This window comes from Salmo salar, chromosome ssa03, assembly GCF_905237065.1.
Source record: "Salmo salar chromosome ssa03, Ssal_v3.1, whole genome shotgun sequence".
NCBI classification, from domain to species: domain Eukaryota; kingdom Metazoa; phylum Chordata; class Actinopteri; order Salmoniformes; family Salmonidae; genus Salmo; species Salmo salar.
In genome coordinates this window covers 81,984,248-82,128,426 of record NC_059444.1, presented here as the reverse complement: position 1 = coordinate 82,128,426, position 144,179 = coordinate 81,984,248, and the positions used below count along the sequence as shown (strand labels likewise).

General features: G+C 45.2%; 4 protein-coding genes across 9 annotated transcripts in view; 2 read left to right on the top strand and 2 right to left on the bottom strand.

Moving 5' to 3' along the window:
* Positions 1–1,792, bottom strand: part of LOC106601860 (centriolar coiled-coil protein of 110 kDa) — a 22,146-nt gene extending 20,354 nt beyond the window's left edge. Inside the window, exons 1-2 of one of the 2 annotated variants that reach the window (XM_014194275.2) lie at positions 1,583–1,792; positions 455–645 (exon numbers count right to left, since the gene is read on the bottom strand). In XM_014194275.2, the coding sequence (XP_014049750.2) occupies positions 455–619 (165 nt within the window). In that variant the 5' untranslated portion in view covers positions 620–645; positions 1,583–1,792. Of the gene's footprint in view, positions 1–454; positions 826–1,582 lie in introns of those variants that run through there. The other variant, XM_045715611.1, reaches the window with a different exon arrangement.
* Positions 1,793–24,353: 22,561 nt separating this feature from the next.
* On the top strand, positions 24,354–62,809 carry LOC106601863 (SUN domain-containing protein 1). The gene is given in 25 exon segments (XM_014194281.2): positions 24,354–24,596; positions 25,121–25,215; positions 38,881–39,069; positions 41,502–41,728; positions 42,252–42,278; positions 43,972–44,336; positions 44,338–44,344; positions 44,579–44,713; positions 48,935–49,066; positions 49,814–49,897; positions 51,793–51,909; positions 52,631–52,762; positions 52,874–52,967; positions 53,476–53,534; positions 53,959–54,143; positions 54,338–54,619; positions 55,293–55,385; positions 56,370–56,443; positions 56,937–57,081; positions 57,323–57,649; positions 58,166–58,250; positions 59,689–59,804; positions 60,201–60,368; positions 60,640–60,732; positions 60,956–62,809. Coding segments are annotated over 25 exon segments (3,363 nt in total). The 5' UTR covers positions 24,354–24,581; the 3' UTR covers positions 61,073–62,809.
* Positions 62,810–63,591: 782 nt separating this feature from the next.
* LOC106601864 (uncharacterized) lies at positions 63,592–86,819 on the top strand. 2 transcript variants are annotated; one of them, XR_006769252.1, is made up of 8 exons: positions 63,592–64,174; positions 64,276–64,403; positions 64,500–64,650; positions 65,386–65,483; positions 66,172–66,249; positions 66,534–66,618; positions 82,845–82,944; positions 86,225–86,811. XR_006769252.1 is itself a non-coding variant. In XM_045715610.1 (7 exons), exons 4-7 carry the CDS (start codon positions 65,978–65,980, stop codon positions 86,542–86,544), a joined length of 777 nt encoding a protein of 258 aa, XP_045571566.1. In that variant the 5' UTR covers positions 63,592–64,174; positions 64,276–64,403; positions 64,500–64,650; positions 65,386–65,977; the 3' UTR covers positions 86,545–86,819. The 2 variants fall into 2 exon arrangements, 1 of the variants encoding a protein (XP_045571566.1); XM_045715610.1 differs by having other exon boundaries at positions 65,386–66,249; positions 86,225–86,819.
* A 4,076-nt stretch (positions 86,820–90,895) lies between these two features.
* On the bottom strand, positions 90,896–134,881 carry LOC106601752 (G-protein coupled receptor family C group 5 member B-like). 4 transcript variants are annotated; one of them, XM_045715607.1, is made up of 4 exons: positions 134,123–134,881; positions 100,115–101,143; positions 99,690–99,817; positions 90,896–98,510 (listed from the first exon to the last, which is right to left on the bottom strand). In XM_045715607.1, the coding sequence occupies exons 2-4, from the start codon at positions 101,139–101,141 to the stop codon at positions 98,466–98,468; spliced, it is 1,200 nt and encodes a 399-aa protein (XP_045571563.1). In that variant the 5' UTR covers positions 101,142–101,143; positions 134,123–134,881; the 3' UTR covers positions 90,896–98,465. The 4 variants fall into 4 exon arrangements, with proteins under 4 accessions (XP_045571563.1, XP_045571564.1, XP_045571562.1 ...); XM_045715608.1 differs by having other exon boundaries at positions 134,308–134,881; XM_045715606.1 differs by having other exon boundaries at positions 133,587–134,878.
* Positions 134,882–144,179: the final 9,298 nt, after the last annotated feature.

Genomic DNA, 144,179 nt, shown 5'->3' with positions numbered 1-144,179 from the left:
GTTGCTTTGGCAACCAAGCAAACAGCCTTGCTAGTTTAGCTAACCAAACCATCAGTCCTAGCTTGATATTATGAAAATCAAAATCAACAATGCCAATAATGATTTAAATTTCAAAGAGCTTGTAAGAACTGTAGCCATTGAATTCTACCGTGCTGATATACTGTTCGTTATAGGGAAAAAATGCACGCTGTAGAATGCCTTTCAAGACAATCAGAAACGAGTTTTCAACAATGCCATGGTATACATCTACAGTACATCCAATGCTGGGGAGGAATTGGAAAAAAGACACTGTAATATCCTGGAATTCACAAACAGAAAAACACATTTTAACATGTTAATGTTTTCACTTTGATACAACTCCATTCCCACCTTGCCCCCAATTCCACCTTATGTTATATCTATGTCTATACAGCTCTCCACATCTTCTGCCCTTTCCCCCAGACTATGTCCTTACCAAGGGTGAGAGCACAGCCCTTCCATGGAAGTGGATGAAGGAGAGAGCTTCCACAGGACCAGTTGGCTCACAGCCTGTCTGTTGGCCTTGGCTCTTCCCCTGGCTCTCAGTCTGCAGTCTGGCCAGGCTCCGCAGGCAGAAGTCCTCGTAACTCTCCATGTCCATGTTTGGGCTCCAGCCTCTCAAAACTGCTGCTTACAACAGAGACACAGTCAGCAGAATAGTCATAAAGCGGTACAGTATCCAACGAGAGAGGGTATTTGACAAGACACTGGAGCCAGGTGATCGAACCTGTAGGCTAAATGTCAACACAAGAAGAAGCTCTGCAGTGTGTGTGAACCATGAAGGCGTGGGGTTAGGCACTATCTGCTGTCAAGCTATGAGCAGCTGGAAGAGCCAGACAAACAAACACAAGGAGGGCTCTGTCTTTAGTTACTGTATATCTCACACAATCATCACATTCCACTCATGCTATTCTATTCTGAGAGGCATGATGAAGAATCATGTTTCTGATCAATGTGATTGCTTTTAAGGGAATGCTTGTCAGCGAAGACAATGAAGGTGCACACACGCATGCAAGCACACACAGACACAATATTTTATTTAAACCCGTAGTTAACCCACATTGATTGAGAATGAATAAGATCCTCATTATCAAATAATTAAGCAACCGGATTGAATGCCCCACTGACCCAATATCTCGACCAGAATAAGTATGGTCAGATAATTCCTGCAACACCAGTTCCATTTTCCTGATAATGTGGTTATTTCATGGATGAATAGATGTAATGAAAAGTCACCTGGGTCAGTGTGTGAATTTCCTGTCTTATTATTGGTTCCCCCAGAGTAGGTAAATAACAGCCACGGCTAGTAGAAGACATACGATAGCACTGTACGGTGTTATAGTCCACTCATTACATGTCATGATACAAATTACAGTCAAGCGCATCTAGCCTACACTTTGATACATTGTAGCAGAATAGTCTGGCTGGCAAACAGTGAAATCTCACTACATTTTGCGGCATGGTAATAGTATTTGACTCGTGAAGCAAGCCATGCTTTTACAGCTGTGCCCAGCAGTGGCTGACTGACAGCGGGTTTTGTCCGTGCCCATCCCTCTCCTCTTACCCTGATTTTCTAGCGTGACATCCACAACCAATGACTTCGTGTATCTCTTTTCTTCCCCTAAATGCAAAGTTGAAGACAAATGAATATCTCCTGGCGTCGTTTGTCTTATGGTTTCTGTTGTTTATAGAATTTCAGAATCGTGAATTTCTCTTTTCTATCTCAGGTTTGCCTCAAATGGTCCTCATCACATCGACCTCTTCCGGTCGCAACAGCGCCTCCTAGCAACATAATTTCCGCCCAGTTCCATTTCTATACCTAGCACCTTAATTTCCCCTAGCCTCAGCCTCCAATGTTGAAAAGTGTAATATGATTTTAAGAAGAAGCAATATGATGATGGCTCCACCAGGCCTAAATTGAGCCCAATAGGAAATCCTGTCATATCCTTTTTGCAATAGACACCAAAGGGGAAGATCACAAATAGGCATTTGGGACTGAAATGGAACCCGATCAGTCATCATATTTTATTTTTTTACATTTATTTATTTATTAACAAATATCACCAAACAAAAGAGGAATAGTCACACGCAAACAAGCATACAAACAAACTATTTACATTGCCAGGAATCCTAAACAAACAAATCATATTCATTAATAATACAACAAGTTTTAATTGCCTTTTTGTTTTTCATTTTAGTTAAAGTAGTGCCATATTGTTTAAATTAATTTATAAAGTGAAAAAAGTTTGGTTTTGAATTAGACCATTTGCATTTGTGAATATGAAATGTACCTAGTATTATTAGCAGTTGAATTAAATATACTACATCTTTATCTATGTCAGAATTTCTGAAATAAATCATTATTCAGTCATCATAATGATCTCTTGAATCTGTAAAAGTATTACACGACTCACATTCAAATTGAGTGATTTGACAATGTAATTTACAAATGAAAGCAAATTTGAAATAGTGTATAATGCATAATCAATAATATACAATTCAAATTCATATATTTCATTACATTACATTACATTTTAGTCATTTAGCAGACGCTCTTATCCAGAGCGACTTACAGTAGTGAATGCATACATTTCATACATTTAAAAAAAAATTAAAAAAATTGGACTGGCACCCCGTGGGAATCGAACCCACAACCCTGGCATTGCACACACCATGCTGGCGTTGCAAACACCATGCTCTACCAACTGAGCCACAGGGAAGGCCAACCTTGAATACATTGGGATAAGATTACAAATCTCTATTTATGCGCGGGAACAGATTTCCTCAAATAAAATCACTGAGCTCATTTCCTGGTGATTTTATGTCCAAAAACACAGTGCTTTTATAAAATATTCACACCCCTTAACTGATTCCACCTTTGTTGTGTTACCGCCTGAATTTAAAATGGATTAAAATTAGATGTTTTGTCACTGCCCTACACACAATACCTCATAATATCAAAGTAGAATTGTGTTTTTTCCCAAAAATTTGGCAAAGCAATAATTTTTTAAATCCTGAATACAAAGCATTATGTTTGTGGCAAATCCAATACAACACACTACTGAGTACCACTCTCCATATGTTCAAGCAGACTTGTTTACGCTGCTGTGCGTTTTTGTTGCCGATCTTACTTTGATACCTGACGGTTTTTTACTTTTTCATTACCGTATATTTTTACTTTTTCCCTCACTCAACTTTTTTCATTCATCCCCGGAGGTTTTATCTGGACATGGTTCGTCAGGACTTCAAACAGCCGAAGCTAAGTAACATTAACATGATGCCTTCTAATTGCAGTCGTTGTACTTATAATATACAGGAGAACGATCGCCTTACGGCAAGGATAGCTGTGCTGCAAGCCCAGCTTCAGACGCGATCGTTAGGCAAGGGTAATTTCAGTGTAGGAAAGGATGAAACAGCGTCTGTGCCACCAGTAAGTACAGATAGTAACGTTAGTATAAACCCCCTCGCACGGTCCCCGCAGCCGGACATCTTTCTCATGGCTTCTGGAGGGAAACGCTGTAGGAATGCTCAACCGGTGTCGCTTATTCAGCCGACAGAAACTTTCAACCGGTTCTCCCCATTAAGCGAGTCGGAGTCGGAGGCCGAGACTTCTCTGGTCTCTACTCCTCCCGTTGTGGGGTCTGAGACGCCGACGGCTCCCACCATTAGCTCTGACAAATTGAAAACCCTAGTCATTGGCGACTCCATTACCCGCAGTATTAGACTTAAAACTAATCATCCAGCGATCATACACTGTTTACCAGGGGGCAGGGCTACCGACGTTAAGGCTAATCTAAAGACGGTGCTGGCTAAAGCTAAAACTGGCGAGTGTAGAGAGTATAGAGATATTGTTATCCACGTCGGCACCAACGATGTTAGGATGAAACAGTCAGAGGTCACCAAGCGCAACATAGCTTCAGCGTGTAAATCAGCTAGAAAGATGTGTCGGCATCGATTAATTGTCTCTGGCCCCCTCCCAGTTAGGGGGAGTGATGAGCTCTACAGCAGAGTCTCACAACTCAATCGCTGGTTGAAAACTGTTTTCTGCCCCTCCCAAAAGATAGAATTTGTAGATAATTGGCCCTCTTTCTGGGACTCACCCACAAACAGGACCAAGCCTGGCCTGTTGAGGAGTGACGGACTCCATCCTAGCTGGAGGGGTGCTCTCATCTTATCTACGAACATAGACAGGGCTCTAACTCCTCTAGCTCCACAATGAAATAGGGTGCAGGCCAGGCAGCAGGCTGTTAGCCAGCCTGCCAGCTTAGTGGAGTCTGCCACTAGCACAGTCAGTGTAGTCAGCTCAGCTTTCCCCATTGAGACCGTGTCTGTGCCTCGATCTAGGTTGGGCAAAATTAAAAATGGCGGTGTTCGCTTTAGCAATCTCACTAGTATAAAGACCTCCTCCATTCCTGCCATTATTGAAAGAGATTGTGATACCTCACATCTCAAAATTGGGTTACTTAATGTTAGATCCCTCACTTCCAAGGCAGTTATAGTCAATGAACTAATCACTGATAATAATCTTGATGTGATTGGCCTGACTGAAACATGGCTTAAGCCTGATGAATTTACTGTGTTAAATGAGGCCTCACCCCCAGGTTACATTAGTGACCATACCCCCCGTGCATCCGGCAAAGGCGGAGGTGTTGCTAACATTTACGATAGCAAATTTCAATTTACAAAAAAAAAACAACAATGACGTTTTCGTCTTTTGAGCTTCTAGTCATGAAATCTATGCAGCCTACTCACTCACTTTTTATAGCTACTGTTTATAGGCCTCCTGGGCCATATGCAGTGTTCCTCACTGAGTTCCCTGAATTCCTATCGGATCTTGTAGTCATAGCAGATAATATTCTAATTTTTGGTGACTTTAACATTCACATGGAAAAGTCCACAGACCCACTCCAAAAGGCTTTCGGAGCCATCATCGACTCAGTGGGTTTTGTCCAACATGTCTCTGGACCTACTCACTGCCACAGTCATACTCTGGACCTAGTTTTGTCCCATGGAATAAATGTTGTGGATCTAAATGTTTTTCCTCATAATCCTGGACTATCGGACCACCATTTTATTACGTTTGCAATTGCAACAAATAATCTGCTCAGACCCCAACCAAGGAGCATTAAAAGTCGTGCTATAAATTCTCAGACAACCCAAAGATTCCTTGATGCCCTTCCAGACTGCCTCTGCCTACCCAAGGACGTCAGAGGACAAAAATCAGTTAACCACCTAACCGAGGAACTCAATTTAACCTTGCGCAATACCCTAGATGCAGTTGCACCCCTAAAAACTAAAAACATCTGTCATAAGAAACTAGCTCCCTGGTATACAGAAAATACACGAGCTCTGAAGCAAGCTTCCAGAAAATTGGAACGGAAATGGCGCCACACCAAACTGGAAGTCTTCCGACTAGCTTGGAAAGACAGTACCGTGCAGTATCGAAGAGCCCTTACTGCTGCTCGATCATCCTATTTTTCCAACTTAATTGAGGAAAATAAGAACAATCCGAAATTTCTTTTTGATACTGTCGCAAAGCTAACTAAAAAGCAGCCTTCGCAAATGGAGGATGGCTTTCACTTCAGCAGTAATAAATTTATGAACTTCTTTGAGGAAAAGATCATGATCATTAGAAAGCAAATTACAGACTCCTCTTTAAATCTGGGTATTCCTCCAAAGCTCCATTGTCCTGAGTCTGCACAACTCTGCCAGGACCTAGGATCAAGGGAGATACTAAAGTGTTTTAGTACTATATCTCTTGACGCAATGATGAAAATAATCATGGCCTCCAAACCCTCAAGCTGCATACTGGACCCTATTCCAACTAAACTACTGAAAGAGCTGCTTCCTGTGCTTGGCCCTCCTATGTTGAACATAATAAACGGCTCTCTATCCACCGGATGTGTACCAAGCTCACTAAAAGTGGCAGTAATAAAGCCTCTCTTGAAAAAGCCAAATCTTGATCCAGAAATTATAAAAAACTATCGGCCTATATCGAATCTTCCATTCCTCTCCAAAATTTTAGAAAAAGCTGTTGCACAGCAACTGACTGCCTTCCTGAAGACAAACAATGTATACGAAACGCTTCAGTCTGGTTTTAGACCCCATCATAGCACTGAGACTGCACTTGTGAAGGTGGTAAATGACCTTTTAATGACGTCAGACCGAGGCTCTGCATCTGTCCTCGTGCTCCTAGATCTTAGTGCCGCTTTTGATACCATCGATCACCACATTCTTTTGGAGAGATTGGAAACCCAAATTGGTCTACATGGACAAGTTCTGGCCTGGTTTAGATCTTATCTGTCGGAAAGATATCAGTTTGTCTCTGTGAATGGTTTGTCCTCTGACAAATCAATTGTAAATTTCGGTGTTCCTCAAGGTTCCGTTTTAGGACCACTATTGTTTTCACTATATATTTTACCTCTTGGGGATGTCATTCGAAAACATAATGTTAAATTTCACTGCTATGCAGACGACACACAGCTGTACATTTCAATGAAACATGGTGAAGCCCCAAAATTGCCCTCGCTAGAAGCCTGTGTTTCAGACATAAAGAAGTGGATGGCTGCAAACTTTCTACTTTTAAACTCGGACAAAACAGAGATGCTTGTTCTAGGTCCCAAGAAACAAAGAGATCTTCTGTTGAATCTGACAATTAATCTGGATGGTTGTACAGTCGTCTCAAATAAAACTGTGAAGGACCTCGGCGTTACTCTGGACCCTGATCTCTCTTTTGAAGAACATATCAAGACTGTTTCAAGGACAGCTTTTTTCCATCTACGTAACATTGCAAAAATCAGAAATTTTCTGTCCAAAAATGACGCAGAAAAATTAATCCATGCTTTTGTTACTTCTAGGCTGGACTACTGCAATGCTCTACTTTCCGGCTACCCGGATAAAGCACTAAATAAACTTCAGTTAGTGCTAAATACGGCTGCTAGAATCCTGACTAGAACCAAAAAATTTGATCATATTACTCCAGTGTTAGCCTCCCTACACTGGCTTCCTGTTAAGGCAAGGGCTGATTTCAAGGTTTTACTGCTAACCTTCAAAGCATTACATGGGCTTGCTCCTACCTATCTTTCCGATTTGGTCCTGCCGTACATACCTACACGTACGCTACGGTCACAAGACGCAGGCCTCCTAATTGTCCCTAGAATTTCTAAGCAAACGGCTGGAGGTAGGGCTTTCTCCTATAGAGCTCCATTTTTATGGAATGGTCTGCCTACCAATGTGAGAGACGCAGACTCAGTCTCAACCTTTAAGTCTTTACTGAAGACTTATCTCTTCAGTAGGTCCTATGATTAAGTATAGTCTGGCCCAGGAGTGTGAAGGTGAACGGAAAGGCTGGAGCAACGAACCGCCCTTGCTGTCTATGCCTTGCCGGTTCCCCTCTTTCCACTGGGATTCTCTGCCTCTAACCCTTTTACAGAGGCTGAGTCACTGGCCTACTGGTGTTCTTCCATGCCGTCCATGGGAGGGGTGCGTCACTTGAGTGGGTTGAGTCACTGACGTGGTCTTCCTGCCTGGGTTGGCGCCCCCCCCTTGGGTTGTGCCATGGCGGAGATCGTTGTGGGCTATACTCGGCCTTGTCTTAGGACGGTAAGTTGGTGGTTGGAGACATCCCTCTAGTGGTGTGGGGGCTGTGCTTTGGCAAAGTGGGTGGGGTTATATCCTGCCTGTTTGGCCCTGTCCGGGGTATCATCGGATGGGGCCACAGTGTCTTCTGATCCCTCCTGTCTCAGCCTCCAGTATTTATGCTGCAGTAGTTTATGTGTCGGGGGCTAGGGTCAGTCTGTTACATCTGGAGTATTTCTCTTGTCTTATCCGGTGTCCTGTGTGTATTTAAATATGCTCTCTCTAATTCTCTCTTTCTCTCTTTCTGTCTTTCTCTCGGAGGACCTGAGCCCTAGGACCATGCCTCAGGACTACCTGGTATGATGACTCCTTGCTGTCCCCAGTCCACCTGGCCGTGCTGCTGCTCCAGTTTCAACTGTTCTGCCTGCGGCTATGGAAGCCTGACCTGTTCACCGGACGTGCTTGTTGCACCCTCGACAACTACTATGATTATTATTATTTGACCATGCTGGTCATTTATGAACATTTTAACATTTTAACATTTTGACCATGTTCTGTTATAATATCCACCCTGCACAGCCAGAAGAGGACTGGCCACCCCTCATAGCCTGGTTCCTCTCTAGGTTTCTTCCTAGGTTTTTGGCCTTTCTAGGGAGTTTTTCCTAGGGAGTTTTTCCTAGCCACCGTGCTTCTTTCACATGCTTTGCTTGCTGTTTGGGGTTTTAGGCTGGGTTTCTGTACAGCACTTTGAGAATATCAGCTGATGTACGAAGGGCTATATAAAAATAAATTTGATTTGATTTTGATTTGATTTGGTGGCTGCATCATGTTATGGGTATGCTTGTAATCATTAAGGACAATAATCGGCCCGTAAATGGAGGCAGCTGAAGTTCTGAATCCCGTGAGGGTGAAAGTCAACTGACAGACCTGTTGGGGAATGCTTGGCGTGTTAGCTGGTTAGATAGCCTAGCTACAAACTTAGCTAGCTACCTTGAAGAGCAAAAACAGAAACACCTAACCGCTAAAACATATGGTATAAATAAAAACACTAGATTACCCTGGTGTAGAGGGGATATCCTTAATAAAACACCAGATTACCCTGGTGTAGAGGAGATATCCTTAATAAAACACCAGATTACCCTGGTGTAGAGGGGATATCCTTAATAAAACACCAGATTACCCTGGTGTAGAGGGGATATCCTTAATAAAACACCAGATTACCCTGGTGTAGAGGAGATATCCTTAATAAAACACCAGATTACCCTGGTGTAGAGGAGATATCCTTAATAAAACACCAGATTACCCTGGTGTAGAGGGGATATCCTTAATAAAACACCAGATTACCCTGGTGTAGAGGGGATATCCTTAATAAAACACCAGATTACCCTGGTGTAGAGGGGATATCCTTAATAAAACACTAGATTACCCTGGTGTAGAGGGGATATCCTTAATAAAACACCAGATTACCCTGGTGTAGAGGAGATATCCTTAATAAAACACCAGATTACCCTGGTGTAGAGGGGATATCCTTAATAAAACACCAGATTACCCTGGTGTAGAGGGGATATCCTTAATAAAACCCCAGATTACCGTGGTGTAGAGGGAATATCCTTAATAAAACACCAGATTACCCTGGTGTAGAGGGGATATCCTTAATAAAACACCAGATTACCCTGGTGTAGAGGGGATAATCCTTAATAAAATACTAGATTACCCTAGTGTGGGTAATCTGGTCCACAATCACACCAGGTGCATACATTTGTAGTTACCGCATACATACCGGCATCGAAGTATCAACATAATATAGTTTTGCGAGGTCACTGGCAATTCTCAGCACTACTTGTGACAGAGAGATAGGACTACAGAAAGGTTACCTGGTACTGTCTGACTCACCTGTAGGTAGAAAGTAGTACGTTATAGTAACAGGAAGCTCTACTCATCTGAACGCTGCAGTAGTAGTACTAGTACCAGGTAACTTGTCTTTAGTGCTGAGAGACAGACTCACCTGAACCCGGCAGTAGTAGTACTAGGTAACTTGTCTTTAGTGCTGAGAGACAGACTCACCTGAACCCGGCAGTAGTAGTACTAGTACCAGGTAACTTGTCTTTAGTGCTGAGAGACAGACTCACCTGAACCCGGCAGAAGTAGTTGGTGGCGGGCAGCAGCCCCATGACCTCGTGGGTGAGGCTGGCGCCGCTGTAACACACCTGCATAGTGCCCTCCGCCGCCCCCCACTCCACACGGTACTCTGAGACTACCGCCCCGTTACAGGCTGGAGTCTCCCAGCTGATTCAATCCAACTGTGTTATTTCTTAGCTTATTCAGATATGGATTTTGTATGAGACAGAGAGAAACGGAATACGGATGTTTCTGGAAAAGGGCAGATGGCTGAACACTTGATTCCGTTAAGATAATAGTTGTCACATCCTTTATCAATATATTGCATTAGTGGGTGAACCTACAAATTATTGCATTGTCAGTTCAGTATGGCAGAAATTACAATAACATAAAACAACATGAGATTGAGAAAATCTTTATTCTTATTCTAAGAGAATTTTGGAGATTAAATAAACAGAGTTGGTACAGTTGAACATAGTTACATTAAAATGTGTTCAGCTGTGATTTTAGCATTTAAATCTTTGTGGGGCAAAAAATAAAATTGAATGTTTTGTTGCATGCCAGAAAAGCCACTACACAACACAATACGGAACAATACATTAATTGCACTATAACGGTGACAAACGGTGCCCACAAACTGTTAGGGCCTACATAAAGCGGTCCCAACAGCAGAGCTTTCTTTTCAGCACCATGTAGTGAATCTTTACCACTTCTACACCTGGCTATCAGCGGATCCTTGTCTGGCAGTGAAACAATTCATTCAGCCTCATTTACTGCCTTTAAAAAAGACATAGCTGATATGGCTGACTTGCTTAACCCTCCTGCTGTGTTCTGGTTGAATTGGACCGATTTACAAGTTCTCTCAGAAAAATGTAGTTAATTTAATCTGATTGTCATAAAGTTCCATGACTTTGTCCACACAGGGCATAACTTTTGTACACCAGTGGTGTTCCCGGTCAAAAATGATCGGTCATTAGAAATGAATGGGTGAGCCTACAATTAGTGTATAAAATTTAGTTCAGGCACATGCCCATTCATCAGATGGACACACTTCCTCTCCCAGACCCCCACATGCATGTGTGTTTGAGCACACGCACACACCTCACTTCCCTTCTTGGCTTCCAGGGCAACCCCCACAGGAACCTTCCCCCAATAGAATCTTTCCCCCACGGGAACCACACCTATTGGCATTCTCACAAACAATCGCAACATTGTTTCAATAATATATAGAACTTTTCTTGCAGCTCTGGTATATAAAGCTTTTTTGAGGCCTTGCTCACAATTCATTCTGTGACAGCACAATGACCAAACGATATACTGTATGTGAGGCTCTTGATCATATCTTTGATCATGACACTGGTGAGGAGGAGAGAGTCCTTGTTAAACTTTGGCACGAAGTAGTCTGTGATAAACAGCACAAAATGTTTCATCTGAGTATTTGTTATAGTCAAAATAATCCATACATTATGCTTTTTTTTACTCATAAACGAGTTCTATGAGCTCAGGTCCATGAAGCCTTGTAATATTCACAAGAACTTAAGTTGATAAAAAGATCTAACACAACATTAGGTGATAATATCGTATTATTATGGATTTATAATCAGCTATAATGGGGTGGTCATTTTGGACCGGGAACACAGAATTAATTAACATGAAACGAACACAACAGGAGAGTTAAAGAAATGTGGTTTCCCCTGACAATTGAGATGTAGAAACTATGTCATAAGGGGACAATTTCGATTAAGACATTATTGAGTGAGCTAGAATGGACATAGTCAATATAACTATTTGTTCAGCACTTTTGAAATGTACAGCGACGGAATTCAGAACATGGGCTGTTCTTACAGTATTCTCCCTGTACACCATGTCAGAACCATAGGACAAATAAAGGGGGCATATAAGCTGACAATGAAAGCTCTTACAATATTCGATGATTACATTTCTCTAAAACAGGCTACATGTGCACCACCAAGTCAGAACAGTAGGCTAAGTTATGAGGGGAAAGGGACCAAATTATTAGGGTGAGGCACATGGGCTACTAACAGCTTACTACACAACATATACTTAGTATTACTTTCTTAGCTACGATATACATATCTCCATGGCACAATACATCATATATGCAGCAGCATACAATACATTTGTGGACTGACCTTGTTGTGCTGTGCTCACTTGAACAGGAAGGTGGTGTGGCGGTTCTTCTTGTGGGCAAATTGTGTCATCAAACGTTGTCATCAAAGTCTGGCATTCTTTGGATTTATGGTGCTTTCAAGACAACTAGGAACTTGGGGAGCTCTAGAAAGAGGCCCGAGTTCCCGACTTGTAATTCCGAACGTATTTCAAAACGTATTTTCCCAGTCAAAGTTAAAAAAAATCCAGAGTTCCCAGTTGTCATGAACTCACTGAAGTCTGAGATTTCCCAGTTCCGAGTTTCCAGTTGTTTTGAACGTGGCAGAAGTCGTGCTGTTGTAACCGATGTGAAATGGCTAGTTAGTTAGCGGTGGTGCGCTCTAATAGCGTTTCAATCAGTGATGTCACTCGCTCTGAGACTTGAAGTAGGGTTTCCCCTTGCGTTGCAAGGGCAGCGGCTTTTGTGGCGCGATGGGTAACGATGCTTCGTGGGGTGTCAGTTGTTGATGTGTGCAAGGGTCCCTGGTTCGAGCCCGGGTTGGGGCGAAGAGAGGGATGGAACCTACACAGTTACATTGGTGCCATGACTCGGATCATTGGTTGCTGCGGAAAAAGGAGGAGGTTAAAAGGGGGGTGAGTGTAACCGATGTGAAATGGCTAGTTAGTTAGCGGTGGTGCGCGCTAATAGCATTTCAATCAGTGACGTCACTCGCTCTGAGACTTGAAGTAGGGTTTCCCCTTGCGTTGCAAGGGCCGCATCTTTTGTGGCGCGATGGGTAACGATGCTTCGTGGGGTGTCAATTGTTGATGTGTGCAAGGGTCCCTGGTTCGAGCCCGGGTTGGGGCGAAGAGAGGGACAGAACCTACACTGTTACACTGGAATGACAGCATGGCAATGTGTTCAGTCTTTTCTGGTCCATGTTGTTGCATGTGAATGTTGACCCTTTTAAGCTTGGAAAAAGACCCTTAAACCCAGACTTGGACCACACACCCACTCCACTGAATAGCAGGCTAGTGATTGCAGTTATCCACTGATTCCGTCCAAACTCCTTGCAACTTGTTGTATAATGTTTATGTCCAATGGCCGATGAGCACCGATACGTTTTATCTATAATTTCTCTTCATATGACCAGATTGAAAAGGATTTGTGTCACGTCTGCTGCCGCTCTTCCCCCCCTGGCGCTTGAGGGTGCCAGGTTGCCCTGCATCACGCACTCCTTCCGTCCATTACGCACACCTGCCTTCCCTCGTCACACGCATCAGCGATATTGGACTCACTCATCTGTTTATTTCCTCCCCTATATTTGTCAGTTCCCTTGCTCTGTTCCCCGCTGCTGCATTGATTGTCTTTCGTTTGTGTTACCTGTTTGCTGACGCTGTTCCTGTCTAATTCCATGTCCGTTATATATTAAATGTTTTACTCCCCTTACCTCCCCTGTCCAACCTTCCCTGTGGCTCAGTTGGTAGAGCATGGTGTTTGCAATGCCAGCATGGTGTGTACAACGCCAGGGTTGTGGGTTTGACTCCCACGGGGGGCCAGTACAAAAAAAAAAATGTATGAAATGAAGTGTATGCACTCAATACTGTAAGTCGCTCTGGATAAGAGCGTCTGCTAAAATGTAAAATGTACCTGCTTCGTCTCTCCAGCGTCATTCCATTTGCCAGTAGATCGTTGACTTTATTCATGATGACTGCTTGCTAGCAAAGATTTTGAAAGTATGTGGTGATATGATCAGTCCAATCAAAGCTATGGTAGATATGAAGTGATTTGATGTCATTTTATCTGTGGCCAGTGACCTTGAGCCTTCTTAGATGGGCACTTCTAATATAACTCTATGGCAACATCCAAGGGTCTTGAATGTTTTAGCTCTCCCCGTAGATTGTGGTGACGTAGTGTCCCCATGAGTGACAGAACACTGAGCCAATCACGGCGCAACTAGAGAACATTACCAACCCCTACACTCCCTATTTTCCACTGGCTGCCTCACCACCACAAAGCACTGAGCTAGGCTGAAACACCTGCATACTGGAGCTGCCTTAAGAAAGAAAAAAAAAAAGAGACCATGTTTGTATGACGCTTTAACAAAATTATTTTTTATTTTACATTGTTTGCAAACTGATGTGACAAGTATTAATGCCAAAATAACAGGCAAAACAGGCAACAAGAAAACATTATATACTGCTCCAAAAAATAAAGGGAACACTAAAATAACACATCCTAGATCTGAATGAATGAAATAATCTTATTAAATACTTTTTTCTTTACATAGTTGAATGTGCTGACAACAAAATCACACAAAAATAATCAATGGAAATCCAATTTATCAACCCATGGAGGTCTGGATTTGGAGTCACATTCAAAATTAAAGTGGAAAACCACACTACAGGCTGATCCAACTTTGATGTAATGTCCTTAAAACAAGTCAAAATGAGGCTCAGTAGTGTGTGTGGCCTCCATGTGCCTGTATGACCTCCCTACAATGCCTGGGCATGCTCCTGATGAGGTGGCGGATGGTCTCCTGAGGGATCTCCTCCCAGACCTGCACTAAATCATCCGCCAACTCCTGGACAGACTGTGGTGCAACGTGGTGTTGGTGGATGGAGCGAGACATGATGTCCCAGATGTGGTCAATTGGATTCAGGTCTGGGGAACGGGCAGGCCAGTCCATAGCATCAATGCCTTCCTCTTGCAGGAACTGCTGACACACTCCAGCCACATGAGGTCTAGCATTGTTTGCATTAGGAGGAACCCAGGGCCACCCGCACCAGCATATGGTCTCACAAGGGGTCTGAGGATCTCATCTCGGTACCTAATGGCAGTCAGGCTACCTCTGGCGAGCACATGGAGGGCTGTGCGGCCCCCCAAAGAAATGCCACCCCACACCATGACTGACCCACCGCCAAACCGGTAATGCTGGAGGATGTTGCAGGCAGCAGAACATTCTCCACGGCGTCTCCAGACTCTGTCACGGTTGTCACATGTGCTCAGTGTGAACCTACTTCATCTGTGAAGAGCACAGGGCGCCAGTGGCGAATTTGCCAATCTTGGTGTTCTCTGGCAAATGCCAAACGTCTTGCACGGTGTTGGGCTGTAAGCACAACCCCCACCTGTGGACGTCGGGCCCTCATACCACCCTCATGGAGTCTGTTTCTGACCTATAATTTCCACCTGTTGTCTATTCCATTTGCACAACAGCATGTGAAATTTATTGTCAATCAGTGTTGCTTCCTAAGTGGACAGTTTGATTTCACAGAAGTGTGATTGACTTGGAGTTACATTGTGTTGTTTAAGTGTTCCCTTTATTTTTTTGAGCAGTGTATATATAGTGTAGCAACAGTGCCTGATCAGATGCTCTTACATGTAGCAAGAATGCCTGGTCTGATGCTCTTAAATGTAGCAAGAGTGCAACAGCAATGCCTTCCATGACTGTCTACTAGCCCTCTTGAACATACTTCACATGAATGAAAAGAGGCATATCAATCCTACCAAAAAAATAATAACGTTTTATTATATACACACACACACACACACACACACACACACACACACACACACACACACACACACACACACACACACACACACACACACACACACACACACACACACACACACACACACACACACACACACTACCGTTCAAAAGTTTGGGGTCACTCAGAAATGTCCTTGTTTTTGAAAGAAAAGCAAATGTTTTTGGCCATTAAAATGACATCAAATTGATCAGAAATACAGTGTAGACATTGTTAATGTTGTAAATGACTATTGTAGCTGGAAACGGCTGATTGTTTTATGGAATATTTACATAGGCGTAGAGAGGCCCATTATCAGCAATCATCACTCCTGTGTTCCAATGGCATGTTGTGTTAGCTAATCCAAGTTTATAATTTTAAAATGCTAATTGATCATTAGAAAATCCTTTTGCAATTATGTTAGCACAGCTGAAAACTGTTGTTCTGATTAAAGAAGCAATGAAACTGGCTTTCTTTAGACTAGTTGAGTATCTGGAGCATCAGCATTTATGGGTTCGATTACAGGCTCAAAATAGCCAGAAACAAAGTACTTTCTTCTGAAACTCGTACAAAGCTGTGTACTACTCCCTTCACAGAACAGCGCAAACTGGCTCTAACCAGAATAGAAAGAGTGGGAGGCCCCGGGGCACAACTGAGCAAGAGAACAAGTACATTAGATTGTCTAGCTTGAGAAACAGACGCCTCACAAGTCCTCAACTGGCAGCTTCATTAAATAGTACCCGCAAAACACCAGTCTCAATGTCAACATTGAAGAGGCGACTCCGGGATGCTGGCCTTCTAGGCAGAATTCCTTTGTCCAGTGTCTGTGTTCTTTTGCCCATCTTAATATTTTCTTTTTATTGGCCAGTCTGAGATATGGCTTTTTCTTTGCAACTCTGCCTGTACGGAACTCCTCATTGTGCACATCTGAAGAGTTGTCACACATTGTTCAATAACATTATAAACGTCCATTTGTAGGAAATATTATTCAAGATACAGAACACAAATTCACATTATTACCTAATAGGTGCTTGCAGGACGTTTTCATATTTTCTTTGGAAAGTTTACAATTTTTGTGGAAAGGAGAGGTTCCACACACAGCACCATTGACTAGCTTCTCAATAACATCCCGTCTGGACTCTGCTGTGTCTTTCTTCTGCTCTCAATTTCTGGAAGAAGAAAAAAAGAGCATGAATCAATGATTCTAATAACTCTATTTCTATATCTGAGGATCAAGCAAATGCCTTCTGTTGTCACACTGTGGTTAAATGTAGCAAAAATGTAGCAACAGTGCCTGGTCTGATGCTCTTAAATGTAGCAAGAGTGTAGCAACAATGCCTGGTCTGATGTTCTTCAATGTAGCAAGAGTGCAAGAGCAATGCCTTCCATGACTGTCTACTAGCCCTCTTGTACACACTTCACATGAATGAAAACAGGCATATCAATCCTACCTTGGCCTGTAGTCAAGCAACTCTCACAATAGGTATCTGCAGAAAGAGAGCACAGATACATAAGAGCCATATACAGTCCAGTACTAGATGTTAGTAGGTAATCATTTTTTAAAAACAAATTCAGCAAATGGACTTGTCAGAAGACACATTTTTAACAAAGGTGTGTAGACGACTTACAGTGATCCACATTGTCAGGCTGTACAGCAAGCAACTCAAACAAACACACAAAGTGCAACAAGTTCCTCATACTGTGCAGCAAATTGTCTATAATCCTGTCAAAAGTGATCCTATCTTCTACAAGAGTGAGATAGTTGTACTCACACAACCTATTCAACTTTCTAGTCATGTGACCTCAGGTAGGTAACAAGAAACAATAGGATCAGCATCAACAACATTCCTCATATGACATGTGGCCTGCCCTACATATTTTATGTCTTTCCATTGTTATATAACACAAATGGATTCCCAAAACACAATTATTTACTCTGTAGAACTGGTTATCTAGCCTACCTCTTCAAATGATGGTGTGCTGATCGTTTTTTGTTGTTGTCATAGGATAGGATACAGTGCACTCTCTACTGCTGGTCTAAATGATATCACAGTATGCCTATATAGGCCAGTTTAAAAAGAGTACGATTTTATATTAAGGTACTCTTTATAAACAGTGTATAACGGATATGTAATGGGGTTATAAGTAACAGGTAGTTAATTAGTTTATAGATAACAATCAATGTATAAAAAAACGTATTGTTATTTACTAAATAAATTGACAGATACGAAAAAGAGATGCTAAAACCGTCCAGCCAGCGGCGCTACAGCTCTGGCTGCACGCGATTCCTACAGCTACTATATATGGGCATTTTTACCTAAAAAGGATTGTGATTTGAAACGCGGTTAATTATTGCTCTCCTCCATGTGATGTCAGTTTGAGCAACGGAAAATATTACTGTGCCAGTCGGGGAAAGGGCAAACCGAACGTTGGCTACTTTTTAGGCAGGCTTGCCATGCACTGACTTGGTAGCAACATTTTACTTCCTTGAACTGAATTTGGTGGATAACTGAACAGCCAGACAGACCGTCGTTCATCTTCACAACAACCTGTGGATTTGTCAACCAGCGTCGAGTGTAAGTTACAGTAAACGTTAACTATTTTAGAAATAGTCCCACATTCAGACTAGAGGTTTCTACTACCAGTAACTTGTTATATGGGACGTGCGAAATGTATGCATACGTGTTGGATTATACGTGCAACTAGTGATGTAGTTAGAAAACAGAAAAGTAACGTTGGAATACGAGAAGGTATAACCACAATATTTAGTATGACGTAAGCTAGCTAGCTACTAAGCTAGCACATCAAGGCTGGACGACCAACCACCACCATGGTTGCATGCACTTGATTTATTTCTCCTGATTTCGTAATTATTGACCAGTGCACCAATTATCTAAACTGGAACGGTGTGTGCATCATTGACGTTTATGTTGACAGGGTAACTAACTACAATATGTTTTTCTCATCTCCAGCTGAACTAGATTTACTTTGAATTTAACATCTCGCGGTAACCCCCGTCTACTGCTTCCCCTGTCTTCTTCTTCTAGTTTTTATTGGCGGATCGCAACCAACTAACAGATGCATATACTGCAAGCTACTGTACTGGAGTGTGAGGCCGGTCACGACCAGACTATGCCACTATGTTCTCTTAGTAACTAACCCATACTTTTGAACAAAAACCTAAAACTGTACTCTTTAAATCAGATTTAAATGTCTACTCAGAGCCCAGCTCAGGAACCTCTTAATTCAGTATTCCTTGTAACATTTCTGCTGTAAAATCCTGGAGATCCAGAAATCTATTTGCCCCCTTCACAATGTCTAACTTCTTAGATTTCTTTGTTGTTGATTTTTTTAAATTGGTTTGAGTAGTGCAATTTGTCACTTGTGCTATAAATGCAACAAAGTCCACCTTCTTCACTGTTAGTGTTTCGGGATCCTTCTCCTGTATGGCATTCACTGCAGACTGTGGGACATCCACTACCATCTCATCTCTATTCACGCCTTCAGCTATTGTCACTGCCTCCACATAGGAGATCTGCTGGATAGCCCTGATCCTGCTACTGCGACCTCCATCCTTACAGGGCACTCTGGGAACTCGGGAATGTGATTCCCATCACAATTACAGATACATGCTTAATCTGACTCTTCAACATATTTATTCCTTCGACAAACACTTGCCACGTGTCCAAAGTTTTTACAATTGTAACACTGCAGCGGCTTCTTTACATGTGGTCTCACCGCATATCTCACATATCCAAGTTTTACATAAGTTGGGAGAACCACTTCATCAAAAGACAGTAAAAATTATAGGCATTGCTCCTTCTTTCCATCTATCATTCGATTCAAGTGACTTACGTCAACCACTCCTGACATGTTATCCCTAAACCCCACTGCCTCTATGTCCAACGAGACACCAGAGATGACACCTTTTGCTCCCCCTGTCAATCTTCCAAAGCCCTGTGATTGGTTGAAATGGCTTCAGTGACAGGGTACATCACCATGTAATACACTATCACAGACAGTAGGTGGTGCAGTAGTCCTATGAAGTTGGAGGAGAATGATGCTGGACCACTTTTTTGGCATGGAGATGCAGACTTGGCTGCATGCAATGTGCCACTGCCCTGTTGCATATATCCTGTTGTATTGGTCTCATGTGACTATTTTCTAAATCTTGATCCAAAAGGTTCCATGGGGGCCAAATTAATTATTGATGAGGCTCAACTTCTCAGCTGATCCTGATTTGATATTTGGGTTGTAATCTGCTTTGTAAACAGGCTACCAGTGAAAATGATGTGTTGTTAGACTTCATTGAGTTATGTGTTTTAGGATTATTAAGCCCTTATTTGAAATATGATCTAAATTTAAAAGCAGTACTGTAACTGATTTTGCTGTATGTATGTATGTATGTATGTATGTATGTATGTATGTATGTATGTATGTATGTATGTATGTATGTATGTATGTATGTATGTATGTATTCACTTGCATTGGTTAAGATTTGAGTTTGGCCCAACATGAATGTTTTTGACCACAGAGAATATACCACTCTCTGTCCTGTGGTCATCCATTTACATGAATAGTGATCCCTCAGCTGTAGGAGTTCTGTCCTGGAGAGGTGATGGGGAAACAGCTGTTGGTGGATCGTGAATGTGTTATGAACGTGTATGTATGTATACCTGTATGAGTAGATCGTGTTGTGCAAATGATGATACATTGAATGTGCAGTAGCAGTAGTTTCCCAGATTGCATTATACTGTCCAGTTATAGATTATTTATAGTTTTGTATAAGAGCCCTAGTCATATAGTTATTGAGCTCTGTAGTCCTGTGACAAAAACATAGTGCTTTATTTTTTGTGTATTCTGTACCTCCAGTATTTGTACTCAGTGATTTTGATTGATTTGATACTAAATCAAATTCAGTATTACGCTATAGTTTATCAGTATATCTATTATACTTGGATCACTACTCCCAGTTCAACTCTCATCCGATGGGAGAAGTCACAGTAGTGGTGGGATGCAGCAATTTCATTTTACTCCAATAGATCCAGTGTGCGCCATAAACTGACAATAGCGGGAGTGGGAGGAACATCTCTGCTGCGATCCTTCTTGCTTTGTTACGTCTGGGAAGCCATTTTGGAATTCTGCTTGTAGTGCCTGATAATTACGTACACACACTGTCAACTTGAAAACTTTTGTGTATGTTCACGGATAAATATTATTTTGGTATCTAGGTTAGGATCATCGATACCTGGAATAGACGCCTCGACATGCGGTGTGAAGTTAACGCATCTTGCAAGACAGAAATGTGTGGATATTTTTCAACTGGATTACGCTCATAAGAATAACAGATGGACTCTTATCTGACGGGCAAGTATAAATTACACGCGATATTATTGGAATTATGTTTTATCTTCCGTTTTTTTAGTAGTCATAAAATGTAATTTATTATAAATTAACGCGCATTTTATTTCCCAGTTTGTAGTGCTTCTCTGGCTCCTTTTTCCAGAATTCTGTTTTGACAGCGAACAGAACCTCGGGCCTGTTATATTATTTCACATGTTAATTGCGACCTTAGGCTCAAACGTTTGTTTTATATTATCCTCAGTATCCGCGCAATGAGAGCCTACGTTTAATATGTATGTTATAAACGCAACGTTAATGTCAGTGCGTGGGCGGGTGTCTGTGTTGTCTAAATATTGCCTTCTAAAATTAGCCTTAGGCAATACGAGACTCACGGAGTTTATGGGTCACTTGGACATGCATTCATATTTGTAATTTAGGCATTTGCTGCTCCAATTGCACACATTGAAATGGATGTACACATTTTGACATATCCAAAACCCGACTTGTGCAGAATCAACAATTCGATATCGTTATTTTTTTTTTACCTAGCGCGTCACCTACTGTTCTGTGAAAGTGGCAATTTTAGAAAGGTTTCTACAGAGCTCCACAGTGGAGTGTCATAATACCGATAAAACCTAGTGGTCAAACAGGGAAATGGTGCCAATCGTTTTTCCATCATTCATTTTTCCATTGGGGATTTTAGAAACACTTATGGGCTGTAGCTGTGTTCGAATACTCATACTGTATAGTACATACTTAATGAGTATATACTACTAGTTAATTTTAGTATACTGTAAACGAACTATCGTTTCAGTTGAGTGCTCCTGAAGTTGATGATGTTGCAATGCAACCTCTTGCTAGCTTGTTAGCATAACTAATGACTAGCTAAACATTTTACGATTTCGGGTGTGTCTGGAGTGCCAGAGTGTGATATGGGTGTTCGTAAATTCAGAGCATTGTCAGATTGTTAGTTGGTAAATTCAGAGTGTTTCACTCTCCGAGCATTCAGAGGTCACACTGGACACTGGCCGAGGAGTAGGGTTGATCCGAGCGTTCAACGGCAAGCTAACTGACTAACGTTGGCTATCTACATCCAGACTCCAATGATAGAACACGTCACTAACCATTTTACTCGCCCTAGCAGAGCTGGTTAGGCTGTTTTCATGTTATCCAGAGCATTGGTGACTAACTGGGCTGCTGGCAACAATTTATTACACTTTTTTTTGCCAAAGTTTTCTGACACCGCCCATATTCAACAGGAGAGGGCTCTGAAATTGGAGTAGATAGGCAAAATTAACAATATCCATAGAAATGCACAACAACTATACCACTTAGCTAAGAATGATGTGAATAATCAAGTCAAACGTTGGGTAGTTAGTTAATATACTGCCTGGCAAGTTTGATGTATTAGTAGCCAACTAACTAGCTAACATACTGCTGTAATGCTATGTGGTTCGTAAGGGTAGTGTAGCTAACAAATTGTCAGCCAACATAACGTGTAACTTATGTGAAATGTTATTACTTTATTACATTGCTTAACATTTTCTTAACATCTGTCATAATTAGTTCAAGCAATGAATTTGTATCCGCTCTCATCGGACTTCGGCTGCATATTTTCCACCATTTTCTTAAAATCTGAAAAATTATGAAGCCACAGCCATTTTCTGAAGAATTGCATTATGGGCCGTAAAAGCACAGAAACAGTGTCCACTGTGTGTATACTTCGTATTTTGGCGAATTTAGTACGGGAACTTTTGGCATACTAACTATATCCATACTATGACCAATAAGCATACAATATACTCAATTCAAGTCACAAATAGTGAGGTTAGTATGAGTATTCGAACACCGCTTGTGTTTCATGTAGGCTTACCCTGGCATGACGTTTTGATAACCATGTAAATCTCTCCCGTACAAGGTGACTTTTTTAAATCTAAACTGAAATTTCCCTGTTTGACCGCTCGGTTTTATGGGTATTATGACTCATACTGTGGTTCTCTATAGCAGGGTTTCCCAAACTTGGTCCTGCCCCCCTCCGTGCACGTTTTGTTTTTTGCCCAAGCACTACACAGCTGATTCTAATAATCAAAGCTTGGTGATGAGTTGGTTATTTAAGTTTGGGAAACCCTGCTCTAGTGTGTGTGTGTGTGTGTGTGTGTGTGTGTACGTACGTACATACATACATACATATCTGGGCGGGCGGGCTAGTGAGTGTGCCTGTGCTGTTTGTGTTCAGCCTGTCTCTCGAGTATAAGTTCATAGGTCGTGCCCTTTGCAAGATTTTACAAGCTAAGCCTGGGAATGGTTTTGACGAGAAAGGATACAGGTTTTGTCAGATTTGACATTTCGTAGCAGGTTAGGAAAATTTACGCAGCAGATTAGGATAGTTAATGTAACAGGTTAGGATAATTAGGTTAAGGTTAGAAAAAGAGTTAGGGTTAGCTAAAATGAAAATAATCAACTTATGTGAATTTGACAAAAGCTGAATCCTTTCGAGCCATGACTCCTCGGAAGAATGCTTGTAAAAGCAAAAATGGAGGATGACCAATTGCTCTTTTATGGTGGTTATGATTCATTGGATGGCAGTTGAAACATGTTTCTAAATTTGGTTCCCATCTCAGCTCTGTAATCTCAAAATAATTCAGTTTTTTAACACACAGGAGGGCTTATATTGTTATTTTCCTGAACTTGGAATGTCCAGTAACTTCTGCATCCTGAAGGATTGCCAAAAACAGGCCACCAATCCAGGCAGAATTAAAGACACCACATGGGTTTTCATGATTATTTATCCCTGTTTTGGGCCTTTGGATTTACAAATAGATTTGACCTGTGGTTAAGATTACCAGGCAGTAGTCCCTCTGATTTGGCAGATTTGGGGGAATGCCATCTGTTCCCTCTATAGTGCTCGCTCTTATTTAGTGCAACCTCTATAATAGTATATTATAGGTGGCAGGGGTGCTTCCTTAGCTACTGTAGTATCAGCACGGCTCAGGGTTTGTTGTAGGAAGATATGACGTGGGCAGTAACTTGCAGGGCCATCCTACTGTAAGTTATCAGTGGAAGCAGAGTCATTCAAACCAAACCCGCTGAATTATGTAACCATTGAATTCTGTGCATATTTGAGAGGCAACCGTTCCATTGCTGTTTGAGTTTACTTCAAGGCTAGCTGTTGTAGATCCATAGTTAAAATCAATACATTAGTGTTTCAGCTCCATTTATTGATTTCCCTCTGTTTTGAATAAACCAATCACCACAACCAAATACATCCCTGTTATGTTCCCTATATAGTACCTGTTAGGTTTAAACAGGTTTCATGTCAGCCCTCTCCTGACCCTTCACGGGGTCATGTTCAATTGAGTAGCTTATAGATTACTGTGTTCCACGCATGCCATCTTCCTGGTGTTGTGTCTGGGAGTGTGCAGGGCTTACAATGTTGCAGACAGAAATGTAGGCTAATGTATAGAACTGGCTAAATTCCCACAATTATGTGTACTCCTCTCCTACACAAACATTCTGTAATGTTATTTGCACCGCACCCTCCTGAACAGGCCCCAGGCATCTACCTGGCTAGGTGTGTCCCGTCCATTGCCAGGGTTGGGCCTATAGCTCCACCTCTGTATGTGCTACTCTCTGAAGGGAGAGAGCCTGTTTTCCCCAGTCGGTCTGGTATTGGGCTGGGTGCTGTGCCTGAGAGGGAGTCAGTCTGGTATTTTGGCTGGGTGCCTTGCCTGAGAGGGACTCCTATTGTCCCCTGTCTTGTCTCCACTGGTCCCCGCCAGCCCACAGCTGCTGAACTACAGAAAGAGAAGAAGAGTTCCATTCATTACCCAACCCTGCTGCCTGCCTGCCGAAGCGCTTGTCGTCAACAGGCCACAGACATAATGCAAGGGAAGGAGGTTGGCCAAGTCTATTCTACAGAACAGAGCAGGGCTGTAGTATTGTGTGCTAGGGGAAACTATAATGTGTAACTGTTCTCATTACTCGTCTGTCTGTCTGTCTGTCTGTCTGTCTGCCTGCTTGCCTACCTGGGCTCTGGGACTCTCCAGAGCAGCTACTGCTGCCTGGGTTTTCTTGGAGTGAAGCCAAGTAGATTGGGTCTAATGTGGGATTGTGCTGTGGAGGCACAGAGAGAGATTGTCTAATATTCACCAGAGAGGTGTAGTATGTGTGTGGAACAGTTTGTTTGTATGCTAACTAGTGAGTGTTTGCAGGACTATGCTATTGCTCTGAGGGAAAGTAAATCAACTTGTTACTGGATCTAAACATCACTAGTGCCGAGAGACAAGCTGAACAATTGTGTGTGTGTGTGTGTGTGTGTGTGTGTGTAATGCATGCCCTTGCTGGTGTGTTAGAATGATAATCCCTCATCTATTGTGCTATGGCCTAAAGAGTCCTCTCCCTTCCACCCTGACTCTTGCAGTCTGATCGGAGAATGACCATGGATTTCTCTCGCCTACACACATACACTCCTCCACAGTGTGCTCCAGAGAACACAGGATATACCTACTCCCTCAGGTGAGAATGCTGGCTGCGCTACTGACCGTTACACTACTGACTGGCATCTACTGACCGTTACACTACTGACTGGCATCTACTGACGTTACACTACTGACTGGCATCTACTGACCGTTACACTACTGACTGGCATCTACTGACCGTTACACTACTGACTGACGTCTACTGACCGTTACACTACTGACCGGCGTCTACTGACCGTTACACTACTGACTGACGTCTACTGACCGTTACACTACTGACCGACGTCTACTGACCGTTACACTACTGACTGACGTCTACTGACCGTTACACTACTGACTGGCGTCTACTGACCGTTACACTACTGACTGGCGTCTACTGACCGTTACACCACTGACTGGCGTCTACTGACCGTTACACCACTGACTGACGTCTACTGACCGTTACACCACTGACTGGCATCTACTGACCATTTCAGGTTCATTTCATGTCCATTCTAGATAATTCAGAGTGTGTATGGAACAATTGCATGAGTATTTATTTGCTGTATTTACTTGAATTGAAATGGTATAGTACATATCCTGTTCCTCTGTAGAACAGGCTAGAGGTTTCATACTGTGTCTTATCCAAGGTTTAGGGAGCTATCTGTTCCTCTGTAGAACAGGCTAGAGGTTTGATACTGTGTCTTATCCAAGGTTTAGGGAGCTATCTGTTCCTCTGTAGAACAGGCTAGAGGTTTGATACTGTGTCTTATCCAAGGTTTAGGGAGCTATCTGTTCCTCTGTAGAACAGGCTAGAGGTTTGATACTGTGTCTTATCCAAGGTTTAGGGAGCTATCTGTTCCTCTGTAGAACAGGCTAGAGGTTTGATACTGTGTCTTATCCAAGGTTTAGGGAGCTATCTGTTCCTCTGTAGAACAGGCTAGAGGTTTGATACTGTGTCTTATCCAAGGTTTAGGGAGCTATCTGTTCCTCTGTTGCTCTTCCCGTATTCAGATGGCCTCTAGATGTGTGGCGAGGGTTATCATCAATCTTTCCTTTCTACACAACTTAGCTATTCCTCCGTGACTCACATAAAAATAGTATTTGTTATTGAATCCCGTCGCCCTATTGTGGTTATGTCCACTGACTACAGTCAGAGCCTCTGTCAGATCAGTCAAGTCATTACCACAGCCATGGAGAATGAAAGCGTTCTGCTGCCTCAAATTATCCTGAGGTTGTTTCTCATTCACCTCCCGTATTTCAGTGTTTTACATCTCTTTCCAACAGTAAAGCACCATTAGGAGTCCTGAATGAGGTTGTGTTGCATTCAGAAATCTTACTGAATTGATTGTCTTTGCTCTCACTTGAGTAAAAAGATCTTTGAAGTACATTTGAGAATACATTTTACAACAGTTGGAGTGAGGAGAGAATGTTGAAATTGTAAAGATGTATTTTAATTTGGCTTCTATTTCTAGCTAAATATTTTCAGTCTTGATACAAATATTCATCCTTGACAGTTGATACATTGAAGATCTTGGTGCATTCTTGCTGATGAGTTCCAGAGTTGCTCACAAGAACAACCGCTGTGGTTGTGGTTTCGATGATTCAGCCCGATGATTCAGTCCGTGTGTGCGCTTGTGGTTCAGCATTTCTGTGTGTAAGGCTATGTGTTATGAGGGAACAACACAATGAAAATGGTAGCATAGCGCCTTTGTAGTTATCTTAGTTTGGACTAACTATCCCTTGCTTAGCTTGGTGTTTCCTTTGCTTCCTGTGTTTCCTCTCATGGTACAGTATCTCTCATGTTAGTCACACACTGTTCTCTCCCTCCCACTGAATTTTCAAGGAAGAAACTTTTCATGTTGTGCAGTTCATAATTTTTTTCCTGGATAAAAAAAAAGGGGCTTAGGTGGTGGGCGTGGCAAAGAGTGCAGTCAGACTTCAGCTCTGTGAATTTTAGGGAACATTTGAAAGTCCCCCCCCATCTAAGTGGTGTAACAATTTTTGGTGCATTTTCAAGCCAATTTTCTGCAATTCTTAAATTCTCCATAGAACTGAAATGCATTTAGCAAATTTCCTGCAATTCTATGCATTTTTACCGCTAAAAGTACTCCTAGTTCTCAAAGATTCTATTATAAAAAAATATATAATTGGAAAATGCATTTTATTTCCATGATTCCAACAGTTCACCCAAGTGTTTTGATCTAAATCACAATGAAATGTATTTGCCCATATCATGCTGCCCTAGTGTACAGTACATGCTGCTCTATCATCATTGTTCTGATCTCTCTCTCTCTTCAGCCCATCATCTCTGGGGCCTGGGCATGAAACTGCTTGCAGGTGTGATTGTCACTGAATATGCAGGTGATTTGTGTGTGTGAAGTTGGAATGGTTTTAGTTTTTTTACACTGTCACTTTTGACACCTCGTGTAAAGAAATGGGGGGGACATGGCAGTCCTGGTATTTGGGTCTTTAAGAGGTGAAATTCTGTTGCACTTCTTGTTGAGAGAGAGAGAATAACAGTGTAACACACTCGTGTACATGTTCTAACACAACCACTCCCATTAGCTTGACTACCATACTCTACCCTCGTTCTCCTTTGAAAAATGCGAAGGGCATTCCTATAGAAAAGCCCTTCAGTCAGCTGACATGTTTAGTCCTCTCCTCTCCCTGAGTTGGACTAGGCTCAGACCACAGGTTGCCCTTCAAGGCCTGGCTTGCCTGACAATTAGATGACATTTACATACATCCCTTGTAATTACCTTTAATATCTCACTGTTCTTACAGGCATGTAGAAGAGGTGGGAGTGCCAGGGTGTTTGTGTGGGTTTACACAAGACAGGATTTAGTCTACAATCCAGTCCTTAAGGGCTTCTGCTGGTAATGTTTTTTTTCTAAGTCTCATAATTGCTCAATTTAACCTCTTGATAACCTGTGGAGCCACCTTGACTCCCCTCACTGTGAAGGTATAAGGCAATAAGATCATAACCAAGCAACACTTTCCCTGCATTGAAAGCTCTCCCACAGCCGTGTCCTACCCAATAGAATCACAATTCATAGTTAGAATTCTAACAGCCCTACTACTACCACATCTTCTGACTGTGGGAAAGCCTGTTTTGGCGCCGGACCGGTTCCAGGTCGTGTGTGGAGTGAGGTGGAGACTGATTAAAGGAAAATGCTCTGGGTTCTCAGTCTCTCGCACACACACACACACAATTGGAATGTAACAGATAGGCCTAGCATGGAAGACTGGAACAAGACCATGTGTCTCCATGGTCCGGTGAGAGTTGATCAACCATATAAATGCCTGGTGGCACTGATCTGAGAATTAGGTAAAGAGTCTCTTTTTCTTGTACATGAAAGAGTAATGTAGGCTAATACTTCACTTATTGAATTAGTTGAACTAACAAAATGTAATTGATTTTGCCTTGTTGGGCTGTTGTTTTTTTAAATGGCAGAACAAACTGACAGAGAAGGCAGTTGACTCATGTACTGTAGCTAGGCATCAGAAATATCAGCCTTGAGAGCTGTCACACTACTGTGTGTGTGTGTGTGTGTTGCTTGCGGAATGGGGAGAGGGTAGCGCTGAGAGGGACAGGGTCAGGTGACAGAAACCGTTGGGCCATCTGTTGTCAGAACTCAAAAGACTGGTAGACAAGTTGGAGAAAGAGAAAGGGAGGGAGGAAGGAAGGAATGAAAGCCCAACCAATCACATCCAAAAATCTGAGAGGCCTTTTAGAAGTGAGGGGAACAAACCTAGCCTGAGTGGACAGGAGCAGGAGGCCAGAGTGCCATTCATTAGGCAACACTGTAGCAAAACATTTAGCTAAAGGCAAAGGAAAATCTGGCTTTTTATTGGACAAGTTAAAGTAGTCCCTCCCAGTTTCAGTTCATTGTCTTCCGTTTGGGGCCTAATCAATACGACTCAGCAGAGACCACCATGCTACAGCCCACCAACCAAGGGTTAATTACCAGTGTATTCCCATTGGTACAAACACCATAGTCATTAGTAAGGAGAATGGCCTCACTGATTGATGTAAAGCCTGTACGATGTCTGCCCTTGTAAGGGGAGGTCACCCTGCTCTCTCCCAGGCTCTCAGCTATTTCCTGGCTTTAGACTATTGATCTACTGCTGTCAGTGGAGGATTCTGGAGTATTACCCCTGTTAGAAAATAAGTTGTACCAGCTATAGAGACTTTTAATTATATGGTACCACCCAAACTACACCGGGAAATGTTGTAACGAGATACTAATCAGTCATAACTTTTAAATATTTTTTTATTAAAAAATCGATTTGTTTATTGAACTCCATATATTAGAGAATCCATATACACCTAATGACCAAAGGTATGTGGACACCTGCTCACCGAACATCTCATTCCAAAATCATGGGCATTAATATGGAGTTGGTCCCCCCCCTTTGCTGCTATAACAGCCTCCACTCTTCTGGGAAGGCTTTCCACTAGATGTTGGAACATTGCTGCGGGAACTTGTTTCCATTCAGCCACGAACATTAGTTAGGTCGGGCACTGATGTTGAGCGATTAGGCCTGGCTCACAGTCGGCGTTCCAATTCATCCCAAAGGTGTTCGATGGGGTTGAGGTCAGGGCTCTGTGCAGGTTAGTCAAGTTCTTCCACACCGATCTCGACAAACCATTTCTGTATGGACCTCGCTTTGTACACGGGGGCATTGTCATGATGAAACGGGAAAGGGCTTTCCCCAAACTCTTGCCAAAAAGTTGGAAGCGCAGAATCGTCTAGAATATCATTGTATGCTGTAGCGTTAAGATTTCCCTCCACTGGAACTAAGGGGCCTAGCCCGAACCATGAAAAACAGCCCCAGACTATTATTCCTCCTCCACCAAACTTTACAGTTGGCACTATGCATTGGGGAAGGTAGCCTGGCATCTGCAAACCCAGATTCATCCGTCGGACTGTAGGATGGTGATGCCTTCTCTGGAGTGATGAATCACGTGTTTCCACTGCTCCGGAGTCCAATGGCGGCGAGCTTTACACCACTCCAGCCGACGCTTGGCATTGCGCATGGTTATCTTAGGCTTGTGTGCCACTGCTCGGCCATGGAAACCCATTTCATGAAGCTCCCGACGAACAGTTCTTGTTCTGACGTTGCTTCCAGAGGCAGTTTGGAACTCTGTAGTGGTGGGTTGCAACCGAGGACAGAATTTTTCTGCGCTATGTGCTTCAGCACTCGGCGGTCCTGTTTTATGAGCGTGTGTGGCCTACCACTTCGCGGCTGAGCCGCTGTTGCTCCAAGACGTTTCCACTTCACAACAACAAAACTTAGTTGACCGGGGCAGCTCTAGCAGGGCAGAAATTTGTCAAACTGACTTGTTGGGAAGGTGGCATCCTGACTGCCACGTTGAAAGTCACTGAGCTCTTCAGTAAGGCCATTCTACTGCCAATGTTTGTCTATGGAGATTGCATGGCTGTGTGCCCAATTTTATACACCTGTCAGCAACGAGTGTGGCTGAAATAGCCAATCCACTAATTTGAATGTATATATATATATATGTATGTATATATATATATATATATATATATATATATATATATATATATATATATATATATATATATATATACAGCTCAACGGTAGCGTTGTAACAACACACAAATGGAGTATACTTTGAGAGGTTAGGTTAGTTACTTCTCAGGGAAGGAGAAATTCTGGCATCATGGATATGTTTTGATTTGAATAAAAGAGAAACCTAATTTTCTGCCCAGTGCCTGATTTCTCTCCAATGCCATATTTCTACCATGTTAGTGTGAGGTGTGTGCATGAGAGCGGTAGGGAGTGTATTAGATGGAAAAAGAAAGAGGGAAAGAGAAGTCACACACCTACACACACCTACCTACCTGACACCCAGCTAGTGGTTATAGTGATATGATCAGCCTGGGGGTAAGGCTGGGTGGAAGGTGATCTAGGGTAATATTAGGACCAGTGGTTATAGTAATATGATCAGCCTGGGGCTGGGTGGAAGGTGATCTAGGGTAATATTAGGACCAGTGGTTATAGTGATATGATCAGCCTGGGGCTGGGTGGAAGGTGATCTAGGGTGGAAGGTGAGAAAGAAGGGATGAAGTGGAGGTAATAAAGACTGTTCAAGGCAGGTTAAAGGCATATGTGGAGAAGGAGTGCCAGTTGCTGCTGGTTGGCCATGCTGCACTCAGTTGTTTAGGACATCTGGTGTGTGTTGTGGGATGATGTGGGCTTGTGTCCATGCTTGTTTGTGTGTGTGTGTGGCAGCATGGTTGCCTCCCTCAGACAGTGCTTCACTGGTCAAGGGCATGGCTGAATGGCAGCAGCTGGATGATTGTGTGTCTGTGTCAGAGGTGGTGTTGTTGACCCCATTCAGGCTGAACTTATAAAATGTGAAGGAATTTCAACTACTGTTTTTATTTTTTTCTTCCTCTCTCTACTTGCTAGTGCTCCTCTTTGACAGGATTTGTTCTGTAGAAGTTGGAGGGGCGCAAACTCAGGCGGCCACAGATCACACACACACCCTCTCAGGCCCCGGAGAGCTGTTTGGAGAAGTTTCCATAGCAACAAGGGCAATATGAGAGAGAGAGGAAGAGATGGCACACTGTTGGAGAGAGAAGAGAAGTGCTTCTGTTCTGTTCAAGGGAAAAGAGGAGGATGGGCAGTGGCCGTAATCTCAGGGCCAATTGAAACCCACCCAGAGTTAGACAGATGGAAATCTGAGATCCCCTCTACCAGCCTGTCCCTGCCCTGCCTGTGGTAAATATAGGCCTGTGTTCTTCCTCAGGGGAATGGCAGCTCTCTATAATGGCTTAGGAAACCGTAGGGTGGGACGTGTGTCTGTGTGTGTTTTGTGTTTCCCCCACAGACCTGCACTGACCCTCCAGAGCCCAGCTTAAACAACTACGTGGAAACATTTTCAGTAAAACCTAATTTGGTAAGCAGAATGTAGTGAGGCCCAGAAGGGTTTAAAGGAGGAGTTGTGAACCCTGCTGGGAGTGATATCTCCCTCAGTAATACACTCCAGAAAACAGCCTGTTGGTGGTTAGTCTCCATGTCACATTTGTTTTGAAACGGTTCTGCTAATGACGTTTTCAGTGTGTTTAGTATTTGGCCTAACATCCCAGGCTTGTTAAACCTGTTGAGGACAGACGTTCACCCCGTTCCGCCTGCGGAACCCCTAGCCAACAGCCAATGGCATCGCACGGCGCGAAATACAAAACCAACTAAAATACTACAATTCAATTTTCTCAAACAATCAACTATTTTACACCATTTTTAAAGACAAGACTCTCGTTAATCTAACCACATTGTCCGATTTCAAAAAGGCTTTACAGCGAAAGCAAAACATTAGATTATGTTAGAGTACATAGACACAAATAATCACACAGACATTTTCCAAGCAAGCATATATGTCACATAAACCCAAACAACAGCTAAATGCAGCACTAACCTTTGATGATCTTCATCAGATGACACTCCTAGGACATTATGTTATACAATACATGCATGTTTTGTTCAATCAAGTTCATATTTATATCAAAAACCAGCTTTTCACATTAGCATGTGATGTTCAGAACTAGCATACCCACCGAAAACTTCCGGTGAATTTACTAAATTACTCATGAGAAATGTTCACAAAATACATAACAATTGTTTTAAGAATTATTCGATACAGAACTCCTTTATACAATCGCTATGTCCGATTTTTAAAATAGCTTTTCGGCGAAAGCACATTTTGCAATATTCTGAGTACATAGCTCGGCTATCACAGGCTAGCTAATTTGACACCCACCAAGTTTGGGGCTCACTAAACTCAGAATTACTATTAGAAAAATTGGATTACCTTTGCTGTTCTTCGTCAGAATGCACTCCCAGGACTTCTACTTCAACAACAAATGTTGTTTTGGTTCCAAATAATCCGTAGTTATATCCAAATACCTCCGTTTTGTTCGTGCGTTCAGGTCACTATCCGAAATGCGAGCGCAAATGCGAGCGCATTTCGTGACAAAAAATGTCTAAATATTCCATTGCCGTACTTAGAAGCATGTCAAAAGCTGTTTAAAATCAATTTTTATGCTATTTTTTCTCGTAAAATAGCGATAATATTCCAACCGGGCAACTTTGTATTCATTCAAAGGCTGAAAGAAAAAAATGGAGAAGTCTCGTGACCGTGCATCTCCAGTCTCACTGTTCCCAGGCTGACCACTCACAAACAGAGCTGCTGTACTTTGCCCAGAGACAGCAGACACCCCATTCCACTTTCTGGCGGCTTTAGAGAGCCAATAGAAGCCTTAGAAAGTGTCACATTACAGCACAGATGCTGTAATGTCGATAGAGATGCAACAGAAGGACAAGAAATTGTCAGACAGGGCATTTCCTGTATGGAATCTTCTCTGGTTTTGGCCTGCCATATGAGTTCTGTTATACTCAGACACCATTCAAACAGTTTTAGAAACTTTAGAGTGTTTTCTATCCAAATCTACTAATTATATGCATATTCTAGTTTCTGGGCAGGAGTAGTAACCAGATTAAATCGGGTATGTTTTCTATCCAGCCGTGAAAATACTGCCCCCTATCCCAAAGAAGTTAAGGGTGAGTTGATAGTGCATCAGTTTTTCAAAAAAAAGTGTGTGTAGCATCGTTCAACCTGTGGTTTCACCGTTTAGATTTCTAGAACATGTGGATTGTAATCTTTGTCTGAGCTCCCTGACTGGTGTGTGTGTGTGTGACTGTATCGCTGCTCCTTGGCTGTGATGTCAACTGTCTTTGATCTGTCAGGGGAGGTTAGATTAATATGATGAGGGGAATGAGGATCTCAGGGGAGGTTAGATTAATATGATGAGGGGAATGAGGATCTGGCAGGGGAGGTTAGATTAATATGATGAGGGGAATGAGGATCTCAGGGGAGTTTAGATTAATATGATGAGGGGAATGAGGATCTGGCAGGGGAGGTTAGATTAATATGATGAGGGGAATGAGGATCTGGCAGGGGAGGTTAGATTAATATGATGAGGGGAATGAGGATCTGGCAGGGGAGGTTAGATTAATATGATGAGGGGAATGAGGATCTGGCAGGGGAGGTTAGATTAATATGATGAGGGGAATGAGGATCTGGCAGGGGAGGTTAGATTAATATGATGAGGGGAATGAGGATCTGGCAGGGGAGGTTAGATTAATATGATGAGGGGAATGAGGATCTGGCAGGGGAGGTTAGATTAATATGATGAGGGGAATGAGGATCTGGCAGGGGAGGTTAGATTAATATGATGAGGGGAATGAGGATCTGGCAGGGGAGGTTAGATTAATATGATGAGGGGAATGAGGATCTGGCAGGGGAGGTTAGATTAATATGATGAGGGGAATGAGGATCTGGCAGGGGAGGTTAGATTAATATGATGAGGGGAATGAGGATCTGTCAGGGGAGGTTAGATTAATATGATGAGGGGAATGAGGATCTGTCAGGGGAGGTTAGATTAATATGATGAGGGTAATGAGGATCTGGCAGGGGAGGTTAGATTAATATGAGGATCTGGCAGGGGAGGTTAGATTAATATGAGGGTAATGAGGATCTGGCAGTTGCTCCCAGGAAATGATGTGATTATATTCAGCAAACATTTATTACATTTGACGACAGGGATTTCGGTGAACTTTCCCTGCAGGTCAATGATTATTATAAAGTCTTCAACTATAATATAATAAATGAAAGGAAAGCTAGTAGGTTACCCCTGAGACACCTCAGTGGTTGTACAATGTAGACTAAATCTCTGGGTGATCTGATCTCTCTCTCTGGTTCGTTAGTACACCATCGGAGAACTGGCAGTACCCACTGAGTGTGGGAGGACTGGGCATCAAAGCTCCCGTTGTTGTGTAAGAGAACAGTGAAGGAGGACGAGAAGTGTTTTCTCTCTCTGCTTTTGGTCAGTGTCCAGTCTACTTTGATATCTGGTGTGGGGGCAGTTTAGTCGAGGGAAGCTCATACGGATCAATACAGAGCCCTATAGCGAATTGACGTAGGGGTTTGCAAGCACGACGTGATGTACTGACGTCTTAATATGCTCAATCAATAGTGTGTGTGTGAGATTTGTTAAACACAAGTGTTTAGAGGTGTTATTTGTGTGTGCGTGCTTATTTCCACAAGTTGTGAGATTTGTCTGTGTGTGGATTTACAGAGTATCTGTCTGTGTATCAGTCCAGGTGTTTCACCACTGCAGGGTGTGTAAAAAGAACCCTCTGCCAAGCCGGAGCCCAGGATGTGCTGCGCCAAGCAGAGCTCTGTGATAATATCCCTGGCCAGTGGCTATAGACAGGCTGTTCATTCTGTTTCCTCCCAGGCGACCACAGGCAGATCCAGATCTGGCTCTGCTGTACTGCTGGTTAATGGATTGATAATGTCATTGATTGGCTGTCAATTAACCTATTGTACCAGGTCTGAGTCTGTCCCTGGCCTAATTAGAAAGGAAAGATTAGGGTCGACACACACACACAGACACTCAGTGAGGCCTGGTATAGGAAACTGCTCTGCTGTGTGTGATTGTTCTGGAGGGTAGTATAGTGCAGGGTCTGGTGTGATTGTTCTGGAGGGTAGTATAGTGGAGGGTCTGGTGTGATTGTTCTGGAGGGTAGTATAGTGGAGGGTCTGGTGTGATTGTTCTGGAGGGTAGTATAGTGGAGGGTCTGGTGTGTTGTTCTGGAGGGTAGTATAGTGGAGGGTCTGGTGTGATTGTTCTGGAGGGTAGTATAGTGCAGGGTCTGGTGTGATTGTTCTGGAGGGTAGTGGGGTTTTTTCTGGAGGTAGTATAGTGCAGGGTCTGGTGTGATTGTTCTGGAGGGTAGTATAGTGCAGGGTCTGGTGTGATTGTTCTGGAGGGTAGTATAGTGCAGGGTCTGGTGTGTTGGTCTGGAGGGTAGTATAGTGCAGGGTCTGGTGTGTTGGTCTGGAGGGTAGTATAGTCCAGGGTCTGGTGTGATTGTTCTGAAGGGTAGTATAGTGGAGGGTCTGGTGTGATTGTTCTGGAGGGTAGTATAGTGCAGGGTCTGGTGTGATTGTTCTGGAGTGTAGTATAGTGGAGGGTCTAGTGTGATTGTTCTGGAGGGTAGTATAGTGCAGGGTCTGGTGTGATTGTTCTGGAGGGTAGTATAGTGCAGGGTCTGGTGTGATTGTTCTGGAGGGTAGTATAGTGCAGGGTCTGCTGTGATTGTTCTGGAGGGTAGTATAGTGCAGGGTCTGCTGTGATTGTTCTGGAGGGTAGTATAGTGCAGGGTCTGGTGTGATTGTTCTGGAGGGTAGTATAGTGCAGGGTCTGGTGTGATTGTTCTGGAGGGTAGTATAGTCCAGGGTCTGGTGTGTTGTTCTGGAGGGTAGTATAGTGCAGGGTCTGGTGTGATTGTTCTGGAGGGTAGTATATTGGAGGGTCTGGTGTGATTGTTCTGGAGGGTAGTATAGTCCAGGGTCTGGTGTAGAGGTCGACTGATTATGATTTTTCGACGCCGATGCCGATTATTGAAGGGCCAAAAAACCCTGGTGCCGATTAATCGGCCGATTTAATGTTTTGTATTATTAATTTTTTTACCGTTTATTTATTTGTAATAATGACAATTACAACTACTGAATGAACACTTATTTTAACTTAATATAATACATCAATAAAATCAATTTAGCCTCAAATAAATAATGAGACATGTTCAATTTGGTTTAAATAATGCAAAAACAAAGTGTTGGAGAAGAAAGTAAAAGTGCATTATGTGCCATGTAAGAAAGCTAACGTTTAAGTTCCTTGCTCAGAACATGGGAACATATGAAAGCTGGTGGTTCCTTTTAACATGAGTCTTCAATATTCCCAGGTAAGAAGTTTTAGGTTGGATGTTCTTATAGGCACTTTAGTATTGCCAGTGTAACAGTATAGCTTCCGTCCCTCTCCTCGCCCCTACCTGGTCTCGAACCAGGAACACAGCGACCCTCGAAGCAGCGTTTCGCTGTGTGTGTAGGAGAGCCAGGTGGAGCAGCAGGCAGGAGGAGGAAAGCAAAGCCCATAATTGGCTCTGGATGGGATGGTGTAATCCTGAGGTCTTAGGGCCAGGAGGACACAACACACACAGGCCTGGGGATTGACTGAGGGAGGAGGCCTCTACAGCCAGAGCCCCTGTTTATATGTTGGAGGCCTTTAGAGAAGGAGTGGCATCTGAGAACAGCCTGGCCGTGTGTGGGACCCACCCCCTGTTCTTCCTTCTGTGTTGCATTGTTTTAAATGGCTGCCACATGTTGATGTTCAGAATTTTGTGTTATGGACTCTAACTGTGGTGGTTGCAACATTGAATGAGACCATGTGTTTGTGCTTACATTTTGTTCCCGCCTCCCATCTCCATTACAGGAAGGGAAGTTCTTGATCACAGTCAGTCAGCTAAGATGATTTTCTCCTCCTCAACTGCCCTGCTTGTCTGTCAGGGGGATTTAGATGGCTGACATACAAAGGAGAGGAGACCCAACCTACTGTAGGAGAACACTACCCTACTGCTGTGTGTTTAACATCAAATCACGATTGTTAGTACCTTTGTGTGTGTGTGCGCGCACAAGCACAAGCAATAGACAAGACTCAAGTATACTCTCTGAAAGAGTCTGTTTCTAAGAGCCAATAATGATTTAGATGTGTTCTATGATGGAATGTTGGCACTGGTCTTGGCCCTGCCTACATCCTCAGCCAGGGGGTGTGGTCTGGTATGAGAGAGAGAGAGAGTTTCTAGCTTCCGCAGCAGTAGTGTCCAATTCTATATTCACATTCCGTCTCCAATACACATCTTACTGCCTCAAACTGGTATATTATTTTACATTTACATGATCTTATCCAAAAGGTCCATATATTTTCATACTGGTCCCCCATGGGATATGAACCCACAACCCTGGTGTTGCAAGCACCATGTTCTACCAACTAAGCCACACAGGACTGGTATATGGTGTCCTTATCCATTCTATTATATATCTGTTTGGGCCTCTCCTCTTTCACACACAGTCCTCGTTCTTTCTCCATTTTTATTTTTTCCTGGTGTTTATTAGGTGAGTCATTTCCTGAGAGCCCAGTGTTCAGCTCCAGGAACAGTTTCTATGGTAACATTCTCTCCCTACTGAGCTGCTACAGCTGTCCCAATGCTGTGTTGCTGTTGTTTACAAAACAAAGTGTCTCTCTCTAGTTTATATGTGTGACTAAGATACAGACAATGGATGGGAGGAAGTTGGGAATGTTCGTATTAATCATCTTATGCTAACTAAGCCCTGGGCCTGCATTAATAAAGCTCTTAGAGTAGAAGTGCTGATCTGGGATCAGTTTAGCCTTTTAGGTGATAACGAATAAGTTAACTGTTATGAATACTGTCCCTGACTGACTCAGATGTGGGGGGGGGGGGGGTTGTTGATTTTATGTTGAGGTAAGCTGAAACCACAGAAGTGCTGATCTGATTCAGACCAAGGCCTCTGTCTTACAGCAAATGATAAGAAACTCAGGCACTGTGAGCCATACAGTAGCTAAATTCACCACACTTCTCTCCTTTCCTCCCTCTGTTTCTATCCATCCCTCTGTTTCTATCCATCCCTCTGTTTCTATCCATCCCTCTCTTTCTTTGCCATCTCACTATCCCACTCTCTTGCCATCTCCTCTCTTCCTCTCATCTCTTTCGCCTGCTATCTTTCTCTTTCTTCTCTCTCTCTCTTTCCGTCTCCTTCTGTCCTTAGCTCCAGCTACTCGACTGTGGCCCTAGAGTTTGAGAAGGTGCATCAGATCGCTCCCGTGTTCAACTCGCCCAGGATGTCGCGGCGGAGCCTGCGTCTGCAGACCACTGGCGGTCTCTATGGCAACGACAGCCTGGCTGACTTCTCCTCCCAGAACCACAGCAGCGGAGGGTCCAGTCGGACAGAGTCATGGTAAGACTACACAGGGTACAGTCAGAGAGTCACGGTAAGACTACACAGGGTCCAGTCAGAGAGAGTCACAGTCAGACTACACAGGGTTCAGTCATTGAGAGTCACGGTAAGACTACACAGGGTCCAGTCAGAGAGAGTCATGGTCAGACTACACAGGGTCCAGTCAGAGAGAGTCATGGTCAGACTACACAGGGTCCAGTCAGAGAGAGTCACGGTCAGACTACACAGGGTCCAGTCAGAGAGAGTCACAGTCAGACTACACAGGGTCCAGTCAGAGAGAGTCACGGTCAGACTACACAGGGTCCAGTCAGAGAGAGTCATGGTAAGACTACACAGGGTCCAGTCAGAGAGAGTCACGGTCAGACTACACAGGGTCCAGTCAGAGAGAGTCATGGTCAGACTACACAGGGTCCAGTCAGAGAGAGTCACGGTCAGACTACACAGGGTCCAGTCAGAGAGAGTCATGGTCAGACTACACAGGGTTCAGTCATTGAGAGTCATGGTCAGACTACACAGGGTCCAGTCAGAGAGAGTCATGGTCAGACTACACAGGGGAAGGGAGTCAATGGACACACACAAATGCACTCATGCAGACACAAAAGTTAGAAACATTAGCCTTATATTAACATTAAACATATACACACAGAGCCAGCTGGAGGCAGGTACACACAGAGCCAGCTGGAGGCGGGTACACACAGAGGCGGGTACACACAGAGGCGGGTACACACAGAGGCGGGTACACACAGAGGCGGGTACACACAGAGGCGGGTACACACAGAGGCAGCTGGAGGCGGGTACACACAGAGGCAGCTGGAGGCGGGTACCATCGTGGTAAAAAGTTTTGAGAATTACACACATTAATTTCCACAAAGTTTGCTGCCTCAGTGTCTTTAGATATTTTTGTCAGATGTTACTATGGAATACTGAAGTATAATTACAAGCATTTCATAAGTGTCAAAAGGTTTTATTGACAATTAGTTGATGCAAAGAGTCAATATTTGCAGTGTTGACCCTTCTTTTTCAAGACCTCTGCAATCCGCCCTGGCATGCTGTCAATTAACTTCTGGGCCACATCCTGACTGATGGCAGCCCATTCTTGCAAAGTCACTGCTTGGAGGAGTTTGTCAGAATTTGTGGGTTTTTGTTTGTCCACCCGCCTCTTGAGGATTGACCACAAGTTCTCAATGGGATTAAGGTCTGGGGGGGTTACCTGGCCATGGACCCAAAATATCGATGTTCTGTTCCCCGAGCCACTTAGTTATCACGTTTGCCTTATTGCAAGGTGCTCCATCATGCTGGAAAAGGCATTGTTCGTCACCAAACTGTTCCTGGATGGTTGGGAGAAGTTGCTCTCAGAGGATGTGTTGGTACCATTCTTTATTCATGGCTGTGTTCTTAGGCAAAATTGTGAGTGAGCCCATTCCATTGGCTGAGAAGCAACCCCACACATGAATGGTCTCAGAATGCTTTACTGTTGGCATGACACAGGACTGATGGTAGCACTCCGGACAAGCTTTTTTCCAGATGCCTCAAACAATCGGAAAGGGGATTCATCAGAGAAAATGACTTTACCCCAGTCCTCAGCAGTCCAATCCCTGTACCTTTTTCAGAATATCAGTCTGTCCCTGATGTTTTTCCTGGAGAGAAGTGGCTTCTTTGCTGCCCTTCTTGATACCAGGCCATCCTCCAAAGGTCTTCGCCTCACTGTGCGTGCAGATGCACTCACACCTGCCTGCTGCCATTCCTGAGCAAGCTCTGTACTGGTGGTGCCCCTATCCCGCAGCTGAATCAACTTTAGGAGACGGTCCTGGCACTTGCTGGACTTTCTTGGGCACCCTGAAGCCTTCTTCACATCAATTGAACAGCTCTCCTTGAAGTTCTTGATGATCCAATAAATGGTTGATTTAGGTGCAATCTTACTGGCAGCAATATCCTTGCTGTGAAGCCCTTTTTGTGCAAAGCAATGATGACGGCACGTGTTTCCTTGCAGGTAACCATGGTTGACAGAGGAAGAACAATGATTCCAAGCACCACCCTCCTTTTGAAGCTTCCAGTCTGTTATTCAAACTCAATCAGCATGACAGAGGGATCTCCAGCCTTGTCCTTGTCAACACTCACACCTGTGTTAACGAGAGAATCACTGACATGATGTCAGCTGGTCCTTTTGTGGCAGGGGAAATGCAGTGGAAATGGTTTTCTGGGGTTCATTTCATTTGCATGGCAAAGAGGGACTTTGCAATTAATTGCAATTCATCTGATCACTCTTCATAACATTCTGGAGTATATGCAAATTGCCATCATACAAACTGAGGCAGCAGACTTTGAAAATTAATATTTGTGTCATTCTCAAAACTTTTGGCCACGACTGTACACACAGAGACATGCACACACTGACTTCTATAATCTCTACCAATCTCTCTCCTGTCTCTCAGGATGGTGAGGAGCAGAAAGCAGCAGCAGTCTGCCTCCAGCTCCCAGTCCCTTAACCAGTCCCTGTCCCTGAACCAGACGCCACGCAAGACCCTCTCCTTCTCCACTACCAACACTCCCTCTACAGGCTGCACCACTGCCAGCGATGCCTCCCTGCTCTCCTCCATCCTGGACCAGTCCAGCCTCCGCCAGCGATCCACCACCACTACTACCACAGACGGCTACTGGGGTCAGTCCAAGAGGAAAGGGCAGGGCATGGGTCATACGATCAGAGGAAGGGTTATGTTTCATAGAGAGGATACATCAGCTCTATTCTGGTCCCAGACCTGTACGGTATGTGCATTAGCCAACTCCTCCGAATATCGTTGGCTTGTCATGACAGGTATGGTCAGACAATCGATCATACAATGGCTAAAGCACAGGTCTGGGACCAGTCAACCGCATTATAATATACGAGGTAAAACTAGGACAGTAGCAGTTTACGCTACCTAGCTAGCATGCTAATTTTAATTACTGCAGTTTGTTGTTTGTGTGTCTATCTGATATGTAAGGCAGGATTGATGAATGATTTGTGGGAATACCAGGGGAGAGACGGGGCAGGCTGACTGTATAATCTCTCCATTTAATTCTTTTGATGTGGTTTTACAGAGATTAGCTGCGTTATTACCCATGTGACCCAATACAATTAATGAATCAGTATTCAATGATCTCCCGCTGGCTTGGATGATTTAATAATGCTTTATTCTGTCTAGGTTCAGATCAGGATACCAATCTGAAAGGTGAGACTTCACCATTCATTCTAATGATATTTGTGAGCATTGTGATCTTTTATTACGCATCATCACAACACTTTTCCAGGAAGTAAACACAGGCTTGCTTTAATCTTACATCTAGACGTTCCGCTAGCGGAACACCTGCTCCAATATCCAATGATAGGCGTGGCGCGAATTACAAATTCCTCAAACATACAAAAACTTCAATTTTTCAAACATATGACTATTTCACAGCATTTTAAAGATAAGACTCTCCTTTATCTAACCACACTGTCCGATTTCAAAAAGGCTTTACAGCGAAAGCAAAACATTAGATTATGTCAGCAGAGTACCAAGCCAGAAATAATCAGACACCCATTTTTCAAGCTAGCATATAATGTCACAAAAACCCAGAAGACAGCTAAATGCAGCACTAACCTTTGATGATCTTCATCAGATGACACACCTAGGACATTATGTTATACAATACATGCATGTTTTGTTCAATCAAGTTCATATTTATATCAAAAAACAGCTTTTTACATTAGCATGTGACGTTCAGAACTAGCATACTTCCGGGGAATTTGCTAACAATTTACTAAATTACTCACGATAAACGTTCACAAAAAGCATAACAATTATTTTAAGAATTATAGATACATAACTCCTTTATTCACTCGATATGTCCGATTTTAAAATAGCTTTTTTGGTGAAAGCACATTTTGCAATATTCTAAGTACATAGCCCAGGCATCACGGGCTAGCTATTTAGACACCCGGCAAGTTTAGCACTCACCAATATCAGATTTACTATTATAAAAGTTTGATTACCTTTTGTTGTCTTCGTCAGAATGCACTCCCAGGACTGCTACTTCAATAACAAATGTTGGTTTGGTCCAAAATAATCCATCGTTATATCCGAATAGCGGCGTTTTGTTCGTGCGTCCCAGACACTATCTGAATTGTAAAGAAGGGTCGCGCGCATGGCGCAATTCGTGACAAAAAAAATCTAAATAATCAATTACCGTACTTCGAAGCATGTCAACCGCTGTTTAAAATCCATTTTTATGCCATTTTTCTCGTAAAAAAGCGATAATATTCCGACCGGGTATGTCCATTTAGCTAAACAGAGGAAAGTAAACAAAGCTTTCGGTCGACGCGGGCACGAGCCTGAGTCTCACAGTACTGTAACCAGCCACTACCCAAACGCGCTACTTTTTTTCAGCCAGAGCCTGCAAAGCCACGATTCAGCTTTTTACTGCCTTCTGAGACCCTATGGCAGCCGTAGGAAGTGTCACGGGACAGCTAAGATCCTCACTCTTCAATAAACAGAGACAAGAAGAACGACACCTTGTCAGACAGGCCACTTCCTGCATGAAACCTTCTCAGTTTTTTGCCTGCCAAATGAGTTCTGTTATACTCACAGACACCATTCAAACAGTTTTAGAAACTTTAGGGTGTTTTCTATCCATATGTAATAAGTATATGCATATTCTAGTTACTGGGTAGGAGTGGTAACCAGATTAAATCGGGTACGTTTTTTATCCAGCCGTGAAAATACTGCCCCCTAGCCATAACAGGTTAAGGCTAGCTCTGATGTGCAAAATAATGATATTTTGAGACCATATAAATGGACTGATGAGAAATGTATGAAGAAATGGTTTTCTAGTCAGAGTTGTACTTAATTAAAAATGTTCATCTTTTGTGTGTGTTTCCCCCAGGGAGGAGTTCAAGGACGGACCACAGCTCAACGGGTGCGAACGGCGGCGTCAACACTGTGTCGCACAGCCACGGCATGGTCGCCAACGGTTACATCTGTAAAGACTGTTCCATACACTCTGAGAGGAAAGATGCTCTCACCACATACTCCTCCTCTTCCTCGTCTCAGGCTGCCTCTGCTGCAGCAGCTGCTGCCGCCTTCTCCTCTTCCTCGTCTCAGGCTGCATCTGCTGCAGCAGCTGCCGCCGCACTTTCATCATCTTCCTCGTCTCAGGCTGCCTCTGCTGCTGCAGCAGCTGCCACCATCTCCTCATCATCATCAAGCTTCATCCTCCAGTTTATACTGCACGGTCAAGAGTCAGAAGAGCAAGACAGGTGAGAACCGTACCTAGTGTGCACACAACTGACTGGGGAGTGAAACAGGGTTGTGATCATTAGGCACCAAACGGAATGGTCATCAGTCAACCAGCCATTTCTTGTGTGTTTCTCTGTTTCTGTTCGCTTGTTAGTGCTAATGCTATGTGGGTTTCTACTTAGGAGAAGGACCCATTTCTCCACCTTTTATATGTCCGGCTAAGTTAACTAACCTGCTGTCCTTTCTCTGTCTAGGTCTCCTGGTGTCAGTCTCTAACACGTGTGTCCACTACAGCAGACGAGCCCTGGCCCCCATAGTGTCCCTGGTGACACTGCTCTTCCAGAACGTTCTGTGGCTGGGCACTAGGGCCAGAAGCCACTCAGGCAAAGGTATACGAGATGCTTACTACTGGGGTCTGTTCAGAGGGGTGCAATGTTACAAAATGTTCACATAGAAATGCATTATGTAGATCAGATATGGTGCAGAATTGGGCATCATATCAGCTCTATTCATTTTATCTGCACGCTTTTCCTCACTGAATTCCCCCCTGATACTACTTCCCTTCCCACCTGATCCATCTCTCTTTCTTTTTTTACTGTCTTTCATGGTTTGATTTATTCAAAGCTGTTCAATCTGATAGTCTTACTGGAGTCCAGTCCCTTGAATCGTAATGGGCTATAAAAAAATATATTTTAGAGCTAAAATCCCTTTGAATCTGTCTTTTTCACAGGCTCTTTGAACTCTGTCCTTTCTACTGTCTCTACTGTTCCTCCAGCTGTCATGTTCCTTCTGCTGTCCTGTCTCTACTGTTCCTCCAGCTGTCATGTTCCTGCTGCTGTCCTGTCTCTACTGTTCCTCCAGCTGTCATGTTCCTGCTGCTGTCCTGTCTCTACTGTTCCTCCAGCTGTCATGTTCCTTCTGCTGTCCTGTCTCTACTGTTCCTCCAGCTGTCATGTTCCTTCTGCTGTCCTGTCTCTACTGTTCCTCCAGCTGTCATGTTCCTTCTGCTGTCCTGTCTCTACTGTTCCTCCAGCTGTCATGTTCCTGCTGCTGTCCTGTCTCTACTGTTCCTCCAGCTGTCATGTTCCTGCTGCTGTCCTGTCTCTACTGTTCCTCCAGCTGTCATGTTCCTGCTGCTGTCCTGTCTCTACTGTTCCTCCAGCTGTCATGTTCCTGCTGCTGTCCTGTCTCTACTGTTCCTCCAGCTGTCATGTTCCTGCTGCTGTCCTGTCTCTACTGTTCCTCCAGCTGTCATGTTCCTGCTGCTGTCCTGTCTCTACTGTTCCTCCAGCTGTCATGTTCCTGCTGCTGTCCTGTCTCTACTGTTCCTCCAGCTGTCATGTTCCTGCTGCTGTCCTGTCTCTACTGTTCCTCGTCGCTCTGCTGTCCTGTCTCTACTGTTCCTCCAGCTGTCATTTCTTGCTGCTGTCCTGTCTACTGTTCCTGCTGCTGTCCTGTCTCTACTGTTCCTCCAGCTGTCATGTTCCTGCTGCTGTCCTGTCTCTACTGTTCCTCCAGCTGTCATGTTCCTTCTGCTGTCCTGTCTCTACTGTTCCTCCAGCTGTCATGTTCCTGCTGCTGTCCTGTCTCTACTGTTCCTCCAGCTGTCATGTTCCTGCTGCTGTCCTGTCTCTACTGTTCCTCCAGCTGTCATGTTCCTTCTGCTGTCCTGTCTCTACTGTTCCTCCAGCTGTCATGTTCCTGCTGCTGTCCTGTCTACTGTTCCTGCTGCTGTCCTGTCTCTACTGTTCCTCCAGCTGTCATGTTCCTGCTGCTGTCCTGTCTCTCCTGTTCCTCCAGCTGTCATGTTCCTGCTGCTGTGCTGTCTCTACTGTTCCTCCAGCTGTCATGTTCCTGCTGCTGTCCTGTCTCTACTGTTCCTCCAGCTGTCATGTTCCTGCTGCTGTCCTGTCTCTACTGTTCCTCCAGCTGTCATGTTCCTGCTGCTGTCCTGTCTCTACTGTTCCTCCAGCTGTCATGTTCCTGCTGCTGTCCTGTCTCTACTGTTCCTCCAGCTGTCATGTTCCTGCTGCTGTCCTGTCTACTGTTCCTGCTGCTGTCCTGTCTCTACTGTTCCTCCAGCTGTCATGTTCCTGCTGCTGTCCTGTCTCTACTGTTCCTGCTGCTGTCCTGTCTCTACTGTTCCTCCAGCTGTCATGTTCCTGCTGCTGTCCTGTCTCTACTGTTCCTGCTGCTGTCCTGTCTCTACTGTTCCTGCTGCTGTCCTGTCTCTACTGTTCCTCCAGCTGTCATGTTCCTTCTGCTGTCCTGTCTCTACTGTTCCTCCAGCTGTCATGTTCCTTCTGCTGTCCTGTCTCTACTGTTCCTCCAGCTGTCATGTTCCTTCTGCTGTCCTGTCTCTACTGTTCCTCCAGCTGTCATGTTCCTGCTGCTGTCCTGTCTCTACTGTTCCTCCAGCTGTCATGTTCCTGCTGCTGTCCTGTCTCTACTGTTCCTCCAGCTGTCATGTTCCTGCTGCTGTCCTGTCTCTACTGTTCCTCCAGCTGTCATGTTCCTGCTGCTGTCCTGTCTCTACTGTTCCTCCAGCTGTCATGTTCCTGCTGCTGTCCTGTCTCTACTGTTCCTCCAGCTGTCATGTTCCTTCTGCTGTCCTGTCTCTACTGTTCCTCCAGCTGTCATGTTCCTTCTGCTGTCCTGTCTCTACTGTTCCTTCTGCTGTCCTGTCTCTACTGTTCCTCCAGCTGTCATGTTCCTGCTGCTGTCCTGTCTCTACTGTTCCTCCAGCTGTCATGTTCCTGCTGCTGTCCTGTCTCTACTGTTCCTCCAGCTGTCATGTTCCTGCTGCTGTCCTGTCTCTACTGTTCCGCCAGCTGTCATGTTCCTGCTGCTGTCCTGTCTCTACTGTTCCTCCAGCTGTCATGTTCCTGCTGCTGTCCTGTCTCTACTGTTCCTCCAGCTGTCATGTTCCTTCTGCTGTCCTGTCTCTACTGTTCCTCCAGCTGTCATGTTCTTGCTGCTGTCCTGTCTACTGTTCCTGCTGCTGTCCTGTCTCTACTGTTCCTCCAGCTGTCATGTTCCTGCTGCTGTCCTGTCTCTACTGTTCCTCCAGCTGTCATGTTCCTGCTGCTGTCCTGTCTCTACTGTTCCTCCAGCTGTCATGTTCCTGCTGCTGTCCTGTCTACTGTTCCTGCTGCTGTCCTGTCTCTACTGTTCCTCCAGCTGTCATGTTCCTGCTGCTGTCCTGTCTCTACTGTTCCTCCAGCTGTCATGTTCCTGCTGCTGTCCTGTCTCTACTGTTCCTCCAGCTGTCATGTTCCTGCTGCTGTCCTGTCTCTACTGTTCCTCCAGCTGTCATGTTCCTGCTGCTGTCCTGTCTCTACTGTTCCTGCTGCTGTCCTGTCTCTACTGTTCCTCCAGCTGTCATGTTCCTGCTGCTGTCCTGTCTCTACTGTTCCTGCTGCTGTCCTGTCTCTACTGTTCCTCCAGCTGTCATGTTCCTTCTGCTGTCCTGTCTCTACTGTTCCTCCAGCTGTCATGTTCCTGCTGCTGTCCTGTCTCTCCTGTTCCTCCAGCTGTCATGTTCCTGCTGCTGTCCTGTCTACTGTTCCTGCTGCTGTCCTGTCTCTACTGTTCCTCCAGCTGTCATGTTCCTGCTGCTGTCCTGTCTCTCCTGTTCCTCCAGCTGTCATGTTCCTGCTGCTGTCCTGTCTCTACTGTTCCTCCAGCTGTCATGTTCCTGCTGCTGTCCTGTCTCTACTGTTCCTCCAGCTGTCATGTTCCTGCTGCTGTCCTGTCTTCTTGCTGTCCTCTTACTGTTCCTCCAGCTGTCATGTTCCTGCTGCTGTCCTGTCTCTACTGTTCCTCCAGCTGTCATGTTCCTGCTGCTGTCCTGTCTCTACTGTTCCTCCAGCTGTCATGTTCCTGCTGCTGTCCTGTCTCTACTGTTCCTCCAGCTGTCATGTTCCTGCTGCTGTCCTGTCTACTGTTCCTGCTGCTGTCCTGTCTCTACTGTTCCTCCAGCTGTCATGTTCCTGCTGCTGTCCTGTCTCTACTGTTCCTGCTGCTGTCCTGTCTCTACTGTTCCTCCAGCTGTCATGTTCCTGCTGCTGTCCTGTCTCTACTGTTCCTCCAGCTGTCATGTTCCTGCTGCTGTCCTGTCTCTCCTGTTCCTCCAGCTGTCATGTTCCTGCTGCTGTCCTGTCTCTACTGTTCCTGCTGCTGTCCTGTCTCTACTGTTCCTCCAGCTGTCCTGTCTCTCCTGTTCTTCCTGCACAGCCTGGTCATCAGTCATAAAGTCATATATTTTTATGTGACCTCATCATGCCTCACTGCTCTCTTTTCCTCACCTGCCCTGCTTCGTCAGGGTGAGCTGTTGAATATCCAGCTATCTTCATCCTCTTCTTCCTGCTTCATCTCATATCTAGATCCAGTACTCTTCCACTCCTGTCACTTCCCAGCCTCAGAACTGTGACATTGGAGGTGGAAATGGAATAGCCTGGTCCCAGATCTGTATTGGCCTTAACATTAGTCAGATGAGTTGTTTAAATAAAGCAAAATACTGATCTGGTCCCGGGCTGGAAAGGGGACGGGGGTTTAACAGACAGATTGTCTGACCTGACATTTGATGTGTGGTATGGTTGTGTCACTAGGTGTCCTGGTGTCCCTCTTAGACAGGGTCAGACGGGCCGTCTCCTCCAGCGCGTCCCGTGTCTCTTGGCTCTATAAGCAGACCACTCTCCACAGGATGATGGGCTACAGGGCCAACGGCTACGAAGGCAAAGGTACCTGACCCACCGCCGACCTGAAGTCAGGAGGCATGGGTCAAAGGTCATCGATCATCAACACTGACCAGTCCCCACCTCAGTGACCCTCTTTTTTTCAGCCCTCTATTTCCAGTATCCGCCGACACATTTCTTTCTCAAGCTCTTGGTCTTTGCATTTCTGTGTCTGTGAAAACGTATCTGTGAAGGCTGGGCATAAGGTTAACTGTGCATGTATAGTAATGGTTTGGTGGATTATAATGTAGAGGAATGCTTCTCTCCACAGTATGTACAGATGCTGTTTTCTACTGTGTAGTTTCACCACAGATAACTCTATTTTGATCTTCAGAGCCTCTCTCTCCAGCTCTGTCCATCTACCTCTGCATGCTCATCACTGAAACGGTCCTCCATACTTCTTAAAGAGACAGAGACAGAACTCCTGTACCACCTCACTGCATGTCATTCATCTTTGTTTTCCCCCTATACACACTCCCTCCCTCCCTGTCTCCCTCCCTCTCTGTCTCACTCCCTCTTTGTCTGTCTGTCTCTGTCTCTTGTCTCTTTATCCATCTCAGGTTTAATACAGGTCCACTTGATTACGTCATAAACAAATGCTTTTCTTTCCACTTTGGTTGGTTCCCTTGGTGACATTTCCCTCTCTTGTGTGTCGAAATATACAATGCGTCACACGCTCTTGGTCGCCACTCGCCTGCAGAATGTAAAGTTTTGGTATGTAAATATGATTATTAATAGTTTGTTGTGTTGCAGCTCACTCTAGTTACTGTGGGAGCATGAATGTAAAAGACCACGTGATGGGAGACGGACACCCCCACTTTTTGAATGGCTCGTTGTGTAAGTAGTCAACACGCTCACACACACACCCATGTGCATGCGCACACACACACACACACATTCCCTCTCAAGTGCTCTATACGTGCCAGGGGGCCACTTTGTCACCCTGATTGACCCAGAGTTAATTCAATGCGTGACCTATTTCCAGATCAGTGCACAGGGGTTACGTGAACCGCTAGGGCCAGTGGCCAGCCGGTCACACCTCTTTCACCAGTCAGTGACTGTACTCTGGCTACTGGTCTCCCTAGTCAGATACAGCAGGTGTTTGTGTGTTTCCATACAAGCACTGAGAAGTTTTTTTTAAGATTGTTTTGAAAAGGCCGAAACCCATAAAGATCAATCAGATGTATCTCTGTGAATGTTTCACTTCACTTTAAAGATTGTTTCAAGGAAACTGGGAGAAGAAATTGTCTATGTCTTATCTTCCTAAATTACACTGGTGTCAGAGTCAGACAGAATGACATACGATCCTGACAAAGCAGTTGAACAAACGTCAAACAGAGAACTAAGGCCTGTTTGACACAGAAGTTGCTAATCCAAACATCTGAAGAGGAGGGAGGAAGGGATGGGCTGTGTCACCAAAGAGAGAACCTGGAACGTTGCCTTTCTTTCTTGCACATGCGTACATCTCAGAAGATTGCTTTTTCATATTAACGTGGTTCCTGTGTTCTAAGATTTGATCATCTACGCATTTTGATTGCAATAAAGACAACCTGGAATGCAACCAGAGATTGACAGACAGACAGTTCTCTGTCAACTGTGTTGCAGCTGTGGACATTTCACTCATTCAGAAGCATTTTTTCTGTGGTTGGTAGTTTTTATAATATTGGATTTTCCTTTTCTTCATTTTTTTACATTCCAAAAAAAACGAATACATATAAACAAAAATGTACAGACATACAAACAATGACTACATCTCATCTGCCCAGACCTGCATGCTCACACTCCCATCCCTAGTGCCTGAATTATTGTTTGCAACTTGGTCTTAAATTGTACCAATTAGTTTTTCTCAGTTACCCATGCTATTTCAGTAATACATCATTAGATTTTTCCATTGTGTCAATGATGGCGGATTGATCGACTTCCACGTTTTTAGTATCTGTTTTTTCAAAATGATTGATGAGAAGAGAATCGTCCAGCCCATTGTATCTCACTACACCCTCACATGACATGTCTTGAAATATGCAGACAGATGGATTAAAAGTACTTTTACGTTGTAATACTTCTGATAGACAACATTCTAGCTCCGCCCATAACTTCCAAACTTTGTAGCATTCTCAGAAAGCATGGATTATGGAGTTATTATTAGTTTTACACTTTAGACATGACTTAGCTGTTATGTTGTAGAATTTCTCAATTTTTCTCTTGTGTAATAAATTCTGAACATTACATTATAGGGAGTGATATTGGTTGTTTTGGTAAAATACGTTTCATTTTCTTCCATATTGTTTTAGTGTTCTTAACTATGTCGTTGTTAATGTTCTTAGCTTTATCCTTTGAAAATAGACATGTCAAAATATTCTGGGGATGAGCATGTGCATCTTCAATATGTACCCATTGTTCCTCTTTAGTGTATTTAACTATATGTCACAAGTAAAAGCCTTGGGTAGGGAGTTGATACAATTCCAAGTCTGGAAGGTTAAACCACCCTCGGACTTAGGAAGATATAAAACTTTCCTTTTTATTCTATTCATTTTATTTGAATGCTTTTACATTTCATACATTATTTAGAACTTTTATTTGACTTCTGAATTGTTAAGTTATATACATTTTTTGCTTCTGAGTTGCTTTGATGTTTATTGCATTTAATATTACATAATGTTTCATTTGTTTGTGTTTTGTTTGTTTGCTTTTCCTCCTTGTCTGCCATCCATCCGTCATGTGGTCTGCCTCAGGTGACGACTGTAAAGGGAAGCAGCACCTGGAGACCAACACACTGGTCCACAGTCACACACAGATCTCCAGAACTCACCGTCTACTGGGGGGTCTGTGGACCCTTATAGCTTACACAGGTTATAATCCCCTTCCTCCTCCTGGTTTCCTTACTGATCTAGTACAGATACAAGTTAACCCCCATCCTCCTCTCCCTAGCTTCCTTCCTTACTGACCTAATACACATACATCAGAGTTGTATTGATTGGTCCAAACCGTAGCAAAACGTTCTGCAACAGAACCCAAAAAAAAGCATTTCTTATTGGACAAGTTCAGGTAGTCCTTCCCTGACTCAGTCAGTTTGATTCTGTTTGGTGCCTAATGAATACGACCCTTGCTTTATAAACCTTGCGCACATAGACTTTTCATAGGAATCTCTCATTGACAGCAATGCAAATTATATACAAACTGTGGGTGTGGGGAAATACAATTCCCTTCCTTCCACTATTGGACTAGGACCTGTTTTGTTGCACTGCCGATAGTGGCTGAGGTCAGGACTAGGCTCCAGAGAGCTGATCTGAAATCAGTTGTGAACTGAAGCCTCAGTATTTTTAATTGTCCTAATGCCCAACATTTGTTATTACCATGTCATTAGCACTCTATTTACTGAATTGAATCACTATGATTTCTTAGTTTTTTACCTTTATTTTAACAGCTTAGTCTCATTGACATTGAGATAAAAAAAAGATATATATATATTTTTTATGAGAGACCTGGCCAAAATAGCAGCACATAAAGTTTCATACAAAGACCCTTTTCTAATGAAAGCTCCAACGTTGAGTGTTTGTTCTGACCTTCCAGGCTACTGTCTGCTCCAGCCAGGTTACTATGTAGTGAGGTCAGGCCTGGCGCTGGGGTCAGCAGTGGGATCAGCAGTACGGTCAGTGGCTCAGAGACTCCTGTCAGTGCTGTGGCTAGTCCTGGGAGCTCCAGGTTAGTTACCCTGTGTTGCATCCATCCTCTTCATCATCAGTATTTAGTTGTTTAATCAGTTGCTCTTTCTTATATCATACACGCTACGTTACAGTAATGATACCCCCCCAGGTAAAGCAGCCAGACGGTTGTTGTGGTGTCTGGGGACAGGCTGGTACCAGCTGGTGTCTCTCATGTCTTTGTTCAACGTCTTCTTCCTGACCCGGTGAGAGCCTCTGTTGATGTATCCAACTCATGTGACTTTTGCCAGTGTAGTTCTCAGAAAGATCCATGTGTAGATTATTTTTATTCACCTACTATTGTCCTTTGTTATCAAAGGTTGTAGATTTAACTCTGGCTGTAACTTTTGATTGATGTGATTGACAGCAGAGACATTTCAGATATCTGGGGCAAACCGTAGTAAAACAGCCAAATGTTTAGCAATGGAAAATTACAGGTTTTTGTCATTGGACAATTTTACATTGTACCTTCCTGTTTGTGTCTGAGACCCAGTTATCATTGTGCATGTTTGATAAATATTTATGACTGTTCTTATGCAGGCTCTGTCTAACATGATAAATCTTAATTAATTAAATATTACATTTTGATTAAATTATTTCTCTCATCTGAGGAAGGAAAGGTTACAGTGTCTTATCACGTTATGTTTTACGGTGTGTGTGTGTGTGTGCGTATCTCAGGTGTGTTTTGCTCACTGCTCTGTGTGTCTCTTTCAGGTGCCTGCCCAGAATGTGGAAGCTCCTCCTCTTCCTCCTTCCCTTCCTGCTACTCCTGTGTGAGTAACAGTGTGCTCACCTGACGTAACCTACTTCACACACAAACACGCCGATCTGTCAGCTGTGTAGCACCAGAGCTGTTAACCAGCACCCCGGGGATAACTCCTAATCCAGCCCCAGATCTAGGACACACTTACTGGGCACACAGCTACAGAACCAGCCCTTCTGTGGAACAACACTTTTACACACTGTACTTTCTACACTAACAGTCTACACAAAGCACTGACTTGCGTTCATAAACCCACAAGCTACTATCAAATCCCCAAATTCATGCATAAACACAAAAAAACGTAAACAATAGAAGCCTAAGAAACAACAGGTGCTATACCAATAAAGCTTTCACTGCATTTATAGTAAAGACAGGCAGGTTGTTGCATACTGTAGTTCCTGTTGATTCATTTCCTTGTTTCTCTCTCCTCTCAGGGTTGTGGTTCTGGGGTCCGTCCAGTTTCCTCTCCTACCTTCCAGCCATAAACCTGACAGAGTGGCGCTCCAGAGTGGTGTCCCCCTTCACCTTCTCATCGTTTATCCTGACCCCTGCCCTTGTTCCCACCCCCTCCACACCACTGGAGCAGACCCCCCCAGTACCCCCCGGCCCACAGGCACAGGTAAGAGAGGAGCTCACCTGAGAAGCCCGAGAGTGTCTCTCAATTTGTCTGTATTGTGCGAATATGGTACTTCATGAAAAACACCTGCTTCATGAATGTTAGACTAAAACAAGCTTTCTTGTTCTCTCTCTAACCTCTCACTGTACTTCTGTGTCCCTCCTTTATTTCTGTCTATCCCGTATCTCCCTCTACAGCCAGTCCTTCCCCCCATAGTCACTGTGGACACAGAGAGCCTGGAGCGTCTGGAGCGGGTGGAGCATGGTCTGGCCCTGCTGTGGGAGCGGGTGCAGCAGGGGGACCAGAGGCAGGAGCAGCATCACGGGGACACCCTGGCCCAGTACACCCTCCTGAGGGAGCAGCTGGACAGCCAGACGGACAGGGACAGCCTGGGTCTCTGGGTCTCTGGCTTGCTGGAGCACCGGATCACCCTGCTGAGAGGAGAGCTGGAGCAGCAGGAGGCCTCACACAGGGCACAGGTAGGGATGGCTGTCATGGGAGGGAAAGGGACTGGGGCCGGACACCAAAGCTGTTGATAGGACTGGGACTTGGTGTTAGGAATGGGGTCGGGGCTTGGCGGCAGGAATGGGGTCGGGGCTTGGCGGCAGGAATGGGGTCGGGGCTTGGCGGCAGGAATGGGGTCGGGGCTTGGCGGCAGGAATGGGGTCGGGGCTTGGCGGCAGGAATGGGGTCGGGGCTTGGCGGCAGGAATGGGGTCGGGGCTTGGCGGCAGGAATGGGGTCGGGGCTTGGCGGCAGGAATGGGGTCGGGGCTTGGCGGCAGGAATGGGGTCGGGGCTTGGCGGCAGGAATGGGGTCGGGGCTTGGCGGCAGGAATGGGGTCGGGGCTTGGCGGCAGGAATGGGGTCGGGGTTTGGCGGCAGGAATGGGGTCGGGGCTTGGCGGCAGGAATGGGGTTGGGGCTTGGTGGCAGGAATGATCAGAGGGTTGAGCTTCAACGTTTTAATTGATAACTATGTACAGATTTGTGCTTTTTATGTAGGGTCAGATTTCAGTGCGTTTTGCTTCGTAAGCATTCCATACTGACCCCCTATTCCTTATTACTGAGTTCCTTACTCTTTACTTCTGGGTGACCTCTTCTCTCCCTCTCTTTCTCTCTTTCTCTCCCTCTCTCCTCCTCTCTCCTGTGCAGACTGAAGAGCAGAGGGTTCAGCAGCAGCAGAGTCAGGAGACACGGCTAGCTGAGCTGGAGAGGCTGCTGCAGGTCCTCGCTACTAAAACTGAGGTAACGTCTATTACTGAGAAATACACACATTACCTACATTTCCCAATACATACAGGAACATACAGGTCCTGGCAGTTGAAACTGATGAAATGGTCTATGGGACATGCACACCAGACTATGAATGAAACCCTGTGAGATCAAATGAATCCATCCAGGAGCATACGTTACCTCCACATCTGAACACACACCACTAGATCTTAGCAGGCTAACAGCTAAGCTTATTACTGACTGACACATACAAGACCCACGCATCACATTACCCACCCATAGGAACACAAACAGGAACATACCGCTTCTGGCAGCTCATCTGAATAAGCACCAGTCCATACATGCATCATCTCAGGTAGTTCGTTTGAATACATACAGTGTGACACACACTCATACAAGTCTAGTCATCTGATACACAGGAGTCAGCATGTCCCTGTCCTTTTAGGTTAATTGTGATGACATATTTATTTTATTTCACCTTTATTTAACCAGGTAGGCTAGTTGAGAACAAGTTCTCATTTGCAACTGCGACCTGGCCAAGATAAAGCATAGCAATTTGACACATACAACAACACAGTTACACATGGAATAAACAAAACATACAATCAATAATACAGTAGAACAAAAGAAAACAAAAAGTCTATATACAGTGAGTGCAAATGAGGTAAGTTAAGGCAATAAATAGGCCATGGTGGCGAAGTAATTACAATATAGCAATTAAACACTGGAATGGTAGATGTGCAGAAGATGAATGTGCAAGTAGAGATACTGGGGTGCGAAGGAGCAAGATAAATAAATACAGTATGGGGATGAGGTAGGTAGATAGATGGGCTATGTACAGATAATGCCCGTTCTGAAAGTGTTCACGTCAACACGTGCTGTATTGTAGCTTATTGGCTGTTAATTTATATTACAGTACTGACCATTTTAATTTATAGTACTGTACATTTTAATATATATTACTGTACTGTACATTTTAATGAGGTTGTATTTCAGGCGGTGCAACGGGAACAGCGGAAGGAGGAGACAGAGGAGACAGCCACACCACCCCCTGCCTCTGTCCCTGTCAGGTAGGTTCACCGTCACTGGCTTAACGTCCATAGATGATATAGTGCAGAACTTTTCTACGGTTTACACCTGCACTCTATTTCATGTGGAAGGAAACTCTTGCACACTGATTCTCTTCATTTGCCCCAAAATGTTTTAATGTCTTATGACTGAAACATTGGTCTAAGTTGTCCATTATTAGATCAAACAATAGAGCCAGTGTATTGGAGTTAGTTTTTACAGCATGCAAAAGTTTATATTTTTTAAAGTGTGGAGCCAAGTCCAGGGTTGCAAAATTTGTGTCAGTTTCTCAAAACTGGTTTACCAGAAATGCCGGTGAGAAGATTCCTGGAATCAGGAGGTAATAAGCCAGACGTCAGGGAATCTTCCAAACTGGATTTCTGGAAAATGGGGAATTTATGGGACATTTTTCAGACCTAAACAAGTGTAACAGAGATACTTCTCTCTCTCTCTTTCCCCCTTTATCTCTCTCACTTTCTATTTTCTCCACCTCAGTGTGGGTGTGGACCAGGAGGCCCATGCTGCTTTGCTGGCGGAGGTGCAGAGGCTGGAGGAGGAGCTGGGTCGGATCAGGGGCGACCTGCAGGGGGTGATGGGATGTCAGGGGAAATGTGAGCAGCTGAACACAATCCAGGAAACAGTGAGTATGAGACAACTGTCTGTTTACTGCTTTTAGTGTTTACTGTACCTTGTGCTGATATAGCTCAGTCTTTTATTATAGTAGTCGTACATTACCTTTGCAATATAATGTCATTCTTCCAAATGACAGCCTGTACTGTGCTGTTACTGAACTTCTACATGATGGTATATGTATTCTGCAGTTACAGCCCCTCACACATGATCTGTCTCACCTCTCCCTCTGTCTCACCTCTCCCTCCCAGGTGTCTACCCAGGTGTCTGCCCAGGTGAGGCGGGAGCTGCGGGCCCTGTTCTACGGCTCTGACGACCAGACCCCCCAGGGTGAACCAGACATCCCCGAGGGACTCCTCCAGTGGCTGTCGTTGCGCTTTGTGAGCGGGGCCGATCTGCAGGCCCTCCTGGCCAACCTGGAGCTCAGCATCCTGAGGAACGTGTCGCTGCAGCTGGAGCAGAGCAGGGCTGAGGCCCGGACGGAGGCTGAGGCCAGGGCTGCAGTCATCACCACCCAGACCCAGGCTATTACACAGAGTGCCCAACACACCGCCGTGGGCGGGGGACTGTCTGAGGAGGTAGACTACACACTCCACTATAGTGACTCTTTGTTGTCGTTAACCCAGTGCTACTCACTGTCATCAGAGGAACGGCTTCATTATCATCATTTATTTCATGAAGATGGACCGGTGTCCTGGACCCAGATTCTCCATAGAGCATGCTTTTGACTTCACGGCCCGCATCCACAAAGTGTCTCAGGGTAGGAGTGCTGATCTAGGATCTGACCATATAACCTGACCATATATGCATTATGATCTAAAAGGCTAAACTGATCTTGGATCATTCAGCACTACTACTCTGAGATGCTTTGTGAATAGTGGATCAGGAGTAGGTTTAATTTGGGTCTTGGAAACCACCTCCTTCCTATATGATGTACTTTCACTATATGATGACTGTTACTTTAAGTGGTCATGATTGTCAATGAGACTAGGCTTCATTGTGTGTGGAGGTGAATGGCAGAGTCTCTGCAACAGGTATCCAACCATACACACATCCTAACCCTCCATCCCTGCCTCTGCATCTCTCTCCCCTAGCAAGTGCAGCTGATCGTCCAGAATGCCCTGAAACTCTACTCCCAGGATAGGACGGGCCTAGTGGACTACGCCCTGGAGTCTGGAGGTAAAGAGACCTCTCACTCTGTTTACATGAACAGAACCACCCTGTGGGTTAGAGCCAGCCTGTTGACATGTCCATGAACAGAACCACCCTGTGGGTTAGAGCCAGCCTGTTGACAGGTCCATGAACAGAACCACCCTGTGGGTTAGAGCCAGCCTGTTGACAGGTCCATGAACAGAACCACTCTGTGGGTTAGAGCCAGCCTGTTGACATGTCCATGAACAGAACCACTCTGTGGGTTAGAGCCAGCCTGTTGACAGGTCCATGAACAGAACCACTCTGTGGGTTAGAGCCAGCCTGTTGACTGACATGTCCATGAACAGAACCACCCTGTGGTTCAGAACCACCCTGTGGGTTAGAGCCAGCCTGTTGACAGGTCCATGAACAGAACCACTCTGTGGGTTAGAGCCAGCCTGTTGACAGGTCCATGAACAGAACCACCCTGTGGGTTAGAGCCAGCCTGTTGACATGTCCATGAACAGAACCACTCTGTGGGTTAGAGCCAGCCTGTTGACAGGTCCATGAACAGAACCACTCTGTGGGTTAGAGCCAGCCTGTTGACAGGTCCATGAACAAAACTACCCTGTGGGTCAGAACCACTCTGTGGGTTAGAGCCAGCTCCATGATGGTGGTTTATAATGGAAGGATTATCCTAGCCGTTAGCCTAGTGTTACATAACTATACAGCAGCCAGCACTGAGGGTTCGTCCCAAATGGCACCCTATTCCCTATATAGTGCCCTACTATAAAGGGAATAGGGTGCCTATGGTGTCCTACTTTTGACCAGGACAAAAGTAGTGCACTATAAAGGGAATAGGGTGCCAGGTCAAAAGTAGTGTACTAAGGGAATAGTGTGCCATTTCAGTATGAATGGTACTGGTATAACAGTAGTGAAGAGGCCAGTAGGGCTTTAGAGGCCAAAGCTCAGCTAGTCTGTCTCCATACACAATAAGCCTGTTGTCATACTAATGGCCTGTGTGGATTGGACAGGCACAGGGGGATCCATTAGATTAGTGTTCAGATGAACTGAGTGGTCTGGGATGTTTGTCTGTGTGGATTCTATTTTGATGTGTGTGTTAGTATGGAATCATGTTATTGTATGTTGTGTGTTTCATTGCATTATCCCTGTGTATGGTCAGATGGCTTTTCAATACAGTTTCCTCACCACAGGGTTGTGGTTCAGGCATTAGGATTTCTGACTCATATATACATTTTGACCTAAGATTGAATAAGAATGTCTTTCTTGCTCCCATTCTTTCATTCGTTGACTGATTAATTAATTGATTGGTTGATTAAATAAAGATCCACTTATTCCCAGAAGATAAGTCATAAACCTTAAGACATGTATTTCCAATGTGGTCTTCCTGCGTAGAAATAGAAAGGAATTTATTGTGGTTGAACTGTGGTAATGATGTAACGTGGTCATGTGTCTGTGTGGTCAGGCGGTAGCATCCTAAGCACGCGCTGCTCGGAGACGTACGAGACAAAGACGGCCCTCATGAGTCTGTTCAGCGTGCCCCTCTGGTACTTCTCCCAGTCACCCCGCGTCGCCATCCAGGTGAGCTCTCCAATTCAAACGTTCAGAAGCTTTATTGTTCCGGTCACAAACGCAGTGTACAAATAAAAACACATTCCAACAATAGCTGCAATCCAGGAATAGCTGCTGAGCTGCTTAGAAGACACTGATTCAATAAAGTTATTCCAGAAAGAAGCTGTCGTGTTCAACACCACCAGGGGACATCGTTTCCTCTTTATCAGTGTTTTTATTTGTAGATAATGGTAAATGTTGAAATTGATTTCAACAATTACATCACTAGCTTTGTACATTTTAACAGGACAGGGATTATCTTGTGGATACTGATTAGAAGACGTTTATCAGTGACTCTAACATGTCTTACCATCTCTTCCTCCCTCCGCCCATCGTCCTTTCTCCAACTCTCCTTCCTTCCCTCAGCCTGATATGTATCCAGGGAACTGCTGGGCGTTTAAAGGTTCTCATGGTTACCTGGTCATCCGGTTGTCCCTGAGGATCCTCCCCACAGCCTTCTGTCTGGAGCACATCCCCAAGGCCCTGTCCCCTACCGGCAACATCACCAGCGCCCCGCGCAACTTCACTGTCTATGTAAGACTCACACACACACGTACGGACAATATCAGCAACTACACTGTCTATGTAAGACACACACATACTGGCAAAATCAGCAACTACACTGTCTATGTAAGACACACACATACTGGCAAAATCAGCAACTACACTGTCTACGTAAGACACATACCTACCTACTGGCAATATCAGCAACGACATGGAGTGCCTTCTGTTGGTCATGTGCGATCTATGGTCTCAGCCTCAATCTCCTGCCAGACATCACTGACTGGTTTCTGTGTGTTTTCAGGGTCTGGATGATGAGTATCAGGAGGAGGGGAAGCTGTTGGGTCAGTACACCTACCAGGAGGACGGAGACTCAATGCAGAACTTCCCTGTCATGGTAAACACAAGAAATGACATCAATTTATACACACTCATGTGCATACACCAACAAACACACAAAAAAAACCTCTCACCATCCTGCATACTATATACAACCACTGACCTCTGACCTCTCTCTGGCTCTTTTTTACTTTGTCAAAAATCTTTTTTTTAAATCTGATACTGATTCAATACTTATCGCTCCTTACTATGTCTCTACTATGTCTCTTCCTTCCATCCAGGAGAAGAACGAAAGGGCCTTCCAGATCATCGAGGTGCGGGTGCTGACCAACTGGGGTCACCCCGAGTACACCTGCCTCTACCGCTTCAGAGTCCACGGAGAACCACGCATCCAGTGAGGGAGGATGGCGGCCATTTGAACTGGCAGTCAGCGGAGAAATGCATATCATCCTATCTGTATATAGTACTGGACATATTTTTCTAAATGGAGGGGGCTGGGAAAACCGAGACTTATATATACAAGTGACTTCAGAAGTGTGGGGATGGGTGTTTGATTGATGCTAGAATGTGTCCAAGGGGGGTTTTGTTTTACTCAGTACTGAAATGGTAAAAGAATGAACTGTAATGAAACGTCAGGGAATGTGAAACAGAAGAGAAGAGTGAAGGTGGAAGAAGCTCGGTCCCAGTCCCTCCACCTTAAACCTGCTCTTGCACTGAATTAGCCCTCCAGGTCAAAACCCTTTGGTTTTTGGAGGAGCGTTTTCCTCTGCCGCGCTCACACAACCACAGGAGTCTGACCTCCAGATGGAAACGGACTACACACATCTTTTTTTATTTCCTTACACATCCTGTCTGATTTGGTTGGTGTTTTAATCAGGTTTTATTTTGAATTGGGTGTTTCTTTGGAGACCCCTTGTGGATTCTGATGGAATTTCAGGATCAAAGCCACAGAACTGGATCAAAGCCACAGACGTTTATAAATGACGTTTATATAGGCCTCACACACACTGGGCCTACATGACACTGTATAGGCCTCTCTTCTCTTGATACAAAGCTACTTCTCTCTGCTGCTGTTGGTTGGTCAGTCTGCAGGGCCAGCTAACGTGGTCAGTGGACACTCGCAAGACACAGACTGGACTGCTACCGTTCTTTGGACTCAACAACACTACCGTTCGCCATGATTTTATGCATCCACACAGCCATCAAAACTAAGCTCTATCTCCTCTAGAAAATGTTACACACATGGACAGACTTAGAATGAGTTGATACATGTGTATCTCAAGTTAAGATTTGGTCCTAAAGCTCTGTGGAGTCCAGACTGGAGTGTTAATGAGAGTGAGACTGACAGCCAATGGTTTGGCTTCTTCTAGTGCAGCGAGCCAATGGTTTGGCTGCTCCTTGCACAGTCATTATAACGTCCTCTACTAGAGCTTCTACTCCGGAAAAGGGGATCCTTGGGATGCCCCAACTCTGACATCACCCCATTGAAGTTGAGGTTAGGTTAGGGTTTAGGGTAGGATCATCCCAAGGATCCCGGATAGTGCATAATCCCTTCTACTCCCTGCAGGAATGTAATCTGTATATTTCATTGTTAATAGTTGGTCCTTTTTTAAGAATTTGATTTTATCAGTGTTGCTTTTGAAAATAGGGTGCACCTTGTCAATATTTCTATTATTTGTATTACCCATTGTAAGCGTAATTATGTTTGACTCTTACAATTTTTAGTTGAGAATAATGACAAATGATGCCTGTAAATGAAATGTGTGTTGCACAAGTCCTCACAATTTGTGGAAGCAACTAGATGTGGAAGCAACTAGATGGGGTAGCTATAAATTTGTTTTGTGTGGACCAGAAAGTCTAAATGTACAAAAAATGATTTCATGATCCTATTTATTTTTAAGATAATTAGTTACTGCAAGATAGGACTGCAATGTATTTTTATCAAAAAGCTTTTCAGTGCATTTTGGAAACATCTTGGGACAGTACAGATTTTGTTTTTCATTTGTTTTTGTCGCTGCTGTCATCCTGAGGTAGCTAAACCGCATTTAGAATATATTCCTAAAGAATTACATTTTTAGAGCTTTTGATGCATGCGATATTTTACCTAATAAAGACTATTGGTTTTTTATTTAAAAGCTGCTTTAGTTGTGGTCACATCTGGGTGGATAGTAGTGGTGGCTGCATTATTTGGGGTCACATCTGGGGGGATTGTGGTTTTGGAATGGCAGCAGGGAGAGGATGAGCGCAAATGTACCATTAGATTACAGGTGTCAAACTCATCCCATGGAGGGCTGACTGTCTGCAGGTTTTTGCTCCTCCCTTGTACTTGATTGCTGAGTTAAGCTTACTAATTACTAAAGAACTCCCCTCACTTGGTTGTCTAGGGCTTAATTGAAAGGAATAAACAAAAACCTGCAGACAGTAGGCCCTCCATGGAATGAGTTTGACACCCCTGCATTAGATGGTGAATGCTCTTAGAATAAGAGATCACTATAGGGCAGGGGTACTTAACTCACCCTACGAGGTCCAGAGCCTGCTGTTTTTCTGTTCTACCTTATTAATTGCACACACCTGGTGACCCAGGTCTAAATCAGTCCCGATGGGAAAAGAAAATGCAGAGGAACTGGCTTTGAGGTCCAGAGCTGAGTTTGAGGGCTTTTCTTCTGATCACAATTGTAATACACCACATGAATCATAATTCAAACTGCCTTTGATATAACCAAGTTAGTATAAACTTCATTGGTCAAAATACAGAGTAGTAGACCATATGTAGGAATGAAGGAGCTTTAATAATCAATCCGATTCAATCTGTTTAGTGTTGGTTTAGAATCGGGCTGCCTACCGGGCATGAGCCAGGTGCCCGGCTATGTCCGACGGCAAAGTCGGCTCAAAACAAAAGTAATATAACTAAGCACGTGAACTGATGAGTAGGATTTTGTTATCACACGCTTTCACAAAATCTATTGTTTTTGATAAAAATGCTTTATCTGCCTTCTCAATGAAAACTAGTTAAATTCAAACATGTATTTTATGGAAAATATATGTTGCCGTGCTGCCTTGTTGACAACATGACTGAGCGGCTCAGATTACTGTTTGATTTGAGAGGGCGCGCCTCCCTCCCCGCTTTCGCCAGATGATGATACAACCCGAGCCAACGTAATAAACATTTGGTTCCGTCTGTCTGAGTCAGCTGTAGCTGGTCCCCTCCAGTGGCTGACGTGGGATATTTTCTTTTAGGAACAGCCCCTGCTTGTTTGCCATTGGTTTCTTTTAAAGACTTGTTGTGCCATTATACGTATTTTCTAATGGTGTTTAAAACTCGTTTTTTTTGGGCTAAGAGAAATGTGTTCTTCATCAAAAATATTATTCGTATTTATTTTAAAACCGGAAGTACGAAGATACGTTTTTCCTTGACAACCAGCGATGCGTTCTTAGCGACTGCCTCAGAATGGCAAAAATGATTGGTGCTAAGAAATCATTGTGGCAACAAGTCTGTGAAGGTAAGGTATGCTTCGCTTGAGAGTTAATTGTAAATGCCGTTATGCATGTTGTCGACTAAAATAGGCACACATATTTCGTTTTCATTGTTGTGTGCAACCAGAATATGAGTCGGAGCAGCCCAGTCCACCCAGCGCTGCTTGGACAGACAGTGGTTCAGTGAGCACTCATGTCTCCCAGTACAGCGCCAGCAAGCACTCTCCTGTCTTCTATGGTCTCATGGCAGCTAAGGTAAGGCGGCCAACAATAATTGCACTTCAGTAAATACAATTCATTTGTAAAAAGAAAACGATATGTTTGTCTACATGGTGCTGTATGGCTTTCTAGGTTGTTGTGGATGATGATCCTGTGAAGCATGTTGACCCTCTTCTGAGCCACCCTGCCCTTGCTGGATACTCTGCCTTGGACAAACCTCCATCCTTCTGTCACAGACAGCCTCTGACCACACACCTTGCAACCACTCCCCAGCTCCATCAACGTGAGTTTCAAACTACTTAAAACTGTAGCTGCTTTGTATGTGCTAAACATACTATTGCCTCTGCCAAGAGGTCTTGAAGTTTATGGCACAGGAAGTAGGCTAGTGTCCTGTAGCCTCAGTGTTTCTGGTGCAAGACCCGATACTGCTTTCTACCCTCAATCGCTACACATAATGTATGCTTTTATCAGGAACAATACTTTCCTGTTTAATTAGATCTCTAAGCACAGTAGAGGATAACAATGTTTCAAGTCTGTCTCGATTTTACTCCCCAGTAATAGTACTATAACAGTGTTTTAGGCTACATTTTACTCCCCAGTAATAGTACTATAACAGTGTTTTAGGCTACATTTTACTCCCCAGTAATAGTACTATAACAGTGTTTTAGGCTACATTTTACTCCCCAGTAATAGTACCATAACAGTGTTTTAGGCTACATTTTACTCCCCAGTAATAGTACCATACCATGTTTTAGGCTACATTTTACTCCCCAGTAATAGTACCATAACAGTGTTTTAGGCTACATTTTACTCCCCAGTAATAGTACCATAACAGTGTTTTAGGCTACATTTTACTCCCCAGTAATAGTACCATAACAGTGTTTTAGGCTACATTTTACTCCCCAATAATAGTACCATAACAGTGTTTTAGGCTACATTTGGAGTGAAATGTTCCCTTACATGGCAGAAAGGCCACTCTTACCCCACTTGTGATGATCCATTCCCATGTCTGCCCCAGGCCCAATCACCCAGTTCCTGGAGGGGTCCGTGTTCCCAGTGCTACTGCCTGGACTGGAGGCTATGCTGAGAGAGGCCCAGAGACAACACTGCCTGGAGGTACTGGCACTAGGCCTATATCACACAATAACACTAACATGATATAATGGCAATTTACTAGATATCAATGTGGCCCTGCAGAACACTACAGACCACCAAACTACAATACACTACAGTATTTTAATAGTTTGCTTCCCCTGACTACTACATAAACAACTTTGAATTATAGAGTGACATGATGTATGATCACCTCTTCTGAAATATTGTCTCTAACATGTGATGAATCCCGACACCCAAAACTAGTACTAGGACTCATTTAATCCGACTTCAAGCACTGATTATACTATGATAATGATGATTATACTGTATCCTACTTCTGTAGAGCTCTGCAGATTATTACACTACAGTAACACTGTGATCCTTTTACCTGTTTAAGAGGAAAATAACAGCATTCAATGCTTGTGACTTCCTAACTGAGTGGCTGTACAAGTAAGACTGCCTGCATGCCCCCTTTGCTCTTCCATTCTCAGTTGATTTAGTAAAAATCTTTGACAATGTCTCTGAACTTTCTGCCACCTCTTTATCTTCTGAGTGCTAAGCCATTGCTTTTACCATTTGAAAAAGGTCTGTCTCTAAAAATGGATTGGTGTTACGCAACTAAGACTGTAGTTTGTCTTTGTGTGAAACTAAGCTTAATATTCTGTCTGCTACGGTCTGTTCCAAAGCCTTTTCTTCTCTCTCACTGCAGTCGGAACCCCACCCGGCAGGGACAGGCCCCTGTGGACTTCCATGAGATCCCATTTGTCAAGGACTGGCTCAGAATACAGTGAGTTGCAGGAGACTTAATAAAGTGTATACGCAAACATAACACAGAGCAAGAAAGTCATCTCAGAAATCACACTATGTATGCATGTACACACACACACACACACACACACACACACACACACACACACACACACACACACACACACACACACACACACACACACACACACACAGTGACACAAACTTGCACCTTAGGCTGATGCTGCCCTTATGAACAGAGGTGACTCACACGCTGCCCTCTCCTCTCTCCATCCCCTCCTCTCTTCTCCCTCCCTCTCCCAGTCCCAGGCCTCCCATCCCTCTCTCCCTACTGCTGTCAGACCAGCAGGCTGCTGTTCTCATCCAGTCCTTCTGGCGGGGCTATACCGTGAGTGTTGTTGACAGTAAATTAAAGGTCACTGTTATTTTAGTTGAGAAATAGTCTTGTACCATTTTAAAGGGTGTCAATGCACGGTGTGTAAAGGGTTAAATGCTCCACTGTCCCCTATTTTGCTGTGTGTTTGTTAGCGTGTAAGCGTGCATGCAGAGACTTGTCTGATTAGAAGTGTGTCTATGGGTGGGTGTGTGCATGCATGTGTGTGTATTATTGTGTTCAGGCGTTTGCATTTTCAGGAGCTGGCCAGTGACCCCATATGAAACAAATATATTGTGTAATCCCATTATTGTCTGGCTACAGCGTGATTATGTCATCAGTGATGCACTGCCTAATTCCTTCCTGTGTGGGTGTTCTTGAGTGCTCTGTTCTGGATAAATATAGACACTAATTGCTGTAAGTCGCTCTGGTTAAGAGTGTCTCATAAATTACAAAAAATGTAAACTCACACACACCCATAGACACACTTCTAATCAGACAAGTCTCTGTCTCGTCTATCTACTAGACACTGTTGTTGTCTGTTTATGATGTAACCACAAATAACCCCTTTTTTACACACAAACACCAAAACAGCTCTTTTTATTCTCATCCCTGCGACTCTGTGATAGCGTAGAAAAATCCAGCCCAAGATCTCCTCATTGTCAGTGTAAATGATTAAGGATGGACGATGACAGCTGTGGTTAAGATCTGTCATGTCCAAACAGGCTCTGCTCGAGTGGGCTTGAAGAAGCATGCAGTGTGTGTCCGCATGTCCCTGTGTTCTGTTCTGCCAGTGTGGCCAGAGGTAGGCAATATTTCTTGTGTTATCTCGCACTGTAATGTGTTGTAATTCCTCTCCTCAACAGGAGGTGGCGGTAGTGAGCTTGTCCTCTCTCATTGACTCCCTGTGTTTATCCTGCTCTTACTGAGGTGAGGTTCAATAGGGCGAGGGATAGCACAGCAGACTCTCCCCGCTAGAAGTTTAGGGATGGAGTGGAGAGAGATGGCTTGGAAGGCTCTGCTAAAAGGCTTTTTCAGGGGTGATTAGAGAGGGAGTGAAGGAGAGGAACACTGTTAGTGCTGTTTTAGGAGCTTGGACCAGCCCAGAACTGGGTCTGAGGGGCTGGCTGTTTGATGTTTGTGGATAATGGGGATCTGGGACTAAGTCTTAACTAGGGCATAGTGGTTAGCCCTCCCAACTCACATACGGTGCCTTCGGAAAGTATTCAGACCCCTTGACTTTTTACACCTTTTGTTACATAACAGCCTTTTTCTAAAATCTACACACAATACCCCATAATGACAAAGCGAAAAACAGGTTTTTAGTAAACATAAATACCTTATTTACATAAGTATTCAGACTCTTTGCTATGAGACTCAAAATTGAGATCAGGTGCATCCTGTTTCCATTGATCATCCTTGAGATGTTTCTACAACTTGATTGGAGTCCACTTGTAGTAAATTAAATTGATTGGACATGATTTGGAAAGGCACACACCTGTCTATATAAGGTCCCACAGTTGACAGTGCATGTCAGAGCAAAAACCAAGCCATAAAGTCGAAGGAATTGTCCATAGAGCGCCGAGACAGGATTGTGTCGAGGCTGCATTGAAGGTCCCCAAGAACACAGTGGCCTCCATCATTCTTAAATGTAAGAAGTTTGAAACCCCCTAGACTCTTCTTAGAGCTGGCCGCCCGGCCAAACTGAGCAATCGGGGGAGAAGGGCCTTGGTCAGGGAGGTGACCAATAACTTGATGGTCACTGACAGAGCTCTAGAGTTCCTCTGTGGAGATGGGAGAACCTTCCAGAAGGACAACCATCTCTGCAGGACTCCACCAATCAGGCCTTTATGGTAGAGTGGTCAGATGGAAGCCACTCCTCAGTAAAAGGCACATGACAGCCTGCTTGAAGTTTGTCAAAAGGTACCTAAAGACTCAGACCATGAGAAACAAGATTCTCTGGTCTGATGAAACCAAGATTGAACTATTTGGCCTTAATACCAAGCGTCACGTCTGACGGAAACCTTGCACTATCCCTATGGTGAAGCATGGTGGTGGCAGCATCATGGTGTGGGGATGTTTTTCAGCTGCAGGGACTGGGAGACTAGTCAGGATTGAGGCAAAGATGAATGGAGCAAAGTACAGAGAGATCCTTGATGAAAACCTGTGCTCAGGACCTCAGACTGGGGCGAATGTTCACCTTCCAACATGACAACGACCCTAAGCACACCGCCAAGATGACGCAGGAGTGGCTTCGGGACAAGTCTCTGAATGTCCTTGAGTGGCCCAGCCAGAGGCCGGACTTGAACCCAATCGAACATCTCTGGAGAGACCTGAAAATATCTGTGTGAGCTTGAGAGGATCTGACAAGAGCTGACAGAGCTTGAGAGGATCTGCAGAGAAGAATGGGAGAAACTCCCCAAGTACAGGTGTGCCAAGCTTGCAGCGTCATAACCAAGAAGACTCAAGGCTGTATTCACTGCCAAAGGTGCTTCAACAAAGTATTGAGTAAAGGGTCGGAAATTTCAGTTTTTTATTTGTAATAAATTAACAAAAAATTCTAAACTTGTTTTTGCTTTGTCGTTAAGGGGTATTAAGTGTAGATTTATGAGGGAAAAGGCTGTCACGTAACAATGTGGAAAAAGTCAAGGGGTCTGAATACTGTCTGAATGCACTGTATACCCCTGGTGGCAGGGGGACTGAGCCCACTCTCGGCCACTTCAGTGTCTGAGACACTCTACTTTATGATACCCCCCTCTACACTTTCCCACTGTTCTTTCAGTGAAATATATATATAAAATAGGGATTTGGCTGGAGGCTGTGCTGGTGCTGAGGTATTGGACTGTCTCAAAGGCTGAGGAGGTAGGCCTGTAGGACTGTCATGATAGGCCTGAAGCTGGTGCTGAAGAGGCATTGGGCTGTGTCCTGAGTGGTTTGTTACCTGGGGCTCAAAGCAGCCACAGCCAGCAGAGACAGCAGCAGCATGTACAAACACAGTCAACTGTGAACTGAGAGAGCTGCCTGTGTGATGCTCTGCACAGTGCTATCATGCGTCAGAGGAGTGTGTGTGTGTGTGTGTGTGTGTGTGTGTGTGTGTGTGTGTGTGTGTGTGTGTGCTCAGCGGGGTGGAAACAGTGTATGTGAAGCTTTTCAGTAGACGTCAATACTATTTTCCTCTCGTTCTCACCTCTAGCCCTTTATCCATCATACTCATCCTAATCCTTCCTCTCTCATTCAGTCCCTCTTATACCATACTCTCCTGTTCCTCCCCCCTTCCTCTTACTATCTCTCTCTTCCTCTCTCATTCAGTCCCCCTTACACCATACTCTCCTGTTCCTCCCTCTTCCTCTTACTATCTCTCTCTTCCTCTCTCATTCAGTCCCCCTTACACCATACTCTCCTGTTCCTCCCTCTTCCTCTGACTATCTCTCTCTTCCTCTCTCATTCAATCCCCCTTACACCATACTCTCCTGTTCCTCCCCCTTTCTATTCAGTCCCCCTTACACCATACTCTCCTGTTCCTCCCTCTTCCTCTTACTATCTCTCTCTTCCTCTCTCATTCAGTCCCCCTTACACCATACTCTCCTGTTCCTCCCTCTTCCTCTGACTATCTCTCTCTTCCTTTCTCATTCAATCCCCCTTACAACATACTCTCCTGTTCCTCCCCTCCTTCCTCCGTCTATATCTCTCTTTCTCTGCCTCATCCCTCTCTCTTACTATCTCTCTCTTTCTCTCTCACTCACTTGGCTGAGTTATGTAACCTGCCTGACGCAGCGTTGACTGCAGAGGAGGGGTGTGTGGGTGCGTGTGTACGTGCATTTGTGTGTACCCCTCCCTCAATCACCTCTTTCATTGACAATATGTGTAGTTGTTACCAAGGATGAACGGTCGGCTTCAGAAACACACGTTGATGCCACACAGCAGCCAGTATATCACACAGCAGCCAGTATATCACACAGCAGCCAGTATATCGTATATCACACAGCAGCCAGTATATCACATAGCAGCCAGTATATCACAGAGCACCCGGTCAGACAATGTTCTTGTCTCTCTGAGCAGCACAGGGAGATGCTAGGCTGAACACTAGAAAGAGAGATGCTATGACACAACATGTTATGTAATATACTTAGCTAACACACCGTAGCCATAGCCCAGCTAGCCATAATCATCCATCCTTTAACTCCTGCTAGGCACAGTGCAGTACAGTACTGGAGGTACACTTCAAAGTGTAAACTCCTCTTTTCACAGTCTCCAAATCCAGAACAAATTCAAGAAAGTATACAGTATTATATAGAGCCATTATTGCATGGAAATCCGTTCCATCTCATGTTCCTCAGATGAACAGCAAACCTGGTTTCAAAAAACAGATAAAGCAACATCTCACGGCACAACGCCTCTCCCCTATTTGACATAGATAGTTTGTGTGTATGTTATTGACATGTAGGCTACGTGTGCCTTTAAAATGTTTTGCTGTAGTTCTGTCCTTGAGCTGTATTATGTCATGTTTCATGTTCTGTGTGGACCCCAGGAAGAATAGTTGCTGCATTCGCAACAGCTAATGGGGATGTTCATGAGGCACCAAACAGAAGAAAAGGGACTGAAACAGGGAAGGACTACCTGCACTCACCCAATAAGAAAAGCTTGTTTTTCAACTTCCGTTTCAAAACGTTTTGCTATGGTTTGCCCTAATGAATATGAACCTGCTCTAACCATCCGGAAGCCTTAGCCAGCAGATGCACTACATAAGCCCACAACAAAGATCAGTGGAGGCTGCTGAGGGGAGGACAGCTCATAATAATGTCTGGAATGGAGTCAATGGAATGGTATCAACCATATGGAAGCCATGTCCTCCCTTCAGCAGCCTCCACTGACAGAGATGTACTACATAAGCCCACCACAGAAATATACACTACATAAGACCACCACAGAGATATACTACATAAGCCCACCACAGAGATATACTATGTAAACCCACCACAGAGATATACTACATAAGCCCACCACAGAGATATACTACATAAGCCCACCACAGCGATATACTACATAAGCCCACCACAGCGATATACTACATATACCCTCCACAGAGATATACTATGTAAACCCACCACAGAGATATACTACATAAACCCACCACAGAGATATACTACATAAGCTCACCACAGATATATACTACATAAACCCACCACAGAGATATACTACATATACCCACCACAGAGATGTACTACATAAACCCACCACAGAGATGTACTACATAAACCCACACAGAGATGTACTACATAAACCCATCACAGATATGTACTACATAAACCCACACAGAGATGTACTACATATACCCACCACAGAGATGTACTACATAAACCAACCACAGAGATGTACTACATAAACCCACACAGAGATGTACTACATAAACCCACACAGAGATGTACTACATAAGCTCACCACAGATATATACTACATAAACCCACCACAGAGATATACTACATATACCCACCACAGAGATGTACTACATAAACCAACCACAGAGATGTACTACATAAACCCACACAGAGATGTACTACATAAACCCATCACAGATATGTACTACATAAGCCCACCACAGATGTATACTACATAAGCCCACCACAGATATATACTACATAAGCCCACTACAGATATATACTACATAAGCCCACTACAGATATATACTACATAAGCCCACTACAGAGATATACTACATATACCCACCACAGAGATATACTACATAAACCAACCACAGAGATATACTACATAAACCCACACAGAGATGTACTACATAAACCCATCACAGATATGTACTACATAAGCCCACCACAGATGTATACTACATAAGCCCACCACAGATATATACTACATAAGCCCACTACAGATATATACTACATAAACCCACTACAGAGATATACTACATATACCCACCACAGAGATATACTACATAAACCAACCACAGAGATGTACTACATAAACCCACACATAGATGTACTACATAAACCCATCACAGATATATACTACATAAGCCCACCACAGATATATACTACATAAGCTCACCACAGATATATACTACATAAACCCACCACAGAGATATACTACATATACCCACCACAGAGATGTACTACATAAACCCACCACAGAGATGTACTACATAAACCCACACAGAGATGTACTACATAAACCCATCACAGATATGTACTACATAAACCCACACAGAGATGTACTACATATACCCACCACAGAGATGTACTACATAAACCAACCACAGAGATGTACTACATAAACCCACACAGAGATGTACTACATAAACCCACACAGAGATGTACTACATAAGCTCACCACAGATATATACTACATAAACCCACCACAGAGATATACTACATATACCCACCACAGAGATGTACTACATAAACCAACCACAGAGATGTACTACATAAACCCACACAGAGATGTACTACATAAACCCATCACAGATATGTACTACATAAGCCCACCACAGATATATACTACATAAGCCCACTACAGATATATACTACATAAGCCCACTACAGATATATACTACATAAGCCCACTACAGAGATATACTACATATACCCACCACAGAGATATACTACATATACCCACCACAGAGATATACTACATAAACCAACCACAGAGATATACTACATAAACCCACACAGAGATGTACTACATAAACCCACCACAGATGTATACTACATAAGCCCACCACAGATGTATACTACATAAGCCCACCACAGATATATACTACATAAGCCCACTACAGATATATACTACATAAACCCACTACAGAGATATACTACATATACCCACCACAGAGATATACTACATAAACCAACCACAGAGATGTACTACATAAACCCACACAGAGATGTACTACATAAACCCATCACAGATATATACTACATAAGCCCACCACAGATATATACTACATAAGCCCACCACAGAGATATACTTCATAAACCCACCACAGAGATGTACTACATAAACCCACCACAGAGATATATTACATATACCCACCACAGAGATATACTACATAAACCCATCACAGAGATATACTACATAAACCCATCACAGAGATATACTACATAAACCCACCACAGAGATATACTACATAAACCCACCACAGAGATATATTACATAAACCCACCACAGAGATATACTACATAAGCCCACCACAGAGATATACTACATAAGCCCACCACAGAGATATACTACATAAGTCCATCCACAGAGATGTGTACATAAACCCACCACAGACCACTCAAGGCATTGCAATGCTGAGTTAAACAGTCAATGGGGTCAATAGTGTGGCCATGTAGAGAAAGAGAGGGCTTTTATGGTCATAGATAGGCATAGATAGACGCCTCTTGGGTTCTGCTCTGTTTAGCCTACCCCACTCTCAGAGATTTACAGGCACGGACTCAGTACCTAGCCCAGTCCAGCCCAGGACATCTCATAGCCCAGCACAGCAGAGCTTAGCCCTAGCCTACCCCATTCCAGTCCATAGTCAGTCTAGCCTATAGCCTAGCCTACCACAGTCCAGTCCACAGTCAGTCTAGCCTATAGCCTAGCCTAGTAGCTTAGCTTTTTCTATCCTATAGCCTAACCTACCCCAGTCCATAGCCAGTCTAGCCTATACATTTACATTTTACATTTAAGTCATTTAGCAGACGCTCTTATCCAGAGCGACTTACAAATTGGTGCATTCACCTTATGATATCCAGTGGAACAACCACTTTACAATAGTGCATCTAAATCTTTTAAGGGAGGGGGGGTTAGAAGGATTACTTTATCCTATCCTAGGTATTCCTTAAAGAGGTGGGGTTTCAGGTGTCTCCGGAAGGTGGTGATTGACTCCGCTGTCCTGGCGTCGTGAGGGAGCTTGTTCCACCATTGGGGTGCCAGAGCAGCGAACAGTTTTGACTGGGCTGAGCGGGAACTGTGCTTCCTCAGAGGTAGGGAGGCGAGCAGGCCAGAGGTGGATGAACGCAGTGCCCTTGTTTGGGTGTAGGGCCTGATCAGAGCCTGAAGGTACGGAGGTGCCGTTCCCCTCACAGCTCCGTAGGCAAGCACCATGGTCTTGTAGCGGATGCGAGCTTCAACTGGAAGCCAGTGGAGAGAGCGGAGGAGCGGGGTGACGTGAGAGAACTTGGGAAGGTTGAACACCAGACGGGCTGCGGCGTTCTGGATGAGTTGTAGGGGTTTAATGGCACAGGCAGGGAGCCCAGCCAACAGCGAGTTGCAGTAATCCAGACGGGAGATGACAAGTGCCTGGATTAGGACCTGCGCTGCTTCCTGTGTGAGGCAGGGTCGTACTCTGCGAATGTTGTAGAGCATGAACCTACAGGATCGGGTCACCGCCTTGATGTTAGTGGAGAACGACAGGGTGTTGTCCAGGGTCACGCCAAGGTTCTTAGCACTCTGGGAGGAGGACACAATGGAGTTGTCAACTGTGATGGCGAGATCATGGAACGGGCAGTCCTTCCCCGGGAGGAAGAGCAGCTCCGTCTTGCCGAGGTTCAGCTTGAGGTGGTGATCCATCATCCACACTGATATGTCTGCCAGACATGCAGAGATGCGATTCGCCACCTGGTTATCAGAAGGGGGAAAGGAGAATATTAATTGTGTGTCGTCTGCATAGCAATGATAGGAGAGACCATGTGAGGATATGACAGAGCCAAGTGACTTGGTGTATAGCGAGAATAGGAGAGGGCCTAGAACAGAGCCCTGGGGGACACCAGTGGTGAGAGCACGTGGTGCGGAGACAGATTCTCGCCACGCCACCTGGTAGGAGCGACCTGTCAGGTAGGACGCAATCCAAGCGTGGGCCGCGCCGGAGATGCCCAACTCGGAGAGGGTGGAGAGGAGGATCTGATGGTTCACAGTATCAAAGGCAGCAGATAGGTCTAGAAGGATGAGAGCAGAGGAGAGAGAGTTAGCTTTAGCAGTGCGGAGAGCCTCCGTGACACAGAGAAGAGCAGTCTCAGTTGAATGACCAGTCTTGAAACCTGACTGATTTGGATCAAGAAGGTCATTCTGAGAGAGATAGCAGGAGAGCTGGCCAAGGACGGCACGTTCAAGAGTTTTGGAGAGAAAAGAAAGAAGGGATACTGGTCTGTAGTTGTTGACTTCGGAGGGATCGAGTAGGTTTTTTTAGAAGGGGTGCAACTCTCGCTCTCTTGAAGATGGAAGGGACGTAGCCAGCAGTCAAGGATGAGTTGATGAGCGAGGTGAGGTAAGGGAGAAGGTCTCTGGAAATGGTCTGGAGAAGAGAGGAGGGGATAGGGTCAAGCGGGCAGGTAGGGCAGTGTGAGCAGGACCAGCGGTGTCGTTTGACTTAGCAAACGAGGATCAGATGTCGTCGACCTTCTTTTCAAAATGGTTGACGAAGTCATCCGCAGAGAGGGAGGAGGGGGGGAGGGGGAGGAGGATTCAGGAGGGAGGAGAAGGTGGCAAAGAGCTTCCTAGGGTTAGAGGCAGATGCTTGGAATTTAGAGTGGTAGAAAGTGGCTTTAGCAGCAGAGACAGAAGAGGAAAATGTAGAGAGGAGGGAGTGAAAGGATGCCAGGTCCGCAGGGGAGGCGAGTTTTCCTCCATTTCCGCTCGGCTGCCCGGAGCCCTGTTCTGTGAGCTCGCAATGAGTCGTCGAGCCACGGAGCAGGAGGGGAGGACCGAGCCGGCCTGGAGGATAGGGGACATAGAGAGTCAAAGGATGCAGAAAGGGAGGAGAGGAGGGTTGAGGAGGCAGAATCAGGAGATAGGTTGGAGAAGATTTGAGCAGAGGGAAGAGATGATAGGATGGAAGAGGAGAGAGTAGCGGGAGAGAGAGAGCGAAGGTTGGGACGGCGCAATACCATCCGAGTAGGGGCAGAGTGAGAAGTGTTGGATGAGAGCGAGAGGGAAAAGGATACAAGGTAGTGGTCGGAGACTTGGAGGGGAGTTGCAATGAGATTAGTGGAAGAACAGCATCTAGTAAAGATGAGGTCAAGCGTATTGCCTGCCTTGTGAGTAGGGGGGGAAGGTGAGAGGGTGAGGTCAAAAGAGGAGAGGAGTGGAAAGAAGGAGGCAGAGAGGAATGAGTCAAAGGTAGACGTGGGGAGGTTAAAGTCACCCAGAACTGTGAGAGGTGAGCCATCCTCAGGAAAGGAACTTATCAAGGCGTCAAGCTCATTGATGAACTCTCCAAGGGAACCTGGAGGGCGATAAATGATAAGGATGTTAAGCTTGAAAGGGCTGGTAACTGTGACAGCATGGAATTCAAAGGAGGCGATAGACAGATGGGTCAGGGGAGAAAGAGAGAATGTCCACTTGGGAGAGATGAGGATCCCAGTGCCACCACCCCGCTGACCAGAAGCTCTCGGGGTGTGCGAGAACACGTGGGCAGACGAGGAGAGAGCAGTAGGAGTAGCAGTGTTATCTGTGGTAATCCATGTTTCCGTCAGCGCCAAGAAGTCGAGGGACTGGAGGGTAGCATAGGCTGAGATTAACTCTGCCTTGTTGGCCGCAGACCGGCAGTTCCAGAGGCTGCCGGAGACCTGGAACTCCACGTGGGTCGTGCGCGCTGGGACCACCAGGTTAGAGTGGCAGCGGCCTAGCCTACCCCAGTCCATAGTCAGTCAAGCCTATAGCCTAGCCTAGTAGTTTAGCTTTGTCTAGCCTATAGCCTAGCCTACCCCAACCCAGTCCATAGTCAGTCTAGGCTATAGCCTAGCCTACCCTACCCCAGTCCATAGTCAGTCTAGCCTATAGCCTAGCCTAGTAGTTTAGCTTTGTCTAGCCTATAGCCTAGCCTACCCCAACCTAGTCCATAGTCAGTCTAGGCTATAGCCTAGCCTACCCCAGTCCATAGTCAGTCTAGCCTATAGCCTAGCCTAGTAGTTTAGCTTTGTCTAGCCTAAAGCCTAGCCTACCCCAACCCAGTCCATAGTCAGTCTAGGCTATAGCCTAGCCTACCCCAGTCCATAGTCAGTCTAGCCTATAGCCTAGCCTAGTAGTTTAGCTTTGTCTAGCCTAAAGCCTAGCCTACCCCAACCCAGTCCATTGCCAGTCTAGCCTATAGCCTAGCCTACCCCGGCCCAGTCCCCAGTCCATAGTCATCTACCTCTCTCTGTACTTAGACTGTGAGTAGCTAGGTACTGCTGTGCCCTATACTTACTTTGCCAGGGCTCTACAGTGCGACCATTTTACTTGCATATGCGCCTAAATATTTTGCTGTGCGACCTGGAATGTTTATTTAGGAGCACCAATGTGCCTGGAAAAACACCACCCAGATGATAATTGTTGTAATGATTACTTCACTGTGCAGCAGCACCTGAGTGCCATGGAGAACACACTGAGCGCAGATTCATGACAAAGAAAACGGCTTGTTACCTCTAATATGTTTTTGTATGATCCTAACATTTTTTACTTGGCGCACACATGCTCCTTGTAAAAAAGGTCAGCATAGAGCCCTGTGTATGACTGTGGGGTGTAGGCTTGGGTGACCCCCAGTATTATCCCTGCATGCCCTGGAATGGCCTGGTGGTGGTGATAAATTCACAGAACTGTGGGAACATAGAAATAAAATCTGTAGAACAGACATCCACATTCAAGTCAAGACTCCACACCTGTTCTAGCAAATAAATGTCTATGTGAGGCAAGGCTGTTGGAGAGAGATTTTGCCCATAGAGAACTAGGTCTGTGATTCCAGATGAGTGATTGGAGGGATGTTAGTTGACTTGCATTAGACCAGTGAGCTAGTGAAAAGCTAATGGTAGACAAGCCTATATGAGGGGCAGACAATAAGAACATAAGGGCTGAGTTAGCCTAATAACCACAATGGACACTTTTCTAATCTGTGTCTACCCATCCCTCCCTTTAAATGGCAATCCAGAGGGAGTGATAGTGTCTGCTTGCAGTACACCCTATAGGCTTATAGTACACACTACATAGGGAATAGGGTGCTGTTTGAGACACAGCCAGTGATGCAGTGAGGAACCACAAGGCACTTAGATGAACCCTGTGTGGCTCACAGGAAGTGCAGTACCCTGGGGCAGAGCGTGGTTCTTCCTCCTCTCCATCCACCCCTACATTCCTCCATGGCCCGGCTCTGCTGTAGATTAATCAAATAAAATCACATTTTATTTGTCACATGCACCAAATACAACAGGCTATGTACATGGGGTACTTGTACCGAGTCAATGTGGGGGGGGGGTACAGGTTAGTCGAGGTAATATGTACATGTAGGTAGGGGTAGGGGTAGACCTTACCGTGAAATGCTTACTTACAAGCCCTTAACCAACAATGCAGTTCAAGAAATAGGGTTCAGAAAATATTTGTTAAATAAACGAAAGTAAAAAATGTAATAAAAAGTACCACAATAAGATGACATAACAATAACGAGGCTATGTACAGGGTGTACTTGTACCGAGTCAATGTGGGGGGGGGTACAGTTTAGTCGAGGTAATATGTACATGTAGGTAGGGGTAAAGTAACTATGCATAGATAACTGACTATGCATAGCAGCAGTGTAAATACTTATGTAACTAGTCCGGGTGGCCATTTGATGAATTGTTCAGCAGTCTTATGGCTTGGGGGTAGAAGCTGATCAGGAGCCTTTTGGACCTAGACTTGGCGCTCTGGTACCACTTGCCATGCGGTAGCAGAGGAAACAGTCTATGACTTGGGTGACTGGAGTCTTTGACAATTATTTGGGCTTTCTTCTGACACTGCCTATTATATAGGTCCTGGCTGGCCGGAAGCTTGGCCCCAGTGATGCATTGGGCCGTACGCACTACCCTCTGTAGCGGCTTACGGTTGGATGCCGAGCAGTTGTCATACCAGACAGTGATGCAACCGGTCAGGACACTTTCGATGGTGCAGCTGTATTAACAATCTGGGGACCCATGCTAAATCTTTTCAGTCTCCTGAGGGGGAAAAGGCATTGTCGTGCCCTCTTCACGACTGTCTTGGTGTGTTTGGACCATGATAGTTTGCTGGTGATGTGGACACCAAGGGACTTGAAACTCTCAACCCGTTGATGTTAATGGGGGCCTGTTCGTCCCGCCTTTTCCTATAGTCCACGATCAGATCCTTTGTCTTGCTCACGTTGAGGGAGAGGTTGTTGTCCTGGCACCACACTGCCAGGTCTCTGACCTCCTCCCTATAGGCTGTCTCATCATTGTCAGTGATCAGGCCTACTACTGTCGTCGTCAGAAAACTTAATGATGGTGTTGGAGTCGTGCTTGGCCACATATTCGTGGGTCAACAGGGAGTACAGGAGGGGACTAAGCACGCAACCCTGAGGGGCCCCAGTGTTGAGGATCAGCGTGGCAGATGTGTTGTTACCTACCCTTAACACATGGAGGCGGCCCGTCAGGAAGTCCAGGATCCAGTTGCAGAGGGAGGTGTTTAGTCCCAGGGTCCTTAGCTTAGTGATGAGCTTTGTGGGCATTATGACCAGCCTTTCAAAGCATTTCATGACTACTGACGTGTGTGCTACGGGGCGGTAGTCATTTAGGCAGGTTACCTTGGCATTCTTGGGCACAGGGACTATGGTGGTCTGCTTGAAACATGTTGGTAGTACAGACTGGGTCAGGGAGAGGTTGAACATGTCAGTGAAGACACTTGCCAGTTGGTCTGCGCATGCTGTGAGTACACGCCCTGGTAATCTGTCTGCCCCGCGGCCTTGTGAATGTCGACCTGTTTAAAGGTCGGCTACGGAAAGCATGATCACACAGTCATCCAGAACAGCTGGTGCTCTCATGCATGCTTCAGTGTTCAGGATGAAGTAAAGTCTCTGATCTCACTCTAACCCCCTTTCCTCTCCACTTTATTCTTCTCCTCTCTTCTCCTCCCTTTTCTCCCACAGACTTGGACAAGAGCTCTGTCTCAGCTAGACCACCTGACAGAGAGAATGACACTTGGAAGGCGTGTGTGTGTGTGCGCATCTTTGTATTTGTGTGTGTGTGTGTGTGTGTGTGTGTGTGTGTGTGTGTGTGTGTGTGTGTGTGTGTCTGTGTCTGTGTCTGTGTGTGTGTGTGTGTGTGTGTGTGTGTGTGTGTGCGCGCACGTGTGTGAACAGGTTTTATGGGGAAGACTTGGAGCGAGGATGCCAGTGGGGATTAAGTTGGATGGGGTCTCACTGTGCTTTTGGTGCTTATGCTGTGTGTGTGTGTGCGCTGTCTCGCTCATTTATATAATCACGTTTGAAATGCCCATCCTTCACACATACCCAGGGTAGAGACAACTCACGTGTTCAACTAAAATACACACAGACACACACATACATCCTGACGTGCACACAAAAGTACACAATACACACATACTCAAAAGATTATTAGGAAAGGCGCACTAATGGTTTGACACACAAAAACACTCATCCGTATGTAATGAAACAGACACGTGTACAGACAGACATGATGCAGTGCTAAACTGAATCCATGATGCACTTCAGCCATAACAAACCTCACCCTGGTTAACTAGCTATCTGCATTGATTTACACAGACACTCCCATCACCCATCCCCTTTCTTCCTCAAGTGCCATACCGACACACACACACGAATACGCACACATGCGCACGCACGTACACAAACAAGACAGACTGCCCCCCTTCTGACCCTCACCCCTCATTTCCATCTCTATGGTATCTCCCGTCAGCAGAGGGGGTTGTGCTGCGTTCTGACACCCACTGAATAAACCATGGCTCCCCCTCCCCTACCCCCCTCCACCCCAATGCCATGGTACAGCCTTACGTAACAGGCCCACTTTCACAGCCACACACTCCCATTTAGACTGCAGCTAGCTACGGCTAACCACTAACTAAGGCTATACTGGGGAGAGAGATGGAGGAGGGGAGAGACCGGGGGAGGGGAGGCTGAGGAACAGGAGTGAGATGAAGGAATGGGAGCAAGGGGTGGGAGGGTGAGAGGAGGCAAAGAAGTAGAAAGAGGGGAGGGTAGAGAGAGTGAAAGGAGGGATGATGGGAGAAGGGGAGAGATGTAAAAGGGACACACTGGGGAGAGGGAGATAGAAATGGGAGCAAGGGGGAAGGGTGAAATGCGGGAGGGAGAGGCAAGAAGTGAGGTGGAGAAGAGAGAGGAGAGAGAGGAGGAGAGGAAGGAGAATGGTATAAAAGAAAAGGACAGATGGGAACAAGGAGAGGAGGTAAGAGAGTGGCAAACAGGAGTGTGTGTGGGATAGAAAGAAGACATGAAGAAAAAGAGACAGACAGACAGACAGACAGACAGACAGACAGACAGACAGACAGACAGACAGACAGACAGACAGACAGACAGACAGACAGACAGACAGACAGACAGACAGACAGTAGGAGGGGTGAGAGGAGAATGGAGAGCAGGAGGAAACGGGTGAAGAGGGACTCTGAGACATAAAGATCTAGTCAGAGTGTAGGAAAGAGGGGGGCTGGGAGAGAGGAGGATTCAGGGACATGTTCTATTCAGCTACCCTGCAGCAGCTATTTGGAACCTCCATTGAAAGCTTTGAGGCCACACAGAAGCACAGGGAAAGACCTCGGAAAGGCTCCAGGAAAAACATGCTCTCTCAGTATTCTGGATTTAGTCCCACCATCCACATTATCATCTGCATTATTATCCACATGATCATCAACATACAATAGCTGAAAGACCTGGCACTGGCACTGCCTTCAGTTTACTGCCAAACACATTGTTTTATCAACACAGGAATCCGCATGAAAGTTTGTACTGCTAAACTACCCATCCTATTGCCTGCAGCGTACAGTACACACACACACACACACACACACACACACACACACACACACACACACACACACACACACACACACACACACACACACTGCTGTATGGTATTCTGGAGGTTGGAATCTATATTCAGGTGTGCCAGCCCAGTGTGTTTCTCCTCCAGCTGCTTCAGATTAAAACAGATTCTACCAGAGAGGATCTGGACCATCTAGAAGATACTGCCTTTTTTAGTTTGATTGACAATGTGGATTCAATCAAGGTCAAACACAAGAATAGTCATTACAACTGTTTCTGTGTGTGTGTGTGTGTGTGTGTGTGTGTGTGTGTGTGTGTGTGTGTGTGTGTGTGTGTGTGTGTGTGTGTGTGTGTGTGTGTGTGTGTGTGTGTGTGTGTGTGTGTGTAGGTGTGTGTGTAGGTGTGTGTGTGTGTGTGTGTGTGTAGGTGCGTGTGTGTGTGTGTAGGTGTGTGTGTGCGTGTGTGTGTGTATGTGTAGGTGCGGGCCCGTGCAGATGTGCAGGAGCTGCGCCAGTGGCAGAGGGAGCTTAGAGAGGATAAAACAGTCCAAGATTTCTGGGCTCACCAGGAGAGCCAGGGTGAGTGAACACACACACACACACACACACACACACACACACACACACACACACACACACACACACACAGATAACTGACAAAATAATGGAAACAATTGAGTAAATGAGGTAGGGATGGGCACGGTTATTCAGATGTTCAAATGTCCGAATGGACAATTTTACGTCTATTTTAACAATGAAAAGGCTTTATCTAAATGTAATTGTCTATGTGACATTGCTACACACAAGGATATGCCATGACATTTGAAATACTTAATTCAATAAAAATATATTTTGAATGTAGTTTTATTGACATAAAGTACATACCATAGTAGCCTGTTATTGTGGGCCAATCAAAGTGGCACCGTCTACAGTCAGTGGCTCCATGTGTAGTAAGCAACGTGGGAGATCTCTAATCAATGCAAAATGGAATTAAAATGACAGAATTAAGTTAGTTAAATGAGAAGGAGTAGGCTACAACTACGAGCAACCATCAGGTAAGCTGTTGTTTAATCTGAATGGAGTTGCTGCTGAGGAGAGAGCGAGAGAGAGGGAAGGAGAGGAAGAGAATGAGAGCAGGAGAGGGAGGGGGAAGAAATATGGGAAGTGAAGGAGACAGAAGAGAAAATGTCTGCAGGGTTCAGGATGTCTTTGTGTGACACAGAGGGAGGGGAGGGGGACTGCACACATCTTCAGAAAGAGATGGAGGCAGGAAAGAAGGAGAGAGAATGAGGGAGATGAAAATGTCAGCGCGGGTGTGTGTGTGTGTGTGTGTGTGTGTGTGTGTGTGTGTGTGTGTGTGTGTGTGTGTGTGTGTGTGTGTGTGTGTGGTGCAGAGCAGCTGGGAATGTAGGTCCTATTCCAGAGAGAGAACCCTGAGCCCTGAGCCCTTAATGGCTGACTGGCTGGCATTCCTGGTAGAACAACACAGCTATGTTCTTGACAACACACACACACTTTACAAATATGCACAAACATAACCACATGCTCAATACATACAGAAGCACAGATTACAATGCACATACATGCACAGAATATCTCCGTCACATACATACATACAAACAGATATGCTTAAACATACATACACACAGGCAGATGTTTTAACAGCCCTGCACATAGCACATGTTTTAGACACACAAACACTACACTCACACACACACAGATCGGTCTTTTCCACATGACCACCACATTGAGGCACGCATTCCAAAACAACAAAGGCACACACACCACACACATCCAAATAGCTGTGGAGCAGCGAACATTCTTACACTTCCTGGTACACGACACTCCTGCTGCGTGAAGCGAGTGCTGACCTGACATTCCAGCAGGGGGCCTGGGGGGGCTGTGGGAGCACAGAAACACACCTGACCTTATGTTCTCAATAGAGATGGAGAGGGACCTCTCTATCTCTCAGCATCAGCACCTGTTGTCAATGGAAACCTCTCTCTACTCTCTACCTCTCAACAGCAGCACCTGAATACAGTATTCTCAGTGGAGAGGAACTTCTCTCTATACCTGACTACTGTGTTGTCAATGCAGACCTCTCTACCTCTTCAACATTAGCACCTGACTACTGCGTTCTCATGGAGAGCCCTCTCTCAACATCAGCACCACAGCATTGTACAGTACTTGTGTGTGAGAGACAGAGAGATGCATATAGAAAGATGGGAGGAAGGGGTAGATGGTAGAGACAGACAGAGAGAGATCTTGCTGGGCTGTTTTTGCTGAAGTTGCAGTTGTTTGTTGTTTTTGGGCGAAATGAACCGAGAGCAGAGCAGCATACAGTGCAGAGTGACGGATGACACAAACCACAGGACAGAGAGAAGAGGGGGAGTGTGAGAGAGATGGAGAAGAGAGAGAGAAAGACCTGAAAGAGAGGCAGAGGAAAAGAGAGAAATTGAGATGGGAGAGAGAGAGAGAGGAAGAGGGAGACATGAAAGGAGAAAATAAATGGCAACTGTGTGATACAGCAGCTGCTGCCAGGCTGATCTCATCTGACCCAGTACCATACCATACCCATTCACCATTACACACTTCACAGGCTGAAACACAAGCACTGGAAATGGCCTAAAAACCTCACAGGCTAAAACATTTAATGACCTCGCCATTAGGGCTGTGACGGTCATGGAATGTTGGATGAGGGTTATTGGTCAGCCAAATGGCCGTGGTCACGTTATAATCATCTGAATAGTACATTTTCTCCTCTACTCCGCTCCTGACTGCATGGGCTGCTGCTGCAGTGAGGGGGACTTGTTTGCTACAACACCTTGCTTGTTTCAGCAAGGAACAACAAAGTTTCATCACGTTGTAAAGAGTCCATGTTACCACGGAAATGCCCGACCAGTCAGCTGTTCATTCCACACACACACGTACACAAAATGGTTATGGTGGTTATGGAAATGACTTTAAAAACTTCACCGTCTGAAACATAAGCCCTAGAAATGACTTAGATTGAAACATTATCACTGGAAATTGACTTAAAGACATTCTGAAACATAAGCACTGGAAACAAGCAGGAAAAACATTCATACTGAGGCGGTCTCATCTCTTGGTCTCGACAGGGTTCTCAGACATGGCCGCCACAGGTCAGGTCAGGCCTGGAGGTCAAGCGTCAGCTGACAGGTGCAGAGCTCAGCACCACATTAATCTATCTCCTCGTGTCCTTGACCTCGTGTATCATGTGAGGAATGTATCTCTGATGACGGTTCAGTGAACACAACAACATAACAAAGCTAGCTATCCCATAGCTCGATAACTCAACAACAGGGTTGGGGTCAATTCCATATAAATTCAGGATGTAAACTGATATTCCAATTCGAAATAAAAAAAATGTCAATACTTTTTGGGGTAAAATTTTCATTTGCTTCCTGTTTACTTGATTGAATTGAAATTGGTCCCCAAACACCGTCAGAGTAACCAGTGTAAACAAAGCGAACCATCATACACAACATTGTGTCTGTGACATCTACAACACAAATTTGTTTTTCTCTCTTTGTTTGAGTATTGTAACTGGTCAAATATAAAGAACTCAATTCTATTCAAGAAAGCTTTGCATCTATGATGTCACGTCTATTGTCTATTACTGAGGCTAACAATAGAACAGGCCTGGCAGCTGTCACCATGAGCTAGTCTACAAACCCTTGAATCATGTGTGTGTGTGTGTGTGTGTGTGTGTGTGTGTGTGTGTGTGTGTGTGTGTGTGTGTGTGTGTGTGTGTGTGTGTGTGTGTGTGTCTGTGTGTGTGTGTTTGTGTTTGTGGATAAACTGTATGTTTGGTTTATTTTGTTTTATACTTCCCTAGTGAGCTCGGCCCTCAATGACCTCAGGGGGGACTCTACCACCCCTCAGACCCCTCAGCCCGGCGGTGGGTACTCCAACTCAGACGTGTCCATCCAGGTGGTCTCCCCCACCCCCCAGAGCACCGTGGTCCACACCCCCACCTCCCAGATGAGTCCTGAGAGCACCGAGTCGCTGACCCCCAGCCTGCAGGGAGTAGAGGAGCTGACCAGGGAGGAGAGGACACTAACTGACTCACTGACCCTGCCCGAGGCTGCTGCTGCTGCCGCCGCGGCTTTAGCCACTGCTATGAATACCTTTTCCCCATCCTTAGGGAGCCACTGAAAGGCCATAGAGGCTGAGGCAATGTGTGTCCCAAATGGCACCCTATTCCCAATACCAGAGCTGCCAAATCCTGGTCTGAAAATACAGTGGCTTGCGAAAGTATTCACCCCCTTGGCATTTTTCCTATTTTGTTGCCTTACAACCTGGAATTAAAATAGATTTTTTGGGGGGTTTGTATCATTTGATTTACACAACATGCCTACCACTTTAAAGATGGAAAATATTTTTTATTCTGAAACAAACAAGAAATAAGACAAAAAAACTTTTGCATAACTATTTACCCCCCCAAAGTCAATACTTTGTAGACCCGCCTTTTGCAGCAATTACAGCTGCAAGTCTCTTGGGGTATGTCTCTATAAGCTTGGCACATCTAGCCAATGGGATTTTTTCCTTTTCTTCAAGGCAAAACTGCTCCAGCTCCTTCAAGTTGGATGTGTTCCGCTGGTGTACAGCAATCTTTAAGTCATACCACAGATTCTCAATTGGATTGAGGTCTGGGCTTTGACTAGGCCATTCCAAGACATTTAAATGTTTCCCCTTAAATCACTTGAGTGTTGCTTTAGCAGTATGCTTAGGGTCATTGTCCTGTGGAAGGAGAACCTCTGTCCCAGTCTCAAATTTCTGGTAGACTGAAACAGGTTACCCTCAAGAAATACTTTCTATTTAGCGCCATCCATCATTCCTTCAATTCTGACCAGTTTCCCAGTCCCTGCCGATGACAAACATCCCCACAGCATGATGCTGCCACCATCATGCTTCACTGTGGGGATGGTGTTCTCGGTGTGATGAGAGGTGTTGGGTTTGCACCAGACATAGCGTTTTCCTTGATGGCCAAACAGCTCAATTCTAGTCTCACCTGACCAGAGTACCTTCTTCCATATGTTTGGAGAGTCTCCCACATGCCTTTTGGCGAACACCAAACGTGTTTGCATATTTTTTTCTTTAAGTAATGGCTTTTTTCTGGACACTTCCATAAAGCCCAGCTCTGTGGAGTGCAGGCTTAAAGCAGTCCTATGGACAGATACTCCAATCTCCGCTGTGGAGCTTTGCAGCTCCTTCAGGGTTATCTTTGGTCTCTTTGTTGCCTCTCTGATTAATACCCTCCTTGCCTGGTCCGTGAGTTTTGGTGGGCGGCCCTCTCTTGGCAGGTTGGTTGTGTTGCCATATTCTTTCTATTTTTTAATAATGGATTTAATGGTGCTCCGTGGGATGTTCAAAGTTTCGGATATTTTTTATAGCCCAACCCTGATCTGTACATCTCCACAACTTTGTCCCTGACCTGTTTGGAGAGCTCCTTGGTCTTCATGGTGTCTCTTGCTTGGTGGTGCCCCTTGCTTAGTGGTGTTGCAGACTCTGGGGCCTTTCAGAACAGAACATATACTGAGATCATGTGACAGATCATGTGACATTTAGATTGCACATAGGTGGATTTTATTTAACTAATTATGTGACTTCTGAAGGTAATTGGTTGCACCAGATCATATTTAGGGGCTTCATAGCGAAGGGGGTGAATACATATGCACACACCACTTTTCCGTTTTTATTTACATTTTTGTAATTTTTTAAATTTCACTTCACCAATTTGGACTATTTTGTGTATGTCCATTACATGAAATACAAATAAAAATCCATTCAAATTACAGGTTGTAATGCAACAAAATAGGAAAAACGCCAAGGGGGATGAATACTTTTGCAAGGCACTGTACTTCTGGTTTTCAGGACTAATTCAGACCTGGGACACCAGGTGTGTGCAACAAACTACCAGGTAGAAACTAAAACCAGAAATGTTTCGTGTTCCAGGATTAGGCCTGCCCTATATAGTGCACGACTTGACCAACTACCTGTCTCTCCATATTGTTTGTGTGGCTAGGGATCTTGCCGACTACGCCAACTGGTCAAAAGTAATATACCTTACAGGGAATAGGGTGCTACAGCAGCGAATGACATGTACATCATCAATGTTATATCAACATCACCACCTCAGAGAATACACTTTTACACACTATTACTGACACACTACTGATGAAGAGCATAGGTTACACACCAATATTAGAAACCATATCAATACGTACTGTAAAGATGACTAGATACTCTGGTAGTCACTAGCACAATGGCTTTGCTTCTAATCACCTCTCCTCCATAGCGCATAGAAAGGTACAAATATTTCCTGTATTTGTCATTTCCTTTTTCCACGAACAGGGTGATAATAATGCTTCGGCTCATGAAACAGACAAATGTTCCCACTCAAAACAGGAATTTAGGGCCGTGAAAAGGATAAGAGCAGATGAACAGAATAGCACATTCTTTTTCCACCTTAGCCTTGTGTCCTGCAAGTCAGGAAGCTGAATGACCCTGTTGATGGAAAGAGGAAGAGAAAGTGAGATCTGAGAAGAGTGATCTCTCAGTGACTGAGAGCAAGCTGATGAACAGGACAGCAATAAAACACTGAAAATGACAAGATAGAGTGTGCTGTACTTTACTCCCTCATGGACCTTTTAGAGACCATTGACATTCCATTGGTTTTGAGAGTGCATATCAGTGTTTTGGCATTATATCCACTGTTATATGTCTGAGGGACTTACCTGCAGAGACCCTGCTCATGAAGGCCTCACAGTTTTCAATTGGACCAAATCACAGAGCAGAACAGCGGGTCGGCCCTGTGATGGACAGCTGCTGGGCCAATCCTGACGCAGCAGCCCCCAGAAGGCCCAGGCCAGGGAAGGGAGAAAGATGTATCTCAGTCAGTAGGTAATTGGATGCCCGGGGCACAGCTGCCACTGGGTTAGGGTGAGGCGATAAAACAGCTCATTTCATTTCGAGGACATTTGATAGGCCTGAGCAGCCAGCACTCCACAGTAGAGCTTGGCTGGCTGGCCGGAAGCAGTGGGTCCTGTTGCATGGTGAAACTGGATCACATAGCAGTGGGTAGGTAGCATTAGCCCAGCAGGTAGCAGGACTGCTCTACTAGTTTCAATGTTACTGCATGCACTGGCATGAAAGCTTAAGCCTGGCCTCACATCTGTATGTCCTTTTGTCAACTCTGACTGGCTGAGGAGTAATCTGGGGAGAAGGTACATCTAGTTGAGGAGTAGTCTGGGGTGAAGGTAACTCTGGCTGAGGAGTAGTCTGGGGTGAAGGGTAACTCTGGCTGAGGAGTAGTCTGGGGAGAAGGTAACTCTGGCTGAGGAGTAGTCTGGGAGAAGGTAACTCTGGCTGAGGAGTAGTCTGGGGAGAGGGTAACTCTGGCTGAGGAGTAGTCTGGGGAGAAGGTAACTCTGGCTGAGGAGTAGTCTGGGAGAAGGGAACTCTGGCTGAGGAGTAGTTTGGGTAGAAGGTAACTCTGGCTGAGGAGTAGTCTGGGTAGAAGGGAACTCTGACTGTGGAGTAGTCTGGGGCGAAGGTAACTCTGGCTGAGGAGTAGTCTGGGGAGAAGGTAACCCTGGCTGAGGAATAGTCTGGGTAGAAGGTAATCCTTGCTGAGGAGTAGGCTGAGGAGTAGTCTGGGGAGAAGTTATCTCTGGCTGAGTAGTCTGGGGAGAAGGTAACTGGCTGAGGAGTTATCTGGGGAGAAGGTAACTCTGGCTAAGGAATAGTCTGGGGAGAGGGTAACTGACTGAGGAGTAGTCAGGGGAGAAGGTAACTCTGGCTGGGGAGTAGTTTGGGGAGAAGGTAACTCTGGCTGAGGAGTAGTCTGGGGAGAAAGTAACTGGCTGAGGAGTAGTCTTGGGAGAAGGTAACTGGCTGAAGAGTTATCTGGGGAGAAGGTAACTCTGCCTAAGGAATAGTCTTGGGAGAAGGTAACTGGCTGAGGAGTAGTCTGGGGAGAAGGTAACTCTGGCTGGGGAGTAGTCTGGGAGGCGGAAGCATATACAGACCAGTCTATGACATCTTGGGGATCGGTCACAAACTGGGACACTTTTTTCTTCTTCTAATCAGGGCCTCAACTATTATGGATATTAGTCCTTCTATACTGGGGATGTGAAAGGGTGGAGGGTACTACTGCACTACTCTGAAGATCTGTATTTCAATTTGGCCTATATATCTGTCATTGTCACCTCCCAGTGACGTCTTGACAAACCAACTGAACAGCTTTAACCCTTCCATGTTCAATGTCTGGAACAGAGAGTAAGGAGCAATGGACAAATCAGTCTTGATACCTGTCACTTTAGAGTCCCAGTAATTCACTATGGACTCTATAGTGGTCATAAATTACCACCCTATTCTATATATAGTGTACTACTTTTGACCAGACCTCTATGTAGGGAATAGGGTGCCATTTGGGACGCCTTGGGACAGAGTTCCAGTGTGCCTGTTCTTATTTAGAAATAAAAACATGATCCATCGAAAGGCATTAACTACAAACATGACACTTTATTGAACGTTTGCCTGAATCGGTTACAGAAACTGAGAGTTAACTGTTTGTTCTTCTAATCAAGGGAAACATAGTTCTATACATAGGCATGCTGCGTCACTGCACAGTCACAGCTGTGGAAACCAATACCACCCCCGTCAGATGCCCCGAATGGAACAGTGTGAAGGCAAGCCAATTCAGGAGTGGACAAGTCAAGGACATGTCAAACCCAGACAGGAGGGGTGTTTACAAATGGAACAGTGTGAAGGCAAGCCAATTCAGGAGTAGACAAGTCAAGGACATGTCAAACCCAGACAGGAGGGGTGTTTACAAATGGGGCTGCCCAGGGGGGGAAAACGAACTTGACGGAACAGTAGTATGTGTAAAATCTCACCCGAATTTGTTCATAGCATCTTTATAAACACAGACATGAAGATCTAGATCTTTAGTCATTTCATATAGATTTCCTTACAAACTGGCAGGGGGTACAGTATTTGGGTAATCTGATGATGTCACAAGCAACTCCAACAGGTTATTTGTGGGCCCTTTGGCCTGTGTTGGACCCTATCCCCTGACATCCCCTACAGTTCTCTACCGTCTCTCTTTTACAACCGTCTTTATCTCTCTCTCGTGTTCAAGAAAGCACAGACATAAAACTGTCATCTGATATATGCAAAAAAATATGATTTTTGTCACATGACCTTCACATAAATATAATTAGTATTTAACAGTACGTCTGAGAGAAAGGTACTTACATGTATATAAATGGTGATGAGCATGCACAGATAGGTAGTTATCGACGAGTGCAAAAATCTACTAAGTAACAGCTTTTGACTTTTTTTTTGTACTCCACATTGAGTGAAAACATCACAAGATTGAAGAATTGAAACCCGCCCCTCTTCGGTTCTGGGAGGGTGAATCTCCACAGTTGTTCCTTGCTTGTTGTCCACCCACAGCCTGAGGACAGGACCCGTATTCACAAAGCGTCTTAGGGTAGGAGTGCTGATCTAGGATCATGTCTCTCCTGTCCATATAACCTTATTCAGTATTATCTAAAAGGCAGAACTGATCCTATGCCAGCACTCTGAGGCCGGTAGCCTGTCCCACTGGAGCCTGGCACAGTGCAGTCAGAACGGGTCTGGGTCTGGCCCGGAGAGGCCCGAACAAAGCCTGCCTTGGCATGCAGCGCTGTGGGTTAGGGCCATATACAGAATAACCAATCTAGTCATTATATTTCTATGGTTAGGCCTACATGTAGTGCCAGTGGAGGCTGGTGGGAGGAGCTATAGGAGGACAGGCTCATTGTAATGGCTGGAATGCAATACATGGAATGGTATCAAACACATCAAACATATGGAAACCACGTTTGACTCCATTCCGTGGATTCCATTCCAGACATTACAATGAGCCTGTCCTCCTACAGCTCCTCCCACCAGCCTCCACTGCTACCTACCCCCAGTGAAGAGACATCCTGTAACCCAATGACCCAGGATTACACCAAAATACCCTTGGGGTCATTCCATCTCTGGCCATTGGCAGGGGTCATAGGTCATAGATCAGAGGTCATTCTACCATCACTGCTCTACTCTCTGCATCACTCTATGATATCACAGACACAGTAGTCATTATCTATGAAGTGCAAAACAACAAGTATTTTTTGATAAGCATTATGCAATGAATGTCATATCTCTGAAAAATGTATTACGTTTCCCCATATAATAAAACTGTTACAGCAGACAGTGAAACATGTTTTGACAGAGGATACTGTATAGGAGATTTCCAAGGTTGTCGCAAGTAGGAAAAACCACACCCAAAGTTAGCTAGATCCCTCACAGACAGACCGTTGTGTTTTTCAACGTTAATAATCGAATCAAATGAAATTAAAAACATGGCTAGCGTCTTGAAGTATGTTTTAAAATACTAGTTAAAAAGAACAAAGAAAGACACCAGCAAGAGCAAAATAAAAAATGAAATAATAACAATGAAATCAATCCAGTCACAAATCCGATAAAATGAAAATCAAAACATTATTACACTAGTCAGATGTCCAGTGGTTTATATAATAATATATTAGGCTGGTGTCTAGAAAAAATCATCCTCTACAGTCAAAAAGAAATCTAACCAAAACAAGCTATACAGCACTACTATATACAGTACACAGCGTGTCTCTCTCTCGTAAGGGGAGAGCTGGTAAGTATGTAAGAGAGAGGAGGACTGAAAACAGAGACCTTGCTGTAACACAAGTCTTTCTTGGCACAGAAAACAGTAGTTACCAGCACAGACGGATGAGAGGAGAGGAGGGAGAGAGGCTTCTCAGATAAGGAGGGCAGCACAGAGCAGTGCTGCCTTCCCCACAGACACACACACACACACACTGGGGAAAGAGCCATTTTGTCACACAGATACGTTGGCTGATTGGGGGGAAGTCAAAGCGATGTAGCTGTCACATAGACTATTGTAACCCCTCAGGACTGGCTCCTCCCTTCCTCTCTCTAGCTACCCATCCCCCTTTTCTTCTCCAGTCCTCCCCACAGGCTTATAGCTGATCTCACAGTATACTATATCTGATCATTCACAGGGGCCAGGTCAGGCAGTTCCAGACTGCAGTCAGGGCTTGTCTATATATAGGCTGACAGTATGGGGTTATGTATCTGGAGCTGACCAAGACGTCTGGAACTCTGGATCCATTTCTCAGGCTCACTGGAAACCAGTCTGGAGGAAATGGGAGAGGCACAGCCAGGACTGGAACAGGACTGGAGCTGTGTATTGCACAGTTGTTGTATATCCTCCCAACACTGATAAAATCAATAACACACACACACGCACAAGCGTGTGCACACACACACACACACACACACACAAACAGATAGAACATGTTTTTATCTCTATGCACACACACACACTTTTGAAAAAAACAAAACAGTAAAAGGGAAGTCCATCTCCCCGCCGACCCATTTCTCTCTGATATAAAGGGACAGTTGGTTCAGTCCTGCTGGTTCAGAAAGTCTCTGTGGTCACAGGAGAACGTGGTGGGAAAACACAGCCTGTCTGACCTACATGCACAGTCCCTGTCTGACACCCTTTCTGTCCAATCAAGAGCCCCTCCTCACTGACTGACATCCTGTCCATCCAATCAGGATCCCCGGATTCCCCCGGTTCCTACTGTTCGTCCAGTAGAGCTTAGCTCTGTCCGCCAGGTGCTAGGTGAGCTGGATAGGTGTAGAGTAGTTTGCGGTCATATTGTCGTTATGGTTAGTTGGACCGCAGCCTGGGTGGGTTCACAGTTTGGGGTTAGACAAGTGGAAAGACAAGATGAGTAGAAGTGAGTCCATGTTACTCAGTAGAGGTGAGTCCATGTCACTCAGTAGAGGTGAGTCCATGTTACTCAGTAGAGGTGAGTCCATGTTACTCAGTAGAGGTGAGTCCATGTTACTCAGTAGAGGTGAGTCCATGTTACTCAGTAGAGGTGAGTCCATGTTACTCAGTAGAGGTGAGTCCATGTCATTCAGTAGAGGTGAGTCCATGTTACTCAGTAGAGGTGAGTCCATGTTACTCAGTAGAGGTGAGTCCATGTTACTCAGTAGAGGTGAGTCCATGTTACTCAGTAGAGGTGAGTCCATGTCATTCAGTAGAGGTGAGTCCAGGTTACTCAGTAGAGGTGAGTCCATGTTACTCAGTAGAGGTGAGTCCATGTTACTCAGTAGAGGTGAGTCCATGTCACTCAGTAGAGGTGAGTCCATGTCATTCAGTAGAGGTGAGTCCATGTTACTCAGTAGAGGTGAGTCCATGTTACTCAGTAGAGGTGAGTCCATGTTACTCAGTAGAGGTGAGTCCATGTTACTCAGTAGAGGTGAGTCCAGGTTACTCAGTAGAGGTGAGTCCATGTTACTCAGTAGAGGTGAGTATGTGTTACTCAGTAGAGGTGAGTCCTTGTTACTCAGTAGAGGTGAGTCCACGTTACTCAGTACAGGTGAGTCCATGTTACTCAGTAGAGGTGAGTCCATGTTACTCAGTAGAGGTGAGTCCATGTTACTCAGTAGAGGTGAGTCCATGTTACTCAGTAGAGGTGAGTCCAGGTTACTCAGTAGAGGTGAGTCCAGGTTACTCAGTAGAGGTGAGTCCAGGTTACTCAGTAGAGGTGAGTCCAGGTTACTCAGTAGAAGTGAGTCCAGGTTACTCAGTAGAAGTGAGTCCAGGTTACTCAGTAGAGGTGAGTCCATGTTACTCAGTAGAGGTGAGTCCAGGTTACTCAGTAGAGGTGAGTCCAGGTTACTCAGTAGAGGTGAGTCCATGTTACTCAGTAGAGGTGATGCACATGTTACTCAGTAGAGGTGAGTCCAGGTTACTCAGTAGAGGTGAGTCCAGGTTACTCAGTAGAGGTGAGTCCAGGTTACTCAGTAGAAGTGAGTCCAGGTTACTCAGTAGAAGTGAGTCCATGTTACTCAGTAGAGGTGAGTCCATGTTACTCAGTAGAGGTGATGCACATGTTACTCAGTAGAGGTGAGTCCAGGTTACTCAGTAGAGGTGAGTCCAGGTTACTCAGTAGAGGTGAGTCCATGTTACTCAGTAGAGGTGAGTCCAGGTTACTCAGTAGAGGTGAGTCCATGTTACTCAGTAGAAGTGAGTCCATGTTACTCAGTAGAGGTGAGTCCAGGTTACTCAGTAGAGGTGAGTCCAGGTTACTCAGTAGAAGTGAGTCCATGTTACTCAGTAGAGGTGAGTCCAGGTTACTCAGTAGAGGTGAGTCCAGGTTACTCAGTAGAGGTGAGTGCATGTTACTCAGTAGAGGTGAGTCCACGTTACTCAGTAGAGGTGAGTCCACGTTACTCAGTAGAGGTGAGTCCAGGTTACTCAGTAGAGGTGAGTCCATGTTACTCAGTAGAGGTGAGTCCAGGTTACTCAGTAGAGGTGAGTCCAGGTTACTCAGTAGAGGTGAGTCCATGTTACTCAGTAGAGGTGATGCACATGTTACTCAGTAGAGGTGAGTCCAGGTTACTCAGTAGAGGTGAGTCCAGGTTACTCAGTAGAGGTGAGTCCAGGTTACTCAGTAGAAGTGAGTCCAGGTTACTCAGTGGAAGTGAGTCCATGTTACTCAGTAGAGGTGAGTCCATGTTACTCAGTAGAGGTGATGCACATGTTACTCAGTAGAGGTGAGTCCAGGTTACTCAGTAGAGGTGAGTCCAGGTTACTCAGTAGAGGTGAGTCCATGTTACTCAGTAGAGGTGAGTCCAGGTTACTCAGTAGAGGTGAGTCCATGTTACTCAGTAGAAGTGAGTCCATGTTACTCAGTAGAGGTGAGTCCAGGTTACTCAGTAGAGGTGAGTCCAGGTTTTTCAGTAAAGGTGAGTCCAGGTTACTCAGTAAAAGTGAGTCCAGGTTACTTAGTAGTAGTGATTCCAGGTTATTCAGTAAAAGTCAGTCCAGGTTACTCAGAGAGGGGGGGAGGGGGGTGAAGCAGAACACAGTGTTTAGACAAGGAGTATTTTGTTTTTTGGGGTCCAGAGTCTTGGAGTAGAGCCAATATAGATGAGGTACACACACACACATATACACAGGTAACTGACAAAATAATGGAAACACTTGAATAAATGAGGTAGGGATGGGCACGGTTATTCGGATATTCAAATATCCGAATGGACGTTAGTATTTGAATACTTGTGAGAGTATTAATTTTTAGTCTATTTTAACAATGAAAAGGCTTTGTCTAAATGTAATTGTCTATCTGACATTGCTACACACAAGGATATGCCATGACATTTGAAATACTTAATTCAATAAAAATATCTTTTGAATGTAGTTTTATTGACATAAAGTACATACCATAGTAGCCTGTTATTGTGGGCCAATCAAAGTGGCACCGTCTACAGTCAGTGGCTCCATGTGTAGTAAGCAACGTGGGAGATCTCTAATCAATGCAAAATGGAATTAAAATGACAGAATTAAGTTAGTTAAATGAGAAGGAGTAGGCTACAACTACGAGCAACCATCAGGTAAGCTGTTGTTTAATCTGAATGGAGTTGTTGTGGACAAGGACGGGAAGCACAGCAAAATAGCCTTAAGTACTTTTTGCCTAGGTAGCTAGCTAGCTAGCTGACTAATATAGCTGGCTAACATAGCTAGCTTCTTTAGGTTGATTTGATGCATACAAGACAGGCACTACCAGATGGGATGATGGATAACCTATGGAATCTACAAATTTGTTTAACTAGCCTGTATGGCTACTCTCTCTCTCTCTCTCTCGCTCTCTCTCTCTCTCTCGTAAAACTCACTGGCACCTGCCAATCACACTGCTGCAAGCAAGCGGGATGCAAGTAGCACAGGCTGCACAGCAATCTAATCCCCAAGTTTAAACAACTCGACTATCCAGATATCCCCCACAAAAATCATGATATTATTCGAATAGTGAAATTATTTAAAATGCCCATCCCTCAAATTAGATATTGAAAGCAGTTGCTTCTACACAGGTGTGGTTCCTGAGTTAATTAAGCAATTAACATCCCATCATTCTTAGAGTTATGTATAAAAATGCTGAGCAGGCCATTATTTTGGCTACCATAACTATGCCCCCTTAGGATGACAATTCTCCCATCCATAGGGCACGAGTGGTCACTGAATGGTTTGATGAGCATGAAAACGATGTAAACCATATGCCATGTCTGTCTCAGTCACCAGATCTCAACCCAATTGAACATTTATGGGAGATTCTGGAGCGGTACCTGAGACAGCGTTTTCCACCACCATCAACAAAACAACAAATGTAGGAATTTCTCATGGAAGAATGGTGTCGCATCCCTCCAACAGAGTTCCAGACACTTGTAGAATCTATGTCAAGGTGCATTGAAGCTGTTCTGGCTCATGGTGGCCCAACGCCCTAATAAGACACTTTATGTTGGTGTTTCCTTTATTTTGGCAGTTACCTGGCACACACTGGCTAAAGAGGTTGGAGTTTAAGCCATACTTGTCCGTGTGTGATGGGCTGTGGTGAGGTACAGGGCTGTAAGGTGTCTGTACCATACCCACGGGAGGATGGAGGACAGAGTAAAACATTCTGCTTTAGAAGAGTTTCTCCCAAAATAAACAACAAAAACAGAGCAAATATCTGAAAAGGGACAGAGGTTTCACAGTTTTTCAGAAGTTATACAGTGGCTTAGCAGTCTCATGGGAGTTAACTTGACTCATACAAAATAAACCTAACTGTCAACATTTCAAATCTCACATCTCCCAGATGAAAATGGTCTCCACAGCATTTGCAACCAAAATAGGGTTATTTTTAAGTTGAATATCTCCTACAGTGATTTAACTTCAAAACTACCTGTAATGTTTTGATCTGTCCTCTCCTGCTCTCCCCCTCAGCCACACTCATTCAGTGGTTGGTTGGTGTAATTGATTAACACAGAGTGGGTGGTGTGTGTAAGCCCTCAGTAAGTCATCTGTTTAACTGGTGGAGGGGGGGGGTCCTGATGGTGTCCATGTTATAGTTATCCTCTCTGGGTTATCCCTCTGTCAAAGGACCCTTCATCCCTTCTTCATCACCCCATTCTTCCTTCCTCTTCTTCTTCATTTCTGTCCTTCACCACAGCTGCCGCCCCGTATAGGTCGGGGGTGCGGAGGGGACCTGTGAAAGGGAGGAGAGAGAGAAAGAGATGGGACGTCAGTTTGGTAATATACAGTGTTTGAAGTTGAGAGACACCCACGTAAACAAACACACCACACAACACCACACCACACACACCACACCACACCACACCACACACACCACACCACACATACCACATCACACCACACCACACACACCACATCACACCACACCACAAAATACCACATCACACCACACCACACCACACCACACATACCACATCACATCACACCACACCACACACACCACATCACACCACACACACCACACCACACATACCACATCACACCACACCACACACACCACATCACACCACACCACAAAATACCACATCACACCACACCACACCACACCACACATACCACATCACATCACACCACACCACACATACCACATCACACCACATCACACCACACCACACCACACATACCACATCACACCACACCACACCACACCACACACACCACATCACACCACACCACGCCACGCCACGCCACGCCACACCACACCACGCCACGCCACACTGGGAGCGAGCCATTTTAAAACGTTCCCAGAACGTAAGCTGAAAGTTGGCTCAGCGATTTTCTGGACGCGTGGCCCCAGATTCTGCCAGGTCAGCAGCGTTTATTTATAGCGAGGTGATTGGAGGGTAGTCACATGCGCTAGGGAGCTCACCCATCCATCCTGGGTCTATAAAGGGCGTGATTGGGCCAGGGACACAGCTGCATCACTCACACTGGAGAGATGGCTCTAGTCTGCAGCCCAGGGAACCCACTCCCTCATTCACACACACACACACACACACACACACACACACACACACACACACACACACACACACACACACACACACACTCTCTCACACACACATACACGCATGCAAGATGTGTATATGTGTTGTGTACATGTGGCTTTATATCTAATATGTGTGGCTTTCTTGCGCAGAATAACAGAATAATAATTTGAGTTTGTATACCTGTGAATGGTATTGTGTGACAGGGGCGTAAATGTGGGTGTAAATGTGTGTGTGCTCACTGCCCAGGTGAGTGAGAGTATGTTTCTATATATGTGTAAGTGTCTACACTGCTTTCTCTCATAGTCAGAGTTTTAATAGAGTTTGTGAATGGATGTGAAGCGTGGTCGGATGTGTAAACGTACAATATGAGAACTCACCGCTCCCCCATTCAGGATCATGGTCATCTCAGTGGGCTGGTACACGTTGCTGCGGAAAGGGGCACTGGGTCTGGGCGCTGTGTTACCATTATGATTACCTGCACTCCTCAGACCTGGCACAGCAGAGGAACAACGTTATTCTCTTATTCTCTTCTGCAAACACATTCATTCATGCATTCTACATTAAGATCAACACAGGAACTTTTAACACACATGCTGTACAGGTACTGTTTGTACCACTACAAGAACCACTGTAGTTATTGTTAGCCCAGTATGGTAATATCACTGAGTCACTATGTTCTACATCCAACCCCATACACAGAAACATACATGTAAAACCTCAGTAGTGCTGTACTGAGCTTGTAAGCATGAATTTTAATACACATTTGAAAGTCAAAGTCTCTTGTTACCTGCAGTGTTTTCGTCAAAGCCGTAGCCCTGGTTCTCCGGAAACTGCCGGTGTGAGAGGGGGATGTCCTCGTCAAAGCTGGTCTCCCTCATGCGGGACGGGGCCTGGGACGTGTCAAAATAGTCGGGGGCGGAGGGTTGTGGCGGGGAGCGGAGACAGGAGTGTGCCTCGGGCACGGCGTGGAACAGGAGGAGGAGCCAACCCTGTGCCACCAGTGCTATCGCTAATGCTGGATCGTCCCAGTCCGGGGACCGCTCCAGCCAGGCGTTACCGTAGAGATAGAAGCCCACCCAGGCAACCCAGAGGAGGAGGGACAACAGACAGGCGGAGAGGAGCCAGATCGCGTTACAGCGCCACTGCCGGGTCTTCCCACAGAGAGCGAAGGATGCCGCCCCCAGCGCGGCTAGCAGTAGCGCAAGCACATAGCTACAGGCTAAGGAGAAGTCCAGAGGCAGGTACTGGCAGGCCGCTCTGCCCTCCCTGAGCACCGTGAGCAGGATCCACTCGGCGGCGATGATCCCCTGGACGGCGCTCAGCCCCAGGGCCAGGCCGGTCAGAGCGCAGCCCCCCGGGCTCCGGCGCTCGCGGCCCAGCCTCCGGAGACGCACACCCTGCACCAGCAGGCAGGAGAAGCACAGAGCGAAGAGCAGGCCCCAGAGGGCACGGCGCAGAAGACACAGCTGTTCGTCACGCTCGATGAGGTAGGCGAAACTGAGGCCGAACAGGCCCAGGATGCCCAGGAGCAGGAGGAGAATGGGTCCCACGCCGCTGCGCTTCTCCGCCTCGCTCACGTGGTGTAGTCGGCAGAGGATGATCAGACCCAGTAAAATGGCAGCCAGGGCGCCGCCGGCCGCTGCAGATTCGACCGCCACGCCCCAAACAGAGTCCAGGTCACAGAGGAGGGTGTAGGGGCGCACCAGGCCCCAGCCACACCCCCGGGGCACTGCCAACGAGTCCTCATCAGGGTCCTGGGAGGAACCACGCTGGACCACGGAGAGGAGGAGGAGGAGGACAGGGAAGAACGCCATCTCTAAGAGGAGGAGAGAGGAGAGAGGGTAGAGAAACAGTGAGTCATTTCTGGATCAAAATGTGCAAAGTGAAACAAAAGGTGACAAGTAAATCGTCTACTGTAAATCTGGCTGTGTTTTTTTATGAAACACAAGTGATCACTGTGTGAATGACAGTGTATGTACATGGAAGTGTTATCCAATGGCACGCATGCACGCACCCACACCCACACCCACACTCCCTGTATCCGCAACAACAGGAGCACAGTGACTCTCTCCTTCCATCCTGTAAATGGCCAGAGGTCAACACACAGCCAAGAGGCTCTTTACCAACATCACACACTGATAGCTTCAACATACTACACACACTGACTACACCAATGCATGCATGCACACACACCCACACAAATGCATATAGACACACACAAAATGATGAGCATCAACTAGATACTTCCAGAACAAGAGCAGAACAAGTAAACAAACCATTCATATGGCTTTACCATGAAGCTGAGTCGGAGGTTGGAAATGTACTTGTTTTGAAAGGAGAACATTGAGTTACCAGTCGTCTTTATGACATCAGTATCCACAGACAGAGTCATACTCAGAGAAAATACTGCTCACTGTCTGAGCGGACGCGGGAAGGCATGTAGAATCATATCAGAGGAGGCTGGTGGGAGGAGCTATAGGAGGACAGGCTCATTGTAATGGCTAGAATGGAATTAATGGAATGGAGTCAAACATCATCAAATTTCAAATCAAATGTATTTACATCAGCAGATGTCACAAAATGCTATACAGAAACCCAGCCTAAAACCCCAAACAGCAAGCAATGCAGATGTAGAAGCACGTGGTTTCTATATGTTTGATGTGTTTGACTCTGTTCCATTGACTCCATTCCAGCCATTACAATGAGCCCGTCCTCCTATAGCTCCTCCCACCAGCCTCCACAGGATCATATATATAACAGGAATAGAAGAACAGGGATCCTCCTGTCCAGACAGAGGAGCTGACAGCATCATGCTGTTTAGGTAAGACACTGAGACGAGGCACATTGCATAGGTAAAACACACACACACACACACACACACACACACACACACACACACACACACACACACACACACACACACACACACACACACACACACACACACACAAACATACTTTTAAAGTGAAGATCTTCAGAAAGCACTGACAGCCAGAGTAGTGCTACTGAGGAAATCAATATCACCTCACAGTGACTGTCTGTTTCGCCTCCACATTAACTCCCTATCCCACCCTATCCCATCCTATCCCATCCCATTCTATCTCATCCCATTCTATCCCATCCCATTCTATCCCATCCTATCCCATCCCATTCTATCTCATCCCATTCTATCCCATCCCATTCTATCCCATCCTATCCCATCCTATCCCATCCCATTCTATCCTATCCCATCCCTATCCCATTCTATCCTATCCCATCCCACCCTATCCCATCCCATTCTATCCCATCCCACCCTATCCCATCCCATTCTATCCTATCCTATCCTATCCCATCCCACCCTATCCCACCCCATTCTATCCTATCCCATCCTATCCTATCCCACCCTATCCTATCCCATCCCATTCTATCCTATCCCATCCTATCCTATCCCATCCCATCCTATCCCATCCCATTCTATCCCATCCTATCCCATCCCATCCTATCCCATCCTATCCCATCCCATCCTATCCTATCCCATCCCACCATATCCCATCCTATCCTATCCTATCCCATCCCACCCTATCCCATCCTATCCCATCCCACCCTATCCCATCCCATTCTATTCTATCCCATCCTATCCCATCCCATCCCATCCCATCCTATCCCATCCCATTCTATCCCATCCTATCCCATCCTATCCCATCCCATCCCATCCTATCCCATCCCATCCCATCCTATCCCATCCCATTCTATCCCATCCTATCCCATCCTATCCCATCCCGTCCTATCCTATCCCATCCCACCCTATCCCATCCTATCCTATCCCATCCCACCCTATCCCATCCTATCCTATCCCATCCCACCCTATCCCATCCCATTCTATTCTATCCCATCCTATCCCATCCCATCCCATCCTATCCTATCCCATCCTATCCCATCCCATCCTATCCTATCCCATCCCACCATATCCCATCCTATCCTATCCCATCCCACCCTATCCCATCCTATCCTATCCCATCCCACCCTATCCCATCCCATTCTATTCTATCCCATCCCATCCTATCCCATCCCATTCTATCCCATCCTATCCCATCCTATCCCATCCCGTCCTATCCTATCCCATCCCACCCTATCCCATCCTATCCCATCCCACCCTATCCCATCCTATCCTATCCCATTCTATTCTATCCCATCCTATCCCATCCCACCCTATCCTATCCCATCCCATTCTATCCTATCCCATCCTATCCCATCCTATCCCATCCCATCCTATCCCATCCCATTCTATCCCATCCCATTCTATTCTATCCCATCCTATCCCATCCCATCCCATCCCATCCTATCCCATCCCATTCTATCCCATCCTATCCCATCCTATCCCATCCCATCCCATTCTATCCTATCCCATCCTATCCCATCCTATCCCATCCCATCCTATCCCATCCCATTCTATCCCATCCTATCCCATCCCATCCCATCCTATCCCATCCTATCCCATCCTATCCCATCCCATCCTATCCCATCCTATCCCATTCTATCGTATCCCATCCTATCCCATCCTACCCTATCCTATCCCATCCCATCCCATCCTATCCCATCCCATCGCATCCTATCCCATCCAATCCTATCCCATCCCACCCTATCCCATCCCATCCCATCCTATCCCATCCTATCCCATCCCATCCCATCCTATCCCATCATATCCTATCCCATCCTACCCTATCCCATCCTATCCCATCCCATCCTACCATATCCCACCCTATCCCATCCCATCCTATCCTATCACATCATACCCTATCCTATCCCATCCCATCCCACCCTATCCCATCCCATCCTATCCTACCAAATCCTACCCTATCCTATCCCATCCCATCCCATCCCATCCTCTCCTATCCCATCCCATCCTACCATATCCCACCCTATCCCATCCCATCCTATCCTATCACATCCTACCCTATCCTATCCCATCCCATCCTACCATATCCCACCCTATCCCATCCCATCCTATCACATCCTGCCCTATCCTATCCCATCCTATCTCATCCTATCCCATCCAATCATATCCCATCCCACCCTATCCCATCCTATCCCATCCTATCCCATCCCATCCTATCCCATCATATCCTATCCCATCCTACCCTATCCCATCCTATCCCATCCCATCCTATCCTATCCCATCCTATCCCATCCTACCATATCCCACCCTATCCCATCCCATCCTATCACATCCTACCCTATCCTATCCCATCCCATCCTATCCTATCCCATCTTATCCTAATCTACCCTATCCCGTCCCATCCCATCCTATCCCATCCTACCCTATCCCATCCTATCCTATCCCATCCCACCCTATCCCATCCCATCCTATCCTATCAAATCCTACCCTATCCTATCCCATCCCATCCTATCACATCCTATCCTATCCTATCCCATCCCACCCTATCCCATCCTATCCTATCAAATCCTACCCTATCCCATCCCATCCTATCCCATCCCATCCTACCATATCCCACCCTATCCCATCCCATCCTATCACATCCTACCCTATCCTATCCTATCCCATCCTACCATATCCCACCCTATCCCATCCCATCCTATCTCATCCTATCACATCCTGCCATATCCTATCCCATCCTATCTCATCCTATCCCATCCAATCCTATCCCATCCCACCCTACCCCATCCAATCCCATCCTACCCCATTCCATCCCATCCTATCCCATCATATCCTATCCCATCATACCCTATCCCATCCTATCCCATCCCATCCTATCCCATCCTACCATATCCCACCCTATCCCATCCCATCCTATCCCATCCAATCACATCCTACCCTATCCTATCCCATCCCATCCTATCCTATCCCATCTTATCCTAATCTACCCTATCCCGTCCCATCCCATCCTATCCTATCCTACCCTATCCCATCCCATCCTATCCTATCCCATCCTATCCCATCTTATCCTAATCTACCCTATCCCGTCCCATACTATGCTATCCCATCCTACCCTATCCCATCCTATCCCATCCTACCCTATCCCATCCTATCCCATCCTAACAAAACAAACACACATAAACAAACACACAAGACGATCCCTCATAAGTCTCTAAAGAGACAACGAACACACTGTATCTAAGGCTGTATCTAAACTCACACACACACACACACACACACACACACACACACACACACACACACACACACACACACACACACACAAACATACTTTTAAAGTGAAGATCTTCAGAAAGCACTGACAGCCAGAGTAGTGCTACTGAGGAAATCAATATCACCTCACAGTGACTGTCTGTTTCGCCTCCACATTAACTCCCTATCCCACCCTATCCCATCCTATCCCATCCCATTCTATCTCATCCCATTCTATCCCATCCCATTCTATCCCATCCTATCCCATCCTATCCCATCCCATTCTATCTCATCCCATTCTATCCCATCCTATCCCATCCTATCCCATCCCATTCTATCCTATCCCATCCTATCCCATTCTATCCTATCCCATCCCACCCTATCCCATCCCATTCTATCCCATCCCACCCTATCCCATCCCATTCTATCCTATCCTATCCTATCCCATCCCACCCTATCCCACCCCATTCTATCCTATCCCATCCTATCCTATCCCACCCTATCCTATCCCATCCCATTCTATCCTATCCCATCCTATCCTATCCCATCCCATCCTATCCCATCCCATTCTATCCCATCCTATCCCATCCCATCCTATCCCATCCTATCCCATCCCATCCTATCCTATCCCATCCCACCATATCCCATCCTATCCTATCCTATCCCATCCCACCCTATCCCATCCTATCCTATCCCATCCCATCCTATCCCATCCCATTCTATTCTATCCCATCCTATCCCATCCCATCCCATCCCATCCTATCCCATCCCATTCTATCCCATCCTATCCCATCCTATCCCATCCCATCCCATCCTATCCCATCCCATCCCATCCCATCCTATCCCATCCCATTCTATCCCATCCTATCCCATCCTATCCCATCCCGTCCTATCCTATCCCATCCCACCCTATCCCATCCTATCCTATCCCATCCCACCCTATCCCATCCTATCCTATCCCATCCCACCCTATCCCATCCCATTCTATTCTATCCCATCCTATCCCATCCCATCCCATCCTATCCTATCCCATCCTATCCCATCCCATCCTATCCTATCCCATCCCACCATATCCCATCCTATCCTATCCCATCCCACCCTATCCCATCCTATCCTATCCCATCCCACCCTATCCCATCCCATTCTATTCTATCCCATCCCATCCTATCCCATCCCATTCTATCCCATCCTATCCCATCCTATCCCATCCCATCCTATCCTATCCCATCCCACCCTATCCCATCCTATCCCATCCCACCCTATCCCATCCTATCCTATCCCATTCTATTCTATCCCATCCTATCCCATCCCACCCTATCCTATCCCATCCCATTCTATCCTATCCCATCCTATCCCATCCTATCCCATCCCATCCTATCCCATCCCATTCTATCCCATCCTATCCCATCCCATCCCATCCTATCCCATCCTATCCCATCCTATCCCATCCCATCCTATCCCATCCTATCCCATTCTATCGTATCCCATCCTATCCCATCCTACCCTATCCTATCCCATCCCATCCCATCCTATCCCATCCCATCGCATCCTATCCCATCCAATCCTATCCCATCCCACCCTATCCCATCCCATCCCATCCTATCCCATCCTATCCCATCCCATCCCATCCTATCCCATCATATCCTATCCCATCCTACCCTATCCCATCCTATCCCATCCCATCCTACCATATCCCACCCTATCCCATCCCATCCTATCCTATCACATCATACCCTATCCTATCCCATCCCATCCCACCCTATCCCATCCCATCCTATCCTACCAAATCCTACCCTATCCTATCCCATCCCATCCCATCCCATCCTCTCCTATCCCATCCCATCCTACCATATCCCACCCTATCCCATCCCATCCTATCCTATCACATCCTACCCTATCCTATCCCATCCCATCCTACCATATCCCACCCTATCCCATCCCATCCTATCACATCCTGCCCTATCCTATCCCATCCTATCTCATCCTATCCCATCCAATCATATCCCATCCCACCCTATCCCATCCTATCCCATCCTATCCCATCCCATCCTATCCCATCATATCCTATCCCATCCTACCCTATCCCATCCTATCCCATCCCATCCTATCCTATCCCATCCTATCCCATCCTACCATATCCCACCCTATCCCATCCCATCCTATCACATCCTACCCTATCCTATCCCATCCCATCCTATCCTATCCCATCTTATCCTAATCTACCCTATCCCGTCCCATCCCATCCTATCCCATCCTACCCTATCCCATCCTATCCTATCCCATCCCAACCTATCCCATCCTATCCTATCAAATCCTACCCTATCCTATCCCATCCCATCCTATCACATCCTATCCTATCCTATCCCATCCCACCCTATCCCATCCTATCCTATCAAATCCTACCCTATCCCATCCCATCCTATCCCATCCCATCCTACCATATCCCACCCTATCCCATCCCATCCTATCCTATCACATCCTACCCTATCCTATCCTATCCCATCCTACCATATCCCACCCTATCCCATCCCATCCTATCTCATCCTATCAATCCTGCCCTATCCTATCCTATAATCCTATCCATCCTACCCCATCCAATCCCATCCTACCCCATTCCATCCCATCCTATCCCATCATATCCTATCCCATCATACCCTATCCCATCCTATCCCATCCCATCCTATCCCATCCTACCATATCCCACCCTATCCCATCCCATCCTATCCCATCCAATCACATCCTACCCTATCCTATCCCATCCCATCCTATCCTATCCCATCTTATCCTAATCTACCCTATCCCGGTCCCATCCCATCCTATCCTATCCTACCCTATCCCATCCCATCCTATCCTATCCCATCCTATCCCATCTTATCCTAATCTACCCTATCCCGTCCCATACTATGCTATCCCATCCTACCCTATCCCATCCTATCCCATCCTACCCTATCCCATCCTATCCCATCCTAACAAAACAAACACACATAAACAAACACACAAGACGATCCCTCATAAGTCTCTAAAGAGACAACGAACACACTGTATCTAAGGCTGTATCTAAACTCACACACACACACACACACACACACACACACACACACACACACACACACACACACACACACACACACACACACACACACAAAACATACTTTTAAAGTGAAGATCTTCAGAAAGCACTGACAGCCAGAGTAGTGCTACTGAGGAAATCAATATCACCTCACAGTGACTGTCTGTTTCGCCTCCACATTAACTCCCTATCCCACCCTATCCCATCCTATCCCATCCCATTCTATCTCATCCCATTCTATCCCATCCCATTCTATCCTATCCCATCCCATTCTATCCTATCCCATTCTATCCTGTCCCATCCCACCCTATCCCATCCCACCCTATCCCATCCCATTCTATCCTATCCTATCCCATCCCATTCTATCCTATCCTATCCCATCCCACCCTATCCCACCCCATTCTATCCTATCCCATCCTATCCTATCCCACCCTATCCTATCCAATCCCATTCTATCCTATCCCATCCCACCATATCCCATCCTATCCCATCCCACCCTATCCCATCCTATCCTATCCCATCCCACCCTATCCCATCCCATTCTATCCTATCCCATCCCATCCCATCCCATTCTATCCCATCCTATCCCATCCTATCCCATCCCGTCCTATCCTATCCCATCCCACCCTATCCCATCCTATCCTATCCCATCCCACCCTATCCCATCCTATCCTATCCCATCCCACCCTATCCCATCCCATTCTATTCTATCCCATCCTATCCCATCCCATCCTATCCTATCCCATCCTATCCCATCCCATCCTATCCTATCCCATCCCACCCTATCCCATCCTATCCCATCCCACCCTATCCCATCCCATTCTAGTCTATCCCATCCTATCCCATCCCACCCTATCCTATCCCATCCCATCCTATCCTATCCCATCCTATCCCATTCTATCGTATCCCATCCCATCCCATCCCATCCCATCCCATCCTATCCCATCCTATCCCATCCTACCCTATCCTATCCCATCCCATCCCATCCTATCCCATCCTATCCCATCCCATCCCATCGCATCCTATCCCATCCAATCCTATCCCATCCCATCCCATCCTATCCCATCATATCCTATCCCATCCCATCCCATCCTATCCCATCATATCCCATCCCATCCTACCATATCCCACCCTATCCCATCCCATCCTATCCTATCACATCCTATCCTATCCCATCCCATCCCACCCTATCCCATCCCATCCTATCCTATCAAATCCTACCCTATCCTATCCCATCCCATCCCATCCTATCCCATCCTACCATATCCCACCCTATCCCATCCCATCCTATCCTATCACATCCTACCCTATCCTATCCCATCCCATCCTACCATATCCCACCCTATCCCATCCCATCCTATCCCATCCTATCACATCCTGCCCTATCCTATCCCATCCTATCTCATCCTATCCCATCCAATCCTAACCCATCCCACCCTATCCCATCCTATCCTATCCTACCCCATCCCATCCCATCCCATCCTATCCCATCATATCCTATCCCATCCTACCCTATCCCCTCCTATCCCTATCCTATCCCATCCTATCTCATCCTATCCCATCCAATCCTATCCCATCCCACCCTATCCCATCCTATCCCATCCTACCCCATCCCATCCCATCCTATCCCATCATATCCTATCCTATCCCATCCCATCCTATCCCATCCTACCATATCCCACCCTATCCCATCCCATCCTATCACATCCTACCCTATCCTATCCCATCCCATCCTATCCTATCCCATCTTATCCTAATCTACCCTATCCCGTCCCATCCCATCCTATCCCATCCTACCCTATCCCATCCTATCCTATCCCATCCCATCCTATCCCATCTTATCCTAATCTACCCTATCCCGTCCCATCCTATGCTATCCCATCCTACCCTATCCCATCCTATCCTATCCCGTCCCATCCTATGCTATCCCATCCTATCCCATCCTAACAAAACAAACAAACCCAAACCAAACTGTGCTGGCTGACATATTGTCTTTGCACATTGTCCTTTTCAGCATGGTTCCTGCAACTACAGAATGTTGGATGTGTACACAAACCAGCTCAGTACAGTTTGGTTTGGCTCAGTAATGGGAAAAGCCCTGTGGTTAGCCTTAATTAGGTCTGGCTCATGGAAATAACCTGGGGGTCGGTGATAGTGGTGGTGGGTTCCAAAAGAGAAAAGACCCAATTTTGGATTCATGAATGTTGGCATTAAACCCCTTTTTCAGGGTGTTGGTTCGCTCCAAGGCAGCTTAGACTAATTCAGATTACAGACAGCTTTATGAGTGTGTCGAGGATATCTGGTGCAGCAAGGCTTCCAGCCACCATCTTTATCTGTGCTATGCTATATCTGTGCTATGCTAGATCTGTGCTATACTATATCAGTTCTATGCTATATCTGTGCTATGCTATATCTGTGCTATGCTATATCTGTGCTATACTATATCTGTTCTATGCTATATCTGTGCTATACTATATCTGTTCTATGCTATATCTACACTGTGCTATATCTGCACTGTGCTATATCTGCGCTATGCTATATCTGTGCTGTGCTATATCTGTGCTATGCTATATCTGTGCTATGCTATATCTGTGCTATGCTATATCTGCGCTATGCTATATCTGTGCTGTGATATATCTGTGCTATGCTATATCTGTTCTATGCTATATCTGTGCTATGCTATATCTGTGCTGTGCTATATCTGTGCTATGCTATATCTGTTCTATGCTATATCTGCGCTGTGCTATATCTGCGCTGTGCTATACCTGTGCTATGCTATATCTGTGCTGTGCTATATCTGTGCTGTGCTATATCTGTGCTGTGCTATATCTGTGCTATGCTATGTCTGTGCTATGCTATATCTGTGCTGTGCTATATCTGTGCTATGCTATATCTGTGCTGTGCTATATCTGTGCTATGCTATATCTGTGCTATGCTATATCTGTGCTATGCTATATCTGCTTCTAGGTGCCATTAATAGACAGTAACATAATATTTACATCAGTGGCAGTCGGTGCCATTTAAGATTAGGGAGGACAATTTATTGGCCTTATTTATATTACAGCATATTGGATGACTGTCATTCATATTCTATTCACCCAGCTCAATGTAACAGCGATAGGTTTAGGCTACTAGCCTACATAACTCACATTTTCCCTATACCCATCATGAGGTTGCTACATCCTAGCCTATGAATGAAAGTTTACAACGTAGGTCCACAGGTTGATAGACAAATTGGAGTAATCAAGGTGACAGACAGTGACACATTCAATACCATCTTGCACGCTCTTGCATACATCTAGCTGACATAGGGTGGAATCATTCATCCAAACAGTTGCCAACAAGAGTTTCTATTGGACAAATTCTGGTAGGTTTATCCTCATTTCGTTCCGTTTTCTTCCATTAACAAATGTTTTTCAACAGAATCGGCGGAATGAATACACCCCTGATCACACAGTTCACCTTCATAGCAGCCACATACAAACAGCATCATCACTTGCTTGTTGTTGTATAATTCCTTCTCACATCAACACGCTCTCCTCCTCTCACCTTTTCCCTTCACTTGTGCACTTCAGTGCACAGCACGTCAGCTGTCTGTGACCAGGCGAAAAAATCTTTCCAAGCCAAACCTTCATACCATAACCGCTCCATACAGCCTACATCGTTGTCAATGTTACCATATTAGCTAACGTCGTAGGCAACATAGCTACTAGAACTAACATGTTAGTAAACCCGCTACAATCACGCAGTACAGTGTCCAACAAGAAGTTTAGCAGTTACACCCTTGCGGGCCCTGGTTTCAATAAATTAATACAACCGAAAGCTTACCTTGACTTGGAAGAGTTCCTGTGTTGGATAGCCTTAGCCAGCTAGCTAACATAAATAGCATTCATCTCTTTGAGCCCGGTGTTTGAGTAGGCTAAATTAGCTAGCTAAGTAAGTGAATGTGAAAAAAATACAAAATATAACCTATTGTCTTTCTCTCTATTTGAGTCAACTACTCAACACATTGAGCACTGCAGTGCTAGCTAGCTGTAGCTTGTGCTTTCAGTACTAGATTCATTCTAGTGCTGATTTGGTTAACACTAATGGGAGATTCTGAAGAGGCGCTTGACAGCGTTTTCCACCACAATCAACAAAAAAACAAATTATGGAATTTCTCGTGAAATGGTGTTGCATGCCTCCAATAGAGTTCCAGACACTTACATTTTTACATTTTAGTCATTTAGCAGACGCTCTTATCCAGAGCGACTTACAGTAGTGAATGCATACATTTCATACATTTTTTCCCCGTACTGGTCCCCCGTGGGAATCGAACCCACAACCCTGGCGTTGCAAACACCATGCTCTACCAACTGAGCCACACTTGTAGACTCTATGCCAAGGTGCCTTGAAGCTGTTCTCATGGTGGCCCAACGCTTTATTAAAACGCTTTATGTTGGTGTTTCCTTTATTTTGGAAGTTACCTGTAGGTAGAAGTTGTTCCTAACCACCCATTCAGGGTCAATGTTATCGTTCATCAATTGGTTAAGGTTAGGAGTGGGGGCTGGGTTAAGGTTAGGAGTGGGGACTGGGGATACTTCTACCTTGAGCCCTATCTTGCAGGCAGGCACGTTTCAAACCAAGATCGAGTGTGTGTGAGGGACAGGAGGCGTGCTTGAGGTAAATCCTGGGCTCAAGGCCCAGAGGGGTCACTGGGGTCAGGGGTGAGAAGTCATGCCTTGACATCCGGCCTGCAGCTCTGACTGATTGGCTTGAGATACAAGTTGCAGCTTAACCACAGATCTAGGATCAGATTACCTAACCTCCAATCCTGACCTTAACCATTAGGGGGGTGAGGAATAGTTAGATCAGTAGGCACCTGACCTGTAGCCCTGAGTGTCTGGGCAACAACAGCCCATATGTTTGCCATAGTGTAGGCCGAGTAGGTAGTTCTCCAGCTCACACATTTTGGTTCCCAAAACATTCAGTGAACATTGTTTTTAGGCTGTGGGAATGTTCTATGTTAGCTGGGATAATGTCCCAAGAGGCATTCCAATCAGAAATGTTAGTTCTCAGAACATTTTGGGAAAAAATATGTTGGTTGTGGGAACATTCTGTGTTAGCTGGGTGAAAAACACAGGACTTGTTTACGACTTTAGTACATTGTGATTTGCCAAGTATGCCCAGTGCTCAGAGAGTACAGGTGATACCTTAAAACCCTTTATTTTCCGCCGCTGGTTACCACTGGTTTACATTAACAGCAGTCAGCGCTTCCACAAGGATGAGTCAACTAAGCATGGCGTTAGCTCTATTCACACACACACACACACACACACACACACACACACACACACACACACACACACACACACACACACACACACACACACACACACACACACACACACACACACACACACATTGCTAACTCTATTCATACACAAGCATGCATGCGCACACACACGAACACACACCACTGACACAAGCACGCACACACATACGGATGTAAGGACACACAGACAGATCTGGGTGTTGAGTTCAGTCCTCACACAATGTTTTGTTCTGGCAGAGCCCCTGATAACCATGGTTACGCCCCATCTCTGAAAAGACAGGAGCGAGAGAGGGAGGGAGGACAGGACAGAGGGGGGTTCACTCATCCCCATACAACCAGGCAGACTGCTGTTTCCTCTCCCTCTCTCTCTGGCTCTGCTTTGTGACAGTGCAGTGTGGAATACAGACTCAGAACATAGAGTAACAGACAAGTAGTGACGCTGAGTTTCAACACACATACAGTACTGGAGAGATATCAAGAGTGCTACATCACCATGCTCAGTCCAGTCATCCATCCATCTATACAATCAGTCTTTCAGTCGCTTCCTCTCTCACTTTCTCAGTCCCTCACTCACCTCCACACTCAGTCCCTCTCTTGTCCGTTCACTCAAATCAAATCAAATTTATTTATATAGCCCTTCGTACATCAGCTGATATCTCAAAGTGCTGTACATAAACCCAGCCTAAAACCCCAAACAGCAAGCAATGCATGTGAAAGAAGCACGGTGGCTAGGAAAAACTCCCTAGGAAAAACTCCCTAGAAAGGCCAAAAACCTAGGAAGAAACCTAGAGAGGAACCAGGCTATGAGGGGTGGCCAGTCCTCTTCTGGCTGTGCCGGGTGGAGATTATAACAGTACATGGTCAAGATGTTAAAATGTTCATAAATGACCAGCACGGTCAAATAATAATAATCATAGTAGTTGTCGAGGGTGCAACAAGCACGTCCGGTGAACAGGTCAGGGTTCCATAGCCGCAGGCAGAACAGTTGAAACTGGAGCAGCAGCACGGTTCCCTCACTCACTCATTCCCTCACTTACTTACTTACTCACTCAATCTGTCACAGATGGTTTCCACTCTGTGTAGGGGGACTGTCTGACAGGCTGGAGATGGTACACAGAGTACTGACAGAGACAACCACCCAAACACTCTCTTTCTCTTTCTCTTTCTCTTTCTCTTTCTCCCTCCCTCCCTCCCTCCCTCCCTCCCTCCCTCCCTCCCTCCCTCCCTCCCTCCCTCCCTCTCTCCCTCCCTCATATGAGTAATGTGAAGTAGAGCCACCCAGGCTTCCTTCCTCTATAGCAGAAAATAAACTTGAGTGTCTTCATCCCTCACGGTTGACAACTCCATTGTGTCCTCCTCCCAGAGTGCTAAGAACCTTGGCGTGACCCTGGACAACACCCTGTCGTTCTCCACTAACATCAAGGCGGTGACCCGATCCTGTAGGTTCATGCTCTACAACATTGGCAGAGTACGACCCTGCCTCACACAGGAAGCGGCGCAGGTCCTAATCTAGGCACTTGTCATCTCCCGTCTGGATTACTGCAACTCGCTGTTGGCTGGGCTCCCTGCCTGTGCCATTAAACCCCTACAACTCATCCAGAACGCCGCAGCCCGTCTGGTGTTCAACCTTCCCAAGTTCTCTCACGTCACCCCGCTCCTCCGCTCTCTCCACTGGCTTCCAGTTGAAGCTCGCATCCGCTACAAGACCATGGTGCTTGCCTACGGAGCTGTGAGGGGAACGGCACCTCCGTACCTTCAGGCTCTGATCAGGCCCTACACCCAAACAAGGGCACTGCGTTCATCCACCTCTGGCCTGCTCGCCCCCCTACCTCTGAGGAAGCACAGTTCCCGCTCAGCCCAGTCAAAACTGTTCGCTGCTCTGGCACCCCAATGGTGGAACAAGCTCCCTCACGACGCCAGGACAGCGGAGTCAATCACCACCTTCCGGAGACACCTGAAACCCCACCTCTTTAAGGAATACCTAGGATAGGATAAAGTAATCATTCTAACCCCCCCCCCTAAAAGATTTAGATGCACTATTGTAAAGTGGTTGTTCCACTGGATATCATAAGGTGAATGCACCAATTTGTAAGTCGCTCTGGATAAGAGCGTCTGCTAAATGACTTAAATGTAAATGTTTTATCTCTCTATATCCCTCTATTTATCTCTCTCTCTGCCCCCTCTCTGTATCAATCTATTTTTCTCTCTCTCTGCCCCCTCTCTATATCAATCTATTTATCTCTCTCTCTGCCCCCTCTCTATATCCCTCTATTTATCTCTCTCTCTGCCCCCTCTCTATATCCCTCTATTTATCTCTCTCTCTGCCCCCTCTCTATATCAATCTATTTCCCTCTCTCTGCCCCCTCTCTATATCAATCTATTTCCCTCTCTCTGCCCCCTCTCTATATCAATCTATTTCCCTCTCTCTGCCCCCTCTCTATATCAATCTATTTCCCTCTCTCTGCCCCCTCTCTATATCCCTCTATTTATCTCCCTCTCTGGCCCCTCTCTATATCAATCTATTTATCTCTCTCTCTGCCCCCTCTCTATATCAATCTATTTCTCTCTCTCTGCCCCCTCTCTATATCTGTCTATTTCCCTCTCTCTGCCCCCTCTCTATATCCGTCTATTTCCCTCTCTCTGCCCCCTCTCTATATCCATCTATTTCCCTCTCTCTGCCCCCTCTCTATATCCGTCTATTTCCCTCTCTCTGCCCCCTCTCTATATCAATCTATTTCTCTCTCTGCCCCCCTCTCTATATCCCTCTATTTATCTCTCTCTCTGGCCCCTCTCTATATCAATCTATTTATCTCTCTCTCTGCCCCCTCTCTATATCAATCTATTTCTCTCTCTCTGCCCCCTCTCTATATCCGTCTATTTCCCTCTCTCTGCCCCCTCTCTATATCCGTCTAATTCCCTCTCTCTGCCCTCTCTCTATATCTGTCTATTTCCCTCTCTCTGCCCCCTCTCTATATCAATCTATTTCCCTCTCTCTGCCCCCTCTCTATATCAATCTATTTCCCTCTCTCTGCCCCCTCTCTATATCAATCTATTTCTCTCTCTCTGCCCCCTCTCTATATCAATCTATTTCCCTCTCTCTGCCCCCTCTCTATATCAATCTATTTCTCTCTCTCTGCCCCCTCTCTATATCCCTCTATTTATCTCTCTCTCTGGCCCCTCTCTATATCAATCTATTTATCTCTCTCTCTGCCCCCTCTCTATATCAATCTATTTCTCTCTCTCTGCCCCCTCTCTATATCAGTCTATTTCCCTCTCTCTGCCCCCTCTCTATATCCGTCTATTTCCCTCTCTCTGCCCCCTCTCTATATCCATCTATTTCCCTCTCTCTGCCCCCTCTCTATATCCGTCTATTTCCCTCTCTCTGCCCCCTCTCTATATCAATCTATTTCTCTCTCTCTGCCCACCCTCTATATCCATCTATTTCTCTCTCTCTGCCCCCTCTCTATATCCGTCTATTTCCCTCTCTCTGCCCCCTCTCTATATCTGTCTATTTCCCTCTCTCTGCCCCCTCTCTATATCCGTCTATTTCCCTCTCTCTGCCCCCTCTCTATATCTGTCTATTTCCCTCTCTCTGCCCCCTCTCTATATCCGTCTATTTCCCTCTCTCTGCCCCCTCTCTATATCAATCTATTTCCCTCTCTCTGCCCCCTCTCTATATCCGTCTATTTCCCTCTCTCTGCCCTCTCTATATCAATCTATTTCCCTCTCTCTGCCCCCTCTCTATATCAATCTATTTCCCTCTCTCTGCCCTCTCTATATCAATCTATTTCCCTCTCTCTGCCCCCTCTCTATATCCGTCTAATTCCCTCTCTCTGCCCCCTCTCTATATCTGTCTATTTCCCTCTCTCTGCCCCCTCTCTATATCTGTCTATTTCCCTCTCTCTGCCCCCTCTCTATATCCATCTATTTCCCTCTCTCTGCCCCCTCTCTATATCCGTCTATTTCCCTCTCTCTGCCCCCTCTCTATATCAATCTATTTCTCTCTCTCTGCCCACCCTCTATATCCATCTATTTCTCTCTCTCTGCCCCCCTCTCTATATCCGTCTATTTCCCTCTCTCTGCCCCCTCTCTATATCTGTCTATTTCCCTCTCTCTGCCCCCTCTCTATATCCGTCTATTTCCCTCTCTCTGCCCCCCTCTCTATATCTGTCTATTTCCCTCTCTCTGCCCCCCTCTCTATATCCGTCTATTTCCCTCTCTCTGCCCCCCTCTCTATATCAATCTATTTCCCTCTCTCTGCTCCCCTCTCTATATCCGTCTATTTCCCTCTCTCTGCCCTCTCTATATCAATCTATTTCCCTCTCTCTGCCCCCTCTCTATATCAATCTATTTCCCTCTCTCTGCCCTCTCTATATCAATCTATTTCTCTCTCTCTGCCCCCTCTCTATATCCGTCTATTTCCCTCTCTCTGCCCCCTCTCTATATCTGTCTATTTCCCTCTCTCTGCCCCCTCTCTATATCTGTCTATTTCCCTCTCTCTGCCCCCTCTCTATATCCGTCTATTTCCCTCTCTCTGCCCCCTCTCTATATCAATCTATTTCTCTCTCTCTGCCCCCTCTCTATATCCGTCTATTTCCCTCTCTCTGCCCCCTCTCTATATCCGTCTAATTCCCTCTCTCTGCCCCCTCTCTATATCCGTCTATTTCCCTCTCTCTGCCCCCTCTCTATATCCGTCTATTTCCCTCTCTCTGCCCCCTCTCTATATCAATCTATTTCCCCTCTCTCTGCCCCCCTCTCTATATCCGTCTATTTCCCTCTCTCTGCCCCCTCTCTATATCTGTCTATTTCCCTCTCTCTGCCCCCTCTCTATATCTGTCTATTTCCCTCTCTCTGCCCCCTCTCTATATCCGTCTATTTCCCTCTCTCTGCCCCCTCTCTATATCCGTCTATTTCCCTCTCTCTGCCCCCTCTCTATATCCGTCTATTTCCCTCTCTCTGCCCCCTCTCTATATCTGTCTATTTCCCTCTCTCTGCCCACCCTCTATATCAATCTATTTCCCTCTCTCTGCCCCCTCTCTTGCTCTCCCTTAGCTGCCACTCCTCTCTCTATTTCTCTCTCTCCATCCGTCTTTGTCTTTCGCTCCCTTTGCCCTCTATCTCTCTGTTTCTCCTCCTCTGCCTCTCTCTCTCTGTAGCCATTTCTGTCCTCCCCTCAGTTGAAATCTTCTATTTATGTTGAATCTGCTCCCCCTCCCCTGCTGTAAAGAGAGCAGCATTCTCATCTTTCTGCCACATTTGAAGATGGGATGTGAACCATGTGCCTTACCCCCTCCCTGGCACTCTCTCTCTCTTCCTCCCTCTCAACACCCAACCACACGGTACTGCAAATCCCCTTCCTTACCCTACATCCCTCTCTTTCTTCACTCACTCGCACTACCTCCCTCTTCCCTTTCTCAGCTCTCTCCCTCCATGTCTCCCTCTTTCACCCAACACCCGAGCATATGGTACAGCAAAACCCCTGCCTTACCCCACATCTCTCTCTACCTTCCTCACCCTTTCCTTTCCCCTCTCATGCTCTTCCTGCGCTCTATACCTCCTTCTCTCCCTCTTTCTCACGTCTCCCCTCGCTCTGTTTGATTTTCTTCTACCCCTCTATCTCTCCCTCTCTCTTATGTAATGGGGAAGGAGGGATCCAGAATCCAGCTACTGCCAGTTCTGATGCACTGTCTGCCTGCTTAGACATCCTGATCCTCCTCACAGTTACAGACAGGGAGGCAAGAGCTGCAGCTGAGGGCTCTATGGTACACAGTATTGTTATGTGTGAATAACAATGACTACTGTTCCCACAATGCATCTCATTCTCTTTACCTCTGCACACTGACTATTTCTTATCCTAAATGTTTAGTGTATGTATGTAAAGATAAGTGTGTGTCAATGTATAATGCAGTGTCAAAACACACACAGTGCATTCAGAATGTATTCAGACCCCTTGACTTATTCCACATTTTGTTATGTTATTGCCTTATTCTAAAATGGATAAAATACATGTTTTTCCTCATCAATCTACACACAATACCCCATAATGACAAAATGAAAACAGGTTTTTAGAAATACCTTATTTACATAAGTATTCAGACCCTTTGCTATGAGACACGCAATTAAGCTCAAGTGCATCCTGTTCTATTGATCATCCTTGAGATGTTTCTACAACTTGATTGGAGTTCACCTGTTGTAAATTCAATTGATTAGACATGATTTGGAAAGGCACACACCTGTCTATATAAGGTCCCACAGTTGACAGAGCATGTCAGAGCAAAAACCAAGCCATGAGGTTGAAGGAATTGTCCGTAGAGCTCTGAGACAGGATTGTGTCAAGGCACAGATCTGGGGAAGGGTACCAAAAAAATTCTACAGCATTGAAGGTCCCCAAGAACACAGTGGCCTCCATCATTCTTAAATGGAATAAGTTTGGAACCACCAAGACTCTTCCTAAAGCTGGCAATAGGGGGACAAGGGCCTTGGTCAGGGAGGTGACCAAGAACCTGATGGTCACTCTGACAGAGCTCCAGAGTTCCTCTGTGGAGATGGGAGAACCTTCCAGAAGGAGAACCATCTCTGCAGCACTCCACCAATCAGGCCTTTATGGTAGAGTGGCCAGACGGGAGCCACTCCTCAGTAAAAGGCACATGACAGCCAGCTTGGCACCTAAAGACTCTCAAACCATGAGAATCAAGGTCTGATGAAACCAAGATTTAAACATGGCACCAGCCCTACGGTGAAGCATGTTGGTGGCAGCATCAAGCTGTGGGGATGTTTTTCAGAGGAAGGGACTGGGAGTCTAGTCAGGATCGAAGGAAAGATGAACGGAGCAAAGTACAGAGAGATCCTTGATGAAAACCTGCTCCAGAGCGCTCAGGACCTCAGACTGGGACGAAGGTTCACCTTCCATCAGGACAACAACCCTAAGCACACAGCCAAGACAAGGCAAGAGCGGCTTCAGGACAAGTCTCTGAATGTCCTTGAGTTTCCCAGCCAGAGCCCGGACTTGAACCCGATCGAACATCTCTGGAGAGACCTGTAAATATCTTTGCAGCGTCGCTCCCCATCCAACCTGACAGCTTGAGAGGATTTGCAGAGAAGAATGGGAGAAACTCCCCCAAATAGAGGTGTGCCAAGCTAGTAGCGTCATAACCAAGAAGAGTCGAGGCTGTAATCACTGCTAAGGGTCCTTCAACAAAGTACTGAGTAAAGGGTCTGAGTACTTATGTAAATGTGATTTTTCAGTTTTTTGTATTTTTATAAATTTGCTCCGAAAAAATGCTTTGTCATTATGGGGTATTGTGTGTAGATTGATGAGGGGGGAAAAAACATTTTAATCAATTTTAGAATAAGGCAAAATGTGGAAAAAGTCAAGGGGTCTGAATACTTTCCGAATGCACTGTATACACTTAGGCTTTGTTTAGACAGCTCAATTTGGATATTTTTTTCCCACTAATTCTTTTTTTGACCAATCACATCAGATCTTTTCACATCAGGTCTTTTTCAGAGCTGGTTTGATTGATCAGCTCTAAAACAAAACTGGGCTGCCTGTGTAAACACAGCCTTACTATCTTACTCCCCAATAGCTCTCACTGCACACTGGTTCTATGCACCATTTACACACCAATGTGTCATTTACATACATAGTATACAACTTCACATCAATGTTACAAAATGCTACACTACAATTAATAGCAACACATTGCAACTGCATTTATAAGGCCTATACATAATGCAATTGCTCATGGCTACAACAGCAAGAACAGTCTTCAGTTCCTCAAGTCAAAGACTGAAACCTACAGAGCAATCCTCTACAATTATCGTCCTCTACAATTACCCTAGACAGTGCACCACCAGATGCTGTGTAATTACCATAACCATAATTGGGTAGATGATTACATTTTCTGACTAGGATCTCTCTCAACTCACTCTCCTCTCCTCAGTCTTTTAGCAATTTTGTCATTCATTCGATATGGATAGCGATGATAAATAATCGATTTTGTGTGTTTGTTTGTGGAGGGGGGGTGTGCGTATGTGCATGCGTTTAGATGTGTGTATATATATATATATATATATATATATATATATATATATGGTGTGTGTGTGTGTGTGTGTGTGTGTGTGTGTGTGTGTGTGTGTGTGTGTGTTTCTAAAAACCTGTTTTTACTTTGTCATTATAGGTTATTATGTGTAGATTGATGAGGAAATGTTTTTATTTAATCCATTTAAGAATAAGGCTGTAATGTAACAAAATGTGGAAAAAGTCAAGGGGTCTGAATACTTTCTGAATGCTCTGTATATGTGTGTGTATATGTGTGTGTATATGTGTGTGTAAATGTGTGTGTGCACATGCATGTGTGGGTGTCCTAAACCTAGCCCGTGCAGGGCTCCAGATGTGGAGATAGACAGATGTTGTTGGGGTCAGCAGGTCACTTCCGGTAGATGGACCAAAGCTTGCCTCACATCTGCCTGTTCTGTTCCATGCCACATTAGTCATCATGTCGTAAGGTAGCCATAATAATTCATTACTAATTAGCCTTCCTGAAGTACTGTCGCCACCGACCAATGCTGTAATGTTGTCTACAAAATCGGGGAGGGGACTTTGGATCTCTCTCTGTCTGTTCGTTCGTACATTAGTCACACGCGATATCTCAGACAGCACTGGCCAGATTTTGACGAAACTTGGGTGAACGATGTGTCTTGCCATAGAGATTCGGCATTTACTAAATTACACTGATTGGCCCAAGGCGGGAGCTATAGTAATTAACTGAAATGAATTGTCCCAAGGGGAGGGACGCTGCATCATTTGTCGGGGACAACATGTTTACGTAAATTGATTAATTTATTGAATATTTTTGCGGATCAGCAGCAGTACTGTAATGAAGGTGCTTCATTAGGAACAAGATACTGTTGTTAGCATTGCATCGACCATGAAAGTTGGTAACTAATCGCCATATTGGATGACACTTAAAAATACTTTTTTGTATGATTATCTCTCAATGCATTTAAAGGCATTGGACTTGTGCAAGCATGGCTGGACCAAGTTTCAAAAATATTCCTTGACCTGTCTATTTCTTTTGAATCCATGAGGGGGAGTTTACGAGTGTACACTTCGGGAAAAGTGGAAGAATCACAACGCAGCCAGAGCCCAAGGGCAAATGAAGGGGTCAGAGGAGAGATGGAGAGGTCAGGGAAGGATGTGGACCTTGGGGCCTTTAATCTCTTCAGACGAGATGCTAGACTGGCAGGTTGGCAGGACTCCATACTACATCATCTGACTCTTTTTAAAGACCTGTTTTCTAGACTGGCTAGTTGTCAGGAGTCCATACTAGCTCTTTTTATACCTGTTTTCTAGACTGGCAAGTTGGCAGGACTCCATACCAGCTCTTTTTATACCTGTTTTCTAGACTGGCAAGTTGGCAGGACTCCATACCAGCTCTTTTTATACCTGTTTTCTAGACTGGCAAGTTGGCAGGACTCCATACTAGCTCTTTTTATACCTGTTTTCTAGACTGGCAAGTTGGCAGGACTCCATACTAGCTCTTTTTATACCTGTTTTCTAGACTGGCAAGTTGGCAGGACTCCATACTAGCTCTTTTTATACCTGTTTTCTAGACTGGCAAGTTGGCAGGACTCCATACTAGCTCTTTTTATACCTGTTTTCTAGACTGGCAAGTTGGCAGGACTCCATACTAGCTCTTTTTATACCTGTTTTCTAGACTGGCAAGTTGGCAGGACTCCATACTAGCTCTTTTTATACCTGTTTTCTAGACTGGCAAGTTGGCAGGACTCCATACTAGCTCTTTTTATACCTGTTTTCTAGACTGGCAAGTTGGCAGGACTCCATAACAGCTCTTTTTATACCTGTTTTCTAGACTGGCAAGTTGGCAGGACTCCATAACAGCTCTTTTTATACCTGTTTTCTAGACTGGCAAGTTGGCAGGACTCCATACTAGCTCTTTTTATACCTGTTTTCTGGACTGGCTGGTTGGCAGGACTCCATACTAGCTCTTTTTTATACCTGTTTTCTGGACTGGCAAGTTGGCAGGACTCCATACTAGCTCTTTTTATACCTGTTTTCTAGACTGGCAAGTTGGCAGGACTCCATACTAGCTCTTTTTATACCTGTTTTCTGGACTGGCAAGTTGGCAGGACTCCATACTAGCTCTTTTTATACCTGTTTTCTGGACTGGCAAGTTGGCAGGACTCCATACTAGCTCTTTTTATACCTGTTTTCTGGACTGGCAAGTTGGCAGGACTCCATACTAGCTCTTTTTATACCTGTTTTCTAGACTGGCAAGTTGGCAGGACTCCATACTAGCTCTTTTTATACCTGTTTTCTGGACTGGCTGGTTGGCAGGACTCCATACTAGCTCTTTTTATACCTGTTTTCTGGACTGGCAAGTTGGCAGGACTCCATACTAGCTCTTTTTATACCTGTTTTCTAGACTGGCAAGTTGGCAGGACTCCATACTAGCTCTTTTTATACCTGTTTTCTGGACTGGCAAGTTGGCAGGACTCCATACTAGCTCTTTTTATACCTGTTTTCTAGACTGGCAAGTTGGCAGGACTCCATACTAGCTCTTTTTATACCTGTTTTCTGGACTGGCAAGTTGGCAGGACTCCATACTACCTCTTTTTAAAGACCTATTTTCTTTCCTCCATCTCACAATAACACCATGTTCCTTCACTGACGTCATCGGTCTTCCACAGCTGTGTGTCAGATAAATGGAGGGAGTGACAGAGAATAAGATAGAGAAAGACTGAGGTAGAGAGAGGGTTGTGGCAATGAGAGAGAGAAAGAACGAGATGGAGATAAATAAATAAAGACTATGCCAGAGAGAGGGAGAGATGGAGATAAATACATAAAGACTATGCCTGAGAGACAGAGAGATACATAAATAAAGACTATGCCAGAGAGACAGAGAAAGATAAATAAATAAAGACTATGACAGAGAGACAGAGAGAGATAAATAAATAAAGACTATGACAGAGAGACAGAGAGAGATAAATAAATAAAGCCTATGCCAGAGAGACAGAGAGAGATAAATAAATAAACTATGCCAGAGAGACAGAGAGAGATAAATAAATAAAGACTATGCCAGAGAGACAGAGAGAGATTAATAAATAAAGACTATGCCAGAGAGACAGAGAGAGATTGAATGGAGTGATTGAAGAGAGACTGTCCTCCCTGAGGTCTGGTGTGTCAGTGCAAACAGCCTGCCAGGCAGACAGAAAGGCATCCATCCAGCCAGCCAGCCAGCTAGACTGACTGGCCACGCAGACTGGCTGATAATCAGACAGACAGACTGAAAATCAGACAGACAGACTGATGATCAGACAGACAGACAGACAGACAGACAGACAGACAGGCAGGCAGGCAGGCAGACAGACAGACAGACAGACAGACAGACAGACAGACAGACAGACAGACAGACAGACAGACAGACAGACAGACAGACAGACAGACAGACAGACAGACAGACAGACAGACAGACAGACAGACAGACAGACGATCATACAGACAGAGAGAGACAGTTCTGTGCCTCCCTCCATGGTCCCCAGACCTCTCCAGGCATCCCAGGCCTGGATAATTAGGCCTCATTAACATGTGACTGAGTCTCACAGCGTGACCATATGCTAATTGACTTGGCAATTAAGTCAGATTTTTTTATGATCAGAGAGAGTCAGAGAGCATGTCTGGGTTACATGATAATGATCAGAGAGAGAGTCAGAGAGCTTGACTGGGTTACATGATAATGATCAGAGAGGGAGTCAGAGAGCATGTCTGGGTTACATGATAATGATCAGAGAGAGAGTCAGAGAGCATGTCTGGGTTACATGATACTGATCAGAGAGAGAGTCAGAGAGCATGTCTGGGTTACATGATAGTGATCAGATAGAGAGTCAGAGAGCATGACTGGGTTACATGATAGTGATCAGAGAGAGAGTCAGAGAGCATGTCTGGGTTACATGATAATGATCAGAGAGAGAGTCAGAGAGCATGTCTGGGTTACATGGTAATGATCAGAGAGAGAGAGAGTCAGTGAGCATGTCTGGGTTACATGATACTGATCAGAGAGAGAGTCAGAGAGCATGTCTGGGTTACATGATAGTGATCAGATAGAGAGTCAGAGAGCATGACTGGGTTACATGATAGTGATCAGAGAGAGAGTCAGAGAGCATGTCTGGGTTACATGATACTGATCAGAGAGAGAGTCAGAGAGCATGTCTGGGTTACATGATACTGATCAGAGAGAGAGTCAGAGAGCATGTCTGGGTTACATGATAGTGATCAGATAGAGAGTCAGAGAGCATGACTGGGTTACATGATAGTGATCAGAGAGAGAGTCAGAGAGCATGTCTGGGTTACATGATAATGATCAGAGAGAGAGTCAGAGAGCATGTCTGGGTTACATGGTAATGATCAGAGAGAGAGAGAGAGAGTCAGTGAGCATGTCTGGGTTACATGATAATGATCAGAGAGAGAGTCAGAGAGCATGTCTGGGTTACATGATAATGATCAGAGAGAGAGAGTCAGAGAGCATGACTGGGTTACATGATAGTGATCAGAGAGAGAGTCAGAGAGCATGGCTGGGTTACATGATAATGATCAGAGAGAGAGAGTCAGAGAGCATGTCTGGGTTACATGATAATGATCAGAGAGAGAGTCAGAGAGCGTGTCTGGGTTACATGATAATGATCAGAGAGAGAGAGTCAGAGAGCATGACTGGGTTACATGATAGTGATCAGAGAGAGAGTCAGAGAGCATGTCTGGGTTACATGATAATGATCAGAGAGAGAGTCAGAGAGCATGTCTGGGTTACATGATAATTATCAGAGAGAGAGAGTCAGAGAGCATGACTGGGTTACATGATAATGATCAGAGAGAGAGTCAGAGCATGTCTGGGTTACATGATAGTGATCAGAGAGAGAGTCAGAGAGCATGACTGGGTTACATGATAATGATCAGAGAGAGAGTCAGAGAGCATGTCTGGGTTACATGATAATGATCAGCGAGTCAGAGAGCATGTCTGGGTTACATGATACTGATCAGAGAGAGAGTCAGAGAGCATGTCTGGGTTACATGATACTGATCAGAGAGAGAGTCAGAGAGCATGTCTGGGTTACATGATAATGATCAGAGAGAGAGTCAGAGAGCATGTCTGGGTTACATGATAATGATCAGCGAGTCAGAGAGCATGTCTGGGTTACATGGTAATGATCAGATAGAGAGTCAGAGAGCATGACTGGGTTACATGATAGTGATCAGAGAGAGAGTCAGAGAGCATGTCTGGGTTACATGATAATGATCAGAGAGAGAATCAGAGAGCGTGTCTGGGTTACATGATGACGATCAGAGAGAGAGAGAGAGAGAGAGTCAGTGAGCATGTCTGGGTTACATGATAATGATCAGAGAGAGAGTCAGAGAGCATGTCTGGGTTACATGATAATGATCAGAGAGAGAGTCAGAGAGCATGTCTGGGTTACATGATAATGATCAGAGAGAGAGTCAGAGAGCATGTCTGGGTTACATGATAATGATCAGAGAGAGAGTCAGAGAGCATGTCTGGGTTACATGATAATGATCAGAGAGAGAGAGTCAGAGAGCATGACTGGGTTACATGATAGTGATCAGAGAGAGAGTCAGAGAGCATGTCTGGGTTACATGATAATGAGCAGAGAGAGAGAGTCAGAGAGCATGTCTGGGTTACATGATCATTATCAGAGAGAGAGAGTCAGAGAGCATGACTGGGTTACATGATAATGATCAGAGAGAGAGTCAGAGAGCATGTCTGGGTTACATGATAATGATCAGAGAGAGAGTCAGAGAGCATGTCTGGGTTACATGATAATGATCAGAGAGAGAAAGTGTCAGAGAGCATGTCTGGGTTACATGATAATGATCAGAGAGAGAGTCAGAGAGCATGTCTGGGTTACATGATAATTATCAGAGAGAGAGTCAGAGAGCATGACTGGGTTACATGATAATGATCAGAGAGAGAGTCAGAGAGCATGTCTGGGTTACATGATAGTGATCAGAGAGAGAGTCAGAGAGCATGACTGGGTTACATGATAATGATCAGAGAGAGAGTCAGAGAGCATGTCTGGGTTACATGATAATGATCAGCGAGTCAGAGAGCATGTCTGGGTTACATGATACTGATCAGAGAGAGAGTCAGAGAGCATGTCTGGGTTACATGATACTGATCAGAGTGAGAGTCAGAGAGCATGTCTGGGTTACATGATAATGATCAGAGAGAGAGTCAGAGAGCATGTCTGGGTTACATGATAATGATCAGCGAGTCAGAGAGCATGTCTGGGTTACATGGTAATGATCAGATAGAGTCAGAGAGCATGACTGGGTTACATGATAGTGATCAGAGAGAGAGTCAGAGAGCATGTCTGGGTTACATGATAATGATCAGAGAGAGAATCAGAGAGCGTGTCTGGGTTACATGATGACGATCAGAGAGAGAGAGAGAGAGAGTCAGTGAGCATGTCTGGGTTACATGATAATGATCAGAGAGAGAGTCAGAGAGCATGTCTGGGTTACATGATAATGATCAGAGAGAGAGTCAGTGAGCATGTCTGGGTTACATGATAATGATCAGAGAGAGAGTCAGAGAGCATGTCTGGGTTACATGATAATGATCAGAGAGAGAGTCAGAGAGCATGTCTGGGTTACATGATAATGATCAGAGAGAGAGAGTCAGAGAGCATGACTGGGTTACATGATAGTGATCAGAGAGAGAGTCAGAGAGCATGTCTGGGTTACATGATAATGATCAGAGAGAGAGTCAGAGAGCATGTCTGGGTTACATGATAATTATCAGAGAGAGAGAGTCAGAGAGCATGTCTGGGTTACATGATAATGATCAGAGAGAGAGATCAGAGAGCATGACTGGGTTACATGATAATGATCAGAGAGAGAGTCAGAGAGCATGTCTGGGTTACATGATAATGATCAGAGAGAGAGTCAGAGAGCATGTCTGGGTTACATGATAATGATCAGAGAGAGAAAGTGTCAGAGAGCATGTCTGGGTTACATGATAATGATCAGAGAGAGAGTCAGAGAGCATGTCTGGGTTACATGATAATGATCACAAGAAGAATTAGTGGGGTGGGTTGGGCTGGGGAGTGGAATGGAGAGAAGATGAGAGAAGAGGAACAGAGAGCAGGATGTGCGGAGGAAGCTGTAGCGTGGAAGGGATTGTTGTGTGATCGTTGTGTGATGAGTCAAGCTGTTGCCTCTGAGCACAGACACACGTACACACGAGGAAACTTAGGCGTTGATGAAGATATGACATGCTCATACGTTCTCTCTCTCTTTCTCTGTCACACACACACAGCTCTACCAGATATACACATGGTTGGCATAAGGTACATATGGTTGATAGAGGAAGGCCAGAGGGTAAAACATCAGGTGTTAGAGGTGTGTGACACCAAAGACAGGACCTCAGATTAATATTGCATGTTTGTATGTAGTCTACTTGTCCTTTGCAGTTCATGTCCAGCATACACAATTAGAAAAAAGGGTTCCAAAAGGGTTCTTCAGTTGTCCCCATAGGGGAACCCTTTTTGGTTCCAGGTAGAACTATTTTGGGTTCCATGTAGAACCCTCTGTGGAAAGGGTTTAACATGGAACCAAAAGGGTTCTATCTGGAATCATTATTGGGGACTGCCGCAGAAGCGTTTAAGGTTCTAGATAGCACCTTTTTTCTAAGACTGTAATTGCCCCTTGTAGGATAAACAAAGTAGGCATTTTGAATGGAATTTATACCGTCCCTGATCTGTTTCATTAAGTACATTCTAGAACACAGAACACACTCAGAGACACCCATGGGCTTTCTAACCACGTACAATTAGGGATGGGCGATATATGAAATTCATTTTAATTGATGTTTTTGCCCGATATTTCAAATGCCTGTATCGCAAGAATCTAGTTTTTACTGTTTACATTTTTTTCAGAGCTTATTCTCACGTTGTCTTTTTGGTCTTGTCTCCTTCTCTCCTTTTGCTGTGACTCTGCACCTTACCGTTTACACACATGCCAAGCCCCTCCTCCACCCACTGAGCCCCTCCCCCACTCAGAGCCCCTCCCCCACCCACCGAGCCCCTCCCCCCACACCAAGCCCCTCCCCCACTCACAGAGCCTCTCCCCCACACACAAAGCCCCTCCCCCACACACACAGCCCCTCCCCCCCACACAGAGCCCCTCCCCCACACACAGAGCCCCTCCCCCACCCTCCGAGCCCCTCCCCCACCCACCAAGCCCCTCCCCACACAGAGCCCCTGCCCCACCAACCTCCCCCTCCCCCCACACAGAACCCCTCCCCCACCCACCGAGCCCCTCCCCCCACACATAGCCCCTCCCCCCACACAGAGCCCCTCCCCACCCACATCCCCACTCCCCCACACAGAGCCCCTGCCCCACCAACCGAGCCCCTCCCCCACACCGAGCCCCTCCCCCACCCACCGAGCTCCTCCCCCCCACACAGAGCCCCTCCCCCCCCACATCCCCCTCCCCCCACACAGAGCCCCTCCCCCACTCACCGAGCCCCTCCCCCCCACACAGAGCCCCTCCCCCACCCACCGAGCTCCTCCCCCCACACAGAGCCCCTGCCACTCACTACTACAAAGATGAGAGTTCAAAGATGAGGGCTCTTTGACAAGCGGTTTCAACCGGCTATTTACATTTCAAATCTGGTCCAACAGAATGGGTCATAACATGGACACTGAAAGACAGAGACATTATTTTACTGGAATAGAGGAGAAGTTAACCTTTCTAACCATACCCTTTTTATGTCTCAAAGAGCAGACACTACCAAAACAGGAGTATCAATTTTAAGTTACATTTTTAAGTTTAGTTTAATTTATTTGCACAAAGAAAACAAGTGATAAACAACAATACAGGTAAAAATAATAATAATAACAAGACGGTTTGCAGGTGTGGTTGGAAGCTTAAAGGGCTTATATGAAAACCACACCAGAAAAATACTAGATACAATACATAAGTACAAAAATAAAAAGGGTTTGTTAAAACAGATAATAAAACCTACTAATATATAATGCCATGAACATTGATTCTGGAAAATTCATGCTCAGTTTGTCTAGCGTGGTGCCACATACCACTAGCAGCATTTTAGCCAAAGACTATAAGCGTCAAACATAATTATATAAGGAATTGGCAACTCGTTCTCATTCTGAGAAATAAGGTAGGTCACTTGATTTCAACATTTGAACAAAGTGGACAGGCTAACATGCTGCTCAAACAGTTGGAGACGGACAGAAGGGTGTGTTCATAGCAATTCAACTGTTCTACCTTGTTAGCAAGCAAATAGACACGTTGGCTCAACTTGAAATGTAAATATTATCTGGCTACTCACTAACACGTGGGCTTGGGCTTGAGAGATTGTTTCTGAGTACTGAGTTCATTTTCTATAATGCCTGCTGCAAGAAGTTCACTACAAGCATTTCGCCACACTTGCATTAACATCTGCTAACCATGTGTATGTGACCAATACAATTTGATTTGATTAGAAGTTAGTCATTATTAGTTCATGTGCATTATGCATGGTTCTGGTTCTGGTTCCATTTGGAACAAAAAGGGCACTTTCATAGACAGACTTGAATGTCAAATCAGTGATTATTGTAAAAAAGCAGGTTTAACTAAAAGCAGGTTAAATAATTAACTTATTAGTGGGTCTTATGGTTGTGGAAGGCTTATATTTAGTGTAGGTATAACTTCACAAGCCCTGAATTCATTAGATTATTGCAGACTGTTTGAAATGCAGTGTGTTTGACCTTTAATTGTATAACAAAGCTAATTTATGTTTTATTTATATATATATATATATATATATATATATATATATATATATATATTGATTTTTAAAAAATCAAATATATTGTGAATTGCCCATAAGTTAAAATAAATAAATAAATATAGATGTGATTTTTAGGCCATTTCGCCCAGCGCTACATACAATCATCAACATGACTACACCACAGCTCCAGAGAGACCAAGTACGGGTAGGTAGACCAAACAACTCTCTTGTCTGACACCATTCACTCCCTGCCGATGACACAACAATGTTCAAGGCAAGGAAGGGCATGTCCTGTACATGTATGTAGGAAGAATTCCTCTCCCATGTTCCAGAGCAAAGTTACATTGATTCAGTTGTTATGACCTAGTAATAAGCGCATCATCATTGATGTATGAACGGTCAGCAGTGGTCACTTACCCAGTATAGTAGAATCGTAGCCCTGGTTAGGTCAATGTTCTGGCTAGAGGCCAAAAATACTCTGGTCCTAAGGGTTGCTGGCCTTGCCTTTAACTCTTTCACTGACCAAGTCCCTGCTTTAGGCAGATACCTATTTAGAGAATTTAATTTTTACAGGCTCAGTCCCCCCCCTTAAACAATACTGACCACATGGGAGGGTCCGCAGGGGTTTCCAGAAAGGATTGTTAGTGGGGGGACCCGGGCCCACCCATTGTTAGGTTGGCGGGGGTGATCTCAATTCCTAAATAAAGAATATAATCTCACCTTCCAAATATAGAGAAGGGAGGGTGTTTTAGGATGAGAGAACATCAGTGTTTCCCCTAAGATTTTGTTCAGCAGCTGAGGTTTCTCAGATGATCTGATGTTTTAACTCTGGTGGGGGTTTTTCAGTGGCTGCAAGATTTGCAGCATATAGGGGAAACACAGAACATCCATGGATATGATTGGAAATGTGATTTTAAATGAAATCCCAAAATGGTGTCAACCACCATGGAGACCATGCTGCTCATATTATGCACTGTGAGCTGTGACATCAATGGCAGAGCACAGCAGAGGCATCATTCATGTACAATGACTGGGTTGTATTCTGATGTATTCTGATGTAAACAGTATTGCCGTTTACCCTCACTCAAGCTTAGATGTTGTTCTTGATGTTATGCTTGGTCAAGTGGCAGGTGGTCCTTTTCATCAATTACCCTTGAGGTCAAGGCCACACACTAAGGTGTAGCCCCGAGCATCCCATTGGTTCCTGCATGAAATGTGGGTGAAGGAAACTGTCTACCGGTGTACAGCTAGCTACCATTGTCTCCCCCACCCCTTCACCCCAAAGCTAGCTACCATTGTTGCCCCACCCCTTCACCACAAAGCTAGCTACCATTGTCGCCCCCACCCCTTCTTCTGTGGGGTTTATTGGTGTTTGACATCCAACGTTATTGTGCATTACTGCCACCTACTGTACTGGAATGCCCCCGCCTCTCTTAGTTTAAAAATTGACCAATATCAGTATAATGAGGGGTTCCTGCACATGCAGGAATGCCCACCACATGCAGGAACGCCCCGAATTGCGGCAGCAATTGCACTCTTCTCAATGACAGAGCCTTCCCAACAACGTGCCCAACGACAAATACCAGACCACCGGGCAAGTCTACACATTAGAACCCCGCATCTGGTGCAGCCACATCACCAGCACTCACACAAGACTGTCAAGGGGGCAACTTCCACCCCTGTGAATGACGAATCCTACAATAGCCAGTGTCCAGTTTAACCACCGACACCGCACTAGGTGATGAATTCGAAGCATCAATAGTGTCGTGCTAAAACTACCAATTGGCCATTGACAATGATTATATCACGTTCACAGAAAACCATGCACGTATACCAATCGAATCTCTCTCTTGAATCACTCCCGTCCCTCTCTCGTTGATATCGATCGATACTCGAGGGGAAATCGAGGGAACGTACCTTGAGCGACGTAAACAAATCCGATGGAAACGATTGCAGAATGCACGTGTCACTTGTATAGCGGGGTGTATTGGAAAAAGTCACGTTTTAGGGTTGAAGCCCTCCTGCTTCGTTTGCGTTTACACTCTCCACCCACATTCCCACGGCTGTGGATCAGCTCTGCGGCCCCGACCGAATTATTCAACCCTCTCCTGGGTTAGGAACCAGAGAGAGAAAACTCTGTATTCAACCCTCTCCCGGGTTAGGAACCAGACAGAGAACACCCTGTATTCAACCGTACTCGTTCTCTTCTGGTAACGGTCCCGATTTGACACGCCAGCAGGGAGACGCACTCGGAATGGCAGAATTGGGTTACAGTTGTCGTTTCTCCTAAATCCTTTGTTCAACGGTGCGTTTCCCCAACGAACCCCCTTTTGTGATGAATAAATTAGGAATAATCTAAATAAATAAAAGACATGAATGCAACTTTAATATCCCCGCTGTTCACAAAATATCGTGCGTTAAATACAGACGGATTCCCTGTCACTGTTGCGCACCTTTACACTGTTCACTGACCGGGTCGAGACTCAGCTCTCCCTGCTGCACATCTCCCGACTGACTGCATCAACTTGTATGACAGTTTGGAGCTCTGCATAACATGCGTCATTTTAATCCCTCTTTGAACAGCCAGCGAACATGACAGCTCTACGTGGAGCAACGGGAGAAACCACTATCTACTCACTTCACTGCACTCCGTCCTCCCTCTCTCTCTCTCTATCTCTCTCACTCTCTCCAGTCCGCTTCTGCTCTGTAGGCAGTCCTATCTGCTCCCCTCCAATAAATTGGTGTGTTGACCGCGGGTTTGCCCGTCAATTCCTCTTTGGCACCACGTCCATACACCTTTCACCCAAAACGGTGTATTGGCCGGCGATTCAGTACACTCTATTTCGGATTAAAATTGAAATTATAATCCATGGTTCATTTACGGTTCTTGGTATCAAGTTCTTCCCTTCCACATTCGGTCTGTGGTTGGTTCGGAGCTATGAATATAACGGTGTTGTGATGCTGGTTTCTCCTTCTGCTTGAACACGCGCGTCCTCAGCCCTTCGATTCGATCTATTCAGGGAGGCGTGAAGTGAGTGACACATAACCCGCCCCGTGCCAGACCTGCGCAGCCTACTATGAGCGCAATCAGCCCACTATGATTGGGGGGTGATTTGTTGTTGTTACCCCTCTACACTGCCTGAAATTGTATCCAACTGCTTCTGCTCGGGGTATTGCCTCTTCACCGATATCCCACGAAACCAGCGGGTTAGTCGGATACCGCTGCTCTGCTTCGGAGGACAATTTGAGTGACAGTCACATTGATTTCTGTCCAGAGAGTCGCGCCGTCGTAATCCTCGTAATCACAGTCTATCTGTCAATATCACCATGCCATTGCCACACAGACAGAAGATAATAGAGAAACGCTGCCTTCGTCAAAGCATGGAGCCTTTGTTGTCTGCTCTATTGTTCCAATGGGATTGTATTTGGAGTATTAGTACAGGAAACTCTTTGGCCGTCCTGACCTGGCCCCAGGCCAAATTCTTTAGCATGACCATGGAGGTGATGGACATAATGACAACACAGACACAGATCTGACACACTGACATACACACACTTAGACACCTAAATGCACACACACAACCACACACACACCATTAACATGTGCATTGCATGTTAAACAAATGCTCAGAGCTATAACACACTTGAACTCTATGTGCAAACTCATATAGGTTACATACAGATGCAATGCATTCTCTCTCTCGCTGATTGATGTGACAATAGAGTGACCTCATTGTGTGAATGAGGCAGCCATGTGCATCACACACACACACAGACACACACACACACACACACACATGAGTATGCACATTGAGGCAGTCATATGGCGCTGTGGCTGAAGACGGCCTACAGGTGCAGTCTGGGAGAGTGATAGGAGGGAGGGAGGGTGGGGGGGGGGTAATAGGGGCGAGAGGTGACCGTTTCAGGGGCTCACTGCAGCCTGAGGAGAAAAGGAGTACTCTCAGATTACAGACGTTACCCTCAGTTAAATGTCACTCATATTCATTACCATCATCTGGGGTGTATTCATTAGGCACCAAACGGAAGAAAATGGACTGAAACAGAGAGGCACTATCTGGACTTGTCCAATAAGATACATTCCTTTAGATTTTCTGTTGCAAAACATTTTAAAACTTAAGGCACTTAACCTTAATTTGCTCCAGGGGCGCCTTACTACTACAGTATGGCTGACCCTGTAAAACAACACATTTCACTGCACCAATCCGATGTATGTGACAATAATTATAAAATATATATAATAATAATATAAAATAAATAAATATGACCCCCTTTGTTATAGCGTTCCCTCCCAGTCAAATTACTTAAACAATATCAAATATAATATACATTGATGGTACAAAGCATTAGGAACACCTGCTCTTTCCATGACACACTGACCAGGAGAATCCAGGTGAAAGCTATGATCCTTTATTGATGTCACTTGTTAAATCCACTTCAATCAGTGTAGATGAAGGGGAGAAGACAGGTTAAAGAAAGATCTTTTAGCCTTGAGACAATTGAGACATGGATTGTGTATGTGTACCATTCAAAGGGTGAATGGTCAAGACAAAATATTGAAGTGCCTTTGAATGGGGTATGATAGTAGGTGCCAAGCGCACCGGTTTGAGTGTGTCAAGAACTGCATTGGAGCATTGGAGTCAATATGGGCCTTGGAGTCAATATGGGCCAGCATCCCTGTGGAATGCTTTCGACACCTTGTAGAGTCCAATCCGGATGAATTGAGGCTGTTCTGAGGGGAAAATGGGTTGCAACTCAATATTAGGAAGGTGTTCCTAATGTTTTGTACACTCACTGTATTATTTAATCACTTCAACATTGCAAATTAGTATGACTATAAGTCATATAGATACAGATATTGCTCAGTGTAAGAAGAGGTTGTGTAATACTGTAAAATTCTATGTGGTTCTAGGAAGTGCATGGTGCAGCAGCGTCTCGCAGGTTAGGTGTCCATATGGCGCCCTGCATTAGGTGATTAAAGGTGTTAGAGTCAACAAGCTCTCACAGTCTCTCGTCAGAATTAGACATTCATCCATTACCACTTTAAGAATCATTCTTTTTTTAGGCTTTGCCAATGCATTGATATTTAAATTATTATTACATTCTAAAATATGTGAGAATAATGTGGACATTGCCTGACTAAATAGATTAGACGCAGGCAATTTATAAATTGTCTGGCTGGACTGATGAGACAGTGGATTGCGCAGTGAGATGGAACAACGTCATAGCTTTAGCCAGTGGTAAATTGTGGATTATACAACAGGTGAGGCTAATCCTGAATGCTGATTGGTTAAAACCGCAATCCAGCTGGTGTCTATTCGCCAAGTTACCACCTTAAAATGCCTATTTCCTCTGACTGCGCAATCCATTGCCTCATCAGCCCAGCCAGGCAATTTATAAACTTGATCTCCACTATAAAAAGCATCTAGACATTATCTCAGGTGAAATTGCGTCTCATTAGCTCATTGTTATGGATGTATCCAAATAAATGTCACTAGAAAACAGCTTAAATGAATGGAAATGCAGCTACTTTGTTGTTATTCTGGCTGCACTGTTTGACATGACAAAGTTAGCCGTAGTTGGCTAGCTAGCAAACAAGGGATAAGAACTTTGCCAGCCAGTATGGTAATAGAACATTTAGAACAAACAACTAGGTCACATCCATAGATACAGAACAAAAAGACCTAACAACACCCGTGCCAGTATATCCTCCAAACTGGCATTATCACTTAAAGAGACACCGGCTGGAATGCGGTTTTAACCAATCAGCGGCCAGGATCAGACCCACACGTTGTATATCTTAACGAAATAAGGGCCGACGCAGTGGTTCTAGGCGGAGCCCCACCTGCCCTAAATGACTGGTTGCCATTAACTTCAAAGAATGAACTCCGCGCTGTGGCTGGGGCTCAGCTCTGCCTCGTCCCGCTGCGTCGGCCATTATTTGAGCCCCACATTTTTAACACAAAATCTATATATTCAAAAAAAATTGGGGGGGGCTTGCCTGTTTTGCATGTTATTTTGGCATTAATACTTGTCACATATCAGTTTGCAAACAATGTAAAAAAAAAATATATAATTGAGTTAATTAAGCCGCATACAAACATGGTCTCTGTTTTGTTTTCTTGAGTAAGGCAGCTCCAAAATGCAGGTGTGTCAGCCTAGCTCAGTGCTTTCTGTGGTGGTGGGGCAGCCAGCTGAAAATACGGAGCAGCGCGCCGTGATTGGCTCAGTGTTCTGTCACTCATAGGGACACTACGTCACCGCCAAGTCTAAGGGTAGACTTGGGTATGCTGCCATAGAGTTACGTTAGAAGTGCCCATCCAAGAATGTTCAAGGTCATTGGCCACAGATAAAATTACATCAAATCATGTTATATGTACAGTAGCTTTGATTGGACTGATCATGTGAACATGATTCTTTCAAAATCTTAGCTAGCAGTCATGATCATGAATCAAGTTGACAATCTATTGGCAAATCATTTTTAATCCTTGTCATATGAAGAGAAATAATGCAGAGAAATTATAGATAAAACGTATCAGTGCTCATCGGCCATTGGACATTACTCAACAAGTTGGAAATCGCAAATTCCACAATGAGTGGTTTGTAAGGAATCAGTGACAGTAGCTAAATGTAAGCATTGCAAAGCAATCACTAGCCTGCTATTCAGTGGAGTGGCTGTGCGGTCCCAAATCTGTGATTAAGGGGCTATTTTCCAAGTTTAAAATGATAAACATTCAACATTGGCCATGCTGTCAATGAAGCATGATTTGTGCCATGCTGAAAACAACTGTTAACTCAGAACTGCGAAAACTTGACTTCAGTGAGTTCAAGACAATTGGGAAGTCAGGAATAAATGAGCTCCGACTGGGAAAATACGTTTTGAATGGTCATCCAACTCAGAAATGTAAATCCGGCCTCTTTCTAGAGCACGACCTGAAGATCAATGATGTCATCATGATTGAACCTTGTTTTTTTCAGAATTCCCAGTTGTTTTGAAAGCACCATAAATCCAGAGAATGCCAGAATTTGTTGACAAAATGTTCCCACGAAGGACCGCCGCACCACCTTCCTGTTCAAGTGAGCACAGCACAACAAGGTCAGTCCAAAAATGTATTGTATTCTGCTGCATAAATGATGTAATATGCCAGGGAGATATGTATACCGTAGCTAAGAAAGTAATACTAAGTGTAAGTTGTGTAGTAAGATGTTAGTAGCCCATGTGCCTCACCCTAATAATTTGGTCTATTTACCCCTCTTAATTTCGCCGACTGTTCTGACTTGGTGGTGCACATGTAGCCAATAACCTGTTTTAGATAAATGTAATCATCAAATATTGTAAGAGCTTTCGTTGTCTGTTTATATTCCTCCTTTATTTATCCTACGGTTCTGACTTAAGTGTACAGGGAGAACACTGTAAGAATGGCTCATGCTCTGAATTCTGTCGCTGTACATAATGGCGCCGAAGGAGATGGCTGCCATTTTACGGTCTCCTAACCAATTGCGCTATTGTGTGAGTTTTTTTCGCTTTGTTTGTAACTTATTTTGTACATAATGTTTCTGCAACTGTCTCTTATGACCGAAAAGAGCGCCTAGATATCAGGACAGCGATTACTCACCTCTTACTGGATGAAGAGTTTTTCTCTAACGAGTCGGACTCGAAGGATTTACTTCAGACATCCGACAAGGCCCAAATCCCTGTGATTCGCATGAGAAAGAGACGGAGATATCGGGGACGTAGGGTGGTGTAACTTGTAAGGATCTGACAGCGAGTGGGTAATCTGCCTCTACCATCAGTCCTATTAGCCAACGTACAGTCATCGGATAACAAAATAGACGAACTACGATCACGAGTATCCTACCAACGGAACATTAAAAACTGTAATATCTTATGTTTCACTGAGTCGTGGCTGAACGACGACATGAATAACATACAGCTGGCGTGTTTTATACTGCATCGGCAAGGTAGAGCAGCCGCCTCCAGTAAGACAAGGGGTGGCGGATTGTAAACAACATATTTGTAAACAACAGCTAATGCACAAAATCTAATAGTAAGGAATTCTCAAGGTTTTGCTCGCCTGAGGTAGAGTATCTCATAATAAACTGTAGACCACACTATTAACCAAGAGAGTTTTCATCTACATTATTTGTAGCTGTCTATTTACCATCACAAACCGATGCTGGCACTAAGACCGCACTCAATGAACTGTATACGGCCATAAGCAAACAGGAAAACACTCATCCAGAGGCGGTGCTCCTAGTGGCCGGGGACTTTAATGCAGGGAAACTTAAATCCGTTTTACCTCATTTCTACCAGCATGTTAAATGTGCAACCAGAGGAAAAAAACTCTAGACCACCTTTACTCCACACACATAGACGCATACAAAGCTCTCCCTCGCCCTCCATTTGGCAAATCTGACCATAATTCTATCCTCCTGATTCCTGCTTACCAGCAAAAACTAAAGCAGGAAGCACCAGTGACTCGGTAAATAAAGAAGTGGTCAGATGACACAGATGGTAAGCTACAGGACTGTTTTGCTAGCACAGACTGGAATATGTTCCGGGATTCTTCCGATGGCATTGATGAGTACACCACATCAGTCACTGGTTTCATCAATAAGTACATCAATGACATAATCCCCAAAGTGACTGTACGTACATACCCCAAACAGAAGCCATGGATTACAGGCAACATCCGCACTGAGCTAAAGGGTAGAACTGCCACTATCAAGGAGAGGGACTCTAACCCGGAAGCTTATAAGAAATCCTACTATGCCCTCCGACAATCCATCAAACAGGCAAAGGGTCAATACAGGACTAAGATTGAATCATACTACACCAGCTCTGACGCTCATCGGATGTGGCAGAGCTTGCAAACTATTACAGACTACAAAGGGAAGCACAGCTGCGAGCTGCCCCGTGACACGAGCCTACCAGACGAGCTAAATTACTTCTATGCTCGCTTCGAGGCATGCAACACTGAAGAATGCATGAGAGCATCAGCTGTTCCGGATGACTGTGTGATCATGCTCTCCGTAGCCGATGTGAGTAAGACCTTTAAACAGGTCAACATTCACAAGGTCGCAGGGCCAGACGGATTACCAGGACGTGTACTCCGAGCATGCGCTGAGCAAATGACAAGTGTCTTCACTGACATTTTCAACCTGTCACTGACTGAGTCTGTAATACCAACATGTTTCAAGCAGACCACCACAGTCCCTGTGCCCAAGAACACTAAGGTAACCTGCCTAAATGACTACCGACCCGTAGCACTCACGTCTGTAGCCATGAAGCGCTTTTGAAAGGCTGGTCATGGATCACATCAACACCATTATCCCAGAAACCCTAGACCCACTCCAATTTGCATACCGCTCCAACAGATCCACAGATGACGCAATCTCTAATGCACTCCACACTGCCCATTCCCACCTGGACAAAAGGAACACCTATGTGAGAATGCTATTCATTGACTACAGCTCAGTGTTCAACACCATAGTGCCCTCAAAGCGCATCACTAAGCTAAGGACCCTGGGACTAAAAGCATCCCTCTGCAACTGGATCCTGGACTTCCTGACGGGCCGCCCCTTGGTGGTAAGGGTAGGTAACAACACATCTGCTATGCTGATCCTCAACATGGGGGCCCCTCAGGGGTGTGTGCTCAGTCCACTCCTGTACTCCCTGTTCACTCATGACTGCATGGCCAGGCACGACTTCAACAACACCATCATTAAGTTTGCAGATGTCACAAAAGTGGTAGGCCTGATTACCGACAACGACGAGACAGCCTATAGGGAGGAGGTCAGAGACCTGGCCGTGTGGTGCCAGGATAACAACCTCTCTCTCAACGTGATCAAGACAAAGGAGATGATTGTGGACTACAGGAAAAGGAGGACCGAGCTCGCCCCCATTCTCATCGACGAGGCTGTAGTGGAGCAGGTTGAGAGCTTCAAGTTCCTTGGTGTCCACATCACCAACAAACTATCATGGTCCAAACACACCAAGACAGTCATGAAGCGGGCACGACAAAGACCATTCAGGAGGTCTCTAATGCACAGATGCAGGTTCAAACTATTCAGTGTTTTCAGTGTGTGTTCATTGTCATAGTGACAACTGGAAATTATACTTCAATGTATGTAGGTCTAATAAAAAATTATATAGTAACTTGTATTTAAATGTGGCAATTTATCAACACCGTTTAGCCTGCACAACTTTTTGCAGCAAGTGATTTCCATTTTTCCAATTGACTCATGATCAACTATTTGCAATGCTTCAATGCAACAATGTTATCATAACTGGCCAAAAGTGATCACACCAATGCACTTTCTCCTCAACTTTCCCGAAATGCATTTTCTATGCTGTAGGTTGTATCAATAGTTTCTGCGTTTTGCTTCCATGTTTTAAAATAATTGGAGAATTAGGTGAATATGGTCTGATACACCACGGCTTTCAGCCAATCAGCATTCAGGGCTCGAACCACCCTGTTTATAATGTCTGATACACCACGGCTTTCAGCCAATCAGCATTCAGGGCTCAAACCACCCTGTTTATAATTATAGATCTGTGATGCCTGTGATTATAACATTACAGTCCTTTTACTAAAGGAAGACACCAGTATTTCAGTCACACACTGAAATAACATAACAGTCCCTTTACTAAAGGAAGAAACCAGTAAATTGTGTATACTGTACAGTACATTTATGTCTTAAAGCTGATTATTCTTTCCTAACACAACGCAGACTGTATAGCAATTTAAATATAAGCACTTGTGAGAAGCATATGCCTTGTATAATATAAGCCATTTAGCAGACATTTTTATCCAAAGTGACTTAGTCATGCGTGTGTAACCAATGTGAAATGGCTAGCTAGTTAGCGGTGGTGCACACTAATTGCGTTTCAATCGGGTGACGTCACTCGCTCTGAGACCTGAAGTAGTTGTTCCCCTTGCTCTGCAAGGGCCGCGGCTTTTGTGACGCGATGGGTAACGATGCTTTGTGGGTGTCAGTTATTGATGTGTGCAGAGGGTCCCTGGTTCAAGCCCAGGTTGGGGCGAGGAGAGGGACGGAAGCTATACTGTTACACGTGCATATATTTTGGGTTTGGGTGGCCCCGGGAATTGAACCCACAATCCTGGCATTGCAGCGCCATGCTCTACTAACCAAGCCCTACCTTGTGCAGGCGTTCTTTCTTTATTCATAATATCTGTTATACATAGTCCTCCCAAAGACACTTTGGTACCTCTCATTTTAATATGTGCCTTCTCTCTCTCTCGTGCTCTCTCTCTCTCTCTCTTTTTTCTCCTGTGAGAACTCTGGCTGCGGTCTCTCCATTCAGCCTCTAAGCTCATTTCCTCTGACACCTCCACCTGGCAGTCAGGGCTCTCCCCGTCACCCTGCTGTGCCCCAGGCTGGCACTGCCATCCATTCCTATGCCACTCTCCAACCCCTTCCCCTGGAGGACTCCTCACCACTCCAGGGCATGGCCGGGCTTCCTCTCCCCAGGATGCTGGCTCCATCGCTGTGATACACTGAGACGGTTCCCCCAGTCCTGTGATACACTGAGACGGTACCCTCAGTCCTGTGTTACACTGAGATGGTTCCCTCAGTCCTGTGTTACACTGAGTTCCCCCAGTCCTGTGATACACTGAGACGGTTCCCCCAGTCCTGTATTACACTGAGACTATTTCCACAGTCCTGTGTTACACTGAGACTGTTCCTTCAGTCCTGTGTTACACTGAGACTGTTTCCACGGTCCTGTGTTACACTGAGATGGTTCCCCCAGTCCTGTGATACACTGAGAAGGTTCACTAGTCATTATTGCTGTTGCTATACAGTATGTTGACTGTGTGGTTACTATCCACTGCCAGTCCAGCAACAGTTATGTCACTTGGGGATAAATATAATTTATTGAATTGAACTGAATTGAACGGTGCACTGCTCGATGAGACAGCCTAATTAAGGGCTACCCATGACACGTGTTCAGAGAGTCAGAGACACACAGTGGAAGGGTTATATCCAAAGGACAATAGCCAATCCTGGGTTGTATTCATTAGGTAACAAACGGAAGAAAACTGGCTGAAACAGGGAGGGATCTGATCTGGTGAGGACAGACGAGCACACCGATCGCACGCTTGAGTTGTCCTTATTACGAATGTCAGGATGCGAGTCCATGACCTCACATAGGACGTAATCACTATGACAGGATGCAGGCGTGTAAGGCTAGCAGGACAGGAAGAGAGCTAATTTTAAGACTGAATGGTGAGTGGAAGGACACGACATCAACACTCCTCTTAAACACAGTGGAAGGACATGACATCCCCACCCCTCTTAACCTCTCTAGGGTAGGGGGCAGTATTTTCACATCCGGATAAAAAACGTACCCGATTTAATCTGGTTATTACTACTGCCCAGAAACTAGAATATGCATATAATTAGTAGATTTGGATAGAAAACACCCTAAAGTTTCTAAAACTGTTTGAATGGTGTCTGTGAGTATAA

Excerpts from the sequence above, each read along its gene's own strand:
- LOC106601864 (XM_045715610.1), top strand. The coding sequence starts at position 65,978 with ATGTCTCTGAACTTTCTGCCACCTCTTTATCTTCTGAGTGCTAAGCCA. Across the intron at positions 66,250-66,533 it reads AAGGACTGGCTCAGAATACA|TCCCAGGCCTCCCATCCCTC; the intron begins GTGAGTTGCAGG and ends TCCCTCTCCCAG. Across the intron at positions 82,945-86,224 it reads GGCTCACCAGGAGAGCCAGG|TGAGCTCGGCCCTCAATGAC; the intron begins GTGAGTGAACAC and ends ATACTTCCCTAG.
- LOC106601752 (XM_045715607.1), bottom strand. The coding sequence starts at position 101,141 with ATGGCGTTCTTCCCTGTCCTCCTCCTCCTCCTCTCCGTGGTCCAGCGT. Across the intron at positions 99,818-100,114 it reads CTTTGACGAAAACACTGCAG|GTCTGAGGAGTGCAGGTAAT; the intron begins GTAACAAGAGAC and ends CTGCTGTGCCAG. Across the intron at positions 98,511-99,689 it reads GAGCGGTGAGTTCTCATATT|GTCCCCTCCGCACCCCCGAC; the intron begins GTACGTTTACAC and ends TCCCTTTCACAG.